This window comes from Lissotriton helveticus, chromosome 3_1 (assembly GCF_964261635.1).
Source record: "Lissotriton helveticus chromosome 3_1, aLisHel1.1, whole genome shotgun sequence".
Taxonomy (NCBI): domain Eukaryota; kingdom Metazoa; phylum Chordata; class Amphibia; order Caudata; family Salamandridae; genus Lissotriton; species Lissotriton helveticus.
The window spans coordinates 985,524,965-985,669,143 of record NC_136061.1 but is presented as its reverse complement, the minus strand read 5'-3'; the positions used below and the strand labels follow the sequence as shown (position 1 = coordinate 985,669,143).

Genomic DNA, 144,179 nt, shown 5'->3' with positions numbered 1-144,179 from the left:
TATCGCTTGAGCCAAGCCTTTTGGGCTCCACCCTTGACTCACGCTGCCCAGGCTGGGCGAGCTGACCCTGCAAGTCCCCAGCAACAGTAGCCCCAGCCTTTTTTAATCCAATCATTTCTATGCAAGTGGACCACCGCAGCACCTTTCAGCACGTCCCCCTTCGAAAGATGCATTGCCTGGGCAACGCAGGAGACGCCACTGATGTAAGAACACCCAGTTGTAGGATACGGTGTGCCCTGGCGGTTGAGGCCCGCTGAGCTTCCTGCGATGGCAACAAAGTCTGTGGGGCACGTTGGCCGACCCAACAAGACGTCCAAGCCCTCTCAAGGTACTCTCACCTGAGTGTTAGACCCACAAGGTCCGTGCATTGACCTACCCTGGCTTAGGTGCATACCCTAGACAGCCAAACCCCCATTTCTAAAACTTGCAAATTCATCCTCACCCAGTGCACTTAGTCACTCTGAACACATATATCTCAGACATAATGAAGTTGAAAAGAACCCTGGTAATGGAGACTGCACAGACTTTACTAAGAGGAAGCTGGAACCTTATCAAGGTTTAGAGGTAGCCCTGACTATTGATTGATGCTGTCATCACTGTCAATTTAACACATCCCAGGTAGAGTAGGCAGTCAACATTCTGTAAGCGAGGGATGTACTTTACATTCACCATTCAGCTCTGAGCCTGAGCTCTGGGTCACAGTCCATGTAAATAGGGAAGTCCATCAATTAACAAGCCTGACTGTCATGTTCACTGAGCTGAGAATCAAAATCCCAACAGCAACTTTCCAGCAACTTGCCAGGAGATCAACACAGGGCATTGAAGCACACTCTCCAGAACAATGCAGAACACATCCTATCCTGATACCTTCACCTACATACATGAACACAGAAACATAGTAGTGGCTGCCATGTGCATCACATTAAAATGGATTGACTTTACATTTACCTATATTTCTTGAAGTGTATGTTAATTTAACTTGATAAAGTGCAACAAATCAAAGATATATCACAGCACTCAGCTGGCACAAAACAAATAACCAGATACTAGAAAAGCCATGCTTTCAGCATTTCCTTGAATTTAGTGTAATCAGTGCAGCAAAAGAGATGGAAAGGCAATTGATTCCAGGCAGTAGAGGCCATAAAGAAGGCTCTACTACCGTATCTCACAGTGCAAAGTCAGGGGACAATCAGAAGCTCTCTATCACTAGATCTTAAAGTGCGAGAAAACTGGTAGCAATGCAATTTATCCTTTAGGTAGATAGGGGCATTGCTCATCAAGGACTTGTGGGTGAGACAACAGATCTTAAATAAGATGTGCTTTCTGCCAGGGAGCCAATGAAGATCTCTCAGAATAGTAGCAGAGGGGGAGCCTGATTGGAGAATACAGATCAGGTGGACAGCCATATTTTGCACCACCTGGAGCTTAGAGAGTAAGATGTAATTAACTGCCATAAGCAGTGCATTACAGTAATCCAGGAGGCTTATAACCAAGGTCTGGACCAGCGTTTTACTGGCAGAAGATGGTAGCCAATGAAAGACCATCCTCACAAAACTCATGTTCACAAAACAAGACCCACAAATTGCCAACTATGTGATTCTTCATGGGAAATTCCTGGTCTAGTTTAAAGCTGAGATTTTATTATGGTGTGACATGGCAAAGAAACTGCCCCCAGCTCGCCAGGCCACCAGTCGGGATTCCAGAAGAACTGAGCTTTTCAGAAAGATCTCAGTTTTCTCACCATTTAGCTGGAGACAGTTTGTAGTCATCCAAGTCGCAATTTTCCTCAGAGTCTTGAAAACGATGTTTCACACTGTCAGTGTCCTACCCCAGCGAAATTATCAGCTGGGTGTCATCAGAATGGAAATTACATCAAAGCCACAAGATTTATCAATCTGGGCCAGGGTGGCAACATAGATTTTAAACAAAGTTGGGATTAGAGGTGAACCTTAAGGCACCCCCTTATTGGTGGAAATAGTTCATTATTTGAAAGAGCACAGCATGATTGTTTGAGGGCGGCTTTCCAGAAAATCTGTGAGCCACAAAAGAGCCTTGCCCCCAACACCAATCACATGCAGCCTGCTGATCAATATTGCATGGGAAATAGTGTTGAAAGCTACAGAAAGACCTAACAGCACAAGCATGGCAGGAAAAACAACATCCAGAGAGTAGCGTATGGAGTCCATAACTGCCACCAGTACGGTCCCTGTACTATGAGTGGCTCTGAAACCGGATTGGGAAGGATCCAGATTCTTATGGCCCTCCAAGAATGCCATAAGCTGTTTATTGACACAGCTTTCCAACATTTTCGCCAGCAAAGGTAGAAGTGATATGGGGCGGTAGTTGGACAGACTGTTAGGATCGGCAGTCGTTTTTTCAATATGAGGAAAACCAAAGCAGCCTTCCGTGGTAGTGGAACTGTGGCTGATTCCAGCGAGAGATTACAGAGCGAAAGAATAGAAGGGGCTATCGATGTGCATGTATTAATTCCAGGTAAACCATTCCTAAGATTGTGTTCTTCATTTATTTCTGCCCACTTGATAATGTTTTGTGGTAATCAAGTTTAACACTAATGTTTTATCTTGGAGTGACCTTCACTGATACCCAACACAGCCAGTTGCTGTGCAGTGAGATTAAACATTGTACTCAATGTCTTTGGAAGCATGATTTAATAAGAAGGTGATAGGGCCTATCATTGAGACAAAACATGCTGACTTGCTCAAAAAGCTAGAGATTGTGCCTAAGGTTGAGCAAACCCATTTCAAGACATTGTTTTAAATTGACCCCTCACACCTCTCCCCACCATCTGTGCACCTCTGGAATGGTGAAGACCCACCCACTCACTATAGTTCAGTCAATAGTGTCCAATAGGAAGGCAACTGTACCATCATCCACTTATGTTAATAAAACATGAGACACTATGAGTTGTTTATGAGTTGTCATTAATCTTTATTGTGTAATTATAAACCTGTAAAATTTTGATAAAAATACAAATAAGTTAAAAACAACTTAACAAGTGGGGACACAGGTATCCGGCGTCGTGACAAGGAGACCAATGTGCAAATATAGATCCACCAACCTAAATGCAAAAACATTAAAAGCAAATTTGCAGACATATCAACTTGATACTGGAATAAAAAGCAACCATGGCAATGTTAATGCTTTACAGGCATTTAAAACAAACATCAAGTTAAAAATGCAAGTTAAAGGAGAATATAGATGTACAGTAAAGTGCTAGTGCGAGAGCAGGGTGATAGCAGCAAGTGTTTCACAGTCAATCTATATCATAAGCCAGCATAACAAGTCGACACAGGAGTAAAAAACACACATGGCAATGTTAGTGCTTTGCAGGCGGCATTTTAAATGAACATCGTGTTGAAAGATGGATAAGAAAAGCACTTGGGTTCACAGTAAAGTGCTAGTGCGAGGTCAGGGTAGTATCAGCAATTTTGCACAGTCCTTCAAAGACATTCGACGTGGACAAGAGCAGGGAAACATCCATTACAACGCAGGCATTACCTCGCAATGCCTTTACAACGCAACTTTTACAACGCAAGTGCCTTTACATCGCATGCCCATACAACGCATGCCATTGCAACACGTCATTACAACGCATGCTATTGCAACACATGCCATGACAACACATTGTAAGGTTAGTAATGGACATTTTTAAGTTTTAGGGTGGGTATAGGTTTTGAGGTATTTGGAAATAGTAATTCTTACCCCTAGGCTATCCAACACTTTCCCTACTGTTGCACTCACTGGAGGGGGAATAGTAAATGTTACCTCTACGCTGTCCAACACGTACCCTACTGTTGCTCTAAAAGTATTATGCGTTGTAACGGTATGCGTTGTAATGGTGTGCGTTGTAATGGAACGGTTGTAATGGTAGTTTAAAAAAATGTGTTGAATGGTATGCGTTGTAAAATCATGCAATGAAATTGTAGTTGTGTTGTAAAAAATGCGATGTAAAAGCATGCGTTGTAATTGTTTGCATTGTAACGTCATATATTCACGAGAGCAAGATGGTGGCAGCAATGTTTTACAGTCAGTCTGGGGCATCCAGCCAATGGTTTATGCCACAGGGAGCTACATACACTTAACACCCACAATACTAAAAAGACTAGGTGCAGGGGAAAAGGTGGTGGGAATGAACATATGGAATTCCATTGATGAGATTAGAACTGATTGAATGAGTGATGCCTTCTCGCAGCTTTCGATAACAAGAAGTTGCTAAAAACACATGTTAGTGAACCAACAATAGTCCACTCAAAGGCAAACACAGTGGTGACTCTTCCAACCATTGAAACTGCTTTAGATATTGGGGACGAGTTAATGATTCGCTAAGGTAAAGGACATGAACCACACAATAAAACCCTTGAGCAGCCAAATTTGTTAGCAGCTAAAGCAACAGATTTGGCCAGCAGAATGTTTAAGGTAGCATTGTTTGGGTTGAGGAAGGCAATAATAATAGCCTTACTCTCATGAGAAGGGACAGGGACTTGAAAGGTCCAGCATACAGGCCCGGGCACTTACGAGGAAAGAAAGGGTATGCTGTTCCTATTTTGAATGGGGGGGGGAGGCAGGGCAAATATAATAGTTGGAACCAGGTGCTTGCAAAGAGAGTATGTGGTTGGAAAGGAATAGCTCCAATAAGGAGCAAGGGCCTTCACACACCCTGAAATGTGTCATGCTTCATCATAGGGCTGCTCCTCGTTGGGCCGGCGGTGCAATGCGTAATGGGCCCTGCGAGGGGGCTCTTTGCTGGAAGTCTTCTCTGGTTGCCGACGTGAAGCTAAAAGTAAATGTGGGGGCATATGTGTGGTGAGTAATGGGACAGTGTGGTTTAAAAATAGCTGCAGGATTCTCCAAAAATAGTTTATCCACTGGGTTCCTGTCCCATCGGTAAAAACACAGACTATGAAGTCCTAGACTGGAGAGGGGGGATTATACCCACTTCAGTTCAGAAAAATGTGTAAAGTGTGCAGGGGTCGACATGTTTCATGCCCTATATAGTCCAAACGGATCTAGGTATTTTATCAGGACCAAGGTATCCTCATATACTCTAAAAGGACGGCATAAGTATATGTGAAAGAAGGTCACGTCCCCTATAGTCTGGGCTCGAGCTGTAGTCCTATTTGGTAGTGAAAACAAGAGGTAAACAAATCTATACCTTCTGGAAAAGACACCTGGAGGGTATAAAGCACAAGTACAGAATGGTTAAATGGACACATTCACAATTATTTGGGAAAGACAATGCCCCAGAAGGGTAAATGACAAAGAGAGAGCACCTTCATAGGACAGAGTATAAAAACATTGTTGGTATAGGTTAAAAAATGGACAGCAGGTCAAAATACATATAGTTCCATATATCAAACAATCATGCATATTATCGATATGTAGTATGTAGTAGTATGTCCGGTATTAGTGGTCTGTCCTGCGGAGGAGGGTGGTGGTGTTCCTCTGCAGGAGTATACCACAGCATGTGACCCTTACAAACCACCTCACAGAATGACTCACCTAGAGGAAGGGGGGGTTATTAGCCCCAGCTGTAATGTGCCATGGTACTCCCTGAAATGGGGAGAAAGATAAAGCCTGCAACATAAAGGAAAAAATGAGAAAATGGTTGAGAGGTCAAAGTGCGTATGACAAAGTGGCCAACCAGGGTGCAAAATGATACAGCACACATTGATCGAGGCTGGCAGCATCCCCTACAAGGACTGACATCCTCTGTACGAGGGGCATGCTCTGCAATGCTGCAGAAAACCAGGATGCGGCATGTGGTCTGTAAAAGCCGGCTAGTAATGGGGCTGACCCGTGGGGTTCACCAACAATGATCTGCCGAAACCCAGGAGTGTAAATCCAGCTGGAATCAGCGAGTCACTGGCTGGAGACAAGGTATTGAAGGCAGGCAGGCGACGTCAAGGATACATAAACCCAAGCAGCAGCATGTAATCGTGTTGGAGCCACCTGGTAACAAGGGTAGCCCATGGGGTCACCCACAGTGGTTTGCCAAAACCCAGGAGTACATGTCCCTGTAGGTGAACCCCCCTTCCCATTTGAACCATATGGTCAACCACCGGCTTTGTCCCGCCGACTTAGCCGCTCCCGCTGGACATGTACTCCGGTGTTGCGGCAAACCACTGCGGTTGAAGGAGGGGTCACTGTGCTGATGGGACTGTCTGGGGGATGTCATTGCGCCCATGACTGTCATTCAACCCTCGCTGTGCCTTGCAATCTGCACTGCACGTCTGTGCCCCTGCGGTCTGCTATTGGTGAGGAAAGACCATCCCACTGGAGGAACACCAAAGGGAGGGCCCCTCTGTCCTGGGTCAGCACATCACTCTGCCCTGGTGGAGAGTCGGTGAGCAGCACATCACCTGTGAACTCCACTGGGCTGGCTTATGCTCGGCCCTCAAGGGAGCTGTTACATGGGCCCACTTGGACATACATGAGCCAGTGGCCTGAGGTCCCGGGGGAAGGCCCCCCACGTCCAGGGACGACTGTGCCTTCGGGCCTCCCATAGGCCTTGGCTGCCATCTGCAGTGGCACGGTATCCATAAGGAGGTGAGATGCGTGGACTGGGGGGACCCACGGTGAACTGCTCCCACTGAGCATCATCTATGCTGCCCTGGATTCTGCAGCTGGGGTTGGGAGTGCCACCGGGTGGATCGAGGTGGCCCCTCATCCTGTGATTGGACTGGAGCCTGCGCGATACCTCGGCTTGGACTGCTGATGAGAAGAGGGGGGGCCCGGTGAGCCTTTATGGTGGTGGCAATCTGGCGCTGTAATGAGGCAGGCCTTTGAGTAGGCAGAGACTGGGTTGCATGCATTGGACTGTGTGTATGGGGGCACCATGACTGTGAAACGTGGGATTGGTTATAGACGGCAGTCGCTATCTGTGGAGACGTTCCCTGCAGTTCTACCTTTCTTGGCTGCGGTGCTTCCTGTCCTTTTCTCATAGGGAAGGTAAAGCTGCATGGGCCCCACCAGGAGAATACCATCAAGCAATATGCCACTCTCATGCGGGCTACTTAGCTGAAGGACACGACACGGCAGCTCACTAGGAGGAACATAGCACTGGAGGGGAAGAACAAAGCTGTCACTAGGAACCTCCTATGCACTGACCTGCAAAAAAAGTGCCTGACAAGGTCCGTGCGGTGAAGAGTTCCATTGTTGACCTGCAATCAGAAGTGACATCCCTGAAACAACAGGTGGCTGCCCACATATTAAAAACAGGGACCATGGAGGTGAGGAGGAGAGGTTTGTGGAAACATGGATTCCTGATACACTGAAACCCTCAGGTCTGTCTCCATGTTTTGCTGTTGAGCAGGCTCATAATGCCCTGGTGGCCCCCTTGTCTGGGCGCCCCCAACTCGCTATCATAGTGCGAATCCTGAACTACAAGGACAGAGATTGTCTTCTCTGGGCAGCCTGAGAAGCAGATGATGCCTGATTCGAGAGCCACACGATCTTTCTTTTCCCAGACTATACACAGAAAGTGCAAGCTCAACACAAATCCTTCCTGGAGGCCAAAAGGAGGCTTAGGGCTATGAGTCTCCGGTATATGCTATTATATCCCGCCAAGCTACGAGTAATTTTGAAAGGCATGTCAAATTTTTTTGAGACTGCTGATGACCTCCGAAGGTTGTGGGACAAGGTACCGAGAGAGAAGAGGGGCACCTGGAGTACTGGGTCACGAGGGAAATCGGCATCACAATGCTCAGACTGCAGGTCCCGGGTTGACCCCGAGATTGGTGTGGCCAATGAGGGCAGGAATCCTGCTAGAGTAACCGTTCAGGAGGATTGCCCAATGGCGTTGGCGACTCCCAAGGAATGATTGGACTCCCTCGGGCTGCGTCTACCAAGGCAATGGACATCAACCTCACCAACGCCATAGATGAACGTGCTGAGGCTTCAGGTGTCTGGGGTGAGAGGTGGTATGGTTGAGAAAAATCTGCTGCAAGACACTGTATACACCAAGGTGTGATATGTAATTCGGCTATCCTATTTTAGGTTTAAACCTATAGTAACTGATAAAACCCCACTGAAAGGTAAATAGCCCTCACCAGTGTAAACATATTGTATTGTATTGTAATTGCATTTATATAGCGCTTACTACCCCTGATGAGGCGTCAAAGCGCTTTCTCGGTGGGTAGCATGCTACTCCGGGACCCATAGAGGATTATTGTTGAATTAGTATAGTGAAACATGCAAGTACATTTTAAGTGGTGGATAGGTTAGTCAGTTATTTGGATTTGGAATGATAGCAGAAGGATAGAGGAGGACAAAGGTTTGTATTTATTTATCGCTCGCTTGTTGACGCATGCTATTCAGGAAGCCTATAAAGGATTAGTGGTGAATTATTATGGTGAAATATGAGGTAATTTCAGTGGTGGATATTAATCTGTTACTTGGAGTGAGAAGGATAGCGGATGGATAAAAGGGGAAGAAAGATTTGCATTCATATAGCACTTGTTACCCCTGATGGGTGTTGAAGCGCTTTTCTGGCGAGTAGCACGCCACTCCGGAACCCATAAAGGATTTTGTGTTGAAAATTAGTATAGTATAAATATGAAGTAATTTGAGTAGTAGATATGTTATTCAGTTATTTGGGCAGTATATTAGTATAGTTGAATGTGGAATATGGAATTTGAGAAGTGAACATGTTAGTCTGTTAATTTTGATTGAAAAGGATAGTGGAGGAATAAAAGAGTGAAGGATTTTTTATTTTTTTATTTGTTTTAGGTCTTAGCAGTAGGAAGAGGCTTTTGGATGAGTAAAAAGGAGTTTTGGAGGGAAGGAGTCAGAGGGGAGAGTTTAGAAAGGTTTGTTTTAGGGGTCAGTGTAGTAAAAAGAGGTGTCAGATGACGCAAGGAGGGGCAGAGCAGGAGAGAGTCTAGAAAGGGTTATTTTGGCGATCATAGTATTGGTATGGGGTTTGGGATAAATGAGAGAGTGGATGTAGAGGATATATTGATAGATGTATAGGATGAGAGATAGGGTAGTGCATTAGAAGGAGTAGTAGAAAGAAGTTTGAGAGTCAGAAGGTTGGGCTAGAAGATATATTGAGCGAAGTATAGGCTGAGAAATAGGCTAGTGCATAGGAAATGCTAAATTAGAAGAAAGTGATAAATATATAGATCCATAAATAATTGAAAGTATATAGATACATAAAGGAAGTAAGTATATTTAGATTAAATATATTGATAGAGGCACAGGATGAGAAATAGGGTAGTGCATTGGATATGCTTTTTCAGGAGAAAAGTAACAGACACACAGATCCAAGTACATGGAAGGTACATAGATGCACAATGGAAGTATGTACATGTAGACCAAAGATGATTTTTATTTATTGATGAATATTTATTATTATTAATATTATTATTATTTTCTCTTAACAACATAATTATTTACATGTTTTATAAAGTAATACACAAAGATAGGTACATATCTATAGTGAAAACAAAGGCTTATATACAGAGGGATATGCTGTACATTTCTGTTTCTGTATGGTGCTTATGTGGGGAAGAGCCAGATCTTGAGTAGTTTTCTGAAGATAAGGTGGTTGTCGGTGGATCTTATGTTGGGGGGTAAAGAGTTCCATAGTTTGGCTGCTTGAACAGAGAAGGATGTGCCACCCATGTTTTTTTATTGTATGGTGGAATTTTGAGGCGAGATGCTCCTTTAGATCGGAGGGTCCTTTGTTGAATGTGTTTAGTGATTTTATTCCTGATGAAGAGTGGTCCTATTCCATGTATTGCTTTGTGGGTAATACAAAGCAGCTTGAACGTTGATCTTCTGGCAACAGGTAACCAATGCAGGGCTTTCAAGGCAGGGGAGATGTGGTCTTGTGGTTTGATATGCAAGAGTAGTCTGGCAGCCGAATTCTGAATCCGTCGTAGCCTTTTCATGGTCGTTAAAGGTGATCCGTGGTAGAGGCCATTGGGGTAATCGAGTTTGGATAGAACAAGGGAGATGGTAGCTTGGACCTTGTGTGGAAATCCCAAATGAGGGAAAATTCGTTGCAGCGTTTTTATAGTAGCAAAGCTTGATCTTGCTAGTTTATCCACTTGGACATTCATCAACAGCTTGGAGTTCATGGTCATTCCGAGGTTTCTTACTTCCTTCGATACTTTTGGCAGTGATCCCAGTTCATCAGGCCATGCGGCAAGAGGGTTGTAATTTTTTCAATCGCCACACGTAAATATTTCAGTTTTTGAAGCATTCAATTTGAGATGGCTCCAAGTCATCCACTGATCCACGGCTCTGTGACAGCTGAAAATTGGTGATTTTCCAATGTCTTTGGGGCATTCCAGTTGAAGGAGTAGTTGCGTGTCATTTGCTTAGTTGTAGCACGTGAGGGGAAATTTATTGATCAGTACTGGTAAAGACTTCATGTAGATGTTGAAAAGCATGGGCGAGATGATAGAACCTTGAGGGACCCCTGCTTTTGTGGAGTACGGTTTGGACGAGAAAGGTGGGATGTGGATGACATTAGTTCTGTTTCGAAGGTAGGACGCGATCCAGTCTAGAGCAGTTCCCTCTATGCCGGCTTCATAAAGTCTTTGTTTCAGAGTGTCACGGTGAACTGTGTCAAAGGCAGCTGAGAGGTCCAAGAGGAGTGTTAGACCTTGCACCTTGGCGTGAGTCTCCCTTCCGCTTTTTGCTGATGTGCCTCAGATGTTTTGCTGGTGTTTTCTGCTCAGGGCACTGCGCCATGGCCAATCTGTGCCGCAGTGCAAGTGCTACCAATGTAAAGTGTACCTGTAATTGATTTCCATGATTGGCTCATTGGATTTACTGTCAGTCCCCAGTAAAGTGCACCAGGAGTGCCAGGGCTTGTAAATACCAATACTGCTAGTGGGCCTGCAGCGCTGGTTGCGCCACCCACAGAAGCAGCCTTTTAAAATATGTCTAGGGTCTGCCACTGCAGAACCTGCATGCAGTCTGGTACTGTCATGCTGGCTGGGCAAGTACACACACTTGCCAGCCCCTAAACCTTCCCTTTACTTCATATTAGTCACCCCTATGGTAGGCCCAAGGGCAGGGTGCATTGTAAGCATAAGGTAGGACATGCCCTGATGTGGGTGGCATGTCCTAATAGTGAGTTCCAGCCATTTTTGTTTTTCACTATTGTAAGGCTACCTGTTCTCATAGGCCAGAATGGGCTGCTGGAATTATTACACACTATAATCCCAGCAGGCTCACGGAACATGGTAGAAGGTCAAGTTTAGTATGCCTGAACTCAGAATAATAAAATAATTCTTTTAGTAAAGTTTATTTTAATATCCTGTGTTTGCAAATGCTACTTTTAGAAAGTTAGCATTTGGTTGCCTGACCATTTCAGTCCGCCTCTGCCAGGATGTGTATCTGCTGTCTGGGTTGTGTGAGTGACAGGGCTGGGGATGACAGGTGGTGAATAAAGGGATTACACCAGAGTGGGTGGTGGGAGTGCCCCTTGACTCTGAATAGGGCTGTGCTCTGCCAACACAATGCTGGCTCCGCCCCCTGGGGTGCGACTGAAGACTCTGCCCGACACCTGGCCCAGGAAGAGGTAAGATTGTCAACAAAGTGCTCCTGACTGTACTTGTCATCACAATGCTGGCTCCACCTCCTGCGGAGCGTCTGCTGTCCCTGCCCCACACTCTGAAAGAAGAAACCAGAGCCTGGAAAACAAAACGCTCAGAGACTGACTGGATTAGGCAAAGGCCCCCCTGGCCTGCAAGAACAAAAGAAATTGTGTATAAAAGAAGGAGCCCTGCTCATAAGAAACTAGATCCTGTTTACGCCAAGAAGAAACTCTGCCTGAAGAGAAGGACCTGGGAAAGCTGCATGGAGGAGTACTGTCTCTAATCCTGAGAGACTGGCCTGTGGTGGGTGCCTTGCTGCAAGATGGAGAGGGGAAGAAAAGACTGAGAGACTTTTGAAATTCAACTTTTGCATCTAAAACAATCTCCAAGGGCTTGCTGGTGAGCCTGCCCCCTCAAATGCGCCCCAGGAACATTGGGCGCTACCCCCCTCTCCCTGAAGGAGGAACTGCTGATGGTGTTGCCTGTCCTGCAGTGCCCACAAAGAGAAGCTGAGTGCGCTGTGCAAGCGCGCACCCTGAAGAATCTGTGCACCTCTGGTCCTGCCGAGCAAAGTGACCTGTGACCTGGCCAAGAGCTGCAGCCGCAAAGTAAAGTCCAGCCCCGTCTGGTCTGAGCACCGTATCTGCCGCCCAAAGCCAAGCCATAGCTCACGCAGCAAGAAAGGACCTGTCCGGTCCAAGCACCGCGACCCTGTGGCCCCCGAGCAGGAGAGCGCACCGTAAGGAAGGACGTCTGCCTAGTTCGCTTCTCCGCCGTGAGCCTGCTGAAGTGCGCGCTGCCGCACTGAGGATCATCATCCAGCACGTACCCCCTTCATCCCGGAGTGGACTCTGCCTCTACGAGTCTGTGCCCCACGGAACAACGCTGCCCTGAGGAGAAGCGACCCTGTGGCCCCCGAGCCGCAGACCCCCAGGAAGGCACCGCGACGTGTGACGTCCAGCACCTCTCCGCCCCGAAGCCCCGAAGAAACAAGGTATTGCCTGCGAAGCGAAGTTAACTAACCAAGCGTTTCAGCCAGCGCTGTGCGCTCGACTGTACGCTTGCATTGAAGAGAACAGTACGCTGGTGTGCGCTGAGAGCTGTGCGCTAGTACCAAAGTAAACTGTACGGCGCGAACCCCTCGCCCCGCATTGGGTGTACGGTGCGCAACGTTGCATTCAACCTGCCTTGACTGTACGCTTCGTACGGAACGTACCTTACGCCGCGCATTGCGTGAGACTCGGCAGGGCCTTTCTCTTTGAGACAGCGCGACACGCCCCAAAGCCAACGAAGCACCCAGGAGCTCTGCGACGCGCATTACCTTCAAGAAAAACTGCTAAAAAAGACCTGAACAGTAAATCAAGTATTGTGGCATCATTTTTAAACGTTACTGGAACCATTTTGAAGTCCTAAAGACTGTATCTAATGCTCCTTGAGAGTTTATATATAAAGAACTATATTTTTACCTACAAACAGCCTTGTGTCTCTGTGTGGTGGGTTGGTGCTTACTGGGTGGGACATTACAAATGCTTAACCACATGTGCCTCAGAGATTAGCCTTGACTGCTTGCGCCACACTACCTAGAGGGTGAGCAGGGGTTATTTACTGAGAGTAATCCTTTGCCCTGACTTTGAGGAGAGGGTCCCTGCTTGTCGCAAGTACATACCTGCGCCAACCAGAGACCCCCAATTCTAACATTGGAGGCAGCGGTGAGGATCCCAAATTTGCATTTGCAGTGTCCATACAGTGATTATTGACCATTGCACAGTAAGTACAATCCAGTAACTGAAGCCACAGACTCCTTTTTAACTTTTGCTTGCCAAAAGAAGATCCCTTGAGTTAAAATCATGCCTGGCTCAAACAGCGTGGAGAGGGCAGAATCTGAAACCTCTGACGTGTTGGAAGTAGAATGGGATGAGTCAAAACTGGACGACTACAAGAAATCAGAGCTGAAGTTTTTTTGCAATAAGTTCAAGGTTCCACATGTGGGGTGCAAGATCAAGCCAGATCCGCACTGGGCACTAAAAGCCTGGATTGAATCAAGGAAGACACCTGAGGATCTTGTTATAGTTTAGAGAGCAGAGAGCTTGCATAGCTTTGGTAGAGGCCTGTCACCAGAGGAGCTGGCAGACAAACAGGCAACAAGGGATCATGAAATGAAGCTGGCAGAGTTGCAGTTAAAGGGCCAACTGGAGCTAGAGAGCAAGAGAATGCCTCTGGAAGAGCGAAGAATCCAAAATGAGCATGAGATGAAATTGAGGGAGATGAATTTCAAAGAGAAAAGTTTGGAGCATCCTCCCCCTGGTGGCAGCACAACGCCGGTGCAGGTAGAGTCAAGGGTGTACATGCCTAAGGATGTGGTGAAGGAGTATTTTAAGGGGGATGACACAGGGCAGCGGTTCAAGGCCTATGAGGTAGCCATGTCCTCCCACCGGGTCCATGAGAGAGATTGGGGAGCGGGATTGTGGGGGCGGTTCCTTAGCGAGGGGCGGGACACACTGCTAGACTTACCCTCTGAAGAGTATAATTCCTATCCCCACATGAAAGATGCCGTAATGACCAGGTTTGGGTTAACTCCTGAATTGTATAGACAGAGGTTCAGGGGTTGTACCAATATTCCTGGGGGTACCTATGTGGAGTATGTAACCTTTTTCTGCAGAGCACTGGATGGTTGGGTGAAGGGTAGCAAAGTGAATAATTTTCAAGGGCTTCTTGATTTAATGGCATGGGAGCACTTGTCCAGTAATTGTTTTCCTGAGCTACGCCAGCACCTGATTGATAGCAAGCTGACTAACCCTAGGAATCTTGCTGAGGAGGCGGACCGCTGGCTCAGCACCAGGGTCCACAAAGGGTCCAGTGGGAGACTCAACCAAGGGTGGGCAGGGTCCCCAGCAGAAGAGTGGGGGGGACAGGGGTAAACAGAAAGGGTTCCAAAAATTCCCCCAAAGTAATCCCCAAGGGAACCCAGGGAAAGGTTCTCAGCCTCCCCCACCCCAGAAGCAGACCGGGGCCCGACAGGTAACCCTGTTCCAAAGGGGCCCCCAAAATGTTACAAGTGTGGTGAAGTGGGTCACTGTGCCACTGACCCCAAATGTCGCCAGTATGTGAAACCAGCACCCACCGGTGCTCCGCCCAGGCAGATGGCTAGTGTAGACTTTGGGGAGGAGGTAGAAGTCCAAGGTGGTGGGACCCCGTTCAGATGACCCTAGTCTCACTAGGAGACAGTGAGATGGTCCCTGAGAACTACTTACCCTCTAACACTAAGAAATATGGGCAAGTAGTAACCATCAATGGGAAGAAGGCGGAGGCTCTTAGAGACACAAGAATCAGTGTGACTGCAGTCCGGCAGCACCTGGTGTCTCAAGAGCAGGTTGTACCCCATGCATTCTGCCATGTTGTCAATGCTGACAGCACAGAGAGTCAGTGTCCAATGGCTCAAGTTCCCTTTGAGTGGGGGGGGGGGTCTCTGGTACTCTGCAGGTCGTTGTGAGAACTTCCATGCCTGTAGACTGTTTTCTAGGGAATGACTTGGAGAGCTCCCCTTGGGAAAAGGTGGAGGAGGCAACTCACCTGAGGATGGTGGGTTTACCTGACTGGGCGTGCGTGACCACCAGGTCAATGGCAGCCAGTAGGGGTGTTCAAGAGGTCCTGGAGCCTGAGGGATAGGCCCAGGACTAGCCTTAGGGAGAAGGCGCAGGGGGCGCGGGAAACCGGCCCCTGAAGTTCCGACGGCCCAGGAAGGAGCAGACCTTGAGGGGGATGCCCTGGAGCCTACCGGGGAACAGATTGCTGAACTGGGGGACCTGCCTGAGCTGACCCATTGGCAGCAGGAAGCAGGCCCCTCCAGGGAGGAATTCTGCAAGGAGCAGAAAGAATGCCCTTCTCTCGTGGGTATGCGGCAGCAGGCTGCAGACAAGGCCAATGGTGTTCAGTCTGGAACACATTTTGTCTACTGGGAGAATGACCTCCTGTATTCAGAGACTAAGGTTGCTGAACCTGGGTCAGCCCGTGCGCTGGTGGTACCCCAGAAGTTCAGAGCCTTCCTACTGGGGTTGGCTCATGATATATCCTTAGCAGGACATTTGGGAAGGACAAGACCTATGACAGGCTTGTCACCCACTTTTATTGGCCCCAAATGCATAGGAACTCAGATGCTCACTGTAGGTCCTGTCAGACTTGCCAGGCAAGTGGTAAGAGTGGGAGAAAGCAAAAGGCTCCTCTCCAACCCTTTCCCGTGGTCAGTACCCCATTCCAGAGAGTGGGCATTGACATTGGGGGCCACTGGACCCCAAGAAAGCCATGGGCAACAGGTTCATCCTGGTCTTGGTGGACCATGCCACCCGGTACCCTGAAGCCATCCGTCTGAGGACAGTGACGGCCCCCGTGGTGGGACAAGCGCTGATGGGAATTTTCTCCCGAGTGGGATTCCCTCTAGAGGTGGTGTCTGACAGGGGCACCAATTTAATTTCCAAGTACATGAAATCCCTTTGGCAAGAGTGTGGTGTAACCTACAAATTCACCACAGCTTACCACCCCCAAGGAAACGGGTTGGTTGAGAGATTCAACCGAACCCTGAAGGGCATGATTATGGGTCTAGAAGAACCCATGAGGTGTAAGTGGGACGTCCTCTTGCCATGCCTTCTCTTTGCATACTGGGAAGTGCCACAGAAGTCTCTAGGGTTCAGCCCCTTTGAGTTTCTGTATGGTCACCCAGTGAGAAGACCTCTGAGTTTGGTAAAGGAGGGCTGGGAGCAATCTCCCAGGAAACCTCCCCAGAATGTATACAGTTAAATGCTGGCCTTCAGAATACAGACCAGGCGATTCAGGCAACTTGCTGAGGCAAATCTGGAAGCCAGCCAGGAAGAGATGAAGCGGTGGTACAACCAAAATGCCACTTTGGTAGAGCTTCAACCTGGACAAAAGGTGTGGGTCTTGGCCCCAGTGGAGCCTTGTGCACTTCAGGATAAGTGGACAGGTCCATTTGAGGTTGTGGAGTGCAAAAGTCCTGTCATCTACTTGGTGGACATGCAGTCTCCCAGGAACCCTTTGAGGGTCCTACATGTTAACCGCCTTGAGCCCCACTTGGAGAGGTCCAAAGTGGGCATGCTCTTGGCAACAAAATCAGTGGATGGAGTTAACCTCTCACCCACACTGACCCCTGAACAACAGGATGACTGCCGCCAACTGCTGGGGCAGTTTCCTGACCTGTTTTCCCTGGTTCCTGGTGTCACAGATTGGTGCATCCATGATGTGGACACAGGAGACAGGTTGCCTGTAAAGCACAAGGCTTACAGAGTAACTGACAGGGTCAGGGCCTGCATCAAGGAGGAGGTCTCCAAAATGCTTGCTCTTGGGGTGGTTGAGTCCTCCAGCAGACCTTGGACCAGCCCAGTGGTCTTGGTCCCAAAGGCTACAGCGCCAGGTGCCACACCCGAACTCAGGTTCTGTGTGGACTACAGAGGACTCAATTCAGTCACCAAGACTGACGCGCACCCCATCCCCAGAGCTGATGAGCTCATAGATCGGTTAGGGGCTGCTCGGTACCTTAGCACGTTTGATTTAACGTCTGGGTACTGGCAGATCGCCTTGACTGATGGGGCCAAAGAGAGGTCAGCATTCTCCACACCAGATGGGCATTTCCAGTTCCGGGTTATGACATTTGGGATGAAGAATGCCCCTCCCACCTTTCAGAGGTTGATCAACCAGGTGTTGGTTGGGCTGGATGAGTTCAGTGCCGCCTACCTGGATGACATTGCAGTGTTCAGTGGTACCTGGACAGAACACCTGCGCCAACTCTGGGTAGTGTTGACGGCACTGCGCAAGGCAGTCCTCACGATCAAGGCAAGCAAGTGTCAGATCGGGCAGGGTTCCGTGGTGTACTTGGGACACCAAGTGGGGAGCGGCCAGGTGGCGCCCCTCCAACCCAAGATTCAAACCCTTCTGGCTTGGGAGCCCCCAAAGACGCAGACAGAGGTGAGGGCCTTTTTAGGACTCACAGGGTACTACAGGAGGTTTGTCAAGGGGTATGGCAACATTGTTGCCCCCTTGACAGAGCTGACTACTAAGAAGCAGCCCAGGAAAATGATCTAGACTGACACCTGTCAGAAAGCTTTTGACACCCTGAAGACTGCCATGTGCACGGCGCCCGTGCTCCTGGATCCTGACTTCTCCAAAGAATTCCTAGTGCAAACAGATGCTTCAGAGCATGGTGTAGGGGCTGTTCTCTCACAAATGACTGAGGAGGGCTGGAACCAACCTGTAGCCTTCATCAGTAGGAGGTTACTTCCACGGTAACAGAGGTGGAGTGCAATTGAGCGAGAAGCTTTTGCTGTGGTCTGGGCATTGAAGAAGCTAAGACCCTACTTGTTTGGGTCTCACTACCGGGTTCAGACAGACCACAGGCCCCTCAGATGGTTTATGCAAATGAGGGGTGAGAACACAAAAGTGTTGAGGTGGTCCATTTCCCGATAAATTATATGTAAATAAATGTTTCTCCTCATTTTTAGTTAACCACTAAAGTGTACATCCTGAGGAAGGCTATGGCTGAAACGCGTTGGTGAAGGTCAATGTCGTCTAATCCAGTGTAAATGTGTTAGCAACACGTGTTATCTGCAATCTAGCTGCCTATGATCTTTATACGAACTGACATAGGTTTTTGTCTAACAAAAAAAATCTATATTGTTTTTCAGGCACTGAGATTATTATCGAGACAATTTGTTGACATAATTGTTGGTCCTTCAGTACACTAAGAGTTTTGTGCTACTTTGTAGTCTTGTGGAGAATTGTTTTTATATATTTGTATGTACAGTATTAAGAAAATATGTATTTAAATGAACGAAAAATATTATAAAATGAGAGAAAGAGAAAAAAACACATGAAATGAATTGAAATAAAAAGATATATATTTCTACAAGATATAGGATGTCTGTATCTTGTATATTTGGATCCATAATTTGAGAGCTGCAATTTGTATTCTTTATCACTAAGCCCAGTGCATTCCTCTTCCCGCTTTACGAAAAAGAATAGAGGGATTACTCCAGAGTGGGTGGTGGGAGTGCCCCTTGACTCTGAATAGGGCTGTGCTCTGCCACCACAATGCTGGCTCCGCCGCCTGGGGAGCGACTGATGACTCTGCCCGACACCTGGCCCAGGAAGAGGGAAGACTGTCAACAAAGTGCTCCTGACTGTACTTGTCATCACAATGCTGGCTCCACCTCCTGCGGAGCGTCTGCTGTCCCTGCCCCACACTCTGAAAGAAGAAACCAGAGCCTGGAAAACAAAATGCTCAGAGACTGACTGGATTAGGCAAAGGCCCCCTGAAGAAATGAAATCTTCATTCTCAGGGAATACTTACTAGTAGAAAAAAGAACTTGGCACAGAAGCTGAAATATGAAAAGACATCTTTATTAAATTTAATAAGTGAGGCCACGTCACACAGAAGCCGTAGCAACTGAATGAGGTAGTCTAAAGAGTACAGAGCACAGAGGCCTTTTATATGCTTAGGGTTACAAAACTCAGCATAAAAGAAAGGGGCAGTCCTTGCTTTTGCAAGCATGCAAAATGCCTAACATTCCTTCTTACACAAGCCGGACAAACCCATAATAAAAGGATCACAACCCATATCATAAATAGACCATAAAAGAAGAAACAGAAACAGATAGAAGTAGGATAAGGCATGTTTGTGTGCAGTAAAACTTTATGATGTCCTGTGCTCTGATCCTTAATCTTGATCAGCTAAAGGGCAGGAACTGGTTTAACAAGGTCAGCTTCAGGCAACAGGGTAAGTTCACTCAGGTTAAACAGGAGTCAGCACGAACTCGAGCTAAGGTGTACATGTCCTAAAAAGACTAGTTCAGCCACAATCATCGGCCTATGTGAGGGCAACCACAAAATGGCTGCCATACACAAAATGGAACCCACGGGTTCAGAATTCACAGAACCTCAGACCCTCCTTTTGCCCTTACATAGGCAATCACTCAGTCTGTATCTGAATCGATGTCAATATTATCCGTTATTCCCTTCACTAAGGCATTATTACTTATCTTTCATGGAGCGCAAGGGATAAACTTTGTTGGCATCGCACGGGAAATACCCAGAGTCCGTCCAAGCCTCTCCGGCAGGCTTCTATTGTTCATCAAATCCTCTTCTGTTGTTTTCTTCCGCATGGGCCTCTTCATTCAGGCCTTTCATGAAAATGGTCCTTCTCAGTATCCGTTGGAGTGCCCTCCTGGCAAACACTCGCAGCTTATTTGAAAGTCTCAATGTCTCAAGGCAGTGCACCAATATCTCTCCTCTGCGGCAGGCACTAAAGATAGTGTGCTCTCCATTGATCATGGGCACAGATCATCTCATGCAGACCCAAGTACTATTAATCAGGAAAGAGCAACAGGCTTTCATACTCAGCAACACTTTCAGACTCCAACACTCGCTTTTCAGTGTCAGAGGATGCTCGGGCTGCTCTTTCATTTAATCATAGGTACCACATGTAGTGCCTTTTGCCGGTCTTGGATCCTCCGGTGCACTGCCTTTCCGTTGGAGCAAAGAAAAGGGGTGTGTGGCCAAAACTCAGGCCAAGGGGCTCAATGGACTGCCTACTGTCAGAGGTTACCAGCACATGACAGGTGAAAAACTAAAACCTTAAAATAACTGGAATCCTTCTCTTTCGCTCTTTTGCACTGAAACTGGTTCTGTGATGTCCAATGCTGTCTGATGGAGCAAGTTCGATGCTTTGGACATACCATTGATGGCACGCTGGCGATTGCTTGTCCATTCTTACTGCTTTCTGGGTGCTGGGACTGTAGCTGTCACTGATGGGAATTAGACTTTCATCAGAGTTCCGCAGGTTATTATGACTTAATCCCGCAGAACCTAGTGACGTAGGAAATGACATAGTTGTTATTTTTCTTCAATTCAGTACAAAAACAGTTCATTTAACAAAGGGACTGCAAACAGGTGGCCTGCAATCTTCAAAGGAGTGGCTATACGCCATGGGACAATTCTGGTCTAGAATACACTGTCATTTCTCAAAGGCAATACAAAGACAAAGGCAGTAGGCAAAACAGTACCTCTAGGCTCTTCAATTGGGTTTCCGTGTGAGAGCATATCCTCCACCATCTAAGGGTAGATAGCGACATGATTAAGTCTAGGTAGTCCTAAATTCCTTATCTAGAACATCTAAAAAAAAAGAAATGCATAATACAGATTATCAGGGACATGTAGATACCTCCCTTTTAATAACTGTGCATCAAGTGCACTAAGCAATACACAGGCTAATAATCAAAATGTGGAAACTTGTCTTATAATAGCATTGAGTCAGTTAACCAGTCCATCACTACCATGATGGTTAGACTTGAAAACATCGAGTTAGGCCTAAAGAAAACTCTTAAAAAGCAGTCTAGTCATACAAAAAGGGAATTATACATAATATAGGGGTTCCTAGTACATTACTGCAATCTGGAAGTGTGAACCTAAACAATACACCTACAATAATAAAAGGGCTGACTGGTGAAAGGAATATGGAAAAGGGAAATGGGACTAGGTCACAGCTAAAATCCCCAAACACTAGGCACTATGCGACATCGGTCAGGGGAGAAAAAGAAAAATCTATAGGAAGAACAAGAAATTACTTGGGTGATAGTCAAGCATGTGACACAATACCAAGAGTATGGATGATACACAAAAAGTCAAAATAGTTCACAAATTTAACTCTACCGCTGGCCGCTACACCATATACGGTAACCTCAGCTAATGTTCCAGTTCCTTCTTCAGGGACAAAAATGAAACCTTGTTTCCTTTATGGTACAAAGCCATACACTACTTAGGAAGCAGAACAAAACTGAATAATGTAATATAGAAATTAGGTCACCATGTACAAGAGTCACAGATCTATAATTTTATCTTTACATCCAATCAGGATACATAAATGTAGGGCTGCCTGTTCCTTAAGGGGAGGGGCAGTACGTGACTAACAGCATGTGACACACTTTGATTCTGTATATCTCTTTTTTTATTTTCCTTCAAATACCATTAAAGCCAAATCTGACATACACTAATGAAGCGTTGTCTGTCTTTCTGTGAAATTTAGTGTCAAAGCAAATCTACCCAACTGTTTGCAGGATACACATCGTCATGTATATCCCTTCACAACACAGGTAAACTTGTAATAGTATCAAAAACAACAACATAAAACAAAAAACATGCAAAAAAACGCACAAAACGGACATGTCAAGCCATCATGCTGTATATCAAGCACAAAAAAAATAGAAAAGACAATAGCATATGTAAATGAGCGGCGACGCACACACTTCAAGTCCTTTACTTTATGCACTGTGAACCTGCAGCCCAAAACTCAATATTTGGGCTTGCTTAATTTGTCAGGTTTAAAATCCTCACCCTCCTTTTGACAGCAAAACACCATTTAGTGGACATTTGGCTATCAAATACAACCCACTATGTCTCTTCTGACACACAGGACCCGCAGGAACAATTCATGATAGGACCAAATACACAAACATTAAAAAAAAAAACACATGAACCTTTCTTCCCAAAGGCTACGCAAAAACACATCCCTTTTTAACCAACCAAACTCACATGTCTTGTCAGCCTTAAAATCACCCAGAACAATCTATGAATGATCTGTGGGCAGAAGCAAAAAAGAAAAAAAATACACAACACACAAAAGAGAGACATTTCTCATAACAAACAAATATCCTTTATAACTTGTAATCAGAAGACAAAACATGATACACATTACAGACACAAAAATAAATTTCCATTACTTAACTGTTACCATCTTGTCAGTCAGCTTGCAACATTAAGCCATTTTAACTTTCCAAAAGTAAAATTCTTTCACTGACACTCCATGTTAGCCTTGTGCCACAATCTCCACTGTAAAAAATAATTCTCAATTGGCAAATCGTTCTCCCTTAGGCATGTAGCCTTCAAAATTTCAATAAAAAGCTTTGTCTTAATTTCTGTCTAAGACTTAATACAGTTCTTTATTTTCTGTCAAATAAAAGCAACTAGCAGACATTATTTTTTTAGAGGCAGAGATACAAATATATCATTTCTGCAGAGCATTTAGCATGTGTTGGGACTTTCAAAGAAACCTTTTTCATATTTTCCCTTTGGAATTAAGTTCTTTAATTTTGTGGAGAAACCAGAAACCCTTCCTTTTAGAGGCTTGTTTAGCAAGGTCATTCTGCATTTCACAGAGACAAGGCCCTAATTTAAAAGGTCACAAATGTCAGGCCTTCCTAATTCCTCCTAACCTGCAATAATTCACTCTATTTTGAAAAATAATGTCTCCTTTTTAGGCGCTAAAAAATTATCTCTGTTTTAGAATATTAAACAACATTTACTGTGAATAATTCACAGAACCTAATAACACACATACCAGTTTTTAGAACAAATGCTTGTTGCAATGGTACTTATTTCATCAACCTTAAAATGGATCTCACTGGGCCATATAAAAGCAAACCCCAAATGAGGACAGCCTGCAAATTTGTATTATACCTAAATGTATGCATTCACTGAAGCCTAAAAGCACTTTAAAGCTATTATAAATGGCAAAAATACCCAAATTCGACTTTGATATTTGGGGCACTTAAAAATAAATATCCTATAAGTATGTTACATATTAATCATCCTCAGAATGTTCTTTACACATTACAGATATTAGACATTAGACATATCTCATGTAAATCCTTAGAAACATGAGTTTTTTACGCCTGCGCTAAGTGAGATGTCATCTGCTAATGTCCTCATTATGCAGTGCAACACAACTCAAATTAAATTATAATGCTAGGAGGTCACAGTATGAGCATTAAGCTTCTTGAATAGTAAAAAACGAATTTTGTAGCACTTATTTTTAATAATTATTTTTTTCATAATTTAATAATTATTTTTAATAAACCCAATCATTTTTGATAATACCACATATAAAAGCAAGCTGCATCCCTTATTTCAGATATAAACAGAAAGGGGTGAAACACTCAGGACACACAATACGGCGCGCTTTAGCCATGCATTTCATAAATAGTGCCAACGCTATTCACTTACAGAAATTGCACTAATGGGAAAGCTACATAGACATTTAAACACATATTTAACCCACAAACCAATACTCAGAACAAAAACAAAGGACAGCCCACAGGCTGTACTTAAACCAAACCATTTGTAAATACTAGTTGTAAGTCATATTTACAAGAAACGCTTCTCAATTGTGTTTCAAAAGACTGCAAAAACAGCCCAACAGACTGATGTATGTCCAAGAAGCGAAAATACACTCAATTCACTAGCTTTGGGTAGCAGAACACCAAAAATCCTTCTACATATAAAAAAAAAATGCACAGAACAAAGGATCCTTGTTTGTATTTTGTCATATTTTAATTCCCTGGGGATTACAGAATCACCAAGGAAGAAATATGTTTGTATACTTAAACCTATTTAAGTATTCCTTCTAGGAGAGCCGGCTAATTAATTTCACATCACACTATGATACCTTCCAAATAAAGCCACACATTCTTCGTACGTGAGCTTTTAAACAGGCATGCCAAAAAATATTGCAAAATATACAATATTATAATCAATGTAGTGCTTAATGTACTTTTCGTACGTGCACCGTTCAACTAAACCAAATAGAAAAAATTCTCCTCATTACCTGTTCTACACAAATTGCAATTCGCATATACAAACCTATACAAATCCAAAATTGGCCACCACAAATTCCAAAGTTACAGTCCTAAATTTGCTAAGACCAGGCATCTTATAGCTCACTAATCTAGCTTCAAACTTCAAGGGGTTATCAAAAACGATATACTCGCAAATATACGAGCCCCTCGGCTTTGGTAATTGCAATAACCAAATCAAAACCAAGAAACCAACCCCTCGGCTTTGGTAATTGCAATAACCAAATCAAAACCAAGAAACCAAACAAAGTCGTGGGAGCGACCCACTTGTACTTCTTATTCTTATTAATCAAAAGGTTATCCAAATTCTAACTGTCAAGTTCTACGTGCATATCTGTGACAGTAGAACTTTAGCCTTGAATCAAAGGGATCATAGACTAACATAATAAAGGAGGGTTTGGAAAACCACAATATGTAATTATGTGACAGCTCTATATATTATTATGGATCATCATACAGAGATAAATTATATGTAAATAAATGTTTCTCCTCATTTTTAGTTAACCACTAAAGTGTACATCCTGAGGAAGGCTATGGCCGAAACGCGTTGGTGAAGGTCAACGTCGTCTAATCCAGTGTAAATGTGTTAGCAACAAGTGTTATCTGCAATCTAGCTGCCTATGATCTTTATACGAACTGACATAGGTTTTTGTCTAACAAACCAAAATCTATATTGTTTTTCAGGCACTGAGATTATTATCGAGACAATTTGTTGACATAATTGTTGGTCCTTCAGTACACTAAAAGTTTTGTGCTACTTTGTGGTCTTGTGGAGAATTGTTTTTATATATTTGTATGTACAGTATTAAGAAAATATGTATTTAAATGAACAAAAAATATTATAAAATGAGAGAAAGAGAAAAAAACACATGAAATGAATTGAAATAAAAAGATATATATTTCTACAAGATATAGGATGTCTGTATGTTGTATATTTGGATCCATAATTTGAGAGCTGCAATTTGTATTCTTTATCACTAAACCCAGTGCATTCCTCTTCCCGCTTTACAAAAAAGAATAGAGAGATTACTCCAGAGTGGGTGGTGGGAGTGCCCCTTGACTCTGAATAGGGCTGTGCTCTGCCACCACAATGCTGGCTCCGCCGCCTGGGGAGCGACTGATGACTCTGCCCGACACCTGGCCCAGGAAGAGGTAAGATTGTCAACAAAGTGCTCCTGACTGTACTTGTCATCACAATGCTGGCTCCACCTCCTGCGGAGCGTCTGCTGTCCCTGCCCCACACTCTGAAAGAAGAAACCAGAGCCTGGAAAACAAAATGCTCAGAGACTGACTGGATTAGGCAAAGGCCCCCTGAAGAAATGAAATCTTCATTCTCAGGGAATACTTACTAGTAGAAAAAAGAACTTGGCACAGAAGCTGAAATATGAAAAGACATCTTTATTACATTTAATAAGTGAGGCCACGTCACACAGAAGCCGTAGCAACTGAATGAGGTAGTCTAAAGAGTACAGAGCACAGAGGCCTTTTATATGCTTAGGGTTACAAAACTCAGCATAAAAGAAAGGGGCAGTCCTTGATTTTGCAAGCATGCAAAATGCCTACAATTCCTTCTTACACAAGCCGGACAAACCCATAATAAAAGGACCACAACCCATATCATAAATAGACCATAAAAGAAGAAACAGAAACAGATAGAAGTAGGATAAGGCATGTTTGTGTGCAGTAAAACTTCATGATGTCCTGTGCTCTGATCCTTAATCTTGATCAGCTAAAGGGCAGGAACTGGTTTAACAAGGTCAGCTTCAGGCAACAGGGTCAGTTCACTCAGGTCAAACAGGAGTCAGCACGAACTCGAGCTAAGGTGTACATGTCCTAAAAAGACTAGTTAAGCCACAATCATCGGCCTATGTGAGGGCAACCACAAAATGGCTGCCATACACAAAATGGAACCCACGGGTTCAGAATTCACAGAACCTCACCCCTGGCCTGCAAGAACAAAATTAATGGTGTATAAAAGAAGGAGCCCTGCTCCTAAGAAACTAGGCACTGCGCCATGGCCAATCTGTGCCGCAGTGCAAGTGCTCCCAATGTAAAGTGTACCTGTAATTGATTTCCATGATTGGCTCATTGGATTTACTGTCAGTCCCCAGCAAAGTGCACCAGGAGTGCCAGGGCTTGTAAATACCAATACTGCTAGTGGGCCTGCAGCGCTGGTTGCTCCACCCACAGAAGCAGCCTTTTAAAATATGTCTAGGGTCTGCCACTGCAGAACCTGCGTGCAGTCTGGTACTGTCATGCTGGCTGGGCAAGTGCACTCACTTGCCAGCCCCTAAACCTTCCCTTTACTTCATATTAGTCACCCCTATGGTAGGCCCAAGGGCAGGGCGCATTGTAAGCATAAGGTAGGACATGCCCTGATGTGGGTGGCATGTCCTAATAGTGAATTACAGCCATTTTTGTTTTTCACTATTGTAAGGCTACCTGTTCTCATAGGCCAGAATGGGCTGCTGGAATTATTACACACTATAATCCCAGCAGGCTCGGGGAACATGGTAGAAGGTCAAGTTTAGTATGCCTGAACTCAGAATAATAAAATACTTCTTTTAGTAAAGTTTATTTTAATATCCTGTGTTTGCAAATGGTACTTTTAGAAAGTTAGCATTTGGTTGCCTGACGATTTCAGCCCGCCTCTGCCAGGATGTGTATCTGCTGTCTGGGTTGTGTGAGTGACAGGGCTGGGGATGACAGGTGGTGAATAAAGGGATTACACCAGAGTGGGTGGTGGGAGTGCCCCTTGACTCTGAATAGGGCTGTGCTCTGCCAACACAATGCTGGCTCCGCCCCCTGGGGAGCGACTGAAGACTCTGCTCGACACCTGGCCCAGGAAGAGGTAAGATTGTCAACAAAGTGCTCCTGACTGTACTTGTCATCACAATGCTGGCTCCACCTCCTGCGGAGCGTCTGCTGTCCCTGCCCCACACTCTGAAAGAAGAAACCAGAGCCTGGAAAACAAAATGCTCAGAGACTGACTGGATTAGGCAAAGGCCCCCCTGGCCTGCAAGAACAAAAGAAATGGTGTATAAAAGAAGGAGCCCTGCTCATAAGAAACTAGATCCTGTTTACGCCAAGAAGAAACTCTGCCTGAAGAGAAGGACCTGGGAAAGCTGCATGGAGGAGTACTGTCTCTAATCCTGAGAGACTCGCCTGTGGTCGGTGCCTTGCTGCAAGGAGGAGAGAGGAAGAAAAGACTGAGAGACTTTTGAAATTCAACTTGTGCATCTTAAACAATCTCCAAGGGCTTGCTGGTGAGCCTGCCCCCTGAACTGCGCCCCAGGAACATTGGGCGCTACCCCCCCTCCCTGAAGGAGGAACTGCTGATTGTGTTGCCTGTCCTGCAGTGCCCACAAAGAGAAGCTGAGTGCGCTGTGCAAGCGCGCACCCTGAAGAATCTGTGCACCCCTGGTCCTGCCAAGCAAAGTGACCTGTGACCTAGCCAAGAGCTGCAGCCGCAAAGTAAAGTCAAGCCCCGCCTGGTCCGAGCACCGTATCTGCCGCCCAAAGCCGAGCCGTAGCTCACGCAGCAAGAAAGGACCTGTCCGGTCCAATCACCCGGACCCTGTGGCCTCCGAGCCAGAGAGCGCACCGTAAGGAAGGACGTCTGTCTGGTTCGCTTCACTGCCATGAGCCTGCTGAAGTGCGCCCCGCCGCACTGAGTATCATCATCCCAGCACGTACCCCCTTCATCCCGGAGCGGACTCTGCCTCTACGAGTCTGTGCCCCACGGAACAATGCTGCCCTGAGGAGAAGCGACCCTGTGGCCCCCGAGCCGCAGACCCCCCAGGAAGGCACCGCGACGTGGGACGTCCAGCACCGTCTGCCCCGAAGCCCCGAAGAAACAAGGTATTGCCTGCGAAGCGACTTGAACTAACCAAGCATTTCAGCCAGCGCTGTGCGCTTGAACTGTACGCTTGTATTGAAGAGAACAGTACGCTGGTGTGTGCTGAGAGCTGTGCGCTATTACCGAAGTAAACTGTATGGCGCGTACCCCTCGCCCCGCATTGGGTGTACGGTGCGCAACGTTGCATTCAACCTGCCTTGACTGTACGCTTCGTACGGAACGTACCTTACGCCACGCATTGCGTGAGACTCGGCAGGGCCTTTCTCTTTGAGACAGCGCGACACCCCCAGAAGCAAACGAAGCGCCGAGGAGCTCTGCGACACGCATTACCTTCAAGAAACACTGCCAAAAAAGACCTGAACAGTAAATCAAGTATTGTGGCATCATTTTAAAACGTTACTGGAACCATTTTGAAGTCCTAAAGACTGTATCTAAAGCTGCTTGAGAGTTTATATATAAAGAACTATATTTTTACCTACAAACAGCCTTGTGTCTCTGTGTGGTGGGTTGGTGCTTACTGGGTGGGACATTACAAATGCTTAACCACATGTGCTCCAGAGATTAGCCTTGACTGCTTGCGCCACACTACCTAGAGGGTGAGCAGGGGTTATTTCCTGAAAGTAATCCTTTGCCCTGACTTAGAGGAGAGGGTCCCTGCTTGTCGCAAGTACATACCTGCGCCATCCATAGACCCCCAATTCTAACAAGGAGTAGCGCAGCAACCCCGTTGCGGTCAACTGTATTCTTTAGGTCATCCCAGACGGCAAGGAGGGCAGATTCAGTGCCTCTTCCTGGACGGAATCCTGTTTGGAAATCTGAAAGTATGTCATTCTCTTCAATGAATTGTCACATCTGTGCGAACGCTGCTCTTTCTATCAGTTTGCCCAGGAAAGGTCCATTTGTAATGGGTCTGTAGTTGTCAGGGTTCAGCGGGTCCAAGTTTGTTTTCTTCAGTAAAGGGCGTATGTATGACTTTTTGAGTTCTTCTGGAAATATTCCAGTAGTTAAGGAATCGTTGATGATTCTTCTTACTGGAATGGCAGCAGAGGTTGTTAAAAGAATTGTCTTGAAAGTTTGTGGCGGACAGGGGTCAGAAGGGCTGCCGGCAGGCCTGCTTGCTTTGACCAGGTCCATAAATTCATCGTGTGAGATGTGTTGAAAGGAACGGAGAGGCTTGATTAGAGCATTCTTGGATAGTTGTTTTGTACAAGGGTTAGTGCTGGTGCTTTGTTTCTGTTGTAAGTACGAGTTCAACGTGTCTGCTGTGTCCGTGTAATGATTTGCCAGTTTGTCTGTGAAATCTTGAGTAACAGGATGAGTTCCTCTTAGGCAATTTGGTTTTCGAAATTCATTGAGTATTTTATAGAATTCTTTATTTGCACATTTAGCGTTTTGAATTCTGTCTGAATAATACCTTTTCTTAGCTTTTGTTATAGCCGACTTATATAATCTGTTAATTTTTTGTAGGTGAAGTTTGTCTTGTTTGGCGTTTGTTTTGAGCCAGGTACGTTGCAGCTTTCTAATTTGTTGTTTTATGTCTTTTATTTCTATGTTTCTTCAAGGCGATTTTTTTCTTTTGTTCTGTTGTGTGGTTTTGAGTGGTATCAGGATGTCAAAAGCTTCCTGTAGCCACTCATATAGATTCTGAACAGAATTTATGGTTTCCAGATTTATAGTGGATGTTAGTTGTGTTTCCAAGTGTTCCAAATTGAGTTTGTTCCACGGCCGATAGGTGGATGGATGTAAGGTAGTTTTAGGTGAGTCGCTTAGTGTTGTTTTATGTTGGAAAGCAAGCAAGTGGTGGTCTGATCATGTGACTGGAGTTATAGTTTGAAAAGTAACTAGTTCAGTATTAGCAAAAATGACATTTAGGATATGTCCAGCGGTGTGTTATATATAAACACTGATAAACTACAAACTACATACCATTCAAAGAAAGGAAAAGGAGAGTTAAAGAGTAATTTTTATTTCTTCCTGAAGGGGCCACTACAATGTAACTTTGTTATACAAGGTAGCAGCAAGAAAGACTGGGCTAACATTATTCTGCTTGAGTTTAGTTGTTTAGGGATGTCACTAAAATATTATTTCTTCTTCCTTTTGATTTTTTCAGTTTTGTTGTCTTTGGTCTAAAGATGCATGGTTAGAAGCATGTTTTGGGTCTAAACTGTAGAGAATCAGGAAATATCATAATCATATTTGATATTTTGGCTATATTTGATTCTTTCACTGATAGGTAAAATGGATGGTTTCATAAGAATATTTTACAATATGTGCCATCACATTTACCCAGAGACAGAGAATGGCTGAAACCCTTTAATACATCAGCCCCCTTTTCTAGTGAGTCAGTATTGATAGTAGGTGAATTGCCAAACACCACAGGTTTTAAACATTCAATGCAAGGTGTAGTGGCAGGTACATGTGAAAAGAGTGCTGTCAGCAAATTTCTGGGATAGTGGTGAAAACATGACTCCAGTCTTTTGGAAAACATGGAACACAGTGTAACTTGGAATGCTGCTGCAAAAAGTTCTTACTAAGTTCAACAAAGATTGGAGTGATATTGATTGAATTTGCAGTATCACGCTACGTGTATGAAAAAGCTGTGTGATGACCTGTCAAAATCAACACCTGACTGGAAGTGCTTCCCTGTAAGAGATCATTGTCCCTTGCTAGATGGTATGCTGAAAGCATCTTTACAATATTCGGAGTTAATGAAGAATGCTATTGACTTTGTAGTCCATTCTAGTGCACTGTTTCATTATGTGCGGGATCTAAAACGCAAATATTTCTATTTTTATGCTTTGTGTGACATCAAAGAAAGAGTCATCCCAAAGGTGTCATTTAGCAAGTGGTTATCAGTCCTAGATGCCTTGAAATCTATATTTTCCATGTGGTGACCATTTACAGAATTTTTGCTTAGTGATGATGCAAAAGGCAACAAATGTGAGAATTTTTTGTCGCATACTGATAGTGATGTGAAAAAAGTGCACTCTACTGCATTCTTAGATATTTACAGGAAAACATGACTGCTGTATTGAACATAATCAAAAACCTAGAATTTAAAAACACCTTTGTTTACCAAGTGTTCAGCGTAATTGGTGTAGATGTGGAAGATCTCCTCGACAGTAGGCTGGGAAACACTTTTAGTGACTTTGACAAGGCAACATGTTCCATCTTAGAATGCTTGCCACTTGGTAAGCAAAGAAAGGTTGAGGAGCAAATGAGGACATGTATTTTACAATGCATGAGAAATGGCTTGCAATGATGCCTAGAAATGTCCCTCCATCAATCATGGCATTTGAAGTCAATGAAGCCTCACTGTAGTACTCTGCAGAACGTTCTAGACCCCTGCCATAAAGGGACATTTTCTCCAGACTTTGAAAAGTACTGCTTCATTTTTGACAGCTTTAATAACTCTGAGGGCATATGTGCCCAGTTCAACACATATGTTGCAGAACCTGTCCCAGAGAATTTCAATCTTCAAATGCACCAGTATTGGCATAGAAAGCTATATCTGTGGCCAGAGTTAAATTGTGTGCTGGCTGTTTTAGCAGTGCCCGTCTCAAGGGCCGATGTTGAGAGAGCCTTTTCACAGATAAAAGTTTACATTGGAAGGAAAGAGCGAGTGTGCAAGATCTAGAATGAACAACCATAGATTTGGGTTACAGTGTGATTTGTCTGGGAAGGGGAGGTTAGACAGTTGTTCTTATGTTATGCCCCTCGTTCCTGTGGGGATTTGTTTGCTGGTTTCAGTGCATGCACTGGTGTTGTCTGGGTGTCATTCATATGAGTAATGGCTGCTCTGCTGCCTCATGGGAGGACCAGTGAGTGAGGGCCAGGGAGGGAATCTAACTTACCTGATGGCTGACTGCATCAGCATTATTACTTGGAACATCAGAGGGCTGCAAAGCTACACCAAGCGTTACAGGGTCCATTCCTACTTCTGATGCCACAGAGTCCACATAGCCTTTCTGCAGCAGACTCATCTAATGGGTGATAAAGTACATACGTTAGCGAAAAATGGAGGGGGCAGCTTATTGCGGCCAACCATCCATCCTATGCGATATGGTTTGGTCCGAGGCAGGGCTTTAAGTGGGAACAAAAAAACTGGGGTTGCGTCTCTCAAAGGCACATGGCTAATGTAATTAAGGGTGTGGCGCAAAAACATGTAAGCTAAAAATCTGTGCTTAGCATAGTGTGCCGCCCGACTTGTATTTTGCTGTTTCTGACATTGCATCCAGATATATGCTACAACAAGTATCATCATAAGCAAATATCCACCAAGCACTCGTTCTCAAATATAGTCTTTTTTTCAGTGTTCAAAGTTCATTTATTCCAAAAGGTCTTCATCAAATTTCTTCATCCAATAAACGACAAATACCAGCCAACACGTGTTTCGTCTAATCAGTATATGATTTACAGACTTCTTCAGGGCATTATACTTAATACTAATGGTTGTGATTCGTAATCCTCGCAGCAAAAAAACTCAATCCTCAATCCAAACCAATCGTTATAATAGTCTTAATATCTCAGAATACAATTCATCAAAAAATTCACCGAATCCGTGCAAAAGAAAAAGTCAATCTAAGAAGTACCCGTCACCAAGAGTAAAGCTTGAAAACCCAAAATGTGTCTATCTTACTCTAGTACCCAAGTATGAGTACATTTGCTTAAAATCTTATATTTATCAATCACCTACAATACCAGTTAGGACCCAGTCACCAACCACACCAGCAGATTGGTCATCGTGTAAATGATAATAATAAAACATCTGCGACTCACCATTATACTTAATACTAATGGTTGTGATTCGTAATCCTCGCAGCAAAAAAACTCAATCCTCAATCCAAACCAATCGTTATAATAGTCTGAAAACAAAACTAGTATCTCTTAATATACACTCTATTCGTATTGTCACACACATGTATCAAACTAATGTTTAAATACACTTCACTATCTTCCTGCTCATTCATTTTATCCTCCAAGTTGGCCAGTATAAAGTATACCTACTGGCTAGAGATGTATCAATCACCACTAAGTACATAATCTGATTCGTCTCACAGTTATATATTCAGCATGGTCTAAATCCGACCTTCATGAATACTAGGAATTTGCATCAATCACCACTAAGTACCTTAATATCTCAGTTGTATCGCCTTCCAATAATTTGATTCGTCTCGCAGTTATATATTCGACATGGTCTAAATCCGACCCTCGTAAATATTCCACACTCTCTCGTTGTCCACGTATCTGTAGACCGAGATCAATATATTACATATATTCGTATACACTCATGTATCAATAACGTCATATATGCTAAGTTTACCAAACTTAAATATCTATATTATTCTCAGTAAACAATAGATACCTCAGTAGTTAAGCAACTTCTCAGTCCAATGATTCCTAATATACTCCGTTCCTAGTCAGCGGTGCGATACTCTCTAAGTAGTCCAAAGTTATCGCTGTCCTCATAACGGTGGGCTGCAAACGGAACATGTGGTACATTAGCAAGCGCCCTTTTGGCAACTGAACATCTTGCGCCCAATATCCTAATTGTTATTTAACTCACCGCATATCTGCTCCACACTCCTCTGTCGACGGTCGCGTTTGACTAGCGCGCCATCTTGGAGAGGCAGTAAATAGTCTAATTCGCGGGCGCCATCTTAGAGTGGTGTGTCTATGAGTATGCGTACAATCTTGCACAGTATTCCCAGTCCTGACTGCAATATACACACAATCTATCCGCATTCAGTACCTTAATATTAAATCTAGAAATATCCGCCGCGTAATTATTAATGAGGCAACCTGAGGTCATCGTATTATGTTCGCGTGCCAACTTTGTGTAATAGTTTCGAACTGCTTACGCAGGCGCCATCTTGAAATAGTTATTTACTGGTATATCATCATAGTACTTAGGAATGTTACCAATTCTAGGATTGGGTAACTGCTAGTTCACCTTTCCAAATAGTCCCATAGACTCAAAACTAATAATAATCCATTATTACAACGTATCATCATACCTACAACAAGTCAAGACTATTGGCTTTGTCAGTGGTTGTTAGTTGCATAAGATAAATAAGCAGCAACTATGCCTTGTATATAATATTGAAAGAGCGTCCACTTAAAGCCTTGGTGACACCACCAATGTTGCTGTGCATGAGTTTCAAAAAGAGAAGGGAAAAAAGAGAGAAAATGACTCTCTTGAAGGGATTTCCCTTCCCCTACAAGGCTCACCTGGCATGACATCATGCTGTAACTTCTCCACTAGTGAGAAGTGAGCAGTGTGAGCACGCGCACATCGATGTGCCTGCTGTCACTGCATTCTGGAAAAAAATGGACCGCCTTAGCCAGGGCACAAAACAGTGCCCGATAGAGACCCTTTTCGAGGCCCCCTTTAAAAAACTGCCGGTGCTCAGCACTGGTTAGACCTGGCCCACTTAAAGCCCTTCTCCTAGGATCCCTTTTCATCATATCTACAGTGAGGCGGACGTGAAAGGACAATATATGCTCCTTCAGGGCACGCTGGATGGTCAAGGACATCACCATCCTGCACACCTATGCACCAAATGTTGATGATGGGAAGTTTTATTGGGACATTTCTGGTACCGCTAGAAGGCAGCATGGGGTCCCTGATTATCTGGGTTGGAGACTTTAATTGTATACTTGATGGGTACAAAAACGCAAGCCCATCATGACAAGGTACAAAGCCCCAGATGACTAAATCCCTGACACACGTTATGAACAACTTGGGTCTGCTAGATAGTTGGCGCGCTCTTCAACCACAATCGAGAGAGTTTACTTGCCACTCACTAACACACTGTAGATATAGTCATCCGGATAGGCTGCTCCTGGTGGGGGTGTACCCAGAGCCTCTGCAGGCGGGCCACCATTTGGGACTATGCTTGTCGGATCACGCTCCAGTGCTACTGCATTTGTATTGGAGAGGGAGGTCACGAGCAGTACAGAGCTGGCGTATGCCATCGGAGCTTCTGATGGACCCAGCTAGCCGGGAGACATTGCCAACCGTGCTCAGTGAGCACTTGGCGTAGTGGTGGGCAGTGAACGCCCCTCTGCTAGAGGAGTTCACTGAGTTTTGCCCACTCTGCGCTCCGCTTGGAGCATGAAGTTGGGAAAAACTCTGTTAATTCCACCACATAGCAGAGTTTACTGCCCACCCACTGAAAAGTAAAGAAAAGTCCAGTCCTGGCATTGAACTTGAGCTCACCAGTACTCAGCACCACATTGTAAAGGCATTACCCCAGTTCCTACTTCTGTGACATTAATATAAGCGACGCGGGAATGCAAGCATGAAACTGCCTATGATCAAGCTAACTTGTACTTGCTTAACCAATCATCATGAATTGAAATTGTAGTTCATACCTGGTTGGTTCAGCAAGTACAAGTGAGCTTTGATCACAGCCTCACCCTTGCATTCCTGGCAGTGTCATTATGTAGGGATTCATGGGGATTGCAGTCTACCCATACGATCTCTGGTGAGGGAGGGCACAAGCAGTGTGTTGGGAGGCGAGAGGTCCAACTGTCTCTCTCGTCACGTTACTAGCCCTCACAGCCCCCCTTGCTCCCCAGAACAGTTATCACAGGAGCCTCTCCTCCTCTGGTTGGAGTGAGTGCGTTGGCTCTTCCACCGAAGCCAAGCTACAAATGGAGACCCCGGCCCTCAGCTGCACAGCTCTAGCCCCAGGCCTGGAATGATTCACCGATCCCACCCCGCCTGGTACTGCCTCCGCTGAGCTAGGATGCCTGTATGGAAGGGAAACCTCATCGCAATGTGCCTGCAGTACATGCAAGATGAAGGTAACGCTGAGGCTGTGGCCTCCGCTTTTACAGGTCTGTCTGTGCATTTAATATCTGCTTGCTGCTCCCTTGCCACACGCTGCTCCGCTGGTGGGTGGAACTCCGCGGAGTCTCTTGGAGTGTTTAAGTGACTATGTGAAATTCCACGGGGTTCAAGTCCGCAAGCTCAGTCCACCCTCCACTTGGAGCGCTACTGTGGAGTCTAATACCTCTAGGGTCAACAAGTGGGTAACTCTGGGCCACAAACTCCGCTCCACTGGCAGAGTTTGCGGATTTTTGTATACTCCACGTTCCGTGGAGAACGAGAAGTTTGCAAAAACTTCCGACTCCGCAGCGGAGCGGAGTTCAGCCCCGGACCCTTCTGCCTCCTAACACCCAGAATAAATATTTTTAATACAATTAAAGTAAAATAAAAGCCCACTTACCTTTATCGCGGCATCTCCAGACTGCCCTCCTCCTTGCCGTAATCCCCTACATCAGATATACGTTATGGTAGGTCTGCGCTCGCGCATGCATGCGCAGTCCTATCATGACCTACATCTGACGTAGAGGATTATGGCGAGGAGGAGGGCAGCCCGGAGACGCCGCGAAAAAGATAAGTGGGCATTTAATTTAATTTTTATTTTTATTCAGAAATATTTATTGTGGGGGGTGGGAGGCGCGGAGCGGAGCTCCAGGGAGTTTTTGCCCAACTCCGTAGAGCTCTGCTTCAAACAACTCTGCCTGCTCCGCCCGGGGTTACAAGTGGGACGCTCTCAAGGCTGTGCTTTAGGGGCAGAGTTCAGGAGCAGAGTTTAGAGTCAGTTACTAGCAGACATTGGTGCCCAGGAGCGTGGTTTAGTGGCCCTTCTGGGGGAGGCGGGCTTGGTGACTGTGTGCGTTGAGATTCTGCAAGCCCAGTGCTCCCTACACAAGATGTGGGAGATCCTGCACTGACACACCCTCCCTGCTTATCGACAACACCTCCATAGAGAGGGTGACAAGTTGTTCCTGCTGCTGGCCTGGATACTGGATACTAAAGTGCAAACGCAAGATCCCACTCATTCTGCATTTAGGGGCTCCAGATGGACGGTGTGTGACGTCTGTCGGGACATACTGAGAGTCCTTGTGGACTACTCTCAGGGTGTATATCGAGCCAGGACGAATGACTGACCAGATTTAGCAGAAGAGTTCCCTTTGGGACTGGACCTGCCCCATCTTTCATAGGATGAGGTGAAGGACTTAGAGGAGGGGATCACACTGGAGGAGCTTAAGCTGGCCTTGCATAAACTAAACACTGCAAAGACCATTGGGGCAATGACTTTCCCAGTGAATTTCTGCAAGCATACTCCTCGGAATTGGCAGAGAAACTCCTAGAGCTGTTCCGTGAGGTGCAGGAGGTTGGGGCCTTGACCCCTACAACCCTACAATGCATTAGGTTATCGTCTGTCTAGTGCAAAAACCGGGGGGGGGGCGACCTGGAGGACCCCTCCTCATACCACCATCTTACTATGATCATTTCTGATGTCAAGGTTCTTTGCAAGCTGCTGCCGAGATGCCTGCAGGGTGTGGTGCATGGGTTGGTCCATAGAGCAGAATATGTCCATGGACAGATAGAGGGAGGGAGGAGGCCTACTGGCGGGGAACCTCTACCTGGGCGAAGTCTTCCTCATTTTCCAGGATGCACAGGACACTTTCAACGAAGGGTGGGTCCCTTCTTACATTATGCCAAGCTTGAGAGCATGGCCAGAGGGGTCTGTTTCACCCACCCACCAGCCCCACCACCTTCACACACACTGGGTGGTCTGATTAGATGGGGAGGGGGTAGGTACCTTATCACACTTTTTAATAAGCCTCTTAAGAAAGACTTATTCAAACTACCGATAGGGGGAGGGCGGCATCGGAAACGGAGTTGGGGTCCCCAGTCGAGGACTTGGATTGGGATCCTGAATGCGGTCTGGTGAAAGGGGTCTTCAGCTATAATAGGTTTAAACTGCTACACTTTAATTGTCGGCATCGTATATAACCCCCCGTTCAGCGTCATAAAATAGACCCCACTAGGACAGTGAAATGCGTGCGTTGCTGGGAGGTGAATGCCACCTTTCTGTACCTGACATGGCAGAGTGCTGAGGTACATGGATTCTGGAGGGAGGTGGTCCCAAGAATGGGGGGCACCGAGGGTGTTGTTGTCCCCTATACACCAGGGGCATGCTTGCTGTGGATGGTGAGGAGGCCCAGGAGAAGCAAGACATCCTAGAAATTTAGCAGTGCTCCTGGTCAGATGCAGAGTGGCTATAGGTTGGATGGGATCTTGGGTGCTGAGTGTGGACCTCTGGATCCGTGATGTGTTGGAATGGGGGACTGCAGAGGAGTATCACATACATCTCTCTGGTACTGATGAAAGGGCACCCAAGGCAGTGGCCGCCTGGAGGCAGCTGTTGGGATGAGTTCAATACATATGGGACTCCGGACTCTATCTCTGACACTGACCAGAGAGAACAGGATGCAGCAAGGCGTACACTAAGATTAGTTGTTGAAGTCACCTAGTGCGGATTCCACTGGTACACAGGTATAGTTGGCTTGTGGACTTGGTGTCTGTACTTCTACTTTATTTGTACAGCTTGTCGGGTTCAGGGAGACTAGACATGGGACATGCTGATTGCACGTGATGATAGCACTGACTATTATGTTCAATGTTTTGTGAAATTGCAAAATAAAGGTTTAAAAAAAGTATACGAAACAGCAATGCTACAGGGTGAATGAGGTTATTGCTTTGGCGATAAAATTGATATGACTAACAAGTTGGCTAGTGTGCCAGATTTTGTCGTGAATCTCGTTTGGTTGTTCTGCATGAGCCCCCTTGTCTCTACCAACTCTGCAAGTCTTTCAGCAGGAGACTGGCACAGAAAGGCGCTTCGTGGTCCAGTAACGCAACCAGTCTATAATTGCTGGGCTCTGATTTAGTGCACCCTTTGTAGATGAGTTGTATGATAGCCCCACACCATGACTCCGGAAGTGGCGAGCTCCTCAAGTAGTAATCAAAAGCGGTGAGAGCTTGCCTGCCAGAAAGGGATGTCCTGCTTGAAAAGGGCCTGGGGAAGGCTGTTAGGCCTTGGAGCCCCGTCTGCCCTGGCCTTTGGTATAACCTGTAGCAGCCGACTGTACAAAGATGGCGAATCCAAAGTGAAAGGGACAGGCAGTATCGATCTGGGGCATAGCTGAGGTGGTGGTTACATTTGGACTGGGAAGACTCGCGTTTGTGTGCCGATCTAAGTCACCGCTCGACATGAAATGCCTGAAGACGAAAGATGACCATTCTGATTCAGTGATGTTCGCACAGCCAGTCCTGCCGACCCGTTCCCTTGCCTGTTCAAGGCCAAGAAGATCCTTTAGTTGGTTTTCTTGCTCGTACATAGGACATCATGAGTTGCACACTCCCCTCCTTCCTCTGTCTGTGGCTTTGTCATATAAAACTTCTTGGGTTCTATAAGCCCGATGACGAAAATGTAGAATTGTGTCAACTTGAGATAAAATAAAAATAACTCACGATTACCAAGCCAACTTATATCGGCACATCGGCACCTCACTCCCAAGTAGTGCCAAGGGAATTTATTTTCACTTCCCTTCCACAGAAAAAGTTAAATGGAAAATTCAGTCTACAGTAAATTTGGCGGGTGTGCAGAGGGGAACACTCTATCTGGTTCTGAATCTCCAGGCAGAGTGATTCATTTTTGCAAAGGCATAAGAAACTTAACATGGAAATTTAATATAGTGATCTCGATCCAAGAAGCTTCTGGAAAGCGTTGGCTTCCTGTGAAATCTACTGCTAATTCTGAGTTGCTGTATTTTGCTTATATTCCCAGTGTCTGTAACTTTTTTTCCCTCTCACTTTGTATATTTACCTCTTTTCTTGTATTTTCTATTTATTTCTGTTTCTCTATACTTTTTCGATGTTTTTTCACGTTCGCTTTCTTCACTGGTTCCAATTCATCCTCTTCGTGCTTTCCTTTCCATATTCCTGTCTTGTAAGTACAGTGTTTTGTTCATATTTGCCTACGCAGACACATGATCCCCTCTGTTCTTTCTCAGTACACCCGAATTCAGTGCTCTTAAACTAGAAGATCGGGGCGCATTCTCAAGAATTCCCCCGACTGTCTCCTAAATCTCCCAATGGGGGTATTAGTGCCCTCCGCGAAGGCTGGGTTGGGGGAGTCGAAATCAGGGGCTTAGATACCAATTGTGCGTCGGGTACAGTGGCTTTCGGGTTCAGGGCTCTAAAGGGCCTTCTGGAACCCAAATTATGGCTGCCAAACTTTGAGCCGGAGGGGCTATTTTCCCTGCTGAATTAGGGCCCATGACGCCCTCCCTTGCCACACCACTGGGCAGAATAAGGTGGGTCCTGGTGCAGCTGGTCTGAGATTTGGCTCTGGCAGTTGAGGAGGCAACCTGGGTGCCCCTGTCGTTTAACACGGGGTAGTGGTGCCGAACAGAGATTTTGATACGGCTGTGAGGGGCGGTGCAGAATGCCTCAGGTTCTTCAAACCCGGGGGTCCTGTCTGGAGCTGCGAGCACAGGTCGGGCTCTGACTCAACTCTCTCTGCCTCTGGGCCTGACTCTTGTGGACCCACAGCGCCACCTAGTGCATGCACGGCGCACTGAACACAGAGGGGTGTGGCTGGGACACCGCAGAAACTTGGTCCGAAGAGGGGTGTTCCAAGGGGCGGTGGACCTGCGCCTAGGAGGGCTGTGTCAAGGGGCGGGGATATTTTCGGAGGGGCTGAGGTTCTGCTGAGGGAAAGGCTCGGTCACTCCCTGGTTGCCTTTACTCTGGAAAAAGGACCCTTTCCGCGGGGGGAGACCTATGAAGAAGCCCTAGCAGCAGCTGAGGTCCGAGGGTCCGGGCTCGAGAGCTCATTCAGTTCCCAGGTAGGAACCTTTTATTGCCCATTGCACATCACCTCAGGAGACCGTAAGGAACAGAGCGCAGCGCGCGGAGCTCTGCAGCGGGAAACTTTCTGCAATACCAACTCCGCTCATTAGAAAAATGAAATGTAAAGAGGGCCGGGTGAGTTCCGAAATGACATGTTTTGGGACGAATAGACAAATATGGGTGGACCAAATAAGTTTTCCAAAAAATCAGATTTTATCACGATTGCCTAAACGGTGTGCTCTGCAGAGAGGGACTCTTCAACGTTTTTGGGGGAGGTGGGGGGACAGACATGCGGGCCACCAGGGTCTGCTTTAGTTGGCCTTTTGGGGTGGGCAGCCTAGGGGAAGGGCACGCTTTCTGTAGTTGCCAGTGTATGCAGGGAGGGCAGGTATACCAGGGGTCGGAAAGGTTTACTGGCGAGAACACCCTGTCCTCTGATGAAGAAAACTATGCATTGGCATCTGCCCATGTGTTGATCGTCGGCCCAGCGCCCATCACTTGTGTGCGTGCTCGCCTTGTGCCCACCTGTCCATCATCTGCCCATCTATCCATCATCTAACCCCCTGTCTATCATCTCCCCGCCTACCTATCATCTGCCCGGGTGCTCATCATCCGCCCACCTGCCCTTCTTAGGATCACCTGTCACCTGCCCACCTGAACATCATCTGTCTTTCTGTCCGCCCTCTGTCTTCCAGCTCTGTCTTTGCACATTGGCCCTTCCACTAAGAACAGATTTGTACAAACAGCGCCTCCATCATTGCGGGGGTGTACGTATGTGGGGTGAGTGGACGGCTGTGGGGTCTAACTAATCTGCAGAAGAAAAAAAAACATACTCGAAATGATTCTGCTGCCATAGCCGATTTGTTTCTAAATAACCAAAAATTTCCAAAAGAGGGGGAGGGGGGCACAGGTCCAGTCGTAATGAGTTTTTGGGGCATTTTATTGGCAAGCCTTTAATGGCGAAGAAGTTCCCAACGCATCCCTTTCCGCGCTCCCCGTGCAGTGCTTTGCAGGGGGGGGGGGGGGGGGGGGCTCACGCAGCGCCAGTACAGCCCGCAGGAGCAGCGTTTCGCAGGGCTGCTTCCCTTGCGAGAGATAGTGCAGCGCGCGCACCGTTTAACAGCGCCTCTGGGCTTCAGACCGGACCCTCGCAGCGCTTGCAGCAGGGCAGCTGCGGTGACTCCACGCCATGGGGCAGCGCCGGCCCTTTAACGAGCGGGACGCTATGTGTAAAACGGTACTCGGCACTTCACTACAATTGTAGTCACCCTGCGAGTTCCTGCGCTTACTGTTTCAGACTCGAGCATCACTGTACTGCTGTACTGGTATACTGAGCGTTGAGGCGAACGTGAGGTCATTGAGAGCTGTCTAACATTAGAGATAGCTCTGCTGTCTAAGGCTTTAGTGCTGTGGATAGGTTTGATGGTCACTCGGTACTGAGAGATTGTTAATCTAACACAGGAGAGAGAGCTCTGACATCTGAGGCCGGATCATGTGTCATCTGTGTGGCCTGGACTAGCTCCTCCCTCTGAGGTCTGAGCCTATAAAATAGCTTCAGTCTAAATCCTTACTGGGATATGGATAGGCCCAGGTGCTGGAATTATGCAGCCGGGGAGGGCCGAATTATGCGGCAGGGTTGGCTCAATGATGCAGCAAGGAAAGGCAAAATGTGCGCATTTTTATAGATTATTTCATTATTTTGATATTTGTACACACCACTGTCTGGGCAATGGTCTCACCTCATTCGTACCAGAGTAACGCTCCATTGCACAACAAGAAAGTGAAATGTGACCAGTCAACCTTTGTAAAGGGTCATCCGCTGCGTTGCATCTGGGGTTCCCCCATTTTAGATACCTTTCATCCTTTTGAGCTTGAAACATTTTTCATTGTTAAACTCTGCAGATGATACAGCAGATGACGGATCACGTGATCATGTGGGAATGACCCATCCGCTCTGCTGTCTCAAGCGTCACTGGCCACTGGGTCCCCTTGTGGATGGTTCTAGAATCTAACCATTGAGCGTGGGGTGGTTCTGAGCGCTTTACAAACGAGGTGACATATTGAGGGACAGCTCTACTATCTAATCCCTTACTCAGAGGTGTGTCCCCCTAGAGCACCCCGTGGTAGAGCATTGACGTTTCAGGGCCTAGTGAGAGCTGTCTACCCTGACGCTTAACTCCGCGTACCATGCTTGCCTGCAAGGGACAGCGGTTTCTGTAATCATACCATCTATGTAACCTATAGGGTAGCTGTGCTGTCCCAACTGTTGACGACAGTTTGGGAGCCTCTGATAGAACTGTCCTGTCTCAAGCTGCAGTCAAGCATTAATGAGAGTGACGTGACCCAGTCGATAGCTCTGCTGTCTTAAGCATTACCGTGAGTTGTGCAGCCAGGGAAGGAACTGTTATCCGAGGCCTGGATGAGAGCAGCGTAGCCTGAGGTAGCTCTGTGCTGACGCAGACATTCATGAGAGCTGTGACGCATTTAGGGTAGCTCTGCTGACCCTCGTACTTCTCACATGCGTGTGTAAATGAAGTATAGCTCTGCGCTCTCAGGTGTTAGGCATGGCTATGGACACTGAGGGACAGCACTTCAGTCTTGGCAGTCACAGAGTGCGGTGTAACCTCCGGGTGTCTCAGGCCTTTCAGAGGCGTGGTGTCACCTGAGGGCTCTGTTATTACAACTGCTGCTGAGATATGTGTGTATGCTGAGAGACAGCTCTGCGAACCATGGCTTCGTTCACATCTGTGTAACCCGAGAGGAAGCTCTGCTGTCCCAAATGTTCCCGTCTTATTAGTATCTGCTGACTCTGGCATTAATGAGATCCGTGTAACCCAATTGATAGCTCTGCTGTTTTAAGCGTTACTGGGAGATGTGCGACAAAGGAGGTAGTTATTTTATCTAAGGCCTTGATGAGAGCAGGGTAACCTGATGTACGTCTGTGTTGACATTAATGAGAACTGCCACGCCTGTGGGGTAGCTCGGTTGACTCTCGTACTACCAAGATGTATATTGTATGTAAACTATGTACAGCTCTGGTGTCCCAGGGGATACTGACAGTAGTGCAAACGGAGGGATAGCTTTCCATTTTCAACACTCTCAGAGCGCAGTGTAACTCTAGGGGTAGTTCTGCTGTCCCAGGCCCTACTGAGGGGCTTGCCACCTGGGCGTGGCTTTGTTGCATTAATATTAATTGCTACAGAGATATATGTGTAAGCTGAGAGACAGCCGTGCTGTCCAGGGCTTCACCCAGTACTGTGTAATCTGAGAGTTAGCTCTGCTGTCTCAGAGATTACTGGCAGCAGTGCAGACTCTTCATTGTCAGCAGTCACAGAGTATAGTACAATGCCAAGGGTAGCTCTGCTGTCTCGGGCCTTACTGAGGCGTGTCATCTGAAGGGTGGTTAATTGATCTCAGTTGCTACTGAGATGTATGTTTGAGCTGGGAGACAGCCAGTGCTTTGAATGGAAAAACAGAAGAGACAGTACTCACCAAATTGATTGGGGTGGGTCTTGAGGGTCTGGTAGGGGCGTGGCTGCGAGGCAGGCTGTTGTGGCCTATGTATATTTTAATATGTCACTTTGGTGATGATGGAACCCTTGGAGTGTTGAGGGCATCATATGGAATGTGGTGCCCTGACAACCAGGGATCAGTTGGCGAGGATGCTGTCAGGTGCAGGCTGTGCAGGTACATGGTGGATGCATTAAAGAGAGAGTTACATCAATCCTATGGTGTGGCGGACTCTCTTAACACAGGCATTTGACTATATCAGATTTTTCTTTTTCCTTGTAAAGTGCCCTAGAGACATCAGCCGAGTTCGGCGCGCATGTGCAGGGATTAATCAGTATTTTTTTTCCCCAACTTGATATAGCACAAACTTAGCTGAAGATATTAAAGCGCTTTACATGAGAAGCAGACGTTTTACATGAAAGCTTACTTTTTTGTGTTTTTTATGGCACAGGGAGATTAAGTGCTTTGTACAGAATTACAGGATGTTTAGCCGACGATAGGATTCGACCTCCCCATGCCATAAAAAACAAAAGTATGCTTTCATGTACACCTTGTTCTTCTCATGAAAAGCACTATAATGCTCTCGGGTTAAGTTCACGCTACATAAAACTGCAACAAAAGTGCAAATCACGTCCTGAACATATGATGCGAATTTGGCCTAAGGGAGAGGCGCTCTGACAGTTTTCCAGCGCTAGGTTGCAGCTGCAGCCTCACACTCTGACAGCGCATCACTTTGAATGTCGGGAGCTCTAGCTGTTAGGCCACATCTCATTTCTGTTGCGCTGCCAGTTAGAGTTTAAGGCTGCAGCTGCAACCTAGGTCCTAGCACTGGAATAAACTGGCTAGGACTGTCAGAGCGGGGCTTGGGCACGCTCTGCTCCGAGAGCCTCGTTTGCTGTAATACCTGAGGTGCACACTCTATACCTCAGAGCCTGGGCCCAGCTGCCACTAGGAGTAGCAATACTCTCCCAGCACAAGGAGCAATTCAGGTACTCAAGGGAGAACACTGAGAAGTGCCGGTTCTCAGCATTTAAAGTATTTGAGATAGCTCTACTTTAGGGGCAGAGTGGGGCCCCAGCAGCCCCTGAAGTGCCGGGGGATATGATGGGGTGGGGGGTGCATCCCCATTTAACCTAAGAGCTATAAATATCTATGAAGTATGGGATATCCTGGGACCCCTCATCATATTCTGAAGGGAAGGGGGGGGGGGGTTCCATCATTTTGTGTTATGTCACTCTCTGCTTTCCATGGCTTCAACCAGAGCTGTGCAACCAGAGAGGCAGCTCAGCTGTCTCAAAGCTTACAGATAGCAGTACAAACACATTTGACAATACAATATGTCCACTTGCATTCTAGAGTGATGTTGCTATTTTAGTCCTCCTTTCATTTTTGTCACTAGTTGCCCTACTGCCGGCAGTGCTTAATTTGAACTGGTGGTTTCCGGCGCTAGGCATCTGCACTTAATTGTCCACACCGGCACTTATGACAGTTGCCACATGGTGGCGCTGTTTGTATGATTTAGAGATGAGCAGACCAACAATTGTTTATTAATTCTGTATACATTATAAACAACTAATACCTGCCCCCAAAGCCATTTTTACTGTTTTGAGGGCTTGTAATGGTCTGAATTGTAGCAGTGTGCTAATTAGTAAATGTGCCAGTGTTGTCATTGGCAACACTGGAAATGGCAATGGGTGGGGCACTTTGCGGAGGCCTCCTGACGAAGGCCCGGGCACTTATTTTGTTACAAATTAAGCACTGATTACAGGTCTCATTGAGCACCACTGATGCCGCTAGGAGCAGCACTGGTTTCTTCTGCAAGGAAACCTGGATACAGAAGCTGTGGGTACAGAAGTTCATTGTGATCATCAGCACGTAAATCAAAAGGTAAGGAGTTATTAACCACGTCAGGAAGCTAATTTACCAACATACATGTCTCTCAATCATCTTGGAACATCACCCTCACCTCAACCCCATCTAAGGCTCAAGCTTTATGCAACCTCAAATTAGCTTATCATTAGCCTCCTTGCCTCGCTTCATCCTTACCCTAAATCCACCTGACCTTCAAGCTCACCTCAAACTCATCAAAGGTCCGCTCAACCTCATTTTAGCTTCACCTTAACCAAACCTTTTCTAAATCTCATCTTAAGCCTATCTTGCCTGGCCTCAACAGTACCTCTTCCTCACATCACCCACATCTCACTCCCTCCTTGCCTCAACATAACATCATCATCCCCTCAAACTCAAATCAACATCATCCCTCCTCAACTCCTCTCAACTTTAATTTCTCCTCCCTATCATAACCTCACATCTACACAGTGCCTCCTCTCCTCAATCCAACCTCAGCCTCAAACCACTTTAGCCTCAATTCACCTTCACATCAAGCAAACCTCAACTTAAGCCATCCTCAATCTCACTTCAAGCCACCTCAGCCTCTCCCTAATCTCCTCTATACTTCCCCTCCTCTCCACACCCCGCTGGCTCATATTCATTCCTTTAAATATTTAGAGATAATATATTTAGGCTTGTTTATAGATACACTCATTTTCCGCAGTCTGTGTTGGGTGGGAATGTCCCCTGCCTGATGTACATTTGTGTTGCTTGATCGAGCTGCCTATCTGTGATTTTTTGGGTCATTTCACATACTAATTTTGTGTGCTCATATTGACCTAGGCCTGGTCTCTTGGCACTGATTGGTTCCAGACCTTGTTCTGAATCGGAAGGAGCACACCAAGTGCTCCCGGATAGTGACAAGGAACTACCATTCCTGTTGCGGGTGTTGTGCGTGGAGAGCAATGGTGACACTGCATCATGTTAGTGAATTCTATTGAAATTATAGTTTATTTGGCTTTTTTTTGTGACATAAAGCTAAATAAACAATCTTGCATTTTTTAAACCCAAGCTAACAAAAATCTTATTTCCAATGAAAACAAATGGAAATGTATGCTTGGCTGCAATCTTTCTGTTTATAATTGCATTAAGGGTGTAGTACCTTATGTGGCTAATAGATGTCCCTTTACAACGCCGCCTGGACACATAGTGATAGCCTGTGGTACTGCACCCTTTACTTGCTTAGTGCATTTGTGGCTGCCATTCATAAAGATAATGTGCAGCGTGCCCTGCTGCTGATAAACACTTTTAATACAGACAAAAATGTAGCTGATTGAGCCCCGCAAAATAAAACAAAGGCGCTCAGCCGACATTATTAATGATGAAGCGTGCGGCATGACGCGCTATTTATGAAACGTAAATAAAAGAGTTGGTCGAGCCGTGAAACAGAAAACAAAGGCCCTGCCACCATTGATGTCGATGAAGTGCAGCGTGTAAAACATGTAATATTTACAAAATATTCTTGTTTGAACTGCATAAAATAAAAGAAAGTCACACATCCCCCATAAGTAAAGATTAAGCGTTTTTCACGCTGCGCTGCCTAGCTATTGATGATGCTGAAGTTTGGTGGCCCGCACTTTTGAAATAAACATGTACTATTTAAAAAATGTAGTTGTGTGAGCAGTGCAAAATAACAGAAAGTTGCACGGCTGCCATTATTAAAGATTAAGCGGATGGCACGCTGCACTGCTTAAAAAAACATACAGATACGATGTACGCACCGGCCATGGAGTTGTACCTGCAACAGCATTAATGAAATAGTGGTCACTAATTGTAAATTAAACCAACTGAGTACCAAAAGATGCAAGAGGGGCTGTCCTTATGGGAGGTAACAACAGAAGAGAGGGAGGTGCTAAAAAGGTACAAGGAGGGACTACTAAAAAATAAAACAATGGCATAAAAAGATTTCCAAAAGCCACTGAAAGGAGCCAATAAAATACATGGGCGGAACATAGGCGGTGCTTAATGCCCATTTCCTGAATACAGCATGTCTTGAAGAGACAGCGCACAAGTTGCCTAGGCAAGACCTAAAAACATATGGGTGCTTTTTTCCATGAGTAGAAGTAGATTGTAATATAAATCCTTAGATGTACATATACACATATTTGTGCTAATATATGGCTCTCTAGTGGCAATTCCACTTCACATGTAGTATGTTTACTGTCCGACATAAAAGTAGCTCCTAGAGGGCACCCGAAGTCACCTGCACTCATTTGATCAGGGTTTCCAAGGAGTGCAGCAGCACTAATTGCAATTTTACTTACTAAACTTTCGTACGTCATTCAAGTCAATGTGTATGTCATATAACCCAGAAGGCACCCAAACAATATGGTAAGACCTCCGCCCACTCCTGTCAAAGAAGAATACTCACTTACGGAAAACAGTAAATGACCCAGAAATATCCCACCCATCATACAGCTTCACAAGCCAAACCAGACTCTGGCCTGTGGTGGGATCAGCTAAACCAAGGCTGGAAGGTTTATGGACTCCATGAATGCCGAAAGGCCACACTGACAGGAGAATGCGGAATATGGTGATATGGCTCTACCATATCATAAAATAATAAACCCAGAGTGCAAAGCCTGCTTTCTCGTTTCAACCACGCATGTGTGGTCCAGTGTAAACGGGTGTGTATCATTCCAACTTCCAGAGTTTTTAAAAAAGTTTCTGTGCGCAGACAGCTTCAGCCTTTTGTTGCAAGCCCTAACAGGATAAATACAAGTCCAAAGCATAGAGAGGAGTTTTGCACTGTTCCACTGATTTTACATTATGTACTTTGTGATGTGGACCGACTGTTATTAGATTTTAGCTAGTTCACAATTTCACATTCATTGTATATTGGTGACACCTAGTGGCTTTCAGGCGTATTACAGGCATTCATTCACTTAGTCTTAGAGTGTATATGATATGACATCTGTACAATATGCAGCAACCCAAATGTGTTGGATGTGCTCGTGCTGTTTTTAAAAAACATTGAGAGCAAGGTCTCCCCCCATAAATAGGCTCAGAGTACACCGTTTGGTTGTACTACACTTTGATTAAGGCCACTTTCCACATTTCGATGACATGCCCCTAATTATAGTTGTGACTTCAATATTTTATTCTTTAACGCGCTCGTTTTTTTGTACTAAACAGTTTATACGTTATTTTTTATGGGAAGTGAAATGTTCCTGTAGGTTAAACCTTTTTTAAGGAAGTTTTTTTTATCTTTTACTGCATTTCGATAGGAATTTGCTTAGTATTTTATTAACTGCGTTAATTAATTTCTGTTAACTCTCTGTAGATTTCTTTCCATATTGTATACAGTTCTTTGCAGTGTTTTAATTATTTCTACACATACATGTCCCAACTGCTGAGGTTTGTATGTGCATATTTTTCAGAGTCATTCATAACCTTCATAATCATATCATCACTTCTATGAAATTCAGTCCACGTATCATTTTAGATACTATTTGTTTGTATGCCTTGTGGGCTCCCCATCCAGAAATCAGTAGGTTGCCAATACTAACCATCCCCAAACTAAACTAGGAATTTTCCCAATTTACTAGATTTTACAAAAATTAATAAACATGTTATTTCATTACTATTAGCTAAGAATTGTAACTCTATAGTTTGTTGATAATGCACAAGTGTATTATTATGGGCCAGCTACACAAAACTATTTTGCAGACACAAAGTGCACAATTTGCAAACTCGCAGGTTTTGCTATTGCCAAAAGGTATATTGAAATATACAAAAGTTCCTCTATAAACAGGAAAATATGTCCATCTTGCAAAGTACCCTCTACGACCTTTTCAGAATGGTAAATAGGAGGGTCTTTGAAAAGGATCACAATTGAGGTAGTAAGCATTGATTAATGACCAGACTCAATGTTAGGCCGATAATTGATTCACAAAGGGAAGATGTGCTTGTGAGGAGCAGAGAATGGCCCTTGAATCCAGTGTATGCTCCTCCCATGTCCTTTTTTGTAAGTGAAAACTTTTTTAGGTCTCGCCTGTCAATGCGCTTGTGCATTGAGCTTGCGAGAATATAGGGGCTTAACCAGAGCCCAACAATCGGGCGATTCACTGCAGTGCCCGTGAAAAGCAAGCTCAATGCGCAAGCGCATTGACCTAAAATGCGCGTGCAAATGAAAGCCAGCCATCTGCCGCCAGCAGCTTCACTTGAAAGGCATCCGCTCCGCCCCCTGCTGCATCAAAGGCTTTCGGCCGTGTCGCATTTCTCCTCCCCCATCCCCACAGCAATGCCAAGAGCTTTGACTTTCACGGCCGCCAGGCCGTGTCTCTCGTTTCTCCTCCCCCCTTCCCTCCTCCCCACTCGCTCATCAAAGGCTGCTCACTCTCCTTCTCCCCCGCCCCCCCACCCCATTCGACTTGTCTTCATTTTTTTTTTTTACTGCCGCGCAGCGTTACTTTTGTGGCTGCGCTGTCAATGCTTGTTTAATGTTGTGCCTTTTATTTCTGAGGCACATGCTTGCAGGAATTGTTTTTTGAAAATTGCACCACATGCAAAGTCTCGACCTAGTACTTCGTTGCCAAAGTCTGTTAATTGCTTCGCAATTTATATTCACCGGGTCCGATGCATTTTTTGGGGAAAGTTAAAGTTGATCCAGTATGAGTCACAGGGACCTCGATGCAATTTAGACAGGCTTCGTTATATTGCGTTACGATTAAACAAAGCGGGATTCCCTAAGCACACAGCCTTCTACTTCCGTCATATCATTCACAGAAGTGTCAATAGTGTTTTTATTTTGATTGGTTTTTCCCACTTTTTGATTGATGTTTCCCGTAGTCCTTTATTTATTTTGATTAGCTATTCCGGGCAGTCCATCTTCTATTCTTTGGCGTCTTTTTAACCGTGTTAGACGTTTCCCGTAACTATAAAAACGCCATTTTCCATCCGCCGCTCTCTACACCGGCTGCACCTTTTATCTCATTCAGACGCCCGATTTTGCGGCGCGCCACGAAGCTCGAGGGCCATCCCTCCCGCCATTGCCATGCTGCGCAGGTACATGCATCAGGAAGGTGCTTTCGCTTTTTTGTGTGCCTTATGATTTGGCCGAAGTGTCATTATATCCATGCTGCCAATCATTTAGCTCAGTTATTCATCTATTGATTGCCTGACTGCGCTGCTCCTTCGGAGCATGTCGGGAGGTTCTATACGCTAGCAAGTGCACATTTATTATTGTGCCTCTGTGCTGCTCCTCTGACTTTGTGTCATTTTATCTTCTTTTCTTGTGCCATCTATTGCATCCATGGCAGCACACACATACTTGCAGTTAGGCATCTATGATGGGCTATCAGGCATACTCTGAGTAGGATGTCACTCACACTGTGCTTCTTTCACTCAGCTGGCCTCGCCTCTCTCGCCTGTGTTTGACTTTAACTTTTCCTTCTTTGTTATGTATCGTCCCCAGTTATTTCCAAAAGTTTAAGCTATTGCCTTTATAAATTACAATACATTTTATTTAAGTATTAATTATTTAAAAAAATGAAAAGCCATTGTTATTTGTAATATCAATACATCTAAGTCACGTAAATGCAAAACATGTTGCATTACAAATGCTATAGGTGTCACATTTGCAAAAGATAAAAGTATTGGCATCGTAAATGACAAAGCTATTAATTTCGCTATTTTCAAAACCAACACATAAATAAAAAAAGTGTCATTTACAAAACCAATAGCTCCAACTTTTCTAATGCGAGACCTATTACATTTCCAATGCTTGTTTAAAAAAGCTTCCATGTTTGTTTAAGTGACACAAGACGCTTAAAAAATGCAAACCCAGTTATGGTGGTCTGCTGTCCCTCATGGGCCACCATCTCAGCATTTGCAGGCATTCGTCACAGGTCACAAAATGCCTCCTGCCTAATTAATATTCATTGCAGAGTTCATTATTATAAGTTGAAACCTAGCTTGGCAATCTTTTGAGGGTTTTGTAGGTGACTTCACCATTTTTCTTAGTTTCTACAGCAAATATTTCCCCACAGTATCTCTTCTTTCTCAGTAGCTCTGTTTTGTATGGAGTGGGAGTTCTGATTTAACAGAAAATATATCTCTTAACATGTTCATATATTCTTCGGTAGTACTCAATAGTTTTAACATGTTGAGAGTGTCTTCAATAGTCATCAGTTTTCTAAATGCACATCTCACAGTTTGTGCGTGCAAACACTCTGTTTGCCTGCATTTCCTCATCCGTGCACGTTTGACAGCGAGTGAGTCAAAATGTGGCAGCTATTGTGGGGCCCAAAAAGACATGTCTGGAGCCAATAAAGGAACACCTTCACTGGTCACTTTTTTTTTACTTTTTAGAGTCGCCGGGCCTTATTTATAGTTTGGCAGACAGAACACTCCATCACAAACGTCGCGGGTGTTAATCGTTTTTAGTTTCTAGTTTACTATTAACTATAACACACGTTTAATATAGAGATGGGACATCCGCAACACTTTTGGGTAGGCTACCCTGTCCTCTTAGCTCTAAATAAGACACTTCTTCATCTTTAAGCCAATGTTGTCTCCATGCAGCTCACCTTGGCCCACTCACTGAGGCATGGTCCAGGCTGGTTTCCAAACAGCAACAAAGATTTTCAGTTCAAGTCCCTGACATTTGGGAGAATGTTCCTTCTTCCTGTCATCTATGTTTCTCTATTGAAACCCTGGCTGGTGTAGATTGCCTTCTTGTGCATATAGGTCAACAACAATTAATGGTCTATTCTTGCTTGAAAAACTCAGAGTAGGAGGTATTTATTACAACCAGTAAACCCCCTCCCACATAACAGTACTAGGTATAGTAAATACCACCCCTATTCCACACATCTAACAGTCGGTGTGTACTTCTTGAAACATACATATAACGTTTTCATAGAAGAAAAACATTTTGTTCTATTTAACACAAATATTCTAGGACATTATCAATTTTGATAGCAGCATTATGTATTGATATATTTTTCTTGTAATACTGTGTGTGAGTATATAATATGCATCTGTTTAGAGTACTACCACCTTCCGGTCGACATTTCTGTGGTTGTGGAACTGACTGACCTCTGGTCGGCGGTCCCGAAACTGCAATTAGAATGCGACCACACATGGTGTGTTCGCAAACTCCTATTTCTCTATGAGAGCTTGTGTGGTGGACGGAAACCGGCCGCAGCACTAGCTTCCATAGAGAAATGGGAGTTTCTGTAAATCCCTCCACCATGTGGCAGGCACAACACAGTGCAGGGATTTACACCTAGGCCCACATCTGTAGGCCCAGGGGATAAGGGGGTCCTGGTAGGGCCCCCCAAATTCACTTTTTAACAGTCTTTCTTTTTCGGAAAGCCCTACATGAAAAACCTGTCGGAAACCAACATCATAATCCTGATGGCGGAAACACAGTCCGTTAGGGATTATGTGTGGCCTCCGACTGGCTGACGGGCTGCTTGAGCCCATCAGAAGCCAGTGGTATTAACCAGCCAGTTTAAACTCCAACTGCCATCCTTTAAATGTCGGTCAGAGGCTTTCCGACCAACATCCAAATCAGGCCCTAAGTGTTAAGTTGATCTTTATTTGCTAGATGACTTTTCCATATGGCTTTCTCGTAGGGTTGTGTGCTTTGATATGCCACACTATTAATTTCTTTTACTTTCCAGTACTATTGTAAAGTGTATTGGTGCCTTCCTTTATGTGGGCATGGGCACCTTCTAAACCCTATGACAAAATTATCTCTGCAAAAGAAATTGTGAGTATTGGGCCGTTTGCGTAATCATGGTGAATTGGACTGTGGGTGTCCTTTGTAGACCACTGCTCTTGAGGAGGTAGGACACTTTCACCCCAAGTAGTTGAGGGCAATGTCAAATTGGGGAGATGTCACAGCAGGAGCAAATCATTCAAACCAGGTGATGTTCTGAGGGCTAACCAATAAGACATGAGTCATTCATATTAGGAGGTGCTTTGGGGATCAGTAGAAGAAAAAACAGAAGAAATGGCTTATTGAGATCAAGAGGTCCTCAGAGGAGCAGTGTAGAAGGACTATCAATAGTAAATACTTCTGATTGCTTTGAGACTGTCCAGGCAGTGCTTAATTTGTAAAACAATAACTGCCAGGGCCTTTGTCAGGAGGCCACCACAGCTTGCTCCGCCCATTGCCACTGCCGGTGCTGACAATGGCAGTACCTACACAACTACTAACCATTACACTGCTACAAGTGTGACATTTCACACTGTTCGAGGACCCCAAAGCTATATGAATGGCTTGGGTGGCTGGTATTAGTTGTGTTTAATGCAATGATACTCAAAGTACGGACTGTGGGCAGCTTGCCGCCCTCCTAACCTTCACATGCGGCCTCCTGGTGAACAGCAGCCCTGAGCTACTGTTTACTGAAAAAAACACTAACTTTCAGAAAGATGGTAAATAAAAACCGAAGTAAGAAGTAACAGAAGCAAAAAAAAGTATCCTGCAACAGTTAACTTTCAGAACACATTAATTTTTAAGACATTTTGCCACAAACGTGTATAATAATGACAAAGTCTCTTCAAAATTCGAAACTTTTGTTATGAGCATGCAGAAGTGTTTCGCCTTAGTACTTTTTTAAAAAGTGATAGTTTTTAAAAATCATTGTAGAAACATTCATGCCTCCTACCACACTGACAACAATGCCAATTAAGAGAAAAGTCAGTTGTCCTGTCGAACACTCTGGGTGCCTTGGGCCTTACAATACATGAACAACATTCTAGTTTATTACATCAAAGACATTAAAAGGTTTTGTATAGTGCATATCATGAACACTGATATTTCAAGGTGCTCTTGCATGTGAAATGAAGAATAAGGAGGTAAAGTAAAATAAAACAATCGCCTAAGATCACACAATTTGGTCAAGTGGGGAAGCCGGAATTGGTCATAGGGTTTTTGGTTTCGCATTGTGCAATTCTATTTCATTCCAATTCAATAACGAAGTTTCTTCTTTTTTTACACTTGACTCTCCCAAGGTAGCGATAGCAAGTACAGAAGGCTTGTGAAGGGATAGCGATTCAGATACTGCTTAGCTCAGTATTGTCAAATCTATGACTCTTCTAAAGACTACGGGAGTAATTTGCAGGGTGATATAGACTGAAACCCTCAAAATAACTTCATGACTCCCTGACCACACCATGTACATGCTTTGTTACCCCAACACCCACCTTACACCCAGCCTATAAAGCCCCACTTACAAACCCCTGGCATCAATGCGGCCATTAGGCACACCACAAACCAGATTTTGTGGCCCCTTGCAAACGTTTGTGAGTACCCATGGTTTAATGTATATTGAATTAATAAACAACTGTTGCTCTGCTCTTTTTTAAGTGCACAAACAGCACCACCATGTGGTGGCTGTCATAAGGACCAGTGTTGACAATAAAGTGCTGGTGCCGAGCACCCGAAACCACCATCTCAAATGAAACATTGTATCCATTGAAAGGCCTCTATTTTTGAAGTCTATAATTAGAATAGTGCGCGGTCATGCACCATCTCAACCCTCGGGTCTCTGCGGTTGATACATTGATCGATGCCACTGAGGCATCCGATTCATTAGAATGCGCCTATTTTTTCGACTTCTCCAGTGGTTGGGACTCAGTCCTACTTTTAGCCAATACATTCGCCTTCTATACACACACCCAACTGCACATGACTGACTTAATGGGTTGATCTCAGACCCATTTCCAATCACCTGAGGTACACAACATGGCTGCCTGCTATCGCCACTACTGGCCGTGGTAAAAGTGGAATTCCTCGAGGTCAGACTCTGGCAACGTCATGTCATTCGGGGAATAGGCTTTACATCACAGTGTTTGATAGTCTCAATGTGTGCAGACCATATTAGTATAACATTTGCAACCCTTGGAAAAACATAGCACCAATTACATGCAAGGTTATTTCCCAGTATATAATTAAATCGAGCTAAATCTACACCCCCCCCCCACTAATAATACACACGATTTTCACACAGATTATCCCTTGACACTGGCATTTGACCAGGTCTGTTACCTGGGTATATGCTGAGTCGAGACCCGGTAGAAGTTTGGAAGGCTAATTATGGTCGTAAGATTGTGTTGCTAGAAGACAGAATTCCCATCTGGTTCAAATTGCCACTCTCACTGGCCAGGCGGATTGCCATTGCCAATATGGTGGTACTCAAAACTTCTCTATCTTTTTCTTAATGGCCCACTCCCACTCAAAGTTGAATTCTTGCAGCGCTTGCAGTCTGATTTAGTTACATTGATCTGGGCTGGCGGGCAACCTTGAATCTCCTGGGATATACTCACCCTGTCCGTCGCTCAAGAGGGACTAGGGGCGGTGGACATGTCACTCTATACCCTCCCTATGTGCCCACGCAGAATTCTTACATTATTGGATACACCCCACACCATACCAGCCCCACACTGCCGTTGAGTTAGATCACGTGGCTCCATGGCCACTATCCACGGCACTCTATGTCCCTTATAAAGCACCACGGGCGGAGGGCTTGGGTCAACCTTAGGAAACGGTTGGGACAAACCAGCATATATTCACCCTCCATCCCTATTAGTAACAACCTTCTAATGCCGCCATGACAAGACAAGTGCGCTGGCACGATTACATAATGCCACCACATTCCCAGATTTGTATCCGGAAGGCGTATTCCTACAGCCCTTTGCTGCTCCTGCCTCGTCAATGTCAGCCACATTGAACCTCCTCCTATACTATCAAATCAGGGTCACTTGATGAACTATTCATGATACTTTCCCAGCCCAGCCGCCGGTACTCCAGGCACTAGAAAACATACTCACCACTTCCTCCTCTCGTAAATTGATTACCTGCCTCTATAACATTATGCAATCCTCATCTCCGATTACAACACCGATAGCCCATACATCTTGGGAAACTGACATAGGCTCTCCAGTGACAGACTCTCAGTGGTCATTCTGCTGTGGGCAGTTGTGACTACTTTCATGGAATGACAGATTGCATCTGATACATTTAAAATGTTTGCACCACATATATTGAACCCGGCACTGCTTTTTAAGATGGGCATGGTCCCCAATTCCCACTGCCTCCGGTAGATTTCACCCCAAGCCTCCTTCTTTCACCTGGCATGGATGTGCCCTGTAATAGCGGAATTCTGGGAGGAAGTCTTTTCAGTTTGTCACACAAATAACTGAGCAGTGCACCCCATGTATCCCTCCGATTGGTTTATTGGATTACTTTAAGGATATTCCAGCTGCAGACCGCAGGCTCACAGCTATACTATTCACTGCTTCTTGCAGAACGCAGAGTGGCCATGAACCGGAGTAAACAGCCAGACTCTACAATAGAGGCCTGTGTGCAGGATGTGACATTTTGCTCTGAGCAACTATAAAATTTGTGGGACTTGTTGCCACTGCGGTCCCATCCTATAGATTTTTGGGAACCTCTATTAGCCTATTTACGCACTAAAGACACACCAGTGCAATCGCCATCTGTGACCACACTTATGAGATCCCAGTACCACCTGACAGACAACACCCTTCCATGAGAAGAGCACGTTGAGATTGTACATGCATCAGCTCTGAGATTTTTTTGGTGTTTCCCCAAGTCTCCATATTAAACCAGTTAAGCATTAATTTGTTAACTGTCCTGCTGTCCAGTGGTTAGTGTGTATTGTCAATCCAAATTAATTGCCTATACGGGTGGTGAAATTGTACACTATGAATTGCTTTCATGCTGTTTTGTAATGATCCTTATCGCTGACCTCTCCCCTCCCTCCACCTGTTCTTTTCTCCCAACCACCCTGAACTTATTCCGACTGCTTTTATTTTTGTGTTTGTTTCTGTGTATTCTTACTATTCATTTTGTGGGATCTGTTGTAATGCTGTATTATTCTAACAAATGTCAATAAAAACAAGTAATCCTAGTGTTACAGAATCACGGTTAAAGGACAATGGAACATCTACTGGGCAGCACATCCCTTTATTATCAGCATCCATGTGTCATTAATATTCCTCAGGTCAATAGTGAGCTGAGGTCCCTATCATACCTCAGATGGGCAGTGACTCCCACCGTCAAGGCATCCCCCATGTCAACAGTGATACTAGACATCAGTAGCACTGTCCAGGCTGGGCACCTCTGCAATGGTCATCAGCATTGTCCAAGTCAGACTTGTTTCCCACACAACTGAGTGTTCTTCAGTTTGCACTGTTTCTCAGTATGGCACTGCTGCTACCTGGATTGGTGGTGCTCACCAGAATAGTAGTATTCCCTTGGCAGCAGTGCCTCTCAAATCAGCCATGTTTCCCTAGTTCAACTGTGGTCCGCAGGGTCTGGAGATTCACTGGATGGTAAGTTTCCACCAGAGTTTGCTGTTGTTGGCAGTGCTTTCCAAGTCAGTAGTATTTTCTCAGACCAGGTAGGTCATGTGCCCTCGGGTCAGTGGGATTGCCTCAGACAGATTCCTTGTCATCCCTGCAGGTCTAGTGGTGCTATTTGCTGTACAGTGACACTTTATTTGTTATCTTAACAGGTGGCGTGGTCTGAGCCCGAGTTCCTGAGATGGCAAGGACAGGCTTATTGGGCCTCCTCCTATGTGGAATGCTGGGGTCCCTGTTCTCTCAGCCGGACTCCACCGATGTGGCACACTCTCCTGCCTGTGCAGGTATGAAGACAGTCAGACATTCAAGCACATATATTCTCACAAATCAAGCACCCTAGTCAAGAATGCAAATCCACAATCAGAGCCCACCATCAAACTCACAAGAGCCCCATTACAAGTTCTTTAAGCAGTGTCTAAGTCACAAACCCATAACCAGCTCCCGCTCATCAAATACTAGGGAGATCTGGGTAACCCAATAAACCCTTGTAGGCTTGGGCAGTTAATAATACAAAGTGAAAGTTGTCTACAAGGGATATTATTTATAGTCAATAATGGAGTTACTTCTTGACTTGAATCACTGAATTTGTCGTATACGATCAAACTAGAAAGTGTCCATAGAACAACAACAATAAATGCGAATTGCGAGTCAGAAGACAAGAAGAAGAAGCACACGGAAAATCCTATTTATATGAAAATATATTCTATATTTTGTATATCAGAAGTTGATTCAAGGGGATACAACAAGTACAATAGCATAGTCAAACAATGTCATGAAGAGATGTATAAATTAATTAAACAAATCAAATCACAACAGACATCAGCTCCAACATTTGAAAAAAGAGCAACTGAAACCAAAAGTTGACAAATGTCACTCTTAAGAACATACATTTCTTGGGAGATGATGTAGAGGTCGACGTTTCGGTCTTTGAAGCAGTAGTCTATAAGACCATCATCAGGACAAATGGATATTGCAGCGGAAGCCCCTTAGGTATCAAGATAGAAGCAAAGTTGCTAGGTTGATATGGATTAAAATAAAATGGCGTGACCGCAAAATCTGTCGGTCTCACCAGGGAAATTTGTACTCATTTGAATCACAAAATCCAGCATCAATGAAGAGAAGCTCGTATGGCACAGAACTGTCCATATTGATTAATGGCTGAATATCTCCAGAATCGCGATCCGGCTCATCAAATACCGCAGTCAAAATCCACCACTAAAACGAACTGTCCAGTCCCTGCTGTAACTTCTGAGAGGAAAAGCATTCTTTCAAAGGTAGGTAACAGGCCACCTAAAAGTGTGACAAACAACAAAAGCACAAGTTATAACCGAAAATATTATGCTGTAGTCACTTTATTGTGTGCCTATTTGCTTCAGTGACTCCCGAGCAAGGCTGAGCAAGTCATTTGATTGTCACACAACATTTGGGTTCTTAGAGAAAAGAATTCAAAGTCCAGTAACCCAAAAAACTCCACTGGAACAGGGCCCCCATCAAATTTAAATATTGAGGGTACCACAGTCAAGCTCATAAAGTGTCTTGTGAACTTAATGAGCCTAGAAGAAAACATACACTCTACTTCAAGTCCACTACATTACCTAATAACTACATTGATTACATTACTTTTTGAAACACCTACATTAAGGATCACAAACCACTAAATCATAAAAAATGAAGTAACACAATAAAATAGGGATAGTTGGTCATTCACAATAAATCAAGTTATACTACAATTAATTTCATTCATTAAATCTAAAAATGTTGACTTTAAAAAGAAAATAATTGGAGGGATATGGCGTTCCCCCAAAGAATTTTTTTTTTTTAATTTTTACTTTGCTTTCAAGTAGTGTAACATTTAAAAAAGGTTATTATATTTAATTAATTAATTATGACTGAAATAAATAAATAAATAAATATATATATATATATATATATATATATATATATGTAAAAACCTCCGTTCTCCTGCCACAATCACCTCTGACCTGATCGCGCTGGAAACAGACACGGACCACACTTGGATGCTGGTTAGTTTCGTTTATTCAGCTGTCGCCATAACGTTTCGGCTGAAAAGCCTTGATCACATGACAGCGTAACCTTGTTTTTTTGGCGTATTTAAAGTGCACAGTGCTCATTAGTGATTGGTTCGTTTGAATTGTCACCACCTTTGGGTAAACACAGTTGATGGACTTACACATCACATTATTACGATATGTACACGTATTTACAATGCATATTTACAATTATTGGCTGTCCACTCTCTTTCGATGTTTGGGATAAATCCCTAAAGATTCCTAAACAATTCTGGGTTAAATCCCTTTATGTACTATAAAGCATATCCACCATATTTATACATTGTTGCCATACTTTTGCAGTTTTGGGTTAAATCCCCACGTTGGTCATTTATCCATTACTTTGTTAAGCATTAGCTTCAACATTTCATTTGATATTTTAATTCACCTTGCATTGTTTGCGTCCTTACCCATATCCATATAAAAGTGCTCCAGTGCAAAAAAGTGTTTAAAACCATGTAAACGAGGGCTATACATTTTTGAATTTAGATAATTATTTCATTATTATTATTTGTAGAGCCAACCTTTTCTCCTTCTATTTTACATTCCCACTACACTTATGTTCGAGTTTATCCTGTTATCATTTTGGTTCTCAGTTACTTCACTATTGGTTGTCTTATCATCCAGGTTGCTAACTTACATATCAAGTTTCAGTAAATATGGTCCTTCTACTTGTTACTCAATTATCACATGTTCTTGATTGTTACAGCGACTATGATCATTGCCCAACTAGTTCTGTATAAAATTAATTGTTCTCACTTTATATCATCTTCATCTATATACAACTATATATACACACATAAACTGATATACACCTTTATCCAAAAATATACATCTCTATATCATTTAATTCTAATTAATATATGTACATCCTATTTACACATCTATGTAGTTCACATTTCTTAATCTCTCATACTTGGGCATTTCTGTCATTCATAATCATTAGTTATGCAAACATGTGTGTAAATCTTCAGTCAAGTTCAGACCTACAGGCTGTTTGCTATTAAACTTGAGTATGTAGTTGGTTTCCATTTTACGTAATTTGTTTTCCCGGTTGCCTCCCCTCCTGCTCGCACTTACAGCATCCACCACCCAGTATTTCAGTTCCTTGTTGTTGCTTTGGTGTTGACTTTTAAAATGCCTCGCCACGGGATAGGTGTTATCCTGCGTGGTTATCGCCCTTAAATGCTGCAATATCCTTTTATGCACGGGAAGTTTCGTGCTTCCCACATATTGCCGTTTGCAGGGGCATTCAAGGACGTAAACGGCATAGTCCGTTTTACAAGTCAGGACTTTTGTGATGCGATGCTCTTGGTCACTAAATCCGTCCTTGTACATTTTTTTGTTCACACCATGTACACATGCTTTGCAGGTTTTACACCTGTAAAAGCCTTGATTATTCAGATACCAGGAACTATTGTCAATAATTTCTGGGCAGGTTGCCACTAATCTTTGTCTCATGTTGGGAGCTTTACTGAAGGTTATGGAGGCTTTCTTTGGGAGATCCTGACCTATTAAAGGATCACTACTGATTATTGGCCAATTTTTGTTGATAATTTTTCGTACTTCATAGTGTTGATTACAGTACCCTACTATTATGCGAAACGGTTCTGCCTGTTTGTTGTGGTCAGGGTTCGTTACGGGTTCATTGTTAGATGCCTCAGCCGAGGCCTCTCCAATACCTAATACATCCTTGCGGTCCTTGACCATGGATTTTTTAATTGCCTGTTGTATGACCCCTTTGCTATATGCAATAATTTATTACCTTAAACTCGTCAAATTAATTGCCTTCATTTAAAGATTAGGGCTAGGTTATGGATCATTAAACAACATTTAAAGTAAGCAAAAAAGAAGGGGGACAATTACAAGTAAGAAAATAATAATTTAGAATAAAAAATGTAAACAAAAGTCAAAGTAGAAGTGGGGTCCAGGTGGGGTCGATATAGTGGTGCTCAGGGAGTGGTAGAATACATACAAAATCTACCTTGATGATGTAATGATAGTAGAAAACAGTGTACCAATGTAGTTCTATTTCAGTGTAGTGGAGGCCGATATAGTAACACACAGCCCTGACAGTGGGTTCAGTGGGACAGAGCTCTAGGGTGGCATCAGTCAAGGACCCAACTGAAAACTCCTGGTCCTAAGGAGGGAAATTGATCGGTGTGAAGCTTGCACCCACAACAGGTTCTATGGGGGCACACAACTTTGAAGACTCATAGCTCGAACACAGGACTATCACAGTCATGGTTTTCAGTTGGCAGGGTCCTAACTTTAATCGAGAGACCACTACAAGCTTCTGGTCTTAACAAATCTCTCCGTTAAGTGTGGAACATTTTAATGATTGGTAAATAAAGTCCCCTTCTTTCTAAAGTTAAGAAAAGCGTGCACATTTAAATTACGACTTGTTGTCGACTTGCCATCTTTTGTCTAAGGTTCACCTGCTCCTGAAGTGAAACTTGACTGCTCGGCCCTGCTACAGGGAGGGAGTCAAGAGCCGCAGAGGAAGGCCTCATCATGGAGTTGGAGTGCCAAAGTTATATGGCCCAAAGACCCTAGTGTTCTATGATATAAATTTCTACAGTGGGTGCCTAGAAACCTGTAAATACCCTCTTGGCTTAGCAAGGTTGAGTGGTCGCACATTTTTCAAAGAGGTAAAATGTTTAACACAATATAAACAGGGATGGATATCCATAGACAGAAGCACCTAGAACCGTCTGGGTAGAGAACCAACACCAGGCTTTTTAGAAGCTTCCTTGAGGGTCTACCTCACTGAGAGAAACATGTGCAGAACTGTCTAGAGCATCTTCTAGGGCAGGTGTCTGCTCACAGCCCTGCAGAGGATCTTTCGCCCAACAAACTTCCAATTTGCTTTAAATATGTTTTCACTTTCATTGATTTCCAAGCTTAATTATTCCTTACGCGTGCACAAGGTACATTTGCATTGCAGTGGGCGAGCATAACATAATTATATATTTCCTGCTTTTATATTTAAATCTTGCAAATTGTGCTTGTTGCTTTTATCTGTATCTTGAGCAGTAAAGAGGTTGCTTCAGAGAGCCGATAAAAACCTAACAGGGTCACAAATGTCATATGCAATGTCATACGCGTTATTTAATAGAGCTCCAAAAGCAACTTGATAGGTTCTGAAATATAAATTATAACAATTGATGGCTTGGTGTCTCAAAGCACTCTCTTCCTACCTGTTTCATTTTTGCAAAGAAGAATTAATAATCACGGGAAACATCCTTTACAACGCAACTTTTACTCCGCACTACCATTACGACGCAGCTATTACAACGCAAGTCGTTACAACGACTTGCGCTGGAGGGCGCTGTAGGATAGGGAATAGTTTAATTTTCTATCCAACACCTTCCGTACTATCCACGAGGACTGGAGTTGGAATAGAAAATTAAACTATTCCACTATCCAGCGCCCCCCAACGCAAGTCATTGTAACGACTTGCGTTGTAAAAACTGCCTTGTAATGGCATGCGGAGTAAAAGCATGCGTTGTGATGACATACATCCATCATTGGCATGGAAGTGGTTGCTGACCTGTTACTAGAGAAATAACTACATATAAAGAGCAGTGGAATACATGTGTACCTTTCAAAATGTATCGCTGCTAAAGGATGTAATGTATATGTTTATAAATGCTTGTTTAGAAAAAACTCTAGATCACCGCCTGAACAAAGAGTGACACACAAACCCACACACAACAATTCTAGAGTTCAAAGCATAACACTGCAGAGTCCACTCCACAAGCCCATAAGTGGACTCATTACACAAATTTAAAACCAAAGTCCATGACTCAAACCCCAGTTAAATAGTCTTCACGAACCATGAAATACGACCATAGTAACCAATCAGCAGAGTTCATGGACCAACACCAAGAATACGCCACACAATACCTGCAATCTGAGCCCACCACACAGATATCACAACTAAAGCTCACCACACTAGTACATCAACATAGAGAAATCTCATAAGAATAGCAAGCAGAATGTGCAACACAAACCAGTAACCAGTGTACTCAACAAATCAAAAACCCAAACCCACCATATAAACAGAACATACAGCCTGATTCATCAAGGTACCGTTTTGCGAGTCTCTAATAGCGATTCATAGCGAATCGCTATTGAGGACTCGCAAAACGGTATTCATGTAGGAATTGCTAAATAAATAGCGATTCCTACATATTCTCTATTTGCGAGTAGCAAATTGCTACTCGCAAATAAGGAATAACTCCCCATTCATTCCTATGGGCCAAAAGGCCCATAGGAATGAATGTGGAGTACCCCTTATTTGCGAGTAGCAATTTGCTACTCGCAAATAAGATAGCGATTTTAAGGGTGCCAGGGGTGTCCAAAGGACACCCTGTAGCACCCCTGAAATGCTAATTGAAACAGGTGTTGCGCACACACATGTCCAAGGGACATGTGTGTGTGCAACATGCAACTTAGAAAAATGCCTTTAAAAGCATTTTTCTAAGTTTTTGCTATTTACCGAGAGGTCTGACCTCTCGGTAAATAGCGGCCCAAAATTGCTAATTAGCAATTTTTAAATGTGTCATGAATAGCATTTAAGGAATCTCTAATAGAGATTCCTTAAATGCTAATCCTCGCATATTTGCTAATTCTTTATTAGCGATTTTTGCATTTGGGATGATGGATCCCAAATGCAAAAATTGCACTCGCAAAGGGCCAGATTCTGAGAATCTGGCCCTTTTGCGAGCGCATTTACCTTCATGAATCAGGCTGATAATCCACTATGCAAATGCACATTCCAAGGCACTCTTTACCAACCCAACCTGATGAAAGCCTGGGACCTTCTTAGGCCGTGAGAGGGCTGAAGCATGTTGGTGAATTTGGGTCACAGGACCATCACATTGTAATACCCCTGCATAGTCTTTGTTTTTAACCTTCCCATCCACCCCACTAATAAAGGGATACCTTGGAAGTGGATGAGGAAATGTTATCTTTAAAATTACGCCCCCTAACTAACTATCTTCATAAGTGCTCCCTGGAATATGGTCCAGCCCACCCTGAGCTTTAGTAGTCCGAGTGAACCCGATGATAACGCATGCCACTATTAGAGTGGGTGAGGGTTGTATACAAAAGGGGGTTCCCTCCCTTCCCTACTCCAGTAGGAGTACATAGGTGTGGCATGTAACACAATACCCCCTCTTATTCTCTGTGGAGGCATCTGAACTCCAGGGGGTATATTCTTTGGTCATTAGTAACACAAATCTAACAACCAACTTAATGGGACAAAAAGAAAAGAACACATTTCCCCAGCCCTAAAATCCCTAAACGGGTTATCATACGAGGCCAGAATTTACCAAAGAATTGCCTGCATGATGCACAAAGCCATTCACTTCAAGACCCCCCACTATCTGGCTCAAAAACTAGAACTATCAGGGGGCTGCAGAGCATCTCTAAGTGCAAGTACAATGCTCCTGAAACCACAGCTTTTCCACAAAAAGAGATCGAGTAACAGAGCCTTCTCTGGCATTGCCCCAAAGATTTGGAACTCTCTTCCTCCGGAAATCCGTACAATCTCCTCGACCGCTTCCTTCAAAAAGGAAGTGAAAAAATCCTAATGCTCAAGTTCCTGCCTGAATAGACCTTGACTACTTGACTCCATTACTGCCCTCTATTTGGTCTTCTTGATTACCTTTGGACATGATTATATACCTGGGAATAACATTGTTAGCATGCTTTGTACATACATATGTTAGAATGTTCCTCACCCATTGCCCTATCCACCCTACCCTTATGTGAAGAGTTCCGACACCTACAGGAGTCTTGCACACGTCTTGCATAATTATGTAACAAACAAATCTTTTGCTTCCCAATACTGTATCCCTCTTAGCCAAAATTGTAACGCAGTCTGATACCCGTACGGGTCATGTTCATGTAATACAAATACATAAACCATGTTATTGTTCTACTGACACACATCTATTTTTTTTTACACACAGAAAAATCCAACTGCCCTATCCAAGTTTACTTCTTGATTGACACGTCGGAAAGTATTATCCTACAGACAGCCCCAATCCAGAGTCTGCTGGATAACATCAAGCGATTCATCCCCAGGTTTCTGGACAGAATGGAGAATGAGGCATACCTGAACCAGGTGGCCATCACTTGGCAGTATGCTGGCCTCCATTACTCAGATGAAGTGAGAGTGTACAGCCCAATGACCTCCGATAAGAGTGACTACCTCAGAAGACTCAAGGACATTCAGTACATAGGCCGCGGAACATTCACAGACTGCGCGCTCTCCAACATGACCAAACAGATGCTGCTGAGCCACAGCCCGGACACCAAAGTAGTGAAGTATGCAGTAGTCATTACCGATGGCCACGTAACTGGAAGCCCTTGCGGTGGAATAAAATCTCAGGCAGATGCAGCTCGTGATGCTGGCATCAAGTCATTCGCAGTGGCACCCAGTCATGATGTGTATGAGCAGGGGCTGCGCGAGATAGCCTACAGCCCACATGAGCTTTACCGCAGCAACTACGCAGTCACCACCAGCCAGGACCTGCTGAAGATCGACGAGGCCACCATTGATAAGATCATCCAGGTCATGGTAAGCAGTGCACGCAGGCAGCAAAGAATTTGTAGTACAGACATGGGTTTCCAGAGACCACAGAAGTACAGGCAGTACCGGCCCATTCAGGTAAGAGCGGTGGGCCGGGTGGGGGGGAGGATTTCGACAGACGACAACAAGGGAAAATTAATTATTCATTTAATTTTCCCTTGTGGTCGTCTGTCGAATCCCCCCCAACCCGGCCCCATTGCCTAACCGCTCTTACCGGCACGGGTCCCAGCTGGGTATAGGGCATTAACCCCTACAGCAGTAGTAATGTCCTGGTAGAGAGATTTGCCTCCGAGGCGTAAGGAAACAGTGGACACTAACTCCCACAGGTGGCTTATAAAGAATTCATGATTAACCCTTCCTTAAGGGTGTAGAGGAGGGAGGATAGCGCTTAGTCCGTGACAAGGATGTGTACATTCAAACGATGCAGTATAAATGTCATTTAATGACATGCGCCTTTAGGGACAGTCTGGAGTAATGCCAAGGGGCGCACAGGACATTCACAGGCTGTGCTCGAGTTAACGATTGTGAGGGACTTCCAAAGTTTCTCTGTATCACATAGAGGTGCACTGTATCTAATGTCAGTCAGGTTAAGTATGCAAGGCGAGGAAAACTGCCGAACTGCTGGGATCCCAGCAGGCTGCAAGAGACCAGGAAACTGCTATTGCAAATCAGGTTAGAGGCTGTAGTCTGTAGAGTTCCTCTGGGAGCAGTAAGAGGATAGAGCCTGCTGAGTTGATTGTGAGCATGAATCAGAAGTGAATTTCTGCATCTAACTTGTGTTTTATTGTTTTCTTTTGTTTTCTTTTTTCCTTGTGACAGAAACATGAAGCCTATGCAGAGGTGAGTGTGAGCTGCAACGTAGAAGTGGACGGACCCACCTGTTGCTGAACATCAAGTACCATACCACGACTCATGAATGTACACTATTATCTAATCTCCAATCGGTCTCACCAGAGGTTGTCACAATCTTACTTCCTCTCTTGGTGTTATCTTTGAAGGATGATCTGGTAGTGACCTCCTGACATATCATGACCAACCGGTAGGGCCGGGAATCTTCCTGTGCCATGGTACCCCACGCTTCCCTTAACTGGTGATACTTCCCAGAGTCCTTGATTCTTCTCATGAGCCACTATCCCCAGGGTGGGAAAGTTCCACCTGCATCTGTATCTAATGTCTTGCACCTATGTTGCGTGGGAAGCGGCATCGAGTTCTTCACTGCAGAGTGTTGGGAGCTCCTGGTCTCACTTGTACACTCCCTCCAGTAGACTAGCCCCACTCTAGCAGAACTGTATTGACGTCCCACAGCCAGAGACACCCTGCACTGCTGCAGAAGCTCTTAATTGGCCACAAAATGTAGTGTTTTTACACTCAGGCAGTTACTGTCACATTTTAGCCTCGATTTACCTAATGAACAAGAGATCGTTAAGGCTGTTTTGGAACGTCTTGGCTTACCCTCTTTTACGATGCCGGCAGTCTCTAAAACCCGGTCATCACTTACCTACATATATATATATATATATATATACGTAGTGGTAGTCGTCATCCCGCAGTCAATATTCTTGTGGGTTCGTATTAGAAACTCAGTGTTGTGCTAGTGCATCCCTATTGCTGGTGTTCGTTGAGGATTTTGCAGACCGTTACAGTGTCCCGCCTCCTGCGATACCAAAGTGTTTTCATTGCATTGGAGGTGGGGAGACCACCACATGTGGCACAGAAAAAGACCTGACGTTTGCGGCTAGATTACCCCCAAATCATGTCTTTCACTTTACATTGTCCTTGACAACCTGGATGCCTCTCATGCTTTCTTTTCTAAATGCATCTGCTTTCTCTTCCTTCCAGTGCTACAAGATGAGCTGTTTGGAAATCGCAGGACCTCCTGGGCCAGCGGGATACAGAGGACAGAAGGTATGAACTGGCCCACCATGGCAACCACCAACAGCCTAAGTGTCAACAAAAGAACCTGTATAACCATGCTCCATTTCATCTGTTGTGTACTTTCATAAACAGTACGGAAATGTTTGACACAGACCAGTGGAGCACAGAATAGGAAAGTATGTGACACTCAGGGCTCGACATGCGTCTCGAGAGCTGCAGTCCAAAATCGACAGTCGAGGTCATTGGTGTATATCATCCACAGTACACCGTTTGTACAGCGCCCGCGCCTCTGACTGACGAATGCTTTGTCATTTCTAGAAGATTGCAGTGGTTCCCTGTTTTGTAATGAATCAATTTTGCATTGTAACCAGTATGTATCCATCTTAAAGAGAGGTAGACCAGCCTATAAATAAAGCAAGGCATTTTGCTGCAGGCAAACGCATGGACATCCACCAGGGGTAGTCAGGAGTAGCAGCTGATGGCTTGTCCAGTGATACCCCTGGCGCTACCCTGGCTATCCCTCTTCTCTTGCGTTGGATTCAGTGGCACGACATAAAAGTAAAGAGAGATCTGTTTACTTTTTGTAGTTTTCAGCAGTTATCCCACATTTTCCATTTCCTGTACCTTCTACAAGAACCAATAGGCTGTTCAAGGTTTAACGGTAAGGCAAGCAGGTGAACCCTTTGTTGTCATGGAGAGGGGTCAAAGAGTGCAGGATGTGACCTTCGCTGTCCAATGGGTAATTCCTGGAAAGGCTGCTAGGACTAAAGCAGATACGGACTGTGCTCCTGAGACGTGTGTGCTGTGCCTCCCTTGACCTGTCCGACAGGGGAAACATCCTTTACAACGCAACTTTTACCACGCAGTGCCTTTACGATGCAACTTTTACAACGCAAACCATTGCAACGCATTGCGCTGGGGGCGCTCCAGGATAGGGAATAGGTTTAATTTACTATTCAACACCTTCCCTACTATCCACGGGGACTGGAGTTGGAATACTAAATTAAACTATTCACTTTTTAGCGCCCCAAAGCACTATGCCTTGTAAAGGCATGCGTTGTAAAAACCGCGTTGTAATGGCATGCGTGGTAAAAGCATGCGTTGTAATGTCATACATCCGACAGCGGCCGCCATCAGGCAGGAAATCTGCCGGGTTCTATCCGGGTCACCGCTCCTGGTGACTGCCTGTGGGAGCCCTAATATGTCCCATTTGGCATTCCATACATTGATTGCATCCCTCTTTATTAGCCACCCCTTCCGAAGGAAAGAATGCGCAACTTCATTTAATAATGAAATAATTTGTTGAATTTTAAATGGCTAAAACTCTTCGTCCTATTTCTAAAGTGAAAGCTGTCTCCTTCCTGGGTTTTGACTGGAACCCTCAGTGGAGGAAAAAAAGGAATTACTTTTTGAGTCCGGATTCACGTACTTAGCCAAATAAATGGAAATCTCGAGAGAGGGTGATCATGTACATGTAAATGTAAATGTGTTGGACTTGTAAAGCGCACAGCTGCCCGTGAGCGTCCCGGCGCTGAAGACCGCTGGGGAACCCGTCCTGGCTTTCCCTGTGAGATGGTCCCTTCTGGGTATCTCCAAGGTGAAACCAGGCATCCCCGGCGTCTGTGGGGGGCCGTTGTAGAGATGAGGCAAGCATAATGCCCAGAGTTGCGGAGTGTGATCCCTGGTTAGAGTAGGCACCGAGGTGAGAATTGTCGAGTCCGCTGACCATGGTCCACGACCCTGCCGCGTCGGGAATTGAACCCTGGTCCCGGGTCGTTCTCTGCTTCCGGCTCTGCCGCCTCTAACAAGTGAGCCACACCTCTCCACTATCATCGGTGATACATCACATCAGTTCTATTTGCTCTGCATGAAACTTGAATTAAAAGCAGTTCAGACAGCAGACCCAAACTTCTCAATCTGAAACTCAGAGCATCGATTTGTTTCAGATGGTGGTTGGCACCTACACTAATTTTTTGAGACCGAGACTTATTTGTTCATCATCTTTGGCATAAAACAAGAAGAAGACAGACAGACAAAGGTAGAGGAAGAGAAAGATAAGATAGCAGTTAATAATAGAAAAAGCAGGGATGAAAAATGGCATTCGAGAGTGACATAAAGAGACAGGAAGTGAGGGTGGAGGGAGATAGAGGCATGAAGTGAGACCAAAACCGGACAGCCTGATACTTAGCAACCCTCCACCTTCTAAGAATAGAATCTTTGGATCTGTTAACTTACTTATTAGGGGGCAGATTTACAAGCCCCTCGCGCCTCATTTACGCCGCCGTTGCGTCACTTTTGTGACGCAGCGGTGGCGCAAATCCTGCTCCATGGTGCGGCGGTACTTACAACGTGACGCATCTGAGAGATGCATCACGTTTTAATGCCCTGCACCACATGTAGGCGCACCTGCGCAGGAGGGGGGCATTCCGGCGCAGGAACGCCTCCTAAAAGTGGCTGAGTGAAATCTACAAGATTTCACTCAGTCACTTTTAGGCCCATGCTGCGTCAAAACCCTGCGCCTGCCTGAAGCAGGCGTAAGGATTGACGCAACATTAACTAGATAGGGCCCCCGGAGCATTGCTGGAGCTGCATCGCGCTTGCCACGCAACTCCAGCAATGCGTCACTTTTACGGCACAGATGCGTCACGCATCTGTGCCGTTTTTGCACCATGGTGCTCCGCATTGTAAATGCGGCGCATCCATGATGGCGGAGCTGTGGCGCACAATAACTGGCGCATCCCTGCTGATTTGCATGGACGCGCCAGTTATTGTAAATATGCTCCTAGGTTTTTTTTTAAAACAAATAAAAGCATTTTAGAGGTGAGAAAGCAATAATTTCAGGAGCCATACAGTGCTTTGGAATGTGTCCATCATGGTCACGTGCAGATATGGACGCTGGACATAGGAGTGAGGCAGGTCCTGCAACATCCCAAGATAACCTAGAGAGAATGAGCAATAAGTTGGCCCTTTAGATTATTTTCTCCCGCTGACTTTGATCTAATCACAGTGATCAATAGTTAAGTGTAATTAAACCGGAGAGAAAATGTATTTTTGCAAACAGTGCTTGTGCCTCCACGAAGGACATCCATTTTTAAATCTGTTTGGCTGAAAATTGCTGGCATTTCATAATTGAAGTTTAATGGCATTTGCAAAATTCAGGAGATCTTGGAAGCAACACATGCTCATGACAAGTCTTTTAAACTTCAAAGCTGCACAAAACACTTGCTAGCATCTTTTCTAAAGTTTTCAAATGTTTCAAGATATGTAACCGGCACACGTGACACAGATTGCCCTTAGTGAGGAGCATTTTCCTGAGCAAATTACTACTTTTTAATTATTGGAATAAAGCAGGTGTGATAGCAATGTAGCAATATTCCTCATGGTGTTTTAAAGCGTAGCCCAGTATTTCTGGCGGCCATTGGTTATCTGGCCATTGTGCTTGTGATGAGCATTACCAGAGCTGTGGCTCAGTGTTGTTTCATGCTTTCCTAGGTCGGCTCACACACAAACACATTTCTGTGGTACATCCATGATTCTCCCTGGGCGAAGTAAATAGGTAATGGACATACAGACATAGGACAGGCATAGCAATAAAGGGCTACTGCATCAGGATAGTGTTTCAGATTACTGAACCATTGGATTCATGCACAAGCTCCTTGCCAAGCCACCATAAGCTCAGAAGCAGCATTAAGACCTGACTGTTCTGAAAATCTGACACCGAAGTGGCCCTTCAGTGGGGCTTTTGCACTTCAAGTGCATTTAAACGCATTTTAATGGATACATGTTCAATATTAATGTTTTCACGTTTTACCTATATAAATAGGAATATGTCTCATATTGCATCACTACTGTCCACTTTTACAAAAAAGCCCTTGGTAGGCCCTTACAAAAGCCTGTTAGAGGGGTTCTGCTCATGTTTTGCATGAGTTTATTCAGTAACACAGTCATTTTTCGAGCCTCCTATGATTTCATTGAGTTTGGGCCACTGGACCCCTCACCTCTTCCTCCCTCCAACACCCCCTCCCCCCACTCTGGGCTCTGTGCAAGCACCATTACTGCAGGCAGTTCCTGCGTAAGGTGTTGGGTCTTTGCAGAAAAGAGACATGGATGTCAATGGATATTCAGGGTTTACATGCTCTTGCTCCATTCAGCATCTTTTAACATGCTTCAGGCGTTTAATTAATTCGGAAAATGTTGTCTCACATGTCCATCATTGGTATTCGTGTCCCAGAGTCCTGTCTGTCCTCCTATGTACAGTCAGTATTGGAACTGATTGACTACTGATAAATAGACTGAGGGGTGGGTGACAGGTGCTCTGGAATCCCTTCTTGTGGAAATAACTGAGAATTGAAGGTTGCGCAAGCATGCTGCATTGCATCTATTAATGTATGACTGTGAACTGTTCCAGCACCTAAAATAATGTTATGTCTCTTTTTCCCAGGGCGCAAAAGGTAACGCCGGGGAGCCTGGTGACGCTGGAGAGAAAGGAAGGCAGGTAAGTACCAAGTTAGCCTCAAACCTTTTCTGATAACCGATATGCAGGAAACAACCCAGACCTAATATATTTCGTCTTATGTTTACTTCACAGGGAGATCCCGGTATAGAGGGTCCCATCGGATATCCTGGTCCCAAGGTGAGTGCCGCGGCTGCTAGACATGCGTTATGTTAAGATCTGAGCACCACAGATCACTACACGCTGATTCATAGTGCTCTGGGGTCCACAAACACAGAGCGGGTTCTGTAAGGGTAATAACACAGTAGCATTTGTAGGCCACTTTCGCCACATGGCTGTAACTTGAAAGTACTGAAAATATTGTTATAGTTGCCTCCAAGTTAGTAGTCTAATGCAAAATTAATAGAAGGCAATGCAAGACAGAAACCCATGAAATATTCAATATATTAGCACTATGGCTAGGTTACAGAGCTAAAGATTATCTACTAAAAGGGCAGTTGTTAGAACTTCACAAAGCCTTCTCAAAGGCTGCAGTGTAATACCAGTGCATTCAAAGGCGTGGTGCCTTTTGTATGGCTGCCTCAGTCCAGTATCATGACAAACTTTAGTCGAGCGTACACTTTAATTGGAGCAATGGTGAGAGCTAAGCATTTTCATAGACGAGTATTCCTTAGTACTCATAGTGTATAAAGCAGGCTCTTTTAAACTTGACTTTCTGCTTTTCCAGATTCTAACTGTATCCCTTTAGCTGTCTTGATTTGGTCTTGCTGAGTATGCTTAAAGCTGTGTGGACATTGCCGCACTGGCGCCATTTTGAAAACTGCTCTACAGTGAAATTTTGTGACGTTTTGAAATGCAGCAAGGCTCAATCAAAGGAGCTTGAAGTGAACACAAAGTAAGGGGAATCTGTAGGAAAAGCGTTCTAAGTACCACACAGATCTTATGATTAAATGGAGGAACAGATCGGATTGGTAGTCAAAATCCCACAGTCAGGTTGTACGTAACCTAAAATAACTCTATCACAAAGAGAGGGCTCTTCTATATTTTATTTCTTTGTCTATGTCCCAGAAGACTCTGTTGGTAGGGGACAAGAACCCTGAAATCTCTTTGATTATATAAAACTTTTAGCAAATTATTTGTAATTCTGAAATGTGGTTGAAGCAAAAATTTTAATAGGATCATAACAAATCAAAACAATTTGCACAAATTATAGACATTCACTAAAACCTGATTTCCACACACTATCATTTGTACGCAATATAGTTTCCTCAGTAAAATTGTGCACATTTTTTGTTATAATTTCATTGGAAATTTTTCTGTTGTAAATGAAAGTGTGATGCCACATGATGCTTTATTGACATAACTAATGCCACACCTCATGTCCATTAAAGCTAGGTGGGTGGCAAAGGTTGGTTATTCTAAAAAGTGGGTCGTGGTTCTAAAATGTTCGGAAAGCACTGGTCTAGTCAGAGAAATGTAAAGGGTCTGAGGTTGGTTTTGGTTCGGTCTTAGAATAGATATGGATGCTTGCCTGGCCCACAAATCCTAGCTCTTGTGATGGGATTCATTTTCAGGCTTAAATGTCAAATATTTTCCTTATAAGAGGAGAGGATTTAGCCTTACGGCAAGAACAGTCAACCTCGAAGCTGGGGAACTGGGTTTGAGTCTCGGCAATGACGCTTAACATACTGTGATTCTGGGCAAATCACTTACAGCCTGATTCATCATTCTCCCGTTTTGCGAGCCCCTAATAGCGATTCATAACGAATCGCTATTAAGGACTTGCAAAACGGGATTCATGTAGGAATTGCAATAAATATTGCGATTCCTACATGTTCCTTATTTGCGATTAGCTAATTGCTAATCGCTAATAAGGAATAACTCCCCATGCATTCCTATGGGCCTACAGGCCCATAGGAATGCATGGGGAGTTATTCCTTATTTGCGATTAGCAATTAGCTAATCGCAAATAAGGATGCGATTTCAAGGGTGCAGGGGTGTCCAAAGGACACCCTGTAGCACCCCTGAAATGTAATCTACATTGGTGTTGCGCACACACATGTCCAAAGGACATGTGTGTGTGTAACATGCAACTTACAAAAATGCATTTAAATGCATTTTTCTAAGTTTTTGCTATTTACCGAGAGGTCTGACCTCTCGGTAAATAGCGGCCCAAAATAGCGATTTCGCAATTTTAAAATGCTTCATGAATTGCATAGAGATTCCTTAATTTCAATTCTTCGCAAATGTGCGAATTCTTAAATAGCGAATTTTGCATTTGGGATGATGAATCCCAAATGCAAAAATTGCACTCGCAAAAGGCAAGATTCTGAGAATCTTGCCCTTTGCAAATGCAATTTAGCTTGATGAATCCGGCGGTTAATCTCCTCGTGCCTAACAGAAATGAATGTGTCCTTGCGTAACAAAACTGGTGCTCATGTAAAGCGCTCTGATACCCGATATCTTCGGGTCTAGTTTGCACTATATAAAACTCTAAAAAGAAAAAAAGAACAATTTCACTTCTTGCTGCCAGGTTATAGCATGGTGGATACTCAAAAACAAGGCTTAATGAAAGAATATGCTTAAAGAAGATGCTCTGGCTCCAGCAAGGTTCAGATGAATCTTCAAGAGCATCCCTAGTGTCTTAAAAGCTCACCAAGGGCCAGATGTAGGTCGCCAATTACCGGTCGGTAACGGCCGATTTCGGCCGTTACCGACCGGTAATTGGTTTTCGAGATGTAGGGGCCAATATTTTACAGATTCAGTAAATTTACCGAAACGGTAAATTTACCGAATCTGTAAAATACCGAATCGGTAATTTTACCGATTCGATAAAACCCAGATGTAGGTAGCACTGTTTCCAGTGCTACAGGCCTTCAGAAATCGGTATTTTACCACCCAATCCTATTTTACCACCCAATAGGATTGGGTGGTAAAATACCGATTTCAGGTGTGCATGCACATCTGTGCATGCACACCTGTGCCATGTGGCACACAGACATGCCCTTAGGCATGTCTGTGTGCCACATCGCACACATGCCTATATTGGGGGTGCTAGAGGGTGTCAAAGTGACACCCCCTGCACCCTTGCTGAACTCGGTATTTACCGAATCTGTAAATACCGATTCGGTAATGCACATTGATTCCTATGGGCTTCAATGCCCATAGGAATCAATGGGCATTACCGATTCGGTATTTACAGAATCGGTAAATACCGAATCTTAACGATTCGGTATTTACCGAATCTAAAATACCTACATCTCCCCTCCTCTTTTTTACCACTTCTTAAATACCGATTCGGTATGAATCGGTATTTAAGAAGTGGTAAAAAAGATTTACCTACATCTGGCCCCAAATCCTCAGACAAAAGAGTAGTGTAACCATACACCTTCAGGGTCCAGCTCCCACAGGTTAGCACTCACACTTTTCTGAAGTGTACAACTCCCTCAACTCACTGAACAGGACTTAATAATCCAAGTTTGGTGGCTGAAGGTAAGAAATATAGGCTAAACTAACAATATGGATCCAAACCTGCAAAGAATAGAGGGTGATGATGAATATCAAGTACATAAAACCTGTGCTCATGGAACATTGTGGCCAAAATATTGAGAACAGAAATAGGTAAAAGATAAGTAGATATAGGCAAGAATCTATTTACTCTTCTTAACCCCACATGTAGGTACCTTGAAGATAAATATATCATCAAGGTATGTATATATGGATTTCAGTAAAATAAGACCATGCTTACCGTGTCAATTACTTGGTCCTCAATATTAGGTCCACAATTTTCTGGTAGCTCAATATTCTGGAGCCAATGTTATGGTGGAATACCATATCCGCTGTTTTCTTATGGTACAAGGTGTGATTGATGAGTGAACGATTTCAGTTATGCTCTCATATATTCTGTGAATCCATGTGATTGTAGCTGTCATTTTTTTCTTTTCTCTAGGGGGCTCCTGGTTTGAAAGGTGAAAAGGTAAGAACTTCTAAATCCTTTTTTTCAAAATCCCAAGATATTGAGGATGGATTTCGGTGTGATTATCAATTCACATCTTTGTTTTGTATTTCCACAGGGAGATTACGGGAGCGATGGCAAAAAGGTGAGTCCATTTTTAGAAATGCATCTCCTTCTATCATGCAATTTCGAAACTTGTTGCTCTTTGTGATCACAATTTGCTTGACTCATATTATGCAATGTCTATTTCAGGGAGCCTTCGGCTTGGCTGGGAGAAATGGAACCGATGGGCAGAAGGTATGTTGGCTACGACACTTTTGTCTTTGTTTTAATTTCTGAACTTTGTCCCAGTAAAAATAATTAATCGACCTGATGAACTTCAGATTGTGGGCGCCTAATACCCAATTACTCCATTTTAGGTATCCAAATGCTGTCAGGTGTTTAAAGAACTGATCCCCACATTCCGTCTTATCATTCACACTCTTTAGAGGCTGAACTTCAAGAAATACAGTCCATATCGTTGAAAGTCTTAGAAGACTTGTTACTAATTGGATGTCTCTATTTGCGTTTATATGCACCTGGTTTAGGATACAAAACATTGAATTTTAATGTTGTGATCCACACATTTAATTCTTTCAACAGAGATAACTTCAAGGGATGTTTGAATCCAATATTCTGATTCCCACTTCCCACTGAATTTCCAGAGGGATGTTCCTGTTCCAGATCCTCATTCCTTTTCATGAAAATTAGAACAGAGCATGATTTCAAAATGTTTTTTCTAATAGTGGTTCATGATACCACAAATGACATTTCAGCCCATTCCTAACCCTAACCCGAAAATAAAGGCTCATTATGAGCAGGCAGGAAAATGGCCTGAAATGCCTGCTTCCCCTGTGTTTATCAATACACAGGCATTCATAGCTCCATGATGGCAAAATCAGTCGCGTAACGAAACTTGAGGGGTCCTCCGGACCCAGTCAAGAGCTGTCAGACAAGCGGGCCACTGCCCGTGCATGGTGCTGAAGGGGGCCCCCTGGATCTGAAGCCCCCACCACCCGCTTCACGGGCCTCATTATACACCACTGGGCAGAATTACACCTCAGTATAAATTGTCGGGGACTAACATGCGGGAATCAGTGTTTCTTCACCAAACCCGGCGTGATATTGCCCAGTGGCACACCCACATGTTTCAACTGTTTTCAGCACATGAATTATCTGGCAAAACACTTCCAACCCACAGTGCTCCATCAACACTTGTAATTTCAGTGGGGCTGGAAACTCCCTTTACCAACCTTTTGAGATAAAGACTCCTCTTGTAATTAGTTTTTTTAGTTCTCTACCTATGCTACACAGACCTTCACACTCTGCGACTTATTACAAGTAACAAAGCAAAACTGATTCTTAAATTTCAGAGAGTCTCTCCAGGTTCAGAAGATGCCGTCACCACTTACCGCTCTACCACCACCATTAACACCTCCATCTCCTCATAATCTATTGCCCATTATTTTTAAAAAACATCTTCACTATCTTTGAACGGTTCTGCACTGGACTGCCACTACCCTAGAAACAACTTCCTATAGCAGGTTTCCTGAAAATGTGGCACTGCTACAGCAGTTCATATAGATCAATCAAACACAAGAATTAACTCAAAAGACTTCAGATCCAAACTCAGCACTAAAACTGTGGGTGTCTTCTCAATGTATAGGCTTCTGTTTACATGGTCTCGCACACAACTGTGCTAGGGAGAATATATACTTATCCTGGTATAGCAGGACACATCCTGGATTGGCTCACACCCTTTGGCTCACTGAATATTTTTTTTTTTAAATCAATGACAGACAGTTTTAGTGGCCTTATGCAGCAGAAGGAACCCATTTCCGCTGCTACAGAGAGCCTTGCAGGGAGCGACTCCTCTTGGCAGCCGTCCATATTCCCTGCCCTGAGCCCCCTCATATCCCTTCCTACCACTTGCCCCCACCACATGGAATTGCAGGCCTGCAGCCTCCTGTTAGACCATAAGCTGTGTCATTGCCTATGTCTGAGGTGTTCTCTGCTCCAGCATCCGCTGAGATCCAGTCATCTTGATTCCACCCTTCCTGCACCATGCACCGTCCCCTATAGACCTCCACAGCATCTCCCACCTGATGACCAAGAGAGGACTGCAGGCTCTGTCCATCACCTGCTCCAGGATGTCCCACCAAAGTGGGATCCTCAAACAGGAACTTGTGAGAGGTAGACGGGCTGGGAGTTTTAAAACGCTTATTAACAAATTGAGTAACGTTGAGAAATATAGGCCAACTTTGAGTAGGATGAACATTTGCTCACTCCTACTCCAATGCATTCCTGGAATACTTAAGGAATAAAATCTCCATCCACCTACCCAGCATACTGCGTAGAGCAGACGACAGGAGTCCAGTGTCTGAACTCTACTTTTCATCCTCATTTGCTTCTGTTTTCAGTCCTCTTTTCTTTTTGATAGGTTTCTATCCTCTGCTCATTTCTCTGTATTTTACTTTTCAGGGGAAATTGGGACGAATTGGACCACCTGGCTGTAAGGGAGACCCAGGCAACAAGGTGAGAAAATATATTTTAGACCACATTTTGTAATGTCTGGTGTTCCTGCATGGGCAAACTGAAATTTTAAATTGGCCTAGTCAAGAATGTTCAAACCAGCCCCACACTGTAGGAAACCTCAGCTAGAATGGGGCCATCGGGGCTTCAAATCAGCCCCACATTGTTGGAGACCTCAGGTCCAATGGAGCCATCTGTCCTTTCCTAGTTGGGTCATGACAGCCCACTCACCTCCGAAAGCAGCCCCCTAACCTGGAGCCTATGGAAGCCTGTCAGAGTAGCAGAATACCTAGTCCACCATGTTCTTGAGAGTTTCTGTGTAATACCAATAATGTGTGGCACTCTGGGCAGGATTCCTAGGTGGAAATACTGAAGACAGTATTCATCACTTGAAACGCTCCAAGAAGAACACACAGTTGTATATAGACTGGGCGACACCCCCAGGTCATATGCTTTGAACAATAGCCACAGCGATACAAAAGGGTATGATGGACGGAGCGTTTGAGCAAATCAAACACTCACCCCCAGTCAACTGATCTGGGTTTAATCCATCACCATTCTTTAGCCCACTCAGCCACCCAGCCCAGCCCAGTCCCTTGCTCACTGCACCATCAGGATTCAAGCAAGCCAGGCCGAAGACGGCTGTAATGCCAGAAACCGGTCCCCGGAAGCTTGTTTCCTTTCCAGTGAAGAATTGGCTTGGTAGTTTGGTCTGCCCTGTTCCCATGATGCACTGGGCCAGGGACAGACTAATTTGCATATAGCCAGGTTCTGAACTGGGATGGTGCAGTGAGCTAAAAAACGGTGATGGATCAAGCCCTGATCTGTTGACTGGGTAGGAGTGTTCTGATTAACTCAGATACTCTGTCCATCACCACCCCTTTTTTGAAATATTTTGGCCACCATAAGTGTGGAAGGGTATGCTCAGACGTGAGTCCCTTGCTCACTGCACCATCAGGATTCAAGCAAGCCAGGCCGAAGACGGCTGTAATGCCAGAAACCGGTCCCCGGAAGCTTGTTTCCTTTCCAGTGAAGAATTGGCTTGGTAGTTTGGTCTGCCCTGTTCCCATGATGCACTGGGCCAGGGACAGACTAATTTGCATATAGCCAGGTTCTGAACTGGGATGGTGCAGTGAGCTAAAAAACGGTGATGGATCAAGCCCTGATCTGTTGACTGGGTAGGAGTGTTCTGATTAACTCAGATACTCTGTCCATCACCACCCCTTTTTTGAAATATTTTGGCCACCATAAGTGTGGAAGGGTATGCTCAGACGTGAGTCCCTTGCTCACTGCACCATCAGGATTCAAGCAAGCCAGGCCGAAGACGGCTGTAATGCCAGAAACCGGTCCCCGGAAGCTTGTTTCCTTTCCAGTGAAGAATTGGCTTGGTAGTTTGGTCTGCCCTGTTCCCATGATGCACTGGGCCAGGGACAGACTAATTTGCATATAGCCAGGTTCTGAACTGGGATGGTGCAGTGAGCTAAAAAACGGTGATGGATCAAGCCCTGATCTGTTGACTGGGTAGGAGTGTTCTGATTAACTCAGATACTCTGTCCATCACCACCCCTTTTTTTAAATATTTTGGCCACCATAAGTGTGGAAGGGTATGCTCAGACGTGAGTCCCTTGCTCACTGCACCATCAGGATTCAAGCAAGCCAGGCCGAAGACGGCTGTAATGCCAGAAACCGGTCCCCGGAAGCTTGTTTCCTTTCCAGTGAAGAATTGGCTTGGTAGTTTGGTCTGCCCTGTTCCCATGATGCACTGGGCCAGGGACAGACTAATTTGCATATAGCCAGGTTCTGAACTGGGATGGTGCAGTGAGCTAAAAAACGGTGATGGATCAAGCCCTGATCTGTTGACTGGGTAGGAGTGTTCTGATTAACTCAGATACTCTGTCCATCACCACCCCTTTTTTGAAATATTTTGAACAATAGCCACAGCCATCAATACTGTGTGCACTACTCAGAGCTCCAAACATTGTGTGGCAACACCTATAGACAAAGTAATAATCATAGCTCAAAATAATTTGAGCGTTGTCAACACACATGGGAATTTTCTGGGCAGTATTAGCAGGTGGGCATGTTCTGAGTTATGTTCACAGGTAAAAATGCTATGCACCATACTTACTTACTCAATAAACTCCTCACTCTATTCACAGTTTGAAATACATAGAATTCCCATAGTTCCAAATACTCTGGGATATATTCATGGCTCAGAAAACTCTGAACAGCGCTCCCAGCTTGAAACAATCTTGTCGCTAGCCAGACCTGTAAATACTCCAGGCAATCCTAGCTCAAATGATTCTAGGAATATTCATAGTTTAAAAAAACACTATGGGTAATATCTATCTGTTGAAATACTCATGACAGTTCTAATTGTTTTATCTACAATCATAAATATCTACAAGTAGAATAGTGGTAATGCAAATAGATGTCATACGCTAGACAATACTATGTATCATGGAAAATCTCTCAACAATAAGAAGTAATTTGAAAAAAAATTATTGTAAGCGGTGTCAAGTAGCTTCAATGCTCTGGACAAAATCCATATTTAGACGTACGCTCTACAATACGCACAGGTGGAAATATTCTGGCCATTCTCGGAAGGATAAGAATCCATATGGGTGTAATGGAACTTTGCAGGTAAGGCGGGTCCCTGTTTAACGATAGTAGAGTGCTAAATAATTAAATTTTTCCAAGGCTCTCTAATGCCCATAGTAAGGTGATGGAGACCCCATGCTCCTCTTGTTGGCTTTACAGGACGCCAGTCATACATGCGTGGCTGGCAGCCTGGGTATACCTCTTTAGGGAATATCTTGGCTTTGTTGCCTTCTTAGCATCCCTTGGACAATGAATGATTTTGGGAAAGCTATACTGTCAATTTTCAATGGACTTAAGTCAGAGTAGCAGCTGTACCCCTAACTGGCCAATTGATGCCCCTTTCATAGTCCTTGATACCCCCGGTGTCAGAGGTGATGACGGTAACAGCAAGGGACAGAACTCAGACAGTGCTCGGTGTGTCCTGCTTATCTTATGGAGGTCACACTCCTTTGCGTCAGCAAAAAGTGGGGATGTTCAGGAGTTAAGGATAATGCAGGGGGTCAACTCTGTGATGTTGCCAGGGGCTAAAGGGTACCTGATTTCATTATTACTGCCCCTGACATCCATGGATCTTGCTCTCAGTATATTTAAGATTCAGATTAGTATGAAGCACAAACAAACATTTTAAAGGCTGGCTCCATGATGCGCCAATGGACAGAGTCCCTAGAGTTTGTATGAATTCAGCACTCAGAGTCAGTGGGTGTCCCTATAGAAGCATCTCTTGCCTCTTGCTCCCCAGAGCAGGCAGGAGGCTTGTCTTCCCTTCTTAGCCCTATAGTGGTCATCCTGTGCTAATTGGACTGTCACGTTTGATACTATTGTGTCCCAGACATCACACACTAATCTCTTTTTGTTTTTTCCAGGGGCCTGAGGGATACTCAGGTGATGTGGGAGAGAGAGGAGAAGATGGCGACCCTGGTGTAAAGGTATGTGTGATCCACACCTCATCTTCTGTGCTCCTCAGAATCGCTTCGGCCAACCATGCCCAAAGAGCTCTAAATTCTATTTCTTGAACACTCTGACCCATCTTGCAAAATCTTTTATTCTTTCTTTGGTTTTATCAGTCTGGATTTCTTTGCCTGGTATGGTCTCTCTAGGCTTTTGTTTATATCTCCCTGCATTGCACACCCTCATAGCTCTGTTCCTCCTTGTACCCCTGCATTGTCTATTTCCCTTTTGCTTCCTCTCCTCTCTGTCTCATAGAGTGTCATTATTTCCCTATCAGTTTAATTTTGTATCTCGCTTGCATGTCATACACACATTTATGTAGCAGTTGCTCCCCAAAAATCATTTAAACATGATCTTAATAACCCTACCTGGGACCAGGGGCGGCTCTAGGCTCATGGTGGCCCTGGGCAAGGAGCGTAGGTAGGGGGCCCGAAAGAGGGGGTCCGGGCGGGGCGGAGCACAAAGGCCAGTAAAGAGGGGAGGGGGGTCAGGGTGTTTAGAAGTGGAACAGAGCCGGAGGCCGCCAAATCCCTGCCAGGGGCCACCACGCAAATATGTATCCATCCTCAGAGGATTAATATATTAAGGATATATATTGGCGTGGTGGCCCCTGGGGTTTGGTGGCCCTGTGCAGGTGCACAGCTTGCACATGCCTAAAGCCGGCCCTGCTGGGACGTCATTCTGTATTCTCCAGGTGGGAAAACATTGCTAGTGGTTATTGAAGAGCTGTGCTTTCAAAATGTTATGAATGTGATTATGCTACTGTTAATGTTCTGTTCGACTCAGTGTAAGAAGTATCTTTTCTCACTTCACCATGGTAGAGCAGGAACAACCAACCTTTCGTGTTGGTGGGTATCTATGGTAGTGATTCAGCAGAGCAATGCGAACTTCGAAGGTGTTTATATGCTTGGATTCGATTTCAGGGTTGGTTGGTGTTAGCTCGCCTGCTTGTGTGCTGCTTAAAGCATACCATTTATCATTATTTGAAAATTGTGACTGTCATTTTTTAGAAGTATTTGTACCCTTACTTTACATTTTGATAAGACTTGCTGATCCTTTTGGTAGGGGTTATAGTGGGAATTAAATATTGTCATGTTTGATATTGCATGTGATCAGATAAAGGATACAATCCAGTGCTGCTAGATTTACACCACTCTTTTCTATATTCCATCTTATTTATTTGCCATACACGGCCTTCTGCCATTCAAACTTTTATATGATTCCTAACCTTTATGTCTCACAGCCTGTAGATGCACCTTTCATTCTCTTCTATATCTCTCTTTTTCTTTGCAACAATGTTCTCCTGTGTCTCTCTTTTGTTGTTCACAAATTGCTAACTCACTCCCTTCTGTGTCTTGCTCTTTCCTGTTCATAGCTTTGCCTGCAGCCAAGCATCCCCATACTTTTTTGTTAGCACAAACTCCCCACGTGTTTCTTCTGGAGTAGTGGAGATGCTGACAATAAATGGGTTATAAAGAAGCAGGCTCCTGTTCAATATGGATAGGAACAGGAGACATTCTGGCAAAGTTGTTCGTTGAAGCAGTACAAGTTCAGAGGCTTTCATTTCTCTTTCAGGGTGATCCCGGTCGCCAAGGACGTGGCGGACCTCCAGGACCACCAGGAGAGAAGGGAAATAAGGTAAAGTGTGCATTTTCTGGCCACCTCACCTGCTTTGATGCTTCCAGAAATGTATAGAACTAAAGAAACTACTTTCAAGACAGTGCCTGATTAGCACATATTCAACATAGCTAGATAGCTAGTGCATATTGTCACACTGTCTCGGCCTTCCTTCTACAGAACCATGTATCTTATTAGGCTTTCCTCTTAAGTGCCACCTAAGCAATCTCCATTGGTCATCTTTGCCCACCAACTATACTCAAAATGTACAAGGGCAATGGATGCTGGTAGGCTGGAGTTTGCACATCAGTCAGCACAAAACCCATCTCCTGAGCTAATCCACATCGCTACCTCTAAAGAAGATCATTACCATTTACCTCTGAAAAAGGCAAAACCGACTGATCTGGAAAAGACCAAACCTGTGAGGAATTTTAAGATTTCGGCCTCCGAGATCAACCAACAGCTCCACCTTTGATGAAGGCAATATGCAACCATTTAAAATATACCAAAACCCATTCTTCTGAAGGAGGTCCACACCTCTGAAGATGACTAAGATCTGTCAGTCTGAAGAAGGTAAACCCCCATCACCATTGAGAGTCAATCCAAACTCATAATACCTCAGCTGTGTGTTCACTACCAGTCCAAATGGGTAAAACAATGATTATAGCATGTAGTAGAAAACAAGATTTGTGGGATTATTCCATTCAACTTACCCTACTTCAAATTGATGTTTTATTCCTGCAACATTTCCAAATTCTTCCTGTCAGGCAGATGTTCTCTTCTGGTGAATCTTTGAGTCATAAAGATCTGGGACATTCTAGTATCCCTAATTCCTGATACTTTGGATGTCGCATTGCTCCTAGTGCTTTGTAACTGTGGAAAGAGTGGCCCTGGTTATTAGGTGCATCTCCAATGTTCGCAGAGTGGCATTTGCATGCACCTTTCCTGGACAACAGCCCATGGGACAGAGGAAGCCCATGAATGTGTACCTCACATTCCTTCACTAATACTTGCTGTCTTTCTTCCTGCAGGGCGGTTTGGGGAACCCTGGAGCTCCTGGAATTCCTGGCATCAAAGGAGGCAAAGGTTCTCCTGGCACTGCTGGACCCAAAGGAGAAGTGGTGAGACTGCAGCTTGTATCTGACATATTCAGCTCAAGAGTTGTTTTTTTTACCCCAAGAATACATGCTGGTGGTATTCATATGAAAAATCTGTTATTTATTTCTCAGTCAATAACCCGCCTTTTATCAAGACAGACATTACAAGAATGTAAGTTAGAGCACTGCGATGGTGAAAGTTCCATTGCGCAGAATAAAAGTTGTAGAGGGCAAAGACAGGCTGCTGTAGACCTTCTTCTCCAACATTGCAGTGTATGTCTCACTGTTTCACCTTGTTTAATTTAGAAAATTCCAGCTTAAGTGTTTTTATTGTGGAAAGATACATTACATTGTTATATCTGCAGGGTAGTATCATAAGGGTGTGAAGAGACGGGCACCTTTCTGCAGGACGGCATCCACAGGGAATAAAGACAAAAATCACCTTCCTTCCAGTAGAGTTGCAGCAGGTCATCTAGAAGGCCAGCCACTCTGTCACTCAATCTCGTGAGGCAGTGAGAAGCAACTCATTCACTGAGACTTCTGCAACATTTGTTTTTGTGTACAAATCCTGGATTATACAGTGAGATAATAAGGTTTAAGGATTTTGTGTTGTTATTTCCATAAATACCTGCAGTGAAGGAAGGTGAATTTGAAAGAATTAAACATAGCCTTTATCTTGAAACACCAGATAAACATTTCTGTAACATATATAACCAAGATTGGTAGTAGAAAAAGAATGGAAAGTTGTGCTGGGGGAGTTAGGGAGATGTGACCAAACTTTTTCAAAACTCAAGTCCCTTTCTGAGGGGCATGTTAACAACGGCCAGCGATGATCATCGCTGGCCGGGCTTAGCGATAATTATATTATTGCAGGCTATCTCTGGTAAGTATCGCCCTGGGAGCGTGTAATTAACAACGCCTTACTCCAGGGTGATAAAAATTCCAGAGATAGCGAGGCTATCTGCCTTTTGCAGGGAACATCACTGGTTTTCCAGCGATGCTCCCTGCAAAAGTGCGATAACCTTGCTGATACGACCCACAGGGTCGTATCAGCAAAATCCACCCCCTATGTTAGAGATGGCTAAGTCAGGATTTTAGCAGACGTTAGGTTTGGCAAAAACGGCCGTTTTCGCCAAAATCTAATGTGTGCTAAAATCATGTGGGCTGCCTTGAAAATATCGCGATGTTAACATCAGCGATATTTGCAAGGTAGTTCATCTTGGGTACTCCCAGTAACGCCCACTTTGCATCTCATTGGAGATGCAAAGTGAGGTGGTGGGAAAAAGGGTGCTAACATGCGATTATGCATGTTAGCACCCTCTTGTAAATAGGGCGCTGGTTTTATCTCCATTCATTGGGGTTTGTGAGCCTAAAAAGCGGAGATAAAGCCCTTGTAAATATGCCCCACAATTCTTACTTTTCCACTAAATGCATTTTAGAAGGAGAGTCTGAAATAGCTGTATATATCGTAGAATGTGAGCGCCAATTTGCTCGGGATGTAATCAATCTTATATAAAGTTCAGTATTTTCAATTCCCTGGGAAGATTACAGGATAGGCTCTGGCACTTATAGAAGAACATCTTCTCTTGTTTATGTTGTACACTGTTTGCAAGAAAGCCTTATCTCAAGAAGTTCATGAAGCAAGAAGATCTAATAGACTATTCTCAGCCAGAGCAGGATACATTTCTACAACATATGAGAGTTTAAATCCCTCATATTAGCCCTCCATGGGCTATCCCTACTGACAGCAATTCTGTGAATTACGTAAGCCTTCCCAATGTGGCCCCTTCAATATTAAATACATAGATATTACATGGCTTGGCACAAACCAAGAGAGGTCCACTCTTACTTGCCAGTATAAAGGTACTCCAATTGCGGCACTCTGAAGGGTGAAAGCATACACTTGCTTTTTAAGAACTTTGGGCCAGATGTAGGTCAGTCAGTAACGGCCGAAAATCGGTATTTTCGGCCGTTACCGACCGGTATTTAAGAATTGGTATGTAGGGGCATATTTTTACAGAATCGGTAAATTTACCAATTCGGTAAATTTACCGATTCTGTAAAATACCGATTCGGTATTTGTACCGAATCTGTAAATCCCAGATGTAGGTGGGACTCTTCTGAGTCCCAAAGGCCCTACAAAATCGGTATTTTACCACACAATCCAATTGGGTGTTAAAATACCGAAATCAGGTGTGCATGCACATGTGTGCATGCACACCTAGCCATGTGACAGACAGACATGCCCTTAGGGCATGTCTGTGTGCCACATGGCGCACATGCCAATTTTTGGGGTGCCAGAGGGTGTCAAAGTGACACCCCCTGCACCCTTGCAGAATTCGGTATTTACATTACCGAATCGGTATTTCCCATTGATTCCTATGGGCTTCACAGCCCATAGGAATCAATAGGTAATACCGATTCGGTATTTACCGAATCGGTAAATACCGAATTCTAAAGATTCGGTATTTCAACATCTGGAACTACCTACATCTCCCCCCTTCATATTTACCGACTCTTAAATACCGATTCGGTAAAATTCGGTATTTAAGAGTCGGTAAATATGAATTACCTACATCTGTCCCTTTAACTTTTGACATTTAAGTTACACCAGACGCCAACTGAGAATGCTTAACTTGCTAAGCCATCTGAGTGTTCTGGAGCGAGAGGAGAAACATATCAATCCCATTTAGTGAAATCCACTGTCCCATGGTTTGGTATTACTTGGCTGTGTTAAACATACAGGGCCCGATTCACAAAGGTAACTTACATGTAGTAAAGTTATAAGTGTTATGTCTCTGCACTCGGGACAATTCCACCCCAAATGCAGAGACTTCACCCTGATTGTGGAGACTCCACACTAGTAACCTTACTAAGCGTAAGCGTAAGTTACCTAATTGAATCGGGCCCACAGAGTTTGGTGTTTTCTGCACCAGACTCCACAATTCCCGGTGTGTATATGAGGTATATCCCCCAGTTTATATCATGATGTTTGACCTCCTGGAATGTACTGATGGGAAATTGTGCAGTAGAGGATTTTATGATACCTAGTAATCTTTACACAATGTATAATTCTTATCCCTGGGTAAAAAGGTATTTTTGCAGAGGGTGGAATTATCCAGTCCAGTTGTAATCATGGAATGTGCCTATCTCTCCTACAGTCCCTTCTGAGCCCCTTACAGTGCATCCTTCACTGGATCTTTCTTTCACATAAGTTGTATTGATCTCCTTCTGTTCTTCTAGGGCCGACGAGGCGACCCAGGCCCAAAAGGAGGCTCAGGAGTAGATGGCGGCAAAGGAGAAAAGGTGAGTGGGCAAGGCTTGGGAAGTTGTGTTTGCAGGAGAGGCAGAAGTCATCAGCACGAGAGAGCAGATGTAGGTAAGTGAGGTAAGGGATTCAAGAAGTGTGTGAGGGAGGGGCAAAGGAAACAATAGCTATGAGGGAGGCATAGTGGATTCACGTTAAAGTGTGGAAGGGTGTTAAAGATGTGTCAGGGTTCAATCAGCTGAGTATGTAGGTCTGAAAGATTGTATGAAGGATGAACTATTATTCCCATCCTCTTGATTGCATGCTGTCCTCACTGAGAGTTGAAATAAATCAGAGGTATGTGGCTTTCTAAAGATTCAGCACTGACATTTACTTCTTACTTGACCCAATCCTTGCAAAGGGGTCACTTGGGCTGAATGTTGCTCAGTAACAAGTATGGCCACAGACTTTTACTTAGCGGTGGTACAGTTGTTTACAATTCTCGTAGAGGCAACCATTTAAAAATAGAGCACAGAAATAACCTAAAAATATGTGAGCGCAGATGAATAAAAGCTAATCCCCTTGTACAGAGTTTGTTGAAAGAGGATCTGGCTCTCCTTTGAACCCACCTGCTAAATATCTGATAGTCGACAGAGCTCCCGCCTGCTAAGTATCTAATAGTAGGCAGAGCTTCGCACACTCAAACGTTTGCTTGGCGCGTAGAAGTTAAGGGGTGACTAAACATTTTCACCTCAGGAATCCCCTTCATTCCACCAATTGAATGAATAAATGAATTGGACATTTATAAAGCGGGAACTGTCACTCCAGAATAAGCATCCTGGCTCTTTTATGAGTAGCAATCACGAACCTTAAATTTGGACCTGAGTAATCAATTAAATGACGGTATTACAGAGTATATCAGGGAATTGAAAAAGCCAGGTCTTATTTTTTAAATGCGTCTTCCGTGTCTATAAATCGGAGGTGCAATGGCAGTTGGTTCCCAGCTTTGGTGCATAGCAGCATAAAAGATTTACCACCTCGAGTTTTTAATCTAAAAGATGGAGGCTTCAGCAAATTTGCTCTTGTGGATCTCAATGTTCTCAAGGTCTTGTGGTGGCTGAATCTGGCATTGAGGTATTTTGAGCCCGTTGCCATAAAATCTCTATAGACTAGCAACAGGAACATAAACAGAATTCTTTTATGAATTGATAGCCAATGGAGCAGCTGATGCCGAGCTCCATTTAGGCGGGTGTAACACCAGTCTGGCTGCTGCGTGTTAGACCATCTGAAGTTTGTAAAATAGCTGTTTTGAACAGCCCACATATAGGTTGTTACAGTAATTGAGTCTCGATAAAATTAGAGAAAATGCTACGGTTTTCCAGGTGGTTAGAGGGAGGAAATGAAAATATATTTTGAGAGACTTAATCAGATTGAAACATATCCTAGCTACTGCTGCCATTTGAGCATAAAAGAGATTTTGGTGTCAAATTTGACCCCCAAATTCTTTGCTACCTTAACCATGTCAGGTGAAGGGGGAGCTGAGTTTGGCCACCAATGTTTAGGAGAGAAGAGTTTGGATTTTCCAAAGAGAAGGATTTCCATTTTCTCTGAATTGCACTTCAAATGTTTGTTGTGCATCCATAAGATGATATTAGAGAGAAGCCATGCTTGAGCTTTCTGAGAGACCCCTATGTCCTGGATTCGCTGGAGAAGGATGTTATGTGATATAGTATCGAATGCTGCGGAGCTGTCTAACAGAATCAACACTTAATCAGTTGCAGGCCCAGAGTCATTTTAATAGTATCTGAGACCTCAAGTAGGGCCGACTCGGTGGAATGTCTAGGCCTAAAGCAAGATTGGCATACATGAGGCATGTTGGAACTTTGTAGGAAGGTACTAAGTTCCTGAGTCACATTTTTCTCGAGTATTTTGGCTAATATGGGCAGCAGGGAGATAGACTTGAGACTGGACAAGATGGTAGGATCTGCCAAAGGTTTTTTCGGTAGGGGCCTGACAAAGGGAACTTCGGCTGTGGCTAAGGAGGTATTGAGGATTTGGTTAATCAGAAGATTTACTGTGTCAATGACCTCATGGAGGATTGCTGGTAGACAGGGATCAAGAGTAGAGCCTGATTTACAAGAACGCTCATTTGCTGTGACGATATCAAGGAAATGTCTTCAACTGCAGGCAGCTTTGTATTAGTCCCATTGTGGCGAGGGCTAGAAGCAGAACCATTTAAGGGGGTAGTCATAGAAGTGGGTGCAGAACCTTGTTGTATGACTTGGATCTTTTCCTCGAAAAAAGGTTAAAATCCGGTCACAGGGTTGGGAAGGCGGGATCTCTCTTGTGAGAATTTTGGGCTGCAAAAACATTTTAGATATTTTGAAAATGACTTTGGGGTCCTGATTGGCCTCTTCGATTATTGTGGTAATGTAAGATTTTTTATGTTGCTTTAATCAACTTACGGTATATTTTCTGACCCTCTTTAAAATGGTAGAGGTCATCCGTGCTGTATGTCAATCACCATTTGCGTTCACATTGTTTGCAGTTGACTTTTTGCTCTAAAAGTTCTGGAAAGAGCCAGAATTGGGAGTATTTTGGCTGACGATTTTTGGAACAAATGATAGGTGGAAGTTCTAAACTGTTTCAGTGACCCAGGTGTTGAAGGCATTGATGTCTTCCACCAACTTCCCTTTGAGGGTCAGGGCTGTGGAGGATTTATGGGCTTTGTGGATTAGATTTAATTTGTCCCCATTTCTGGAGAGTGGAGGGTATGATGTCTATTTTGCGAGGAAGAAAGTTTTGGGGCATCATAATTATGTTAAGTAGGATTAGACACCCACTTAACATGTCAGGGATCCGTTCAGGATTGGGTGATGGGTACACCGGATATCAGGCTGGGATGGTTGGTGCAGATACCATCAAGGGTGGGGCCACATAAGTGGCTTGGAGCATTTATCAGTTGGGGGAGACCTAATATTTTTAGGCTATCTCAAAGTGAGTTGGCATTGGAATTGTCTAGATCACCAAATGGAAGTTGAAGTCACCTTGTACGGTACAATTAGCATAACAAACTACTGCGGGGGTAAGTGCCTTCCCTACCATGGACAGGAAGCTGGTGCCGGGCCTAGAGGACAATATAGTAGGCACCCAACAAAGGATTTGGAGGACCTAACCTTAAGCCAGAAGTCTAGGCTTTCTGCACCTTTGAGGGTATACATGTCAAAATAGCTACATTGAAAGCTATTGCAAAATATGATGGCTTTTCCCATCACCCCAACTTTCTGTTCTATCCTTGGACACAATGCTGAATGCCAAGGTGCTGGCTGCTAAAGGAATATGCAACTGTGTTAAATGAGGCTTTGGTTCAGAAACGCATATGACTGTAATCCATTGCCATCTTTCACATTGATCGGGCTATTAACACCAGCTACGTCTGCTTTAAAAACAAAACACTAAGGGGACAGTTCATAAAGGGCCTCCACACTAGTGGTAGAGGCCTTGCAGTCATGGTGGGGGGGCCTGCCCTCATAATAGGGGCCACCAATATCCACTGGGCCTCAGCGTTGAGTAACTGCAGTGCGGAGGTCCAGCCACAACTGCAGGCCCCCACCATGACTGCAGGCCCCCCCACCATGACTGCAGGCCCCCCCACCATGACTGCAGGGCCTCTGCCCTGAGTACGGAGAACTTTTGTGAATCGGTCCCAAAGAGTACATTTAATTTATTTGGTGTCAATTTTTAAAAGTGCTAACCAAGGGAATTATCCATACTGGGGCATGAGATGTCAAAAGGGTGTATTTGGCTATATTTACCAAGGAACAAAAACTGTAAGCCTGACACTATTCAACAATTAAATTGACTAAGGGTAAATGTACAGTCAGATGAAGAGAGCACTGCAAACAACGGATAACTGTTATTTGTGCGTGTGTAGGCGATCATAGATAAAGGCTGAAGGAGGTCTGTTGCCTAGAGCAATGGGACTCAAAGAGATGTCTAAAGGACCAGCCTCTCCATCATTAGTATAATACTTCCTAATAATGTCACCGTCATAACACTGACTCTAGAAACACATGGTGGAAGGATCATAATTAGGAATTAAATGTCCTGGCCTATGGAGGTTTGGGCGATTGCAGCAGCATTTATTTCTAAAGCATGGGTTACTGGCCATGCTTCCACCACACTGAGGGAAAATGAGAAGGAGTAGGAAGAGACAGGGAAACCAGCAAACATTGTGACATAAATGCAAGGCCAAATGAAAAAGGTTCACTGGACAATAAATGTTCTGCGGTTTACACTAAGAGACTTTTTTTTTATTTACCTATTAGAAGATTTAAGGGCATATCAGCAACAACCAGGGATAATTATCGCTAAGCGCACTTAGCGCTAGGATAATTATCGCCAGCTATCGCTGAGATAGCGTGCTATCAGCAACGCATATCTCCAAAGCGATGGAAATCAAAGCGTTAGCTTAAAAACAGTGTGATTATCGCTGGGAAATCGGCGATAATCGCACTGTGACAGGCGATACCTTGCTGATAGGGCAGGGTGGACTTAGCCATGTAATCCACCTCGCATTGGATTACATGGCTAAATCAGATGAAAAGCAGGAGTACAGAATCCTGCGTTAAGCGGCGTTTGCGCTTCTTTTAATATCACTAAGCAGGTTAGCATTTTGCTTGTTAATTGGAGTAACGTCATTTAGTGACATTCTCCACTGAAGTTTGGGAAGGTGCACACGCTTTGCATCTCATTAGAGATGCAAAACTGGGCATTATGATGAAGGGCGCTAAAGCAAGGATTCACGCGTGACCTTGCAGATAAGGCAATAAAATTATCGCCGCTTTTCGTCCGAAAACGGACGCAAAAGCGGCGATAATTTTATAACGCCGCCTTGCTGATGTGCCCCTTATTTAGTTGTGTTTTATAATTTGCCACCTGCAGCCCTTGGTATATTTCATTCCTACTTTTCTCTCCATTTACCATCCAATTGTATGAGACCAGATTCTGGGTCTGTAAGGTAGAGGATTCGTGTGTGTGAGTCTGCCTGTCTGCCTAATGAAAAGCTAAATACAAAACGTTGACTAGTCAGACATGTTCCTCTACATGTTTGTGTATGCCCCCATTTTGGTGGTCAAAATCAGAACCTGAACGAAACTAAAACAAACTGCTGTGTAAGGCAAAAGAAAGAACAAAATAACAATTAAAATAATAAAAGCACAAGGAAGAAAATTAAAATCACCTCCTAAATACAAGGAAAAGAAAAACTGCAAACAATGAATAAAATGCTGCATCACCCAAAAAAATGGGATAGGGATGGCACTGCATTACTCAAAACCACTGTGAATTGTACTAGCATCAACTTTTTAGTATGAAAAATATCATCTACTGGAACGTTGATCAGCACTACGTTTGCACTGCTTCGTGTCACGCGAGCCTCGCACTAAATGGTAGAGCCTCTAGCTCAAAATACTGTGCCTTTTAGATGGTACGGAAAGGATTTTATATCAGTTTTTTAATCTAAGCCTTGAGTCTTGTTAGAAGGTCCATGAGGAAAAGGGTTTCTAGCTGTAAAGCTCAGATCTGAGTCTTGCAAGACTGGGTCCTCTTGACGATGATGCTCCCACTCAGCTTGTACTCTGACCTTCTGTATCTGCGGAGATGATTCCCGGAGACTCAGATCTCAGTCTTGGTAGGCATACCCTCAGATGGAGGTGCTGATTCTCAGTTTCAATACTAAGCTCTCTTTTTCATTTCACAGGGAGACCCCGGCAGTGACGGACCCCGTGGTTTAGGAGGAGAGACTGGAGCCAAAGGATCCAAGGTGCGTGTTGATAGTAGAGCCCCACCTCATATGGGATGAATTGAAGGAACTCCAGAGAAGGAGATTGTGCTGTAGCACTGGGTCTTACACTAAGAATATGTCTCCTCTTCTGCAAATCTCTCATATTCGGACACTGTCTCTTCCATATTTAGCATGTCTCCTGTACCAAGACTGTTAATTGTGCTAAACATGTGAATTCTATTGAAGAGGGCTCAGCATTTGTGTCTTGTATTAAACTACCTACTACATCTCTCACACTATTACTGCCACTTAAACAAAGTTGTATTTAGCTGTGTCTTCCACTATTGATCTGTGCTGAAGCTGTCCTATGTATTTCCACCTATTATCTTATCTAAGTCTATGCCCTTTGTATAGGGTTGTATCTCTTGTATGCAAGTTGTGACTCACATTTAGACTGTAGAATAGTTCTCTTTGCGATTAGATTGAGGCCACTGCAGGGGTGGGGGCACAGGAAGGCGTCACAGGGATGTAACTGTTGCTTTTTTTCCTCTTTTGTTTAGGGAGAGCGAGGATTGCCCGGTCCTAGAGGTGCCCAGGGTCCACCGGGGGAGGCTGGAAGAAATGTGAGTTACATTTGTACTACGTGGGACTGTCAGTCAGAGCACATCAAACGTATCAGATACTCTTATAAACTGAAGTCCATGATGTGACAGGACAAAACTTTGCCTATAGTAACAATCAAACGCAAGCTTAAGTCAGTATCAAACCCCATGTATAGTCAGCCACAAAACTGAGAGACAGTCATCCTCACAACCAAGCTGCAAACTTCCTCTAAACTCAGGATCAAACCCCTTATGCAGTCAGGAGTACACCCACCTGCATCCAACAACAAACCCAAGCTTTAGCAGGGCCACACCCCTGCTACACTCAGCAATAAATCCATTCTGCAAATCCCAGGTAAAGGACCAAAACCCACTAAGCAAAGGTCAAGCACCAGCCCAAGCTACAGACACGACCTAAGTAAAAAACAATATAATATCAACAATTGTTAAATCCAACAACTTAACCCCAGTAACAACCATGCTTAACCTAAGAACAGACATCCCTAACCCAATTAAGTGCCACTGCAAAGTCAGTGGCAGCGATGACCCACTCCAGAAACAGGTAGTGCCATCCACGAATACCATTTGCCAGCTCAAGCTCTTTCTGTCTTAGCTGAAGCTACTGCTACCTTCAGCAACACTGACTATTAACCCATCAATAATCGCTGCAACCCCTGCAACAGGAAGTTCTCAGATCCAGCAGCAGCCTCTAGCCTTTCCAGTAAGAATTGCTCGCAGCTACAGCCCGAATCACTGGTGAACCCTAACATCTGCAGTATGCTATACTGAACAATTGAAACTCACAACTCCAGCATCAACCACTAGCTCCAGCAATAGCAACTACCTTCATCAGCAACAGAAACCTCAAGCCCCAGCATCAATCACTGCCAAACCCAGAAGTCATCAATTCCATATATCTATCAGCAATTGTTCATCCCAGCAAAAGACACTTCCAGCCCCAGCTTTTGCACAGAAACTACCATCCAAAAATATTCTCAGTGATACCTCAGATATTTTCATTGCTGTCCCATTCCCTGCCTCCTTTGACGTGGTTTGCCAAGTGATAAATGTTAATTCCCCTGCCTTTCTCTCCTTGTTTGTAGGGATCTCGTGGGGATCCAGGTGACATGGGAGAACGAGGAAATCCTGGACCCTTAGGACCTAAGGTTAGTGTGTATGTTTCTCAAGCTTAGATTCATTACAAGTAGGAAGGAGGCGTGTCTTGCATGTCACATGTATGCAAAATGTATAAGACAGAGTAGAGTCACTGTATGTGAGGATTTTGAGCTACCCATGCTGATAGCTTCAAATCTGTGTCTTAGGTGTGGAACTCCATGTAGGAATCATGTACTAACCTTACAAAATCTCTACAGCACCAGTCTCAGAAATCATAAGGGACTTGTCCCAACTATGCATGAAGAGTGAATTTTGGCACCTGCAAGCTATGTTTTGCAGCAATTCAAACCAATCAATGACACTACTGTCAAGCAGCGGCCTAACAGGCAAACACTATACAATATACATCCTGAATTCAGGAATCATCATCCTTTTATTTCAATCTTTGACCAAGATAAGACTTAAGAACTATCAAAATATTGAAATCTATCACAGGAAATTCTAGTTCTTCCATTTGATTATAGAATTCAGAACTTCATGGCATGATCAGTGTGTGTTCCAGTGGGATATACATCTTTAAATGTGTCACTTGAGCTTTGACATCTAAAATATTTCTCACAGTCATCTCCTTTGCGATTAGGCCCCTGGACTATTGGGTCAGGAGAGATTTAATTGGCTAATAATGCTTCACAGGAGTATGACATTTCATTTGTTCCAAATAGGCCAACACCCTTTGCAGCCAAAATGGGGTTGTTTATTTCCCATTTATAAGTCCTCCCTTGGCCAGAAGTGCAAATAGAAAGTGTATTTTAATAGTTTTATTAACAGAGGCCACAGTTCACCAAACAGTTTGCACACCTAAATATCACCTATGTGTGCAAAAAGTTGAATTTACTTTAAGAAATCTAAAAGGTTTAGTCAAGGGATCGGGATCAGGAAGTTTTATGACAACAGAATCCACCTACAAGCTGGAAATTCTGCAAATATGAGATGTATGCAGACATACTTTTTGGAGTACTGGGTAAAATAGAGTAGATTAATGAAGTATCGGGGGTATTACAAACTCATGAAACACCCGCAAAGTGAGAAATATTGCGATTTTGGATAAAATTTCAATGGTAATTCATTCTCTGGAAAGACACACAAATAGCACATACAAAATATAATTGTGTTCCATGGTGGGAAGGGGTGTGAAGCACCACCATTTCTCTTGGTTCTTTTGGGAAGGTGGTTTCTGAAAATGTAATACAACTACAGTCCCTGAGGAACGACATTTGTATAAGAGTGTCATGGATATTTTCTTATGCTTCTCCCACATACCACTGATTACTCAGGCAGAACAGAAAGTAGCACAAATATCAATTACACTAATTATTATTGGCACAATGTGGGCATGTGAACCTTGTTCTCTACTGTTAGAGATGTGTATTCAGCTTCACTAAAGTTACACTTTACCTACGCCTACTCTGTCAACACAAAAGGAAGTTATTACATCTCAACCCGAGTGTGCTGATCTTTATGATCCCTCACCTGTGGTCTTAGATTTTGGATATTTACAGCTTCTTCAGTACCCTATGCAACCCCTAAAGGAGGCTAGAAAGCCTACCACTAAAAAGTGCTATGCTGATAAATTCAAAGACCTTGCTGTATACTGCTCCAGTCTTCTCTTGATCAGCTAATAGCTACAGTACAGCACATTGTTTGTTATGTTACACCTGGAAAAGCAGGCTTAGCCTACACACCAGTTTGGGTTCATTCAGTGGCATTTGCTGCATACCCCCAAAATAGAAAACATCAGTCTTCCTATACAATTCTTTAAGCTATTACATTTGTCTCCACTACGATTTCTATCTTTAAAGGCTCACAGATAAGTAACGTTTTCCTTCCAGCCGGGGAAAAAGGAAAAAACACGCATTTCCACCTTAAATATATCAGTCAACTGATACATTTTAGACCTGAAAAAATATGCTGCTTTAAAGTAAAGCATGCACAAGAAAATATATTGGTGCTTACGATAACACCAATAATAATAATGCTATTTAAAATGTAATGACAGTAATTGTGATATTAATAAAAGAGATGATAGAGATGATAACAAGATTTAAAAAAATCTAATAGTTATCAATGATAATAGAGAAAGAATTTTGATAATAACGCATTGGGCCCGATTCATAAAGGACCTCCACACTCTTGGAGGCCCCACAGTTATGGGAGTGTCTACTATCGGGCAGCATTATCGCAGTGAGATTTCTCATTGTGGAAATTCCGCCCCAGTGCGGAGAATTCCCCATGGCTGCAGGGCCTCGGCCACAAGTGCAGAGACTCTTTGTGAATCACGCCCATTATTTCATTATCTATGGATTTATTTTTTAACTTAATAAAGAGAAGACCACAAGACAAGCCAGATCTTGAGAGTTATACCTCTAAGCTATAATGCTTGATAATACTATTGCTTACCATGCAGTAATTCAGAGGGCAACTCGTCATATTAAGGTGAAGATGCCACTATTCAAGAAGGTGTTAGATCCAAAAGACGCACATTTCCATATCCCTATCCACTCTGCTCATAACAAGTACCTATGGTTTATAGTGAGTGGACAGCATCATCGGTTGAAAGTACTGCCGTTCACGGTCACTATAGCCCAAGGGTTCACTGTAAATGCCAAGAAGTACCATCTTTAACCTCAACAGATCCAACCCATCCTATGGCACAGTCTTAATGGTGTCACGTGGAAAGCATGCCCCAATCAGGAGAGGGTGATGGCATTTCAGCAGCTACTGCCTCTTTTTTCGTGCAATAATTGTAAGAACAGTAATGTAGTTCTTGGGTATGATGACATCATACTTAGCAATTGTTCTGCATGCCAGACTGTATGTGTGCCCACTTCAACAGTGCCTTGCCAGTCAATAATAGCAGGTGGAGGGTAAATGGGAAAACTAGTGTTGATAAAGGCCAACCCTCAAAACACTTTGCGGTGGTGGAAAATCAACAAACTGTTGATAGGCAAACCTTTTGTAGACCTTCTTCCTCAGCTGACCATTACTACTGATTCACCACTCCTGTGGCGAGGCACACATTTAAACAATATCACTGTTTAGGGTGCCCGGACTCCTCTTCGTCAGGTGAGGCACATCAATGGCCTGGAACTCATGGCCATCTTTCCGACCCTCAAGGCTTTCTACTCCATAATATGAAGCAAGGTAGTTCTTGTATGCAAGGCATGACAGCCATGTACTACATTCAAAAGTAGAGGGGTACTTACTCCCCTCTCCTTTCAGAATTGACTCAACAGATTTGGCATTATGGTTTGAAGAACAAGCAAAGGACGGGAGGGGGACTTCTGAGGGAAAGGGAAGGCAGCTCTCGCCAATAAATTAAAAAGTAGCGAAGAGACGAGTTAGTGGTCTCACTTGCTCTAAAAGCCTTATAATGGTAGATTTAAATCTAGATAATGCAAGCATTTCTTTAACATTTCACAATAGCATATCACATTACATCAAAAGTCAGAGGCGCTGGAAGTAGGCATGCAAGGGATGCTATAGCACCCCCACCCAACAAAAGAAAAAAAACATACTGGAATTTTGAAGGTGAATAAGCAATAAAGATGCCTGTACATGTTGTTTTTATCTTGTCACATTAGCTGTGTATCCAGAGACAGAGGGTTAATATCAGACTGGCTTCTGACAAATTGCTAAATAATCTTTTAACTTGGAGAGTGGCATTTATATTTCTTTCTCTGGCTGCAATTTTAGAGCGTTTAGTCAAATGGACTATTTGGCAATTTTGCTGGTGTGACAGGAAAGTCTGTAGGGTGTCATTTTTGTTTTCTAACACACAACAAAGTGTAAGTACTTATAAATGAACTGTACAAATGTTTCAGACTATATCAGTAAGTAGGAAAGCACAAAGCTTTTTTTATAATTCAGAAGTGGGATGGAAACAAAGATTTTAATAGGATCAAAACAAATCAAGACACTTTACTTGGAGATATGCTAATGTTAAATATTCGCTGAAACACGATTTCCACACAGTATCCTTTGTGCACTGTATAGCTGCTATATCACTAAAACTTCATGTCTATGCAAATGTAGTAGCCATTTCAATGGAGATTGTGCTGTCTATAAATGACAGTGAGCTACCACACTATGAATTTGTAATGTATTTGCTCCGACATGCAGCACTAGTTTAGAAGGTAATTGCATATTGGTAAGTATAGAACAGGACCACTGAAATTATGTGGCAGAGGAGCACCAAATTATGCAGCAGGGTTGAATAAATTATGCATCAAGAAACGGCAAAATATGAGGCATAATGCAGTACTTTGTGATACTATTGTTTAACTTTTTTGTGATTATTACACATGGCAATACTGTCTGGGCAAAGATTTCGTCCGAAAACTGCCAGTTTAACAACCAAATATAGAAAAGGCAACAGAAAGATGACCAAGGGCCTTCCACTGCATGCAAAACATGTTGCAATGTTTTTAGAACCTTTTGATCCATTAGAGCTAGAAACCAATTTGTTGGGCAAAATCTGCAGATTATGGCAAATGCAGCAAATCCATAATTTTGCACAAAAAAAACCACAGGCGCAAAATAGTATAATTCCAGTTACCCTGCCTTAAAAGTACTAGTCTTAACTCTAGATATGAATACCTTGGCAATGTACATCTATATACATATGTTACATTATTCTTGTAAAGGAAAGGAGCAGAAAGCTGAGCTAAACAATTGGGTGACAGAACTTAAGCGTGACTTGTGTAATCGATTTTACTTTCTCTCCTAAAATGCATGGTTATTCCACCCCTTTTCCCTTCAATACATGGAGTCAGGCTCACTTAGGTGCACAACATCGTCAAAGTGCAGATGTCGAAAAACTAATTGGAATTCATGTTATGCTTATAAAAGAATGCTCTTTGCCACCCTCTGTTTGTGGTGAAGTATATTAAGTCGTTTGAAAGGCAGCTTCCAGCCTGCATTACTGTTGATGGTAGATAGATACCTGCTCATCTGCCACAGCGGCCAGCAGTTTACTAAATAAACTGAGAGACATAAATATTTCTTTAACATTGAATGACTACAAACTTCCACAGAAACAACACTTCGCATGAAAGGAATAGAAAAAGTAATCATTGTGTTTAATTAAAAGACACGTGGTGCTCGGTTGTAAGATTGGGGAGCTGCATTGCAAATAAACTAACACTAGCAGAAGACCTAATTCACATAAAAAGGAGTCACAGACATGCTATGAATTTCATAAGGTTGCTCTTTATTTTTAAGATTCACAAATATTACACACCTACAACTATGAATGGGTAGATTTCTTTGCAGATGCCTAAGTCTAAAATGTGGAATTTGAAGTACATCAATTTATGATTATTAGTAAGGAAATTGTTCTCCTCCCACCCCCCCTCCCCGCCCCACACCCCCTCCAGAAAATACTTTTCCAAGTGGAGTAATTTGCTCACCTACAACTCCCTTACACTTTGGGAGTGGAGATGGGTGTTTTCACACCTGTATTTCACATTTAACCAGTTGTAAGTGACGTGTGTGTAAATGTCCCCATGTTTTGTCATTTGCAGTCAGAGCTGGCACCCTTTGCTCAGTAGTAGGAATGAAAAATACGCTGTAAGAATTATTGCAATGCATGTACAGGTGTTTACAATTACAATATTTTCTAGAACGCCTAGGTTAATAATAAAATAATTGAAACAAATATGACTTTATCTGGAGTAGGTAGGCTCCGACATGATGATTAACACATGTACATTTCATATTCCCTTTCTCACAGGGTGATCGTGGCAGACCGGGCTTCAGTTACCCTGGGTCCAGAGGACCACCGGTATGTTTCCACCTCATTTTATGCTTAGCATGAGATCCGTGTTTATGCACTATCCTTGACTTTGATCCACATTGTCCAAGATTCTACTTTTATAGTGCATTAATAATCGTAATCATACGCTCTTGTATAGCGCCTCATCACCGTAAGGTCTCATGGCGCTTGCTTTGGGAACCCGTCCTGGTCTTTCCCTGCGAGATTACCCCTACTGGGCATCCCCAAGGTGAAGACCAGGCATCCCATCGCGGTGGGGCCGTAGTGGAGATTAAGCAAGCTATTGCCCAGAGTTGCAGAGTGTGAACTCACGATTCGGTGGGCATCCCCAAGGTGAAGACCAGACATCCCATCGCGGTGGGGCCGTAGTGGAGATTAAGCAAGCTATTGCCCAGAGTTGCAGAGTGTGAACCCACGATTCGAGTAGGCACCGAGGCGAGAATTATCGAGTCCGTGGACATTATGAGCTCAAGACCCTGTCGCATCGGGAATTGAACCCTGGTCCCGGGTCTGACCTCTGCGTCAGGGTCTGCCTCCTCTAACCAGTGAGCCACACTTCTCCACCCTCACTTCTTAATAGCCTGAGGTTCATACCCATAAAGGTCTGTGACACATGTTTACCTACAAGCATTCCTTATTGTGTAGTTACGTTATAATCTGCATGTATGGACTCGTGTGCCTGCATTAATGTGACTGTGTTTGAGATGCCTGGTTCATTTTATTTCATGCTTCCTTTTTTATAATTTACACAAAAGTCTTCAAAGGCGAACATTCAGTGCGTTACTTATGCAATGCTACAAATTTAACTCAAGGAAGTATACATTGTTTAGACTGGTAATTGTTTTCAAGTATAGGCACTATCAAGATGGTACACTTTTTTCAAGCAGAGTTTAAAAGAAAAAATAGCGGTGGAGTGAACAGAGGAAAGGAGAGGATTAGCAAATTTGGAAGAATTTCCTGTAAATAGAAGAGTTTAAAAAGAAAATAACTGAACAGCACAGAAGATAGAATAGCTTTGGGACGGTAACATGGCCAGATAGGCCAACAAAGATCAATAATAACCAAGCAAGAAAGGAGTAAAGAGAGAACTAGTGCTTTGGCTGCTTGAAACTGTGGAGGTCGTGATCATCTGGAACTAATACATCCGGCACAAGCACATATGGGAGATCGAAACAAATGGGGTGACAAAGAAGGGGAGCGTTTCACAATAATACCACTGGTGTGTACAGATGCAAAAAAGAGAAGTAAAAGAGGAGAGAGGATGCGATGCATGAGGCAAGGGAAATATCAATTTCAACAGGATTGAGCGGAAGCAAGTGGGAGACCATCCATGGATTGGGCATTAAAAGTCACATGGAGATGGTGTTGTCGTGGATGGGCTTGACGAGAGGAGAATTTTATTAAAATGTAGGCATCATCAGCTTAGAAATGAAAGAAAAGACAAACAATATTAAAAAGAGGAAGGAGCAGATGGAGAAAAGAAGGGTAAGCAGCACTGAGGCTTGTAAGTCCATGTGGCGGGGAGGAAATGAAAGCAGATGTTGGGCTAGAACACAAAGTAGGAATGACTACAGAATCATGTAAATGAAGAACCAGATGAGAACAAACACCAACGTGCTAAATAAGGAGAATGTTTTGAGAGTATGGGTTGGCCCACTGTATCAAAAGCAGCCAATACATCACGATGAAAAAGGAGCAAAATAAATTAGACGTGTGGCCAGTAGATAATGTGGGGCAGTTTAAGTGAGTGGGAAGATCAGAATCCAGAATGCAGTTATGAGGGATGATATTGGGAGTAAGGAAAGACAGAAATTTGGGTAGGGAAGAAGAGAAATGAAGTGGAAGCAAGAATTAGCCAGTCGAGGAGACACTTTGATGGGGCCAAAATGACTACATGCTCAAAAGAACTGGGGAACAGACCGACAGTAGGAAGCAATTGACTAGCAAAGTCAAATAGGTAATGAGAGCATGGTATATCTGGGGAGGGGAGCAATATGAAAGGGGCAGAAAATTAACCTGTTGGACTGGCTGATCTCCGAAAGGACAGGGCACAGTCAGAACTGTGATCAAAGAAAATAAATGAGGGGGAAGTTGGGAAAGACGAGTAAACAAAAATGAGGAATCAGGTGAAAGTAAAACAGATACGATCAATTGTTGAGGCAAAGTAGTTACCAAGGTACAAAGCAGCCAATAAGGAGTTGGCAGTAACTAGTGTTTCCCAAAAATCAGATATTGGCAAACATCTAGAAAGTGATAAAGTATTAAATTTCTTAGTAATATATTAGAATTCATGTTTTGATTATTTTGATACTATCCTTGTTTATATATGTTTATTCCTGTTGATTTCCTCCATTGTACTGCTCTGTAAAGTTTTTAGTTCTAAACACAAGTTTGAAAAATAGCATGACTGACTTCAATAGTTAGTTGGACCTAAAGGCAAGTGGTCATGACAACCCAAAGGACCTCAACATACAGTTCATGGTATCAACCAGTGACTGAAATCCTCCCACCACCTGAGAGAATGGTGTAGTACATGTGCGAGCACCCTTTCATGTTTTGAAAGCGTGTAGAAGTATTGTGAGTGCCTCAAAGATGTGGGACTGGGACTCTAACTCCTTCCCTGTTCATCACTTGCCACTGTCGTAATCTAATATTAAATCTAATCTTGCATCTTTCTTTTACAGGGAGATAATGGCGAGAAAGGTCCTCCAGGTCCACAGGTCAGTGGCATATGATGTGTCTACAAAACGTGAGCCATACAACCCAGAATAAGATTCAAATGATCAAAAATGCAGGCAACACTGTATGCAAGTAGAGGGAGATGGGTTTGCTGTACAAGAGGCTCTACCATCTTCAACGTAATGAGTGTAACAACTGGATTGGCCAAGCAGTCTCTTCGCTGACATGCACTGTATTAAGAAGGGATTGCCATTTATGGGTTGAAGCAAGTGATGTGCCTAAATGGGAACCTGCTATGTCCTGGACGATGTATTGGCTATATATAAAGGTGTTCTGTAATCGTATCTGGGATGTACATGGTTCCTATAAGGGCTTTGCCGTCTCATGGTCGATATGCTCTCTTCAAAGGGGTTGAATTCTCCTGCATGATGTATGCACTATACTTCACGGGAGATGTAGTTTATCAGGTTATGGGTGCACCATCCATGGTGGGGTTTTATGTGTCGATATGTGTCCCTATCACTGCAGATGCCATGTAATTTTGTAGGTACTGAAGTGATGGTTTGGTGATTTTCCCAATTTATTTTGTTATTACATCTGATGTGACACTATCTTTCCTTCCATTGATATTTCTTACCTTCCTGTTGATAGTGTTTACCCAGTCACTGTTGATGTTTGTTCCACTAATGGGTGTGCCTACCCCCTAGTTTGTTGTGTTACATATCCTATAGGTGGGGTTTACTCTCAGATACGGACGTCTTTTCTCTTATTGTTGATATTTCCCTCCCACTTTTGGTGTTGACTCTCCCTTGGGGGATGTCTGCTGTCTTGTTTGTGGTGTCTTCCTGCCAGTTGGTGGTCTGTTGCCTCTCTTTGTCAGTGTTGGCTCACCAGTTTGTGGTGGGTTGACTTCAACTCATGTGTTATCGAAGTAGAGTGGATGGTCCTTCACAGCTTAACCTAGGCTCTTCTTTCATATCACAGGGTGGTAGAGGTGACTTTGGACCAAAGGGAGCTCCTGGCCCTAAGGGAGAAAAGGGAATACCGGTAAGTGTTTGACATGGGGGAACAATGGCACTTTCTCTTTGCCCGTCAAGGGCATTTCTGCTTTTTCATGCTCAGGACTGCTGTGTCTGGCATGGCACAACTGGATGATGGAATGTATCCTAAAGAGTAAGACAAAGAAGGTATACCATAACTTGTCCAGAGCTGGCCATAATAAAGGTATTACAGCAGCCATGTGCTGCATAACTTTAGAAGCACCTTTTGAGTCAAAACGAGTGCCATCATACATATCTCTGCTTGCCAATGCCAGATGGGTGCTGTTTTAATCCATGTGTCATATAGATCTCAGTTTCCTTTCAGGGAAGTTTTGATGAAGAGAAACAGAAGAAAATCAGATCAGGGATTGCAAAAGCGAATTTAAGAGATGAATCCAGGGGCAATGATCCTGATGTTGGAAATATAAAGAAATGGGGCTAGGGAATCCAGGATCATTAGGATGCACCATCATGGTCGCATGCTTTGCTGAAAATATTTACAATGAGGGATTCCACAGCTGTGTTAGGTATTGAGTGTTCCCGAAAACTGGGATTGTGAGGTTGTGTATGAGTCAGTGAAGTCAATTAGTCAAGGATCACGAGGTGGTAATAGTAGTTGGGTGCAATCAGGATCCTGAAGATGTACTAAAAGAGGAATTAAGTCAGGGCATCAGGACCTCACATTTTGTTCAAAGTGCGATGAAACTGGTGTTTCTCGGATCCTCAGATTATGTCAGAGATGGTGTGTTGATAGGTTATCTCAGATCTTAATGTTGTGGGAGGAGTGTAAAGTCATAGTAACCAATGCATCAGGGATACAGAGGTTGTATTTGGAGTTCATGGAAGGTATGTTAAAAGCTCCTGGCATTGACCCATATTTTAATCCTATTAAAATAATATGTGAAAAATGCTGGTACCATCTACTCTCATTCTTTCCAGGGCGATCCAGGACCAGGTGGAGAGCCAGGCCTCAGAGGCGGACAGGGAGATCCTGGACCAGAGGTGTGTCTATGCTAAGTCCACTTTTTTGTAATGCCCTGTGACCTGCTGTATTCAAAACGCCCAGATTCTTCTTATTTGCCTGTCTTTTCTTGTCTTTACCGCTGATATCTGTTATGTATCATCATATTGGGCTGTGGGATGTCATGCTATCTAATGTTATGTTATTTTAATTATATTGATTAGTTCTCTAGTGCTAAGATCACCTCAAGTAGTCTGTTTAGCGGAATAGGAGAGTTTGAAAAATGACCATGAGATAGGGAAGTAGGTACAAGATAGGAGGAATGGAGATCCAGTGAGTGTACCAGATACTAGGATGTTATTTATGGTTTTGTTGATGGGCCCATCTGCAGTCTGAAAGCCTAATTGAGAGTTCTCCACTGTCTTGGTGAAACATCTTCCATAAAGTGCACCAATGAACACGATAGGAGTACTTTTAATGCAAAACTGCTGCTGAGAGGTCCTCTATGTTGTGGCAGCCCGCTCAGCAATTTTTTTGTTTCTCAGAGGCAACCCCCATGAGATTTTGTTTCTGCGAAACAAAAAAGAACATCAGTCATTGGAATATTTTTGTCACTGTGAGCCGACGTAAAGTGGATTTTCTCCATGCCCTTCAGGTGTATTTTTGCTTTTTCATATTCAGAACTGCTGTGTCCGAGATGTGTACACCAGAAAGGAAAAAATGAATGTTGGAAGTCCTTTTCTAATAGAGAATGCCTCCCAGTATTATTAGTCCGTGCAAACCAGGCAGTTCTCCCATTTCAAAATAATATTTCAAGATTCACCCATGTTTCCAACCCATTTGGCCCCCATAGCCTGTTGTGGATCTTTGGCCATAGGCAGCTGGTTGATGGGGAGGATGGAAGAAGAAGCACAATAGTAAGACATGGGAACAGGAAGAGGAAGAAAGTAGAAGCAGATGTCACTGTAGCTGGAGCCAATTTCTGCTTTCTGGTACCTCTGTCCTACTCCTCTGTAACTCCATCCTCTCTACTGTCACTATCAATCATTTCTTTCTACTCTCCCCATCTTCCCTCATTTTCGTCTTTACCCTCCCATCATGTTATCTTCAAGCCCTCACGTCCTACACCCTATGCAATCTCTCAGTGTTTACCATCTAACATACTCTTTTCTTTTCCTTTCTGCTCTCCCAATACTGTTGCTTAGTCATAACAGTTTGGTCTTTAACCTGAATGTGGACTGCTTTTACTGATGGCCCTTGCTTGCTGGCCACTACCAGCCACTGCAGCTAGGACTACCATTTCCCTCAGCATCTGGTAGTAGGAGATGCATAACTGCATGATGTAAGCCATGGGTAATGGTAGTTATCAGATAAAATGTAGTGAAGTAGGTATTGATGAGAGAATTCCTGGCAGTAAGCACAGCTCATCCACGCACAAGGACAATGTCTGTCATCATTGTTGATTACATAGGGCAATGTTTAGAACATTCCTCACACTGCCTTGCTTCTCTATCTCCAAGAATATTGTTTGCCTGCCTCTTTCTGTTGGCTGAAGATGTTGAAGAGACATACAAGATGCTTTGAAAGACAGGCAGCTGAGTAGGGTGAAACCTGCATGGTGTATCATACTCCGTTCCTCATTTACTGCCCCATGCAGCTTATGATCAGATTGTAAGGCGATCTTCCAGTCCTACTGCTACATTGTGTAATTTGTTGTTTATTTGCAGGGAAATCCAGGACCTACAGGTGACCCAGGGCTAACGGTAAGCATTAGTCATTATTACTTCCATGCTGTTAAGGACTGTTGTCTTCAGAGTAAATGTCCACACTGGATCAATCAATCTTTGAGTGCAGCTAAATCTCTAGCCCTCCCGGCTTGTAGTGGGCTACGGTGTGCTCAGCCTTCCAAGGTGGTTAACATAAGTATCTCTTAATTGGACAATGGCTAAACTGGTTATTTTCAGCACTTAGAAATTACAAACTTGCTACGTTTAAAAGAAGCTAATCTTATTGCATACTTACAAGATCAAATTGAGCCTGCTTCTTTTCCACTATGCAGTACAATTCCAACAGATTGACTCTCTCATACTTCACATTCTGAATGGGAAACCTTCTCATTATGGCTTAGGTGCTTTATATTTTTCCACTGTTAGCAATATTGAGAATGGTCACAAGGACATTGCTTACCTTGCCTCACTTTTGATAAGAAGCATACTCACCCCCACAGTATGTGTGACCACCATGTCCCGAGAGGGTTGCGCTGGACTCACCTTTGATTCAATTTTTCCATCAGGACTGTGACGTGATGACATATGTGAGAGAAACCTGTGGCTGCTGCGGTGAGTGCTGAGTCTTTTCATCTGCACTGGGTCAGGTTCACACACGTGGAGTCCCACAGAGCTTTTAGGATTGATGGGGTGAATGTTTAGATGTAATTCACTTGTCAATGGTTTAAGGTATGGAACAATCTTGTGGTCGTGTTTTAGGATTTGCTTTTTGGTGGGCTTCTTCATTGAAAGCTGTCTTGGCAGGTCTCCAGGCTTTCAGAGTTTAAGCAGCGTTTGGCACAAGGACTTTCTATTTTTACAGAGTGCTATATATGAAGTGAGCCTTTTTGATCCTTGTTGAATTATTAGGAATTTATGGTTTGTGGTTACGTGGTTATACATTTTAAGGTGGGGAGACAGCGATATTGGTCAGAGTCTTGTTGGCTCGAGGAATTCTCATTTTATATGCGGTCTGGGGGTTTTGAGGTTTTCTAAAATGGATTATATTTCAGGTTTAGAAAATTATTGTTTTTTTTTTATTTTAGCCTGGGGAATTGCTAGCCTGAGCGCTACTGGTTTAGGTATTTTTTTTTTATTAAAATGCTAATTATGGTTTATTGGTTAAGTGGTTTCCGTGTTTAATGGTTGGTGGATCTTGCAACTGTATTTAGTTAGTCAATTGAAAGCATTGGATGGCCCGTATTCAATGGCATTGAGGTAGTCTGTTACGCCAGGCTGGGGTCGGAGGTAGACAAATTTGGTGTAGTCAAACAAGAGTTGGTCAGAGCAACCAAGCGAGGAGGTAATATCACCAAAATAATTGCTGTTAAGGGCAGAGAGGAAGGGACAGAGGCTGGAGCCTCAGCCACTGATAATCAGTGGCACCGATCCAGCAGATAACTAAGGTGGAACCATTATCAAGTTCAGGTTGGGTCAAGAAAGTGATTCCAATATACAAGTGTCTCGTGTATTCTGGTAACTTCTTACTGTCAACAATATCAAAGGCAGAAGAATTGCCCAGATGCAGAAGATATGAAATATTATAACTGTGGTGAATGGATCTAGTGACACCAGCTGTGCATTGAAGGAATCCATTTTGTAGAACCAGATTGGATCAAATTGCAATGGCTTTGATGTACTGTCTATGTCAAATACAAGTCTGTGAAGGGATTTCAAGCAGAAAAGAAGGGAACGGGTGTGAAGGTGGCGGTACTTGGAGGGTGTAGAAGATTCAATTAAATACTTCTTGAGCATAGGGACTATTAAAGTGATTTTGAAGTGATGTGGAAGAAGTGTGAGTTAAGAGATAAAGTGGTAATCACCTGCAGGAATTGCCTTGCATTCAGTGGCTTTGGGATTCCTATTTAGATATTGGCTATATCTTACTGCTTCCTGCTATATCAGAATGCTGGTTTGGGTAGGCATTAGGAGCTGAGGTTACTCATTAAAGATCACTTTTGTTTATTTTAGTTTGAAGATTTTAGGTTTAGCTTTTTGTCTGTTTTTGGTGATTTGATGATTTGGATTCGAGGGTTTAGCTTCGTTTACCAAAATATGCAACTCATGCTGCCTCTTCTCCTCACATTTCCCACTGTTCTTAGTTGTAACTTGCTTTCATCTTTTTTTTCCCTCAGACTGTGAGAAGAGGTGTGGAGCTCTGGACATTGTTTTCATCATTGACAGCTCAGAAAGTATTGGTTATACAAACTTCTCCCTAGAAAAGAACTTTGTCATCAACGTAGTCAGCAGACTCGGATCCATCGCCAAAGACCCCAAGTCTGATACAGGTGAAGTTCTTGGCGAGGCTTAAATAATAACCTACAGGATAGAGAAGCAGTTAGTGTGGTAATGGAGCAGACCACAGACCTGAAAATGAGAGACAGATCCCGAGGCCATGCATGTCACTATATTTTGAGCTTTTCTTTAATTTTGTTTTGGAGGTGTGAAATGTGTGTCAGTGTTATGGCACTCTCAGGGAGCTGCACAGACTTGAGGGTAGGTACTAGTCCATTCCTGATACGTTTAGATTTGGATAGGAGGAGAAGAGTGGGAATTAGACAACATAGAAGTAGCAAGAGTACTACTGCAGTGTTTTCTCTAGAGTACATTATCAATGAATTTAGGAAGGTGAAAGACAGAAGAGACGTCAATCACTAAATTGAACCAGCCTGGAAGCTGAAGAGAGCTGGGGCGGAGTAACAAGCAGGGAGATTCAGAAGAAACCTACAGAGAATGCAAAGTGCTTACTAAAACATAATTAAAAATATAGCAGAATTCAAGCACCAAGGAATAGGCTGGCAGGAAACACAGAAATATTCTAGTAACAAATCCAAGGCAACCAGCAGGAGTTGTGTTGACATCAACAAGTGCAGTTTATGAAAAAGGAAAACAGATCTCTGGTTACTGCAGTGGTTGTCAGTAATTTCTGAGAATACATTTTGATAAAGAAAATGCAGTAATAATAATGAGCCTTCCCCTCTCCCTTGAAAGGGGCAGCCAGAGCCGGGACAGGCTGCAGAAATGATCTTAGTCTCTTACAGTTTTACCAAATGCCAGAACAAAGCCCTATCAGGCCTATAATTCCTTTAGACATTACATGGGTGCATGTCAATGTTCCCTGTAGTCTCTGTCGCTTCCCTGTAAATGCCTATTTAGTTGTAGTTATTTTTTTTCCCTCCACCATGACCCAATATTGTATTTTTTCTGTAAGTGACTGCCCTGGGTGGTTGGGATTGGGTTACTCTTCTTTATGTTTCCCCATACTGGCTTTGTTATCTTTATGTACCCATGCTAGCATGGTTATCTAATTTCCTTCTTTTGTATTTTGAGTCTGGTTTTGTTATTTATACCATAGGTGCCTGGGACGTCATGGTTATTACTGAGTTATCCTCTAATATGTCTCTGCTTTTATCTTGACCTTATTTAGTGTTAAAGTTTGTGTAGGTTCAATTATAATCATGTTTCCTGGTGGAGGCAATACTGGAAGGGTTGTTATTTAGAATACATGTCATTTATATTTTTTCTGATTGTTGTTTGTTCGGGGTAGGTTCATTTGATCAATTAGATGTGATTGCATTTCCTGATGTTGTTTTTCTCACCTTTGTTTTTTTTTATTCCTTGTAGGTGCCCGTGTAGGAGTGGTGCAGTACAGTCATGAAGGTACCTTTGAGGCAATCCAACTCAACGATGACCGTATTGATTCACTCTCCAGCTTCAAGGAAGCAGTAAAACGTCTTGAGTGGATTGCTGGTGGCACCTGGACACCCTCTGCACTGCAGTTTGCCTACAACACGCTCATCAAGGAAACCAAGCGAGATAAAGCCAAAGTGTTCGCTGTGGTCCTCACAGATGGGCGCCATGACCCTCGTGACCCTGATGCTGGATTGAATGCCCTCTGCCAGGGTGACGTAATTGTTAATGCCATCGGCATTGGGGACATGTTCAACAAACAGCAAGATGATGAAACTCTGAGCTCCATCTCCTGCAACGACCCCACACGAGTCCGAAAGATGAAGCTCTTTTCCGAGCTTGTAGCAGATGAGTTCATTGACAACATGGAGGAGCTGCTCTGTCCAGGTCTCATATGGTTCTATATTTACTACTTTGTCAAAATGGTTTATAGGGTCTAGGTTACAGAGGAAGGTGGATGAAAGAAGGGAGTGCATAGACTTGCTTTATTTGAAATTAGTTTTGTATGATGCTATAGTAAGAGGTATATGTAAAAGAAACTATGGTTCGCTATGGACTCATTTAGTACACTTTTCTCAAAGTACCTGTAAGTAATTCAATTGCTAAAAACAATAATTATAACCCATAAGAATAGAGACAATCTTAAAAACTGAAAATATTTTTAATAGATTTCAGAAAATATTTTAACAGATTTCAAGAGACAAAGGAAAAAAAGAAATGTGAGTACTGTTTGACCCAGTGGTTACAGAGGGAGAAATAACAATGAGGATTATTACAAATGGGTATATAAATGGGAGACTACTTGGGTCAGGATAGCACAGATGTGCGTACAATTGTGAATTACACAGTTCAGTCTTTCATTACATGAAAGGGCACCTGGTTTATTTGCTACGGTGTCGGCAATGTTTCCACCTTATGGGTTACATCCAAGGTTACCATCATCAGCAAGGAACTGTGAGTGGCAACTGACTGCTGTCAAATCATAGAACAGCATATATTAGAGACATCCAGATTAATTCAGTTATTCTAAGGTAATTTTAAAGGTTAGATTAAAAAAATCAAATTTATACTTAAGGTGCTGCTTGAAAAAAAGCAAATCCTGCAATCAGTGAGAAGCAGCAGAAAAGTAATTGGTATGTGTAGTGAACACCCTCAGTGGTAGAAATGGGCAAAGAGAGATTTTACTCTCAAGAATTGAATGAAGAATCAGAACGCAGAGTACTGCATCACAAATAAAACAATATTAGGGAAGGAGGCATAAATTACAAAGCAAACACTAGAGGCAAGTCAGCAATGTAAAATCTTTCTCACATAGTACTGTTATTAAAGTGGTAAGAACTGCTGAATCAAAAAAAACAATAGTGAAAAGCCAAAGTCAAAAATAAAAAGTCTATTATCCAGAATACTAAGTTTCGAAATGTCATCAGGAGTTGTCTCTTGATCAATCATAAAAGAAAAGGGCGCACAAAGTAGCCCAGTGAACACAGTTGCCTGCAGCGCCAGGCAACATTCACTGTCTGGGGAAAGAGAAACGTTTTACGCGCATGCTTTCGGAGGCGATAATAAAGATGGCAGCCACCACAGCACTGGAACTGTAATCATGTAACAAAGGGAACATACTTGAATTTGGGGATGGTTCAAGGAAAAAATGCACAAAATGAGTACAGAAGTAGGTGTCAGTGCAGTACATAAGGAACAATGATTAGGGATTCGGATCTCCAATTTGGTAGTGATTAGAATATCCTTAGTATAACATGGGAGGCAAAGAATAATACGTTAGAACTGACATTTAATCATAAAAGCAAGAACATAAACCTTAGGGTGGTGGAATTTTTTGGGGTCGAGGAAGGACATAGAATCAAGGACAGTTAGAAAGAGGAGTTACGTAGTGGACAAGAATAGTGGAAATGAGGAAGTAAATGACAACAGTTTATAGGCCAGGAGAGAGTTTAAATAGGAGAATTTAATTCAATACATCAGAGGGCTTCGGCTAGTGAGTTCCAAAGAGAAGGAGCTGCACCAGAGAAGGACTCAGTGGCAACTAAGTGGGATTTAGAACTTCTTAGTTTCAAGTGTGAATATATCTTTGCTTCTGAGGCTGGGTGTTGCATATGAATGGATTTGTATGTGATACAGGCATGATTGAATCAGGTCTTGATTAAAATGTGGCAGGTATAGGGTGCGGTACTTAACTGGAGCCCTTAAATACAGATGTGGGGTACAATATATACCATGTGTGATAGGCACTCTCTATTCTGGGTTTTTCTCTGTAAACTAAGGAATTACATGCATTTCCTCATTAGATTTCGCATGCATGGGAATTTACAGCATGATTTCTCCTAATACATTCTGAAAATTTTGACCTGCTGACATTCATTAGGGCAAAAGAGTGGGTGAGTTTTTCATCAGGGCAAAAATGTGGGGGTGCGAACTTTATCAGTGGTTTGAGCAGGGAATGGAATTTATCAACCCACTTGTAATCAGGGCCTTAGAGAGATGATCCATATCTTTGATTATGGTCTACATTACAGATTTCACTCTCAATCTCAGTGTCTTAGTTATCGTTTTGTACTCTTAAGTATCACATTGTTTTGGTTTTGCTCACCAATTGTGACCATTTTTATCTTTCCACTCCAGATCCTCAGATTGTCTGCCCGGATCTTCCATGCCAAACAGGTAAAAAAAACACCACTTCATGAGTTATGCTTTCACTCTCCTCTTGTGTTTTGCAGTCTGTGTCTGCTTGTCATGAATTCATTGTCTCCACCTATCATGATGTCAGTATCTCCCTGTGATCTGGATTCGTCATGTGTTGTGTCTTGTGAGGATGATTGAATGTAACTCTTTGTGTTTTATTGTGCAGTGGGAGTGACCGTGTTATGTATGAACTAAATCTTGGAGGAAAGACAAACCAAATAACCTTGAATTTAGACCTAAGATGAAAAACCAAACTGCATCCATGCTTTTTTAAAGCAAACAAGCAGTAGGTCAGGTTAAAAAAGCCACATGCAAATTATTGCTAAAACTAGGAGTTGAAAAAAATACGCAAACCCTTCCCTGAATAAAAGACACATTCCAAGGTGACCCAAATTAACCCGCAACACAATAGACTCTTCTAGTGGTTGGACCCGTACACAGCTCTGGCAATACACCCCAATCCTGTCCTGAAACACCGTTGTATATTTCTGCACTGAGCAGAGGCGTAGGTACACTGATGCAATTCGATCATGACCTGCAGCCACTACAGTGGTTCCTTTATTGAAACCGCATGACAGCAGACTACCTTTGCAGACTTGCAGACCATGAGCAGGCAAATATCTTTGTGATTGAAATATAACGAGATCCTCAGTTTATCATGTTAAGTGTCAAACTTCTGTGGATTCTGCCCATTCTTCTTAGGTAAACCCAGGGAGAATTGCAAAAATTGGTCTTTCGACAAATGTGTACGAACAACTTGCAGTCATAAGGAAACGTGAGGAAATATTAAGTCTACAGTAGGCCTGGCTAAAATAGCTATTATGGCAGTTTTGTGTCATTTTATTTTCTGTTACTTACGCTTCACAAAATTATTTACTGACGGAAGACTGGTTTAAGCCAAAAATTTGCAATGTTTCAAAAGTTGGACATGTTCCATTTTCCCCATTAACACTAAATAGGTACTGCTACATAGCCATGCAATAACATTGCCCGACAACTCTATTGTCACCTTTAAACTAGAGTCAGAACCAAGGCATGCTGCACAACGATTAAGTTGTTATAGAAGTAGATCATCATTTATTCACTACAAATAATAACAGGTTTAATATAAAAAAAGTAGGTAGAATAAGTAAGAAAGAAAGAATGTATCCGCCTGTCACAGAATTCTGACTTTGGGGATAATACAACTCAATAGCCAGATTTTCCTTTGCAGGAAGAAAAGAGTATTTAAATAGTGGTGTCCTAATGAGACTCTCACCCAGCCTGGGATCTGAATCAAACATGTATATGCCCACCATGTTAAGGACCCCTCTAAAGAGAAGGGTCCTGACGGCATTGTTTCACCATCATGGACTGTGAAGGAAAGCTATTAATCCCTTTCAAGAAGATGTGAAGACAAAGTGCATTCTGCCTCATTTTGACCTAAGACTAAAACTAAAGAGCCTAAGAAGCCAGTCCCTTCTAGAGAGGTAATATCTAAGATCCATATTCACACTAACCTTAGAAAAATGTTTAACAGCTTCCAAAGGTTTCCCAAAGACAGGTTGAGGTTACATTACGCAAATTCTTGCTCCCTTTCATTTCTCCCTTGTGCATTTTTTCACTACAAGTTATCTTTTTAATAATGTGCCACACTGGTTTTAAATTTGCAAACATCGGAAATTCTCTTCCTGGTAGATGATGCTACCATTTGGAACTCAATGCCTTCACTACATTTTGCGTTTTGCAGTGAGACCTTTGAATAAGAAACTATAGGTCTCTTGGATTTATGGAGCGGCGCAAGAATAGTCAGGTAGACAGATGCGGGCAAATGAATGGATTTCTCTGTCAAAGCCAGTGGACTCATCTTAGCCCAATTTCCGATTGGTAGCAGTGACAACTTACATTGTACTTCAAAAAGAGGATCGTATCGTCCAATATGTAGGTTCCTGACTTGACTCATCCAAAGATGTTCAAAGTCCCTTTTTAAATTTACAATCAAGAAATCTTTTTGTTTATGCCTGGAGTAGTTAAGAAATAGTTTGGCATCCAAAGGCTTGCAAGAAGAAACGTGTTCACAGTGAAATGAAGACAGATAAGGCTTTGGTGTAAAACACTTCAAACTTTTCCACATAGAAAGAGTCTACAGTTCTTAATTTGTGAAAGAATGAGTGCCGGTGCTCAAAGCTCTGATCCTGCGGTGCTATTAAAAAACAGCACACTGAATACCAAGGCTGCATAGTGTTGAATTTACCTCAGGACATCTTTTATTCACTACCAGACAATAGTGCCCCTTTAACTCATGCTAGCTCCCTTTGTGCTCGTTTTCCATCCTTCTGTCCCTCCTGCTTCCCTGTTTGTGTGTTTTTCTCTCTCTTGCTCATTATTAATATCCAAAAAATAAGTGCTGGTCCAAACAATTGAAGGCCGGTGTGCCCCACTGGCAACTACCAGCTTAAATTAAGCCCTGGAAAGAGATCAGAGCATAAGAATTTTGAGCTATAACTGAGGAACACTTGTAAAAAACTAAATTTGAATGAAAAAAAAAATGTCTATCTGGTACGGTTATTGACAGACTTAAATTTAAAGAAGGTGCAAAGAAGAAAAATATAAAAGAACAATAAAATCTATGTCTCCAAATTCAAACTTCAACAGAAAGACAGTTCGGAGGTACATCAGTTGTGCTTTGGGTTTATGTGTGAGAAAATAGCAGCTGGAAGAAACTATGAAGATCTCTGAAATCCCTCAGAGGAATCCATCTTACGAACTTTAGAAAAAAACGAATGCATCTCTTTTGCCAAATCCTGTTGGCAAATGCTTGCGCCCAATGCCACAAATGAGCTTCATGTGATTCTCTGGACTTCTAAGCACTTAGGAGAAAGTCTCCAGTTAAAGAGAGACTGAAAGAATATTTTAGAACCAAGAAAAGAAAAGTGATGCGGATGCTCTCCACAAGGAGAATCCTTGTGTCACTAGACCACTCATTCAATAGACCATCAACACTGAGATGCTGATGGCTTGGCCTGTCTTTAAGCCATACCTCAGTCATAACTATTTCTAAATCATAAACATTTGGATGAAGCTGTCTAACCGTCTTAGAAGGGAAGCAGTGTAACCCTTCATGGAGAAAATGGATACTCAGTATTTTTATAGGGTGCAAACTCTGGCCATATTCTTGCTTGATGATAGCATAATTGTGCTCCGGTGGCTGAACTGTGCGGGTGAGGTAGAGCCAACACTGTCTGATACAACATAGCCACATATCACCTATCAAAGGTATCAATCTGGATATTGTAAAGTAGGCCTGGAACTCTTAAACTGCCAATTTGAATATATTTTTTGTAACATCCGAGTGTCTCGAGGGATGAGTATAGGTAGTGCGAAGTCGTAAAACTCATCACATAGTTTGTGATTTGCATTTTGTCGTATGATTTGTAGTGCTACAAAACGTACTACAAAGTGAAGTTTGAGATTCAGCATACTATGTATATAAAGCAGAATTCTCTCCGTTCCTAGAGAGTTTGATTGCTTGGAAGTAAAGTAGGCTTTCTTATACAATCAGAGTGGACTTGACTCACCACTGAAGATGCAGCCATGTCCTCATCTTTTTTTTTTGTTCAGGTATTCTGATGATGGATAGAACTGTTATTCCCTAAAGAATTCATCCAAATGTCCTTTGTTAAAAAATGTTAGGTTGAAGAAGAGAAGAGTGATTTCTGGATGATCTCAATTACCTTTATTCAGATCGCATAGAAATCTATCACCTTGAAGGCAGGCAGATTATCGTGGAGTACAGGACCTTTGAGCTTCTGTGTCACAGGCATCTAGTGATGTAGCGTGATGTTAGATTGTTTGCAGCCATCTACTGGGAGGCATGCTGCCAGCCTCAATTGTGTTGTCACTTGCCCATGCCCCAGTGCCTCTTAAAGATCACTGTTTCTCATGAAACATATTAATTGGAGAGTCTGAAACACACAGCAATTCATTTGGGAATGCGCCCCACTCCCTTGCCTTCCAAAAGCTGGGTGATCTCTGTTAAAGGTAGGACTTCAGTGGGTCCTTCAAAATGCGCAACCCACACAATCTGACCCAGTAGTGCTTGTTCCTAAAGATCCCCCAACAATGGAGAATTTGTCTACGTTGTCTTTATATAAACTTATTTATAAAACCAAAAGGCTCAAATACCACTCCCACACAAGCATCTTAGTCTCCAGCTTATCTTCCACTGTGTGCCGTAGGGCGGACATTCTTGGGCAGTGAGCACCCGCTATGGATTATTGAAATTAAACATGCATCATTCTCTTCACTCATCATTAATAAATCAGCTGAACATGCTATTATTGTCAATGGCAAAGGTTTCAGCACATACCACTGCTGTGCCACTCTCTTCCTGGTGTGTAGAGATCTCTAACAAATATTTATTTTTTCCAGGTAGAAAATTTCTGTATCTGCAGGATTTTGCCTTTCGCTTTCTTTGCTTTGCTTTTGAGCTTTCCTTAAGAGGTATCTAGTGCAATTTCACCCCTGGCCTGAGTCATGTCCTTACGATAACCTTCATTGCACTCCACGATCCTGAGGATGCTAATATGCAAAAATGAGTTTTGGAGTACGTTTTGCTCTACAGTTGGTCACTGAGTTGCTTCATCAGGGGCTAAGGAAAAGGTTCCTTAACTATGTCCTCCGGATTTCTTGCATCAGTCCCTCCAACCTTGCTGGACATGCTTTTTTTCCACTGCATCCCACAACCCTTGGATCTCTTCACTATTAGATGGTGCCATGGCACATTTGGAGACTGTCACTACTGATGGTGATGCCCTTTGCAGTGTCTCCATTTTCAGGTAGGGCACATAAACATGGTTTGGACTACAATACACCTGCAGCAGGTATTTCTTCTGGCCTGGTGGTAATCTGTTAATTGAGATGCACAGCTTTTGCTAGAAACCATCTCTTTCACCTTCCGTGGTGGTATGGTTTTTTGAGCTTCTTTCTTTTTTTTTTTTTCAAAATACTTTATTGAATTTTCACAAGGTCAGACAGATAGCCTGTAACAGGGGTAGCATTCTTTCATAAGACTGCCCACTTTCTTTGAGTCTTTGCCACGTAATTTCAAGGATTCCTCCTTGTGCATGCACGCCCAGTTTCTCCAACGATTTCTCTGTTCCTGGAGTACCTCAACTTTATTCTTCCCCATTGTCACAATCATGCTATAGTGGGCAAACTCTGCACCCCGTTCCAAATGAAAATAGCATACGTTTTTCAGAGTTTCTCAGAAAACTCATACTTTAATCTACCCTTATTATCTCATGATTTCACACTTAACTGAAACTCAACTTTTTGAAAGTTTTCTGAGGTAGCAGAAATCCACTGTAACCAAGACATTGTGAAAATGTGCATTTCTTATGATAGATACATTGTATATTGCAATTGCACTGCCTAGCAGAAATTGAAAAAACATAATTGCTACAAAATGCAGTATGCTTGTAACCATGAAGAAAGGCATACATTTTAAAGTTTCAGTGAGGTTGCCTTTTAAGGGACTTTAATTAACTTAAAATAGTGAAAGAGGTTGGCTTGTGAAGGGATAAGATACAGATGTAATACTTTGACGTTTCTGATAAACAGACGGTTTGAGTACAATTGCATGTGCAAATGCACCAGACTGTGCTCGGTTGAGCTTCATATCCGATCCCAGGTTCTTGCCTACATGTGCTACACTTCCAGAAAAGCAATCTGAGCAATGCTAGGTCTGCCGGGATTGGAGGTTCATTTCACTGAAATCCCTCTGTCCATGTCCATTATGTCTACAAAGCTCATTGCATACATGAGACCCCAAGAGCCCTATGCCCTAACAGATTACATTATGATCGAACCCAGTTCAAGTGGCTGTGATTAGAAAACCAGCCACTGCCTGGTTATGCGCTCACCAAGCCCATAATATGTGATCTAACATTGGAAAATTAGAAAAGATAATCATCCAATGACAGCCCTATGTCTAGGCAGCTAGAGAGTCTGATGTGAAGTTTGGCCACAGATCCTTTGTTGTGCCAGGGGCAGTGCCTCCACCCTATCAGCAGGGGCCGGGCCTCTACACTTATGAATGCCTTCTATTGCGGTAGACTTTTTTGCACCAAAACCACTAGCGCATGCATGGTGGAAACTGCTTGAGAGTGACAAAATCATGCCAAAAGGTCCAATGGTAGACCTGTCGTTATGTCAGTGAGTACTAGAGAGGAACCCCTTGAAGATGTGGATCCATCTAACATAGCAAATTTACCAAGTACACTTGAGGTTTTTCTGCCAGCACATGGGAGACATTTAAAAATATGTTCTACCTCTAAGTGTTATGGTGTTAATTATGGCTGTGGACTGAAGAGGAAATGGCAGAAATGACATCAGACTCATAATCCTTAATTAGGTGGCCCCATTCAATGCCAAATCTGGCACACTGAAAGGTGTTGCTAATGGCAATGCCAGCAATGGCCACGCCATTCAGAATTAAGTACCCAAAGTGCCACCCTCTAAATCGGACGGTGGTGTAGGAGGGCAGACAGGATTACTGCCTATTTTTACATAATGTCGGGTCTAACCCACCTTAAAAGGAAGCTTGCAAACAGACTTCAGTCCCAAACTCATTCATATGCCACCAATATGTATGAATAGCGTCCTCTCTTACCCATGCTACTACTTGTCACCGCAGAGCTGGGCAGCATGCACATAAATATCCACTAAATGTTCATCGAAGAAAAGTGTGCACTCGCCTTCAGGAAGGAATCTATGTAGGGTTCAGAATCCCCCTTAAAGATTGAAAACATGTAGATACTTCCAAATCCCCTGCTTACCCTCTGAGATAAGTTTACATAACACTAATCCTGGGCGGAGCTTGCAGAGTTTCACTCCACAAAATTCTGTGGATTAAAAAAAATCCGCTAAATTCCATGGAGTTCCGCGAGCGGGTGGAGTAGGCAACCACACTACTAACTATCCCGCCGTTGTGTTGAATAAACACGACCGGTTCTGCCTTACTGTACTGCTACGGTCATTATTCTTTTAAATCATGCACTTTGACCCCAAAAGCATGACGGATGCAATTGCTTAGAATTTTGCAGGTTAATTTAGTTAACATTAGTTCAATTTTACAGCCGTTTTGCCTCCACGTCCGAAGCCTATAATGAATGATGCTGCCAATAATGAATCATGCTGCCTATATTGCATCTGAGTGACCTTTCACAGCTAGGAAGATCGGTCACCACCCACTGCTGTGATGCACTGTGCCACCCCCCCATGATCCCTGATGTGGAAAGGTTTTGGGTGTCACTTTCAGAGTCAGCTAACAGCAAAGTCGATATTGTGGGGAGGGTAGTTTGAACAAAGCCATGTGCACACAGTAGCCCAAGCAATGTCCGCCAGACTCTGCAATAAGGTGTACGTTTCAGTGGCTGCTACGATTACCGTCATGTCCGGGGATCCCGCCAGGCCTCATGGCAATATGAAATACTTAACTAACACTAAATAATGGAGTCCACTCTACACCCGAGTCACTTTACGCCACAAACATTTAATGCAGCAGATAAATAGAATAATTTAAATTGCAATAAAAACGGCATTCTCACGTGCACTGCAGAGATTTGTGCTTACACAGTCTGACACACAAACACACGTCATGTACACAGTCCTTGTTCCCCCTGGACTCACCTTCCATATCGGAGAATGCCTCCTGTAATCAGCAAATCAAAAACGTGAGCGTGCTCACAAGAAGGGCTAAAAGATCCCATTGATATTGCCAAACCATGCTGCCTGTGTGTGGGTCCCTTTTCAGCCGTCCAGGAAGCCGATCGCATGCCTTATGCCGCATCTGCCCTGTGCAGCATCTGGTCCTATTGCCGTCTCTCTGTGGAATCAGCGAGCGCTTGTGTCATGGCCAGAGCGTCCCCAGGCAATGACATACAAGGCCACAGTGAAACCTGCCGCCCTCCAGAGACATAGCATGCCACACTTCAATTTAGCATCCTGCCAGCCTGATAAGTGTGGCCTGCGTGTGCACATAATAGGGTGACCAGAGCACTGAGCGTGCCAGTAGATTTCACTCCGCTGCGGTTACAAAGTTTTTTGATGAACTTCAGACTCCAAGCGGAGTGCAGAGTCACACAATTCCGCAAACTCTGCTGGCGGAGCGGAGTTTGCCGCCCACCCTTAGCTTACGTATTGCTCTGTCACCAGTAGCAAGCGCTCTCTAGGCCCAGCCTCCCTAGACCAAAGGAAAAAGAGTGAATGCTGAGAAATCATGGACATAAAAATGTTCAGAGAATCTGTGAAGTGCACTGTTATCTCATCCTTGCTTTGGTTTTGAGTCCATTAACTACCATGGACCTTCTCTGGGATAATTCTTCATTCCGTCCTGGCGGGGCGGGTGCTGTGCTCAACTGTGTAAACCCTGATGTTAGTGAATCCTTCACTGCTGGTTGGACCTGAAAGTATTTTTTGACGCTCAATTGCAGATGAATGGAAACTCAAACCTGAATCCTACATTAATTTCGACTTTAATGAAGAAGGTCTTGAGCTGTATTACCCCAAGACCATCCCCACGATCGCCGAGTTTCTGCAAGCCGCCAAGGTGCAGCCTGACTCCAGCCCCTACACCCAGCTGGTGGGTGTCATGGTCTATACAGCGCAGCGTGCAAAGTTTGCCAGCAGTGAGGAGAGACAGAACTGGACTGACCTGTTCATTGACACCTTTAAAATGGTGCATACCGACATTGTAGGGGACCCTGAGACTGCAATCAAGCTCTGCTAATGAGAAGATATCCCTGCAGGGCAGGGAAGGGAGTGACACATGCCAACAATGAAAGATGCACAAATAAGAAGGCAGTGAGTGACCCTCCACTTGAGGAATAACAGAGGAGTCCCTCCACAAATGTATAGCAAAGCCAGTAATGGAAAACGTGTAACTGGGGATTGAACAATAAACTAATTTTTTTTAATTTTATTTGCGGGTCGAATTTATAAAGTAAGATGAAAACTTCTTTTGCAGGGCCAAAGAGAATACACAACAATAAGGATATGGTATACCGAAGGGATAAATGAATGTGTGAAACATATACACTACAATGATGAAACTAGTACGTTTCACCAGAAATAGCGTTTAATCAAATGTATCTAGCTTATTCATAAACTATATAAGCCTATCTGTATATCTGTCCACACTTTAAATTCATAATTTATCAATCTCAGATATAAAAGATGAAATAAAATGAACAAATACAATTATACACAACACGTTACAGAGTTTGAACATGCTGCATGTCCTCACAGTCTTCAATTCATGGAAGAAATTATTGTTCCTCTGTTCCTCCTTGCTTCTTTCGCATTAGAAGTTGGTGGCTACATGATAGGTCCAACGTGTAATCCACCTGGAGATAGCGACCAAGTCAAAGGAGTCCTAGGGCACCTGCCCCCTTGTTTTTCCTTATGACGGAACTTATTAATTAACAATATATCTTGTGGGGCTCCTCCTACTAAAATGTCAACGCGCTTCGGCCTAGACAGTCAAGGCGTCCGCAGGACTAGGAAGACAAGAGAACCAAGGCCTGAAAAGCAGTCATGTCAAATATTATGCCTGTGATCAATAACAGTAATCCGAAGCTATCCTGGAAGCACCAAATCTGAACTGCGGTAGTCCAATACCCAGAAAATGAGGGGAATAGTTCTCATGGCTTCGAAGAGGACAGTGTTCACGATCTGTTCACCATGCTGCTCCTCAAAAAAGAGGCTGTGCTGTGACTACTTTATGCAGGTTCATGTCACAGTGATGCCCAAGTGACTTAAAAACAAGCTGGTGTAAATGTTTCACACACAAATGTATCACTACGGTATACCATATCCATATTATTCTTGTGGTTTTCCTGCCCAGGTTACTTGGGTGTGAGATGGGTAAATCCTTTTTTCTTTCCAAAGAGAATACACATGCAGGATGTGTGGTCGTGTTTTGTGTCTCCACTATTATCAGTTCCATTTATGAACAGGTAAGCGTCTATAATGTGCTACTTTCTATGTACAGGTGATGGTGCAATGTTATGTTCAGTGCTTCAGTCACCCCCCCCCCTTTTGTAGCACTTTTATCACTGTAATCTGCAATAAATGCGTACAATTTTCAATTAATTTCAAACAGACATTGACCCTAATTCTAGTAACAAAAATGAAACCGATATTGTTGATATAAATTGGTCATTAGTTGATTTTATACTTATTAAAAACTTGCCTCTTCAGTTTGGTTGCAGTAGAATATGTCAATGATGCTTCTTTCCTGAACAAAAACATTTCCTTTCCTGTTTGTCTTACTGTCCCGAAAACAATACATTGTCCTGCACTGTGACCTCCCTATTTCATTTGTATGTTGTCTCCTTATGCTCAAAGTGTGACCTATTATTAGTTGGTAGTTCTGATTTCTTATGTTCAATTAAGCTATGTGTCTGTTTATTGGTCTTCTGGTCTAAATGTTATTTCCTGGTTGCCTGTGTTTGTGGTCTGTTTTCATATTGGCAAGTGTCCTGTAAGGTGTCTTTTTCAAAAACTCATGTTCTGGATACTGTCTTGTCGCTGGATTTGCGTCCTGAGTGCCACCCCACCAATGACTGTGTCTTTGTGCAGCCTTCTTATTGATACTGTGTTCTGTGTGTTGTTCGTCACACTCTCTTCATCGACTGTTTCCTCCTAAGTACCTTCACAATTGCCAGTAGCGACCGGCACAGGTAAGATCAGGGGCGTGGGGGCGGTCGGGTAAGTCGACATACAATGAGAAAAGTAGAATAAACATTTTTTTTAAATCAAAAACGCTTCCCTTGCGCTCGCCACTTCGCCGAGTCGGTGATATGGCAAGAACAAGGCAAGTGTTTTTTTGTTACTTAATTCAACTTCTCCCGTCATATGTCGACTTCACGACCCGCCCCGCCCCACACCATGATCTTACCTGTGCCAGCCTCTACAGTCAATGGCTTTACATTCGCCATGAAGCCTCTTCAGTGTGTCTGTTGTATTCATTAAGCTGTCTCTTCACATATGTGTTCCACGTTGAATTACTGTGCTGACTGTTTTGAGCGCTGGCTCCTCATTCAACTGTCCCTTGCCCTCTCATTAGCTATTCATGCTGCCTCTAAACTCCTTATGTTCCTTACATGCCTCCTCAATGGTGGTTATTTTTTCATTTTGCCACTCCATTGGATATGTGTTCATTTCAATGTCTCTGCATTAGTCATGTGTTCCATGTGATGCTGCCTCATTGGTCCTGTGTGTCCTGTGCTGCTGTCTCACTGGTCCTGCGTTCAGCATATTACTTCTACATTGGCTTTGTATTCTGAGTGCCCTCTTGTATTTTCTCTTCCCTTACTTTGCTTTGAAGAACTTGCAGTGGCTCAGTGTACCCAGCGGCCGGTGGACGTCGTTTTTCTACTGGATGGATCAGAGAGGATCGGAGAGGCGAACTTCCACAAGGCAACCAATTTCGTGGAAGAGGTGGCCCGACGCCTGACCCTAGCACGGCGGGATGATGACAACATGAATGCACGCGTTGCCCTTCTGCAGTATGGCAGTGAAAATGAGCAAGTGGTGGCCTTCCCGTTCTCCTACAACTTGACTGACATTTCAGAGGCACTGGCGGAGATCAAATACCTTGATTCATCTTCCAACATTGGTTCGGCCATCATCTACGCCATCAACAATATCGTTCTGAACCAGCTGCTGGGAGTTCGACGCAACACCGAGCTCTCCTTCGTCTTCATTACCGATGGCATCACTGGGAACAAGAGCCTGAACGAGGCTGTTACCTCTATGAGGAAGCAGGATGTCATGCCCACAATTGTGGCCATTGGTGATGATCTGGATATGGACATCCTCATGCAGATTGGCCTTGGCGACAGGACGGCCATCTTCAGGGAGAAGGATTACAGCAGGCTCTCCCATCCCAGCTTCTTCGACCGCTTCATCAGGTGGATCTGTTAGAAAGCAGAGGACACAATATTTCCCCTGAATCCACCACTCTCTCCCCTGTCCCACCCTCTGCTGCCTTGTCCCCTCCCTCTGTTATTACTCATGTTTTTAAATCCTACCAGTGTTAGTGCTCTTTGAATTGTACAAAGAATTGTTTCCTGAGGGATCCGTTTTTTAAAATCAGAGTTTGAATGTCTTTTTTTTACATGCAATTGCGGAAAAGTGTCTTGCATATCTGATTCATGGTGCTAAGTACAGTAAGAATTGCTGAGAAAGCGGCTGCAGGGTAGGACAAGATTAGCCGGGGAGGCCTGTGGCTCCCTTGTTCATGTATCCCTGTCCGGCGATGAGCTATAAAATGGGTGCTAATTGAATAAGTTCTGTGCTAGGTCAGAGGGCACCTCCTCTTTCCCGCTCTTCATTCACTCATTAACCCTGCATGCAGTGACGCAGCAGGACCAGTTTACATGCCTGAAAGGGCTACTATTGTTACATACAGAGAAGGAAATCATGGCTCAAGTAATGCATGGTCAGTCGCTGCAGTGTGTGGTTGCATGGGTGCCACAGTGCTAGAGAGACCCCTCCCTGAGGTTCCAGTTCCCACTTGCACATTTCACAGTATTACTGTTGTCACTCACTGTGCATTTACTGATGCTAGCAAAAACCTTCCCTGCTCAGAAGTAACATTGCGACTCAATGACCCTCCATGCTCCTCTCCATGCACATATTCCCGCACAGGCCACATTTCCAGGTACTAGCCCCCTCCCGCCCCCTTCTGCCTTTCCTAGCGAGGTCCCTTCCTGTGCATCAAACAGGGGTAGATTGACCCCTCTCTCTCTGCATCTGCCAGTGGGACATCTACTTGCATTAGTCATGGTGCTAGATAGTCCATTCTTCTCAAGGGTTCCAACAGTAGTTAGTTTAGGTTTATAGTTAGTCCCAGTACTGGAAGTGTGTCAGTGGTAGTCAGTTCCCCAGCCCTGCATGAGCTCATTGATGGTCATACTCAGCACTGCATGTGTGCAGTCCAAGATTTGCAGGAGCCTTAGAAGTTTGTGTCGGCCCTGCTGGTGCCCGACTCATGATCAGTAAAAGGCTGACCTGTGCCTTAATGGTTGTCAATCCCTGCCCTGAAAATGCCTCAATGACAGTCAGTCCCAGCCCTTGAGGTGCCTCAATGGCATGCAGTCCCAGACCTGCAGATCCCTCAGTCATATTCAGTTAATAGAGAAACAAAAGGTCCCTATGGGAGAAGTGTAAGCCTCAACTTTCGTGGCAACATGTACAAAACTATCAATAGATTGGTTTAAAATGAGATTGGAGCACTCTATTTTTCAAGGTAATTGTTATACTAAATATAAGACAAGCTTCAAGTGATATTTGTGGAAATTAAATGAATCCATTCTGTTTCAATCTCAGTTTAAACCAATCTACCAATGGTGTTGTACATGTTGCCACGGATGTTGAGGCTTACGCTACCCCTACAGGGACCTTTTCGTCTCCCTTATTAACTGTTCGACTCTGGTCCCAGGGTTACTGGGTTGCCCTTTTTGCTTTAAGAATCAAGTAGTTTCAGGCGGAGATTTCCTGATGCCACAGTGGTAGTTAGTCCCAGAAATGCAGATGTCTCTGGGATATTAAGTTTCAGACCTGCAGATGCCTCATTGGTGCCAGTCTGGGACTTGTAGATACCTCAGTGGCAGTCAGTCACAGACTAGTAGATGCCCCTTGTGATAGTCAGTCTCAGACCTTTAGGCGCCTGAGTCCGGCACTTGCAAGGTTTAACAGCTGACTGTCAAGGGCAATGTTTAGGCATCACTCACTTGGCCAGACGTCACCAGGCATGAATGAATGAAATATTGATCGACTATAATTGGCGTTTTGTGTTCCCAGTTACCCGCCAACTGATTATCCACTAGTACGCTGTGATAAAGTGCCTCAAGACAGTAGCTGTTGCATGTCACTTAGCTCTTAACATGTCCCACGTTTGTATATATAACTAAGGCAACACCAGTAATTAGTCCCATTGTGCAGGTGCAATAAATCCACCAGTCAGAAGTTGTGAGGAGAGTCTACACATTTTTTCATCTGTTACTATTCTTGTTCACGTTGAACCTTTCCATTAAAAATTACTGTGACAGGGTCATTGCGTGGGATTTGTCTGTTCTGTGGATGAGCGCACTTCTTCACTTGTATTGCTTAATGAGTCTTCTTGCCTTCTCCTAGGGTCCCAGACTCTTTGTGTGTTGACTATGTACAGGAGAGAAAGAAACTAGGCCAGGGCGGAGTTCGCAGAGTTCCGTTTAACCCAAAAATTCTGCTGCACTACACGGAGTTCCGCAAGCAGCAGAGTGCATTAGGTCGTTCCGTTCGCATCAATTTTTATCGCCGGGTGTTTGCCCCATGCCGGAAAATCAGCGCAAACTGCACCATGCGCAGTGCAAGAGGGTGCTGCTTCTTTCTGCAGCTCGAGTAGATATTGTACTAGAGCGACATCTACCTCAACGTGATTGGATGTATACTCAATGCGACCACCCGCATTGAGAAATCTCACAGGGAAGTGGTCTAGCATTGGAATTTGCCCGCTCGCCGACTTCATGTTGGCAAGCGAGGAAAAAACTCTGCTCCACGGAGCAGAGTTTTTCGGAACTCCATGTGCTTTGTGAAAAACAACGCAAACTCCGCAAACAGAGTCGAGTTCACTGCCCGGGCCAAAAAGAGACAGAATGAGAGAGCATACATGAATGTGGATACATGTATATAACCAATTTCCTTATCTTGTCAGCAGGAGTACTACAATGCCCTACCTCGATGACAACCTCCAGACTATTTTCCCACCTTCAGTTTTAGGCTGAGCCATGAAAGCTCCAGAAAAATAATACAGAGCTACACTGAATGAATGATTTAACAACATTTTTTAAATGTATAACTTGTAGAGGTACCAAAGGGAATCCAAGTAGATTTTCAAGTTCAGTTTTCCACAAAGAATGGGTGGAGTGAAGAGAAATCCCCCAAAAGGATAAAGAGTTTAATATAGCCCAAATTAGACCCGAGGATATCGGGTATCAGAGCGCTTTACATGAGCACCAGTTTTGGTTCAGATGGACACATTCATTTTTGTTAGGCACCGGGAGATTAAGTGATTTGCCCAGAATCACAGGATGATGAGCATTGTTGCCGACACTCAAACCCAGTTCCCCAGCTTCGAGGTCGACTGCTCTAGCCTTAAGGATACATCCTCTCCCCAGTTGTGGGTAGCATGCAGTCAGGGTCTCGAGAGAGATGACTGAGCATAACTATGTTTGCTCTCCACGGGTGTGTCTCTCTTTGGTCCAGTTTGGAGTGAGTTTATGCAGGAGTCCTTGTCTAGGAGGTGGTGGGAAAACTCCATACTGGCGCCAAGCTGGGGCTTAGACTGCTCCAGCCTTTTGAAAAGGCAATGAAGTTCAGAACTTGCCGTGCGCAGATTCTGCCATCAAAGGACATCAGTTCATACAAACCCCAAGAAACTTTGAAGAGAAGGCACCTGGAGGAAGGTAAGAATTTTAACGTACACTAGGCCTTCGAAGGTACACAGCCTTCATACCATTATATTGTATTTTAAAAATGCATTGCTGCTAACTAGCCATGAAACGTGAATCTTTTTTTACATTAACTCTCCCAAAATATGCTACCTTTTTAGATTTGGCTTGACAGTGCAGCTGCCTGCTGATCTATTCTTACCTATTTCGTAAAATAATCAGAGTGGGCTTTGACTTGACCTAAAGGAGGTTTACTATCTCATATCGTGTTTGGTGTACATTCCTTCTTCCAAAAAATGCTTCCATTGGAATGCATGAGGGGCAATTTTACATCTGAAGTTATACTCAATCATCACACTGTTTGTCACATTCAATTCTTTGTTTCCTATATGCATTCTATAAAGAAAGCAGTCCTTATTTGCTTCTTTTTCCCCGCATTGACAAAGCCAATTCTGCCGGCTTTAATGTGAGATATATCATATGTGCCTGAAACACATGTAAACTGCATTTAGGATTGCCAGTGCTTATATATTGTGACGCATTAAAGCCAAATCTATTGACTATGTCAATGCTTCTTATATATATTACAGCTTCAAAGGTAATTGATGTTCAGAACAATAAACTGTGTACTCTAAACGTGGAGGTGTGCCACTGACCCATATATTCACAGAAACCTCAAATTTGCAGCAAAAGCAATTGAACAGGTAGTGATGGAAAATTCTGAGTTTTGAGCCACGAAACATATTAGCCCTAATTACAAGTTAAGGGCTAAATTCGATCCCTCTGCAAACATGGTTTGCACAGGGATCAGAATTATGAGCTGCGGTAAAATTATCACACACACTCAGTTTTACCTGATACAGTCTGGCGGTCAAACCTGCCAACATTTATCGGGGTGAAAAAGCTGTGGACAAAAGGCAAAAACAGGTGGAATTCAGTGTATTAAAGAGTGATTCTACATGTTATGCATAATTTTCCTTAGAATAGGAGGTAGTTGCCACTCTCATCCTGTGGTGATGGTATGTTCGAGGCATATGGGCTGCAGATGGTACATTTATGAATAGATCGCCATCTGGTGTTGGGCTCGGATGATTGCACTTGTTTTTCTCTTGGAGAAGTCTTTTGTAGTCACGAGGCTGGTGACTCCTCCCTTGGGTGATAGTGCGCATGGGCATCGGCTCCATCCTTACATTGTTTTTTTCCGCCATCGGGTTCAGATGAGGTCCGAAGCGCTCCGGATCGACTTCGAGAAAAAAGTTATATTTCGGCGCGTATTCCCTTTCCAATTCAACGGTATTGTTTATCGAGCGCGAGTTCATTCCCATTTCGACGCGCTTCGACGTCAACAACAAAGATTTTCAACTCTACGTCGATGAGACCGGGAGGCCTATCTCGACGTAGTCCAGCCCGGAGTCTATGGAAAGGACTCCATTCAAAAAATGTCCAATGTGTGGTGCTAAATTCCCACACAAGGACCTACACGAGGTGTGCAACCTCTGTTTATCACCTGACCACGAATCCAGGGACTGTGAAGCCTGCGCGGCTTTCTCCTCCAAGTCGACAATTAGAAACCGTCGAGCCCGAAGACACGAGATGTCGAGGATGGAGTCAGATGCAGTCCCAGAACTGTTCGAGGTCCAACACCCCGAGGAGGAAGAAGAAGATGAGGAGGACGGGTCGGGGTCAGAAGCGGACGAGTCCGATGTGGAAGAAGTCAACGTTCATCAAACCGTGAGTGACGACGTCCCTTTGCCAAAAAACCGACCCGATTGGTGTCGACCCCGCCTTCGAGCCCGGTCAGACAACCGAAAAAAGTTTCCGACGCCCCGCCTTCGGGCTCGGCAACGAAACCGAAACCGAAACACTCGGCCTCCCACTATGTCGGATCCGATTAACGGTCGACACCGAAGCTCTATACCAAAGAGAGCTTGCAGTCGAAACATTCCATGTCGAAACCGAAACATGCTTCGACGTCGAAGACTCCCTCGACACCGAAAAAATCTGACTCGAGCAAACTCTCGGTGCCGAAAACACATAACACCGAGACACAGAAGCAAAAGCACCTTTCGGACCCAAAGACTTCGGTACCGACACAGGAGCAACAAACAGATCCAAAACAAAAGACTTTGTTCATTGATCCACAAACTGGCAAGGTGGTGACAAAACTACCTAAAAAGAGGAAGACTCAACTGTTGGAGGACAAAGCTCCTCCTCCTAAGAAGAGAACAATGGGGACAAATACAACTCCGCCCCTTTCTCCACAGCCTATGGACACACCCTCTTCTCCTCTTCCTCATACTCTGCCAGCTATTCCTAAACCTTCTACAACACGCCCATCTACACCTCAAACAGATGTAGAAAGTGACAAAGGGGATGGGGACCTTCCAGGGGACAATGGCGGCTGGTGACATTTGAAAGAGGTGAGGCGTAAAATTATTTACGTACTGCACCGCGACGAGCGAGCACAGTGAGCAAGCACGAACAACCTACGGGAGGCTTGGGAGGGTTCCCCCCCCCCCGAGAAAATTTTGAAAAAAAGACTAGATTAATGGTGCTTTTTCAAGCAAATTTGAGGAAGCAGGAAGGTTAATAAAGCAATACGAGCACTTCGAATATCTGCCCCCATCCATGACTTTCTGAACCATGACAGCTGGTTTCAAATCTGCATGTCAAATATATGCTATTTCAGATAAAAAATGGTATCATGGTTTTAACAGTGCTTCATTCTGATATCACTGGCCTTAGCTGTCTAATATGCTGCAGTTTATTTTATTGGCAAAAAAGGAAAACGTAATTGGACCATTAGAAAGAATGTGTAGTTCTAAACTGGATACAAACTGCATGTGCACGTGTTAGCATTACCTCAGAGCAGAACGCGAATTGACTGCCTCGGTTTACATGGTGTTTACCTTCACATCCGGGGAGAGTGCCTCCCCCGCTCCGCTCCTCGAGGAGAGATTACACTCTCAGCAGCACGCACTCTGCTGCAAAGGCTTGGATGTCTGTGTGTCCTGGAATGGTAGCTGGCAAGGTCTGCATAACGCCAACCGTGAGGCCTGCAGGGAGGTGGCTCTTTTGGTGTATTTGTTAAGAGCCATGATCGACGCTAAGGGCTTTGTGGCGCTTAAATCGCAGATGTTTATTGTTATCGACCTTGCGAGGATGGAGGCCTGAGTTGATTAGCTAGGATTTGATCTCATGATGGTGTCAAACACAGACGCTTCCTGAACGTGTTTTAAACTATCACTCCCCTCGTACCCCTCCCAACCCCGTTACGAAAGGGTTGCAATGCTTTCATTTTAGATACTAAATGTGCACATTAAACCACCTGGTGCGGCACTTACCCAGAGGTGTCTATTCAAATTCATTCATCCGTTTCCTTGTTACGCATACAAACGCAATGAAAAACAAACACATTTTAAAATGCCTTTCATTGTAAGGAAACATATCACAGTCCGGCGTGAAAAATTAAATGAGTGTTTTCTATGGCGAGCTAAGCAAGAGGTCCCTAGAGAAAAGGCGCCAGAAGCAACGGGAGAAACAAGCATCGACAAGGTATAATGCCATCAGCCAATGCCATCATGCACAGGACGAGAAACCACAAGAAGTAGCTACAAATGAGAGACACCACTCAAAACTAATACTAGCCATAGTACTAGGAGCGACACAGAATACAAGAAACACACATAGAGGAGAAAAACCCGGCATCACCAAAACTGGCAGTGTAAGGAGTCTCACCAGATACTGCCGGAAGTAGGCGCAGAGTAGAGACGCGCCCGTTACCAACAATTAAATATTAACAAACGAAACTTACCACAGTTAATGGCTTCCCACTTTTCTTTCCTGACTGAGGCTCCAGACTCCCGCCGTCGCTGTAGAATTCCGACGTCATCAGAAGGCAGCAGGCAACCTCCCCCCTCCACAGCAGCCAGCGCTGTGATTGGTTCGGCCGGCTGCCCTACTGACGTCATTTCTCTCTGTATGCTGCAGCACAGCAGCATACAGAGAAGACAGGGAGAGTGGGAGGGGTTACTCGAGGGCAGGGGGAGCGGCTTGCCTACTGTGTTAATACTATCTGTTTGGGTAGCCTCTCAGGCTGCCCAAACAGACAGTATTACCAACAGTGGGCAAGCCGCTCCCCCTGCCCTCGCGTAACACCGCCCACACAGGAACTATTGCATTCTCGCCGTGCGAGAAGGCAAGGCAGAAACAAGTGGTAGTTATTATCATTGGTAATAATAACTACCTTTGTTTGCCTTCTCGCACGGCAAAAAAACAGGGGGGGCGGCGCCCAAACGCCCCCATGGACCAGCCGCCACTGCCTAGGGATGATAACAATACTATCCCAGAAGACACAGACCCATGGGAAGATTATGATGCAGTGTCAGATAATGATAATGACCCTGACCTGTATCCCTCAAAACCCTCTCCCCCTGATGATAATTCGGGTTTTGCACAATTGATTAATAGGGCAGCAAAATACCACAAGGTAGATTTACATGCGGAATCTCAGATAGAAGATTTCCTTTTAGAAACACTACCTGCTGCACAAAAATCTTCAGGGACCCTACCAATGCTTAAGGGTCTCCTCACTCACACATCAGACATATTTAAAGACCCTGTGAGGGCTAGGGTGTTAAACACAAGAATTGACAAAAAGTATAAGCAGCCCCAAAAGACCCAGTATTTATTAAGAGGCAAATACCTCTGGGCTCGTTAGTAGTCTCAAACGCTCGTAAGAGGGCAAACTCACTAACAGCAGGAGAAGCTCCTCCTCCTGACAAGGAGTCCAAGTTAGTAGATGCCTCTGGCAAAAGAGTAGCATCCCAAGCAGCAAACAGCTGGCGCATAGCAAATACTCAATCGCTACTTGCACGTTATGATAGAGCTCATTATGATGAGTTAGAAAAACTCATTACACATCTCCCTAAGGAACGTCAAAAAAGGGCAGATCAGCTGATACAAGAAGGGAAGATAATAACTAACACTTCCATTAAGTGTGCCTTAGACGCAGCAGACACTGCGGCAAGATCCATAAACACCAGTATCATGTTAAGAAGACATGCATGGCTCAGGGTCTCAGGGTTCAAACAGGGGGTACAAACTTCTTTATTGAACCAGCCTTTGGATGGGAAAACACTCTTCGGCTCAGGTACAGATGAGGCATTATAAAAAATGAAAAAGGACACAGAAACGGCTAAGTTAATGGGAGCATTGCAACAGCCAGCTCAGAGGGGTTCCTTTCGTAGGTCCACCTATAGAGGCGGATCAAAGAATACAGGCACAAGCTAGCAATCAACCTCTTTTACACCAACATCACCTAGAGGGAATTCTAGAGGCAGTTACAGAGGTAACAACAACAAGGGTAGAGGTCACGGAAACAACAACAACCGCAACTCTCCTACCCCAAAACAGTGACTTCATACAGCTCCCCCCAGACCATGCAACACCGGTCGGGGGACGCCTATCACAGTTCCTATCTGTCTGGGAAAACATCAGACAGGTGGGTGAGACAAATTATCCAACATGGTTATTGCCTAGAACTCACAGCTACCCCACCCAACATCCCCCCAGACAGCGTCCAATGAGTCAAGATCATCTGACATTATTAAAACAGGAAGTACTATCACTGCTACAAAAGCATGCCATAGAGAAGGTTCCACAACATCAACAGGGAACAGGAGTATACTCTATACTTTCTAATTCCCAAAAAAGACGGATCTCTAAGGCCAATACTAGACCTCAGACCTCTTAATGCATACATACATTTTGAACATTTCCACATGGTCACGCTCCGACAGGTACTTCCTTTACTGAAGAAAGGGGACTTTCTTTCTACACTGGATCTAAAAGAAGCCTACTTTCATATCCCAATTCACAAAGCCCACAGAAAATACCTCAGGTTTGTAGTAGAAGGACAACATTATCAGTTCCAAGTCTTTCCGTTTGGAGTCACAACAGCACCAATGGTGTTCACAAAATGCCTAGCAGTGGTTGCAGCACACCTAAGAAGACAGCAAGTACATGTCTTCCCTTACTTGGACGACTGGCTAATAAAGGCCAGGTCACAAAAGGAATGTCTTCAAAACACACAAAAGACAATTCAACTGCTGCACCAGCTAGGGTTTACTGTGAACTACACAAAATCCCACCTGCAACCAAACAAGGTTCAACAATATCTAGGGGCTACTATAAATACAGAAAAAGCCAGAGTATACCCCAATCCAGTCAGGATTCAGACAATGCTCACATTGATTCAAAGATTTCAACCGCAACACTCATTAACAGCTCAAGTGTTCATGCAGTTATTAGGGATGATGTCCTCTTGCATACTGCTAATCCCATATGCCAGACTACAAATGCGTCCTCTTCAAGAATGTCTAGCAACACAGTGGAATCAGGCTCAAGGTCAGATTACAGATCTGGTGTTGGTAGACGACCGCACGCTTCGCTCTCTGAAGTGGTGGAATACAACAAACATTTCCAAAGGGCGGTCGTTCCTAGAACCAATTCCACAAGTGGTGCTAACAGCGGATGCATCGCTCACCAGATGGGGAGCTCATATGGACAGATGCACAGTACAAGGAAGATGGAGTGTACAGCAAAAACGACTGCACATAAATCATCTAGAACTACTAGCAGTGTTCCTAGCATTAAAAGCTTTTCAAATGCATATTCTCAACAAAGCAGTCATGGTCAGAACAGACAACATGACAGCAATGTATTATATTCAAAAACAGGGGGGGACACACTCTCTCCAACTATCCAAACTAGCGCAGGAAATTTGGAGATGGGCCATTCCTCAAAACATCTATCTCTTAGCCGAACACCTACCAGGAGTTCAAAATCAGATAGCAGACATCTTAAGCAGAGAGTCAGAACAAATACACGAATGGGAACTGCACAACCAAATACTGCAGCCATTCTTCCAAAGATGGGGACAACCGGAGATAGATCTCTTTGCCACTCATCAGAACGCAAAATGCCAAAACTTCGCATCCAGGTACCCACACCACCTGTCGCAGGGCAATGCATTATGGATAAATCGGTCCAACAAATTTGCATACGCTTTTCCCCCTCTCCCACTAATTCCATTAGTGGTTCGAAAACTGCAACAGCATTCAATGACCATGATACTAGTAGCACCCACGTGGGCATGGCAGCCGTGGTTCACCACGCTCCTACAACTCTCACAGGCGCCACACCAAAAATTAAGAATCTCACCCATGCACCTTACACATAACCATGGAGAAATAATGCACCCAGATCCCAAACAACTGAACCTAGCGATCTGGCTCCTGAGGTATTAGAATTTGGATACTTAAATTTACCTCCAAACTGTATGGAAATTATTAAGCAAGCAAGACGTCCCACCACCAGAGCCTGCTATGCAGCAAAGTGGAAAAGGTTTGCTGTATACTGTAACAGTAACAACATCAACCCTCGAGGGCGGAGCTAGCAGCCGACGAAGATGGCCGCGTAGTCCCTGAGCTCCGTCGGCGCCACTTACAAATCCTTCACTATCCTACACCAACCTTGCTCTATTGACACCCCTGACCCCGCCACGACTACCGGAGCCGACAGGGAACAAGCGGACCCGTCCTGGTGGGTGCTACGCCGATCCTAGCGGCGGTTGCTGGCTTGTCCCGCGGAGCTCCGGGAGGGCCTACGGACCGCGGCTTTGCGTGCCAACGGATCCGCACTGCGTGGGGAGGCGTGCGGCAGCATCTGGCGATCGCTCCCCCGGCGGAACACTCTCCGGCGCCTGGAGGTTGCGCACTTGAGGAGGGGTGGCGGACAGCGCAACGCACCGTAGGAGTCCCCCGATTACCACTGCCACAAGGCTGCAGGACAAACGGTGAGCCCATTCGGTGGGGGAGGAAGAAGCCCGGCGGCACCATTACAACGAGACCGCGCGGGAGGCTGATACCACGCCACACAGGGATAGGCTTCAGGATAGCGGCACGGCCGGACCTGGTGCTTGCCCTCCCCCCCTTTTTGTGAGGCACCTGTCGGGGGCCACTCATCATCGGGGGTCCTGGACACTGAGAGGGCGCTTGAAACTGCGTAGCCCTGCTGGGCAGCCATTCACCCACATCGGATGTGCCACGGAGAACTCGGCACTTGTAGCCCAGGCACTGTAAGGTGGACAGTGTTCACGTTCCGCCCCAGTTGGGGCAGACGGGCCCCCTTCTCATTACTACGGAGGCATTGGGGGGAGCTGTGATGAATCCTTGGCCCCCGAATTCCCAGACCGAAGGGCCAGTGAGGCTTGCTAGCGGGAGGACAGCTGAGTGCACGTTCGCAGCATAATTGGCGCCAGAGACCCATTGCCGGCGGAGTGGAGCTACGACAGGACGTTATCAAGCATGGGGAAGGGAGACCGCACCCAGAGTAAGCTCCCCTTCTCACAACGGCGGTTGACAGCCCCGAGCCCTCAGCCACAGCGAGACGACGAGGTGAATACAGGAGAGCCACAGGAAGAACACTCGGACCTAAAGTCAATGCTCAGGTCAATGGAGCAAAACATCCAGTCCAACATAGCGGCTCTGGGGACCAAGATGGACGCCATGTCCTACAGAATGGACCGCATGGCGGAGCGCCTCGACAAACACTCGGAAAGACATGACATGGCCGAACGGCGAATTACGGAGGTGGAGACGGCCCAAACAGACCTGGATACGGCTAGGCCGCGGGCGGAGACTCTCATCAGAACATTACAGGATAAGACGGAGGATTTGGAGGTGCGGTCCCGTCGCTGCAATCTCCGCATTACTGGCCTTCCGGAGACCACCCAGACCGGGAAAATGGAATTATTCATTGAACGGCTGCTCACCACGCTGCTGGGAGAAGGTGTGTTCTCGGCGATGTTTGTGGTGGAACGCGCTCACCGAACTCTTGGCCCACAGCCCAACCCAGGTCTCCCTCCCCGTCCGATAATAGCGAAGTTGCTAAACTACAGGGACAGAGATACGGCGCTCAGGCTGGCTCGAACTAAGGGAGAACTACGCTTCGAGGGATCTGTGATTTCCATTTTTCCAGACTTCACGGCACGAGTGCAGGAGGCGCGCAAGCATTTCGCCCCCCACAAGAAACGCCTCAGGGACATGGGCCTAGATTATGCAATGTTATACCCAGCCAAATTGAGAGTAAATAGACAGGGCCGCTCACATATCTTCACGGACCCAACAGAGTTGCAAAAAGCCATGAAAAAGTGGGCCAAAGATAAGACTGACGGTCATGCAGATGATCAGAAGGAGACTGGCCAACACGGCCAAGATGACCAGGAATGACTTGGTGGCTTGCTACTTGATGACCGCTCTACTATCCTAGAGGCTGAAGGAACATTCACCCGAAGTGGAATCCTGCGGCTGTGATGTAACAGATAAGCGGGACTGGGGTTCTGGCATAGTAATTGACTTCCATAGTAGTTGATCTCCGTATACTGAGATTCGACATGCCATTGGTAAATTGATGACGGGTGGAGGGCGGGGATCGCCTATGGGGTGGCGGGGATGGGGGAGGGTAAGTAGGGTGGATTGAGGAGAACACCCATACTGTTGTGCAGGTTGGTGCATTGATGCATTGCTGGTGGTGCTAGACGGGGGGAGGGGAGCTGGGCACCAGAGTTGGGAAGTTACTTCCGTGACAGTGTTGGCTTACTACCTCTGCCCACGAGCAGTATGCATATGGGGCAGTTGGAATTGTGGTTGTTGGGGAGGGGTGGGTGGGATGGGGTCCTGCAAGGCCGAATTGGGGTGGGTCTGCTGTGGGTGGTGGGTGGAATGTTGGGGATTGTTTTTGAATATGTGTTGTTTTTTAATCTGACTGCTGCTGTGCTGAAATTGGACTTTTTTGGGGGCTCCACTGTGTTCACTTCTGTCGGAGACACGCCATACTACCTGCTCGATTGCGCCCCTTACTGGCGCCTGAGTCACTTAACTGTTTACCTAAGACCTTCCGATGACAGACTGGGCCCCGGCTGACACTTCTAGATCCCAGAAGAGCTCTACACCGCCTCAACTAAAGGTACTGACTTGGAATGTTAGGGGCCTAAACGACTTCAGAAAGCTGCGTAAGGTCCTTAGTTACTTGCGTAGACACCACATAGACCTCGCTCTCTTGCAGGAGACCCATTTACCACCACACAGCAAAATGCTGACACACAAAGGCATAGCGGGCTGTAGTGTGGCGGCGGGTTTCACCACACACTCAAGGGGGACACTCACGTGGGTCAATCCTAACTCCAAACTCACATTAACCTCCCTAGAGACGGACACTGAGGGACGTTATGTACTCTGTAGATGCAGGGGCAGGGGGCTTAATTTGTTGGTTGTGAACGTGTATGGCCCTAACTACGACTCCCCGGAATTTTACACGGAGTTAGCCCAGAAATGCAGAACATACGACTATTCCGGTGTGCTCTGGGGAGGGTACTTTAATTTGATACTTGACCCGAACCTGGATAGGTCTGCGGGGCCCCCTAGGTGTCCGTCGGCTGCTGCCACGGTTCTCCGGACCGAAATAGTGCACCTGGATCTATTGGATGTGTGGCGCAGCCGGCATCACTCCAGAGGGGGGTACACTCACTACTCCGCCTATCATGCAATCCACACCAGAATAGATTATTGGCTTGCATCACAACAGCTGTCCAACAGTGTAAGGGATTGCCAAATACTACCGCGCACCTTATCTGATCATTCCCCTCTCCTCCTGGTACTGGACACGCCGGCTCATAGGATTCCCCCCTTTACATGGCGTTTCCCACCGTACTCTCTGCTTGATGAGGTGTTTAGAGGTGAGCTCGCTGATGAAATAGACGGCTTTTTTGACACTAATCTGGGGACCGTGGAGAGCTTCCAAACGCTATGGGAGACGTTTAAGGTCTATGTGCGCGGTGTAGCCATGGCCAAACATTCAAGTGTATTAAAATCCATTAGACAGAGACTTCAGTACCTTGAACAACAACTTACAGAGCTTGAGGAGAAACAGCGGGCGGACCCTGGGGGGACGCCTTAGAACAGATCAAATGACTGGTGACGGAATATAATGCAGAGGCTGACAGGGAGGTCCAGCATATGGGTAAATACGCCACGGCACGTACTTATGGTGAAGGCGAGAGGCCTGGCTCCCTCCTGGCTAAAATAGTCCGGAGCGAAAGACGACAGCTTACAGTGGGTGAACTAGTGTCGACTACAGGGGAGGTCCTTACTGATGAGGAGCAGATACTAGGGGAATTCCGGCAGTACTATTCCACCCTCTACGGAGCTAAGACAACGGGGACGGAGGGGGCGATTGACGATTACTTGAGCTATATAAAAATGCCGCTGCTGTCCGATGCGCAGAGGGAATTCCTCATGATGCCTATTCAGAAGGAGGAAATAGTGGAGGCGCTGGATAGCATGCGATCCGGTAGCGCCCCTGGAGCCGACGGGTTGACGGTGGGTTTCTACAAGGCCTTTAAGGATCGGTTGATACCCTTCCTCTCGACTCTGTTCGACGACAAATGCTTGGAAGGCAGCATGCCTCCATCCATGCGTGAGGCACTCATTATCACCCTCCTTAAACCAGGGAAGCCTCCTGCCGAGTGCGGGTCGTACAGACCCCTCTCCCTGATAAATGTTGATGCGAAACTGTATGCCAAGGTTCTAGCGACGCGTCTCGCACTACTAGCCCCGAAACTGGTAGCCCCAGAACAGGCCGGCTTTATTCCTGCCAGGAATCTTACGTATAACATACGCACGGTGCTAGGGACGATACAACATGTGAGGCCGGAGAATAAGGCTCTGGCTGCATTCCTAGATATGGAGAAGGCCTTCGACTCCGTGGAGTGGCCCTTCATGTCGAGAGTGCTCAGAAAGCTCGGACTGGGTGAACCCTTTCTACAAATGATAGGCGCCCTGTATTATAAACCGTCCGCCAGAATACGACTGAGTAACAGAGTCTCGGAAGCGTTTGAGATCTGCAGAGGCACTAGACAGGGCTGCCCCCTCTCACCATTACTATACGCTCTGGTAGCGGAACCACTAGCATGTGCACTTCGGGAATACCACAGTCACGAGGGTATTAGTTTCCCTACTTATAAGATATGCATCTCCACGTACGCGGACGACACGCTATTGTACGTCAGGGACCCGGAACTTAATCTCTCCCCCATACTGCGGGAAGTGGTGCAGTTTGGAGCATTGTCTGGACTAAAGGTGAACTGGGAAAAATCGGTGGCGTTCCTGCTGACTCCAGTGACAGGCAAGTTTGTAATGGATTACCCACTACAGTGGTCGGATGACCCGGTTCGATACTTGGGCATACAGCTGCATCCGGACCCGGACATTTTGGTCAGGGAAAATTATGGAGTCGCGTATACTAGGCTAACTGAGGATGTTGAGAGATGGTGCAAATTACCGTTGTCCTTGTCGGGCCGAATCGCGTTAATGAAGATGATAGTGCTCCCGAGGTTCTTGTTCCTTTTCAATAACATCCCGGTGATACTCTCGAAGGCTTTCTTCAAGACAATGACTCAGACCCTCACTAGGTTGGCGTGGGGGGGCAAACAACCTAGGGTACAGTGGCAAGTTCTAATGCTTCCGTATGAACAAGGCGGTTTAGGGGCCCCGGATCTAGAAAGGTACTATAGGGTTGCTCAAGCGACTCATTTGCATACATGGATACACGGGGATCGTAATGTCCCGCATGTGATCCTAGAGACACTGTTCACGGACCCCCTCCCTCCCCCGGCTACGATATTTGAGCCAGCTACGCGCCGGATAGGATTTTTGGACTCCATTGTAGCGACAAACCACGCCTGGCACTCTCTGGCCAAGAGTCATGACGGCGCACTCCTGTACTCCCCTCTTGTACCGATAGAGTGGGCGGTGTGGATAGCGCCGCTGCGGGAGAAGGGGGTCTCGCG

The 144,179-nt window shown here is 44.2% G+C and overlaps 1 protein-coding gene across 2 annotated transcripts; it reads left to right on the top strand.

Moving 5' to 3' along the window:
- The first annotated feature begins 40,663 nt into the window (after positions 1 to 40,663).
- On the top strand, positions 40,664 to 129,894 carry COL6A2 (collagen type VI alpha 2 chain). Of its 2 annotated transcripts, none has more exons than XM_078681448.1 (28): positions 40,664 to 40,838; positions 58,737 to 58,868; positions 66,635 to 67,245; positions 68,077 to 68,097; positions 69,097 to 69,162; positions 73,574 to 73,627; positions 73,721 to 73,765; positions 77,535 to 77,561; positions 77,659 to 77,685; positions 77,793 to 77,837; positions 80,061 to 80,114; positions 83,576 to 83,638; positions 85,236 to 85,298; positions 86,309 to 86,398; positions 89,618 to 89,680; positions 95,383 to 95,445; positions 95,967 to 96,029; positions 97,112 to 97,174; positions 102,916 to 102,966; positions 105,642 to 105,677; positions 106,621 to 106,683; positions 107,616 to 107,678; positions 109,365 to 109,400; positions 109,931 to 109,976; positions 111,539 to 111,691; positions 113,028 to 113,480; positions 115,731 to 115,769; positions 127,162 to 129,894. In XM_078681448.1, exons 2-28 carry the CDS (start codon positions 58,766 to 58,768, stop codon positions 127,758 to 127,760), a joined length of 3,060 nt encoding a protein of 1,019 aa, XP_078537574.1. In that variant the 5' UTR covers positions 40,664 to 40,838; positions 58,737 to 58,765; the 3' UTR covers positions 127,761 to 129,894. The 2 variants fall into 2 exon arrangements, with proteins under 2 accessions (XP_078537574.1, XP_078537575.1); XM_078681449.1 differs by lacking the exon at positions 127,162 to 129,894 and adding an exon at positions 124,265 to 126,031 and having other exon boundaries at positions 40,692 to 40,838.
- The last annotated feature ends 14,285 nt before the right edge of the window (positions 129,895 to 144,179 follow it).

Excerpts from the sequence above, each read along its gene's own strand:
- COL6A2 (XM_078681448.1), top strand. The coding sequence starts at position 58,766 with ATGGCAAGGACAGGCTTATTGGGCCTCCTCCTATGTGGAATGCTGGGG. Across the intron at positions 68,098-69,096 it reads AACATGAAGCCTATGCAGAG|TGCTACAAGATGAGCTGTTT; the intron begins GTGAGTGTGAGC and ends TCTTCCTTCCAG. Across the intron at positions 77,838-80,060 it reads ATGGAACCGATGGGCAGAAG|GGGAAATTGGGACGAATTGG; the intron begins GTATGTTGGCTA and ends TTTACTTTTCAG.